The following is a 102,641-nucleotide window of genomic DNA, read 5'->3' as shown; positions in this document are numbered from 1 at the left end:
GAGGGTGAAGGGCAGGAGGGAGGAGGGAGGAGGGGAGAGAAAGGGGGGATAGAGGAGGAGGAGGGGAAGGGGGGAGAGAGGGAGGGGAGATGGGGAGGAAGGGAAGGGGAGGGGTGGAGGGGAGGAGGGAGGAGGGGAAGGAAAGGGAGGGAGGATGGAGGGAAGGAGGAGGGAGGGGTGAGGAAAGGGGGGACAGGAGGCAGGAGGGGAAGGAGAGTGGGAGGGGGAGATGGGGAGGAAGGGGAGGGGGAAGGGGTGGAGGGGGAGGAGGGAGGAGGGGAAGGAGAGGGAGGGAGGATGGAGGGAAGGAGAGAGGGAGAAGGAGGGGGGAGAGGAAAGAAGGGGAGGAGAAGGGAGGGGGAGGAGGAGGGGAGAGGGGAGGGGAAAGCCAGGGATTTGCTTGCTGCACCTGGATACTCTCCGACAGGTGAGACGGGGGTCCCTGAGTGATCCAGGGTGAAATACAGCAAGCCTGAGAATGAGGAGGTGGGGTGGGGTGGACCAGCCAGCAGGGGTGTCAGAGGGCCTCCCCCACACTCCCCCAGGGTCTAGCCCGGGGTGTCTGTAAATGGGCTCAAGGCTCACCGCACCCAGGCCTGTCTCCCCTGCAAGCTCTGTATTTTGACTCGTCTTTCCAGTGGCGGGAGGCACTGTGTGGTTTTCCAGGAGGACCCACAGGTGCTGAACCTCTTCCGTCGTCACCGTGGGGTGCCTGCCACTTTCCCTTGCTCCCGGCACCTCCCCCTCCCCAAGCCCACGGGTCCCCTGCCCCACTCCCACCCTCCCAGGGCTCCCTCTGCATCCTGGAACTGCTCTGTGAATTTTGCAGAAAGGGCATGGAACAGAAGTGAACTTTCTAGAACTTGCCTGCCCCAATGCCTCCTTCCTGGTTTTTTTATGCCAGCTGGCCGGCGTGGACTTCTGGGTTGGAAAGGACCGTCCGAACCTCAGGCCTGGGACACGCACTGCTGACTGCGTCCGATGTCCGTCCGATCCTGGGGATCCACCTGCCACAGGAATGCTCTGGATGGTGGAAAACAAAACTCACCCAGTGGGGCTTTAAGCAGACACACACTCCCTGTTTTAATCAGACACACACAGCAGGAACAGAAGAGCCCTACAGGGTCCCTGGGGATCCCAGCCTTCTCTACTTCTGCTCCGTCATCCCTCATGTGGCCTCTGTGCCCTTGCTCCCTGAGCTTCTGTTCCAGGCAGGAAGGGGTGGGAGGGGCGGTGGTGCCCAGCAGATGGGCCTTCTCCTGGCAAGCAAGCTCTGTGTTCTTATTAGAGAAGGGTATTCATCACTACACCCCATGGCCAAAACTGTCAGGGGGCCACCAGGCCTGGGAGACGGACCCCCATTTCTGGGGCTTTATCTTTCCAGTTTTGGTCAAAGAGGAGTTTTTATTCCCTCGCCATATTTTCACTTCCAACCGTTCGCTTCAGTTCTTGTTGTCTTCTTTCTGTAGATTCATTCTTGCTGTGCGTAACTCCTTCACTTGTCTTTCTAAAGATCTCTTCCGGGCCCTGAATTATTTCTACTTCTTCCAGTGTCGTTTTCCAGTGCATCTTCCGAGAGGGATTCTGTGAACATTTTCACTTCTGTCTAAAGCCCCTGAGATCCGGGAAGCGGGGGAGCCTGCCCACACTGAGGGCAGGACAGAGGCGCTGGCTTGGAGGTGTCCTCCCCGCCCAGTTCGGAGAAGCGGATGGAAGCCCAAGAAGAAGAAGGGTGTGGCCTGGATTTTCAAAGAATCTTCGTGGCCTCCGCAGTAGTGAGATGCACACACAAGGTGGGGAGGGAATGTTCTTCACAGGACAGGGGCAGGAATTGGGAAATCCCCCTCACTCAGGGGTAACCGCTGTTGGAGCAGAGCATCCTGCGTGCCGGGACCACTGGCCTCGGGGTGGCCGCTCCCCAGTCAGAGAAGAAGACACGCCTGCACAGCACACAGAAAAGGCAGTGACCACCTGCACCCAGGACCCACCTGGGCATACCCGGAGGGGCCAACAGGTGCATCCTTGACGCTGTCCCAGGTCAGGAAATGAGGGCCCCAAAGAGCTCGTTGGCAGTGTGGAATCGTCCTGTGGGTGAGTGCCTGTGTTATGGGGAGAACCACGGGGTCCTGCCCAGGTGACACGCTGGGGTGGCCCTACCGTACCCTCAAGGGTTTGTTCGCAGAGACGGATCTGGTTAAAGATGCAGAGCATTGGGGTTGGGAGGCCCTCTCTCCTCCTCCCCTTCTTCCTCCCTCCTCTGTCCTCCCCCTCTCTTCCCCCTCCCTCCCCTGCCCTCCTCCTCCCCATCTCTTCCCTTACCCTCTCTCTTCCCCTCCCCCTCCCCTCCTCTCCCTCCTCCTCCCCTCTCCACCTCCCCCTTTGCCCTCCTCCTCCCCCTCCATCTCCCCCTTTGCCCTCCTCCCCTCCTCTCCCTCTCCACCTCCCCTTTCCTCCCCTCCTCCCCTTCCCACCTCCCTCCCTGCCCTCCCCCTCCTCCTCTCTCCCCCTCCTCCTCCCCCTCCTTCTCTCCCCTCCTCTACCTCCCTCCCTCTGCCCTCCCCCTCCCCTCCTGCCCCTCCTCTGCCCCTCCCCTCTCTCTTCCCCTCCCCCTCCTCCCCTTCCTCCCCCTTCTCCCCTCTTCCCTTCTCCACCTCCCTCCTCTGCCCTCCCCCTCCCCTCCTCTCTCTCTTCCCCTCCCCCTCTCCTCTCCTCCTCCCCTCTCCACCTCCCTCCCTGCCCTCCCCCTCCCCCTCCTCCCCCTCCTTCCCCTCCTCCTCCCCTCTCCACCTCCCTCCTCTGCCCTCCCCCTCCCCTCCTCTCTCTCTTCCCCTCCCCCTCTCCTCTCCTCCTCCCCCCTCCACCTCCCTCCCTCTGCCCTCCCCCTCCTCCTCTCTCCCCCTCCTCCTCCCTCTCTCCCTGCCCAGCTAACAACCACAGCAGGAGCCTCTGGGCTCTGCCCTCCCCCTCCCCCCAGCTCCAGCCGTTTCCATGGACAAGGGCCCACACAAACAAGGGATGTTGCAGCTCCCCTGTCAGCCCAGGACCCCCCACAGCACAGGGTTGGTGGGCAGATGAGGTCATTGCCACAGGGGCCCTGTAGGCTTGGGGGGAGCACTATTTGTTTGGTCTTGTTTCTGTGGCAACCTGCTAGACCCCTCCTCCACTCAGTCCAAGGGGCAATGCTGGTATAGGACAGGAAGGTGCCCCTGAGCCCCCAGCTCCACCCCACACGTGGCCCCGGGGGCCCAGCCCAGTGCAGAATCCCAGGCTGTCAGGATGCAACCATGACCATTCGTCCCACATCCAAGGTATGCACAGGGAAACTGAGGCCCAGGTCCCAGGCAGAGGCAAGACCATGCAGAACCAGAACACTTGTTCCCAGACTGGGGTCTCCCTCAGCCTAGGAGCTCAGGCAGCAGGGGCCCCCAAGCACAGAGCCCCATCCCACTCTGCCCAGTGTCTCTCCGGCCTGGAGGTCAGTGGGCTGAGAGGGTCCCATCCCAGGAGAGAAATTCTGGGCAGTGAATGGGAAGGGCTCGGAGGGCACGGCTGTTTCCAGAGGGAGCACAGCAACCAGCCCGGTGTGGGGGGATGCATCACAGGGGGAGGCCCTGAGAGGAAGGGGATGGGGCCAGCCGATGCAGGAGGCAGGTCCAGGTATCAGCAGGCCAGCCTACCACGCTGTCCATCCTTCCCATGGAGGCCATCTCAGGAGGGGTGGGGTTGGCTCAGGCCACCGACAGAGACCCCCCCAGAACTGGGTCCATAATGGGGCCGTGTGCCCGCTGGGATGGGGCCAGAGTGACCCCAACCTGCTCACAGCCTCCAAGGGTTCAGTACCTCCATGCTTGGGGCCCTCCTGGCTGGCCTCCTTCTTCGATCTCTCAGAGGCTGCTCCTGGAGCACCTGCTTCGTGCAGCCTGGCTAGGTCCCACCTAGCCTTCCTTCCCATGGTCCCAAAGGTCCCAGGGCACCCCCCACCCCTGGTCCCACAGCGAGGTGACCTGGGGCCCTGCTGTGGCCTGTCCAGGTGCTAGCCTCCTTTTCTACTCTCCCCTCCTCTCCTCTTCCTCCTCCGCTTCTCCCTCCTCCCTCTCCCCTTCCTTCCCCTCCCTCCTCCTCTTCCTCTTCCCCCCTTCTTCACTTTCTCCCTCCTCCCCCTCCTCCCCCTTCTCCACCTCATCCTCAGTCTCTGAAGTCAGCCTGGAAAGCAGGTGGGATCCAGCTGAATACTTTTCCCGTCTGAGACATTACCTAACTGGGCCTTCTTACCTAATCCCCCAGCCATCTCCTGCCTCCCACCCCAGCCCCCCAGGGCCACCTGTGTGTCCTGAGCTGCCTCCGCACCTGTGAACAGCACCACTGCAGGCCAGCAGGCGGGGAGTGGCTTTGAGCAGCCTCCCAGCCTGAGCCTGGAGCCCGGTGGCTCTGGCCCTCCTCACCCCAGGTGGCCCTGCCAGTCCTCTGGAACTTCCTGGGCCTCCTTGCCGCCCCAGGCGGGCAGGAAGCACCTTGCAGCCTCTGCGGTGTCTCTGCCCACCCAGCTGATGTGGTCAGACTGGCCAGGCCTTCTACCTCAGGCTCTGGGCTGGACCAGTAGGAGCTCGTCAGCCGGAGGAGGCCAGAGAGGGGGTGGGGGAGAGCACAGTCACCAGTCACTGAGCAAGGCAGGTGAGCGAGAGCCCAGCAAGCACCCTCACAGCGCGAACACACGCGCACACACACAGGCGTATGCAAGACTAGCCAGATGCCCTAGCACATAGCCACTGTACCCGGAGCCCAGGGTAGACAGGAGACCCAGGTGTCCAGAGAGGGCTCCTGGCCTGGGGGTCAGCGGTGGCCGGAGGCTTGCACAGTGGCCTGTCCAGCCTAGCTTGCCCCTGCAGCCCCTTCTTCTCTCCGAAGCCTCCACCCCACCCGCCTGCAGCCTGCACCAGGGTGGTTTCAACTACAGGAAGAATGGCCCCTTCAGGCATCCTGCTCCCTGGCCTGGGTCACTTGCAGTCCCCTCCCGCCCAGACGCAGAGGCCGGAGCCGCTGCCTGCACCTCAGTGTCAGCGTCAGAGCTTGGGGAGGAGGCCTTGGTTTCCCCAATGTGCTGTCCCTGGGGGCCCGCGAGCTTATGGGATGCCCCAGGTCCCCTCCACTGCGCTGTCGTCCCCATAGCTCACCTGCAGAGCCCAGTGCCCAGCTGAGGGGCCTCGCCTGCAGCCTGGCGGAAGGTCTGACACCAGCCAGTGCCCCTTGCCTCTTCTTACTGGGGGTGTCCATGGGGTCAGAGGGGAGGCACCATGACCCTTCTGCTTGAGCACCAGGATTGCGCAGATCATCCCACATTCCTCAGGCAGCAACCCCTGTCCCTGGGGCTCTGGGGCACCGATGAAAACCAAGGTGGCAGGGAAGCAATCTTCCAGGAAAGGGGCCACGGGGTCCAGCAAGACAGGTCACAGCTGTGGGGGTCACACAAGGTGAGCTCAAAGGAAGACAGAGGCCAGCAGAGGGGCCGGGTGCTGCGGTCCAACTTGGAGGGAGGGCATGTTATACCAGATGTCCCCAGACTCAGCAGGCGGCCAAACAGATGGCCATGTCAGAGGCCCAGCCCTGGGATAAGGCAGGAAGAACCAGGCTCGGAGCAAGAGAGGGAGCGCTGGGGTCACCTCCCCACAGGGCAGGGGCCCAGTGCATGGAGAGACAGGCCTGTCCCCCAGCAGCCCAAGGGTTCTCCTCAAAAAGGACATGGACCACAAAGAGAAGGAGGTGTGCTGGGTCCAGCCCATCCCAGCCCCACCCTGGTAGAGAGCACACTCCTTCCCCCACCAGGGCCTGGCCTTTATCCTGCGTGTGTCCCCCCACCCCCGCCACCCACCCACCAAGTTCACACCCACCTTACCCCCAGGATGTAACCTTATTTGGAAATGGGGTCTTTGCAGACGTGATTAATGATGCCAAGACGAAAGCATACTGGATACTCTGCTGGGTCCTACCTCCCGTGACAGGTGTCCAGGAAGGGACAGGAGAGGTGGAGTGGAGTGCCCATGAGCCCAGGACAGCCTGGGGCTCCAGCAACGGGGAGAGGCAGGAAGGACCCTTCCCTGGAGCCTCTGGACAGAGTGAGGCCCAGCCCACAGCTTCATCTTCAGGCCTCCAGATGTGGGAGAGGAATTCCCGTTGCTGGAAGCCCTCACTTGTGGCCTTGTGCCCCGGACATAACACAGGGGCTCCAGGGAGACGTGGGCGGGGCCTTGCCTGGCCCGCCTGCACACAAGAGAGCCTGCAGGGTGTGCTGGGACCAGAGGCTGAGCTGGAAGGAGCAGGGCACGAAGGGACCCAGCGCCACTAGTCGGCCTGTGAGGGGATCCATGGGACCTCTGACAGGGGCCTCTGCACAGCGGAACTGCAGCCTCCCCACGTGTGAACAGGGAGACAGCACTCTCCCACCTCTGCGGTGGGCTGGGTGGTGCTTGCCTGCAAGGGACTGCCTGCTCCTAAAGCCCATACCTCCTCCCCACTCAGGCCCTCCCCCCTCAGATCCTCCCCCCATGCCCTCCTCCCCCCTCAGATCCTCCCCCCATGCCCTCCTCCCCACTCAGATCCTCCCCCCAGGTCCTCCTCCCCCCCCAGATCCTCCTCCCCATGCCCTCCTCCCCCCTCAGATCGTCCTCCCCCCTCAGGTCCTCCCCCCCATGCCCTCCTCCCCCCTCAGATCCTCCCCCCCAGGTCCTCCTCCCCCCTCAGATCCTCCCCCCATGCCCTCCTCCCCCCTCAGATCCTCCTCCCCATGCCCTCCTCCCCACTCAGATCCTCCTCCCCATGCCCTCCTCCCCCCTCAGATCCTCCTCCCCCCTCAGGTCCTCCCCCCATGCCCTCCTCCCCCCTCAGATCCTCCCCCCAGGTCCTCCTCCCCCCCAGATCCTCCTCCCCATGCCCTCCTCCCCCCTCAGATCCTCCTACCCCCTCAGGTCCTCCCCCATGCCCTCCTCCCCCCACAGATCCTCCCCCCAGGTCCTCCTCCCCCCTCAGATCCTCCCTCCATGCCCTCCTCCCCCCTCAGATCCTCCTCCCCAGGTCCTCCTCCCCCCTCAGATCCTCCCACCCGTGCCCTCCTCCCCCCCAGATCCTCCTCCCTATGCCCTCCTCCCCCCTCAGATTCTCCTCCCCCCTCAGATCCTCCCCCCCAGGTCCTCCTCCCCCCAGATCCTCCCCCCATGCCCTCCTCCCCCCTCAGATTCTCCTCCCATGCCCTCCCCACCCTCAGATCCTCCTCCCCCCCAGATCCTCCTCCCCATGCCCTCCTCCCCCCTCAGATCCTCTTCCCCCCTCAGATCCTCCCCCCCAGGTCCTCCTCCCCCCCAGATCCTCCCCCCATGCCCTCCTCCCCCCTCAGATCCTCCCCTATGCCCTCCTCCCCCCTCAGAGGCTCCCCCCCAGGTCCTCCTCCCCCCCAGATCCTCCCCCATGCCCTCCTCCCCCCTCAGATCCTCCCCCCCAGGTCCTCCTCCCCCCAGATCCTCCCCCCATGCCCTCCTCCCCACTCAGATCCTCCCCCCATGTCCTCCTCCCCCCTCAGATCCTCCAACCTAGGTCCTCCTCCCCCCTCAGATCCTCCCCCCATGCCCTCCTCCCCACTCAGATCCTCCCCCCAGATCCTCCTCCCCATGCCCTCCTCCCCCCCTCAGATCCTCCTCCCCATGCCCTCCTCCCCCCTCAGATCCTCCCCGCAGGTCCTCCTTCCCCCTCAGATCCTCCCCCCAGGTCCTCCTCCCCCCTCAGATCCTCTTCTCCATGCCCTCCTCCCACCTCAGATCCTCCCCCCAGGTCCTCCTCCCCCCCACATCCTCCTCCCCATGCCCTCCTCCCCCCTCAGATCCTCCCCCCCAGGTCCTCCTCACCCCTCAGATCCTCCTCCCCATGCCCTCCTCCCACCTTGGGTCCTCCCCCCTCAGATCCTCCTCCTCATGCCCTCCTCCCCCCTCAGATCCTCCCCCCCATGCCTTCATCCCCCCTCAGGTACTCCTCCCCATGCCCTCCTCCCCCCTCAGATCTTCCCCCCATGCCCTGCTCCCCCCTCAGATCCTCCTCCCTCAGATCCTCCCCCCCAGGCCCTCCTCCCCCCTCAAGTCCTCCTCCCCATGCCCTCCTCCCTCACACACTCCTCCCCCCTCAGGCCCTCCTCCTCCCTCAGACCCTCCCCCCTTCAGGCCCTCCTCCCCATGCCCTCCTCCCTCGGGTCCTCCTCCCCTCTCAGGACCTCCTACCCCCCCTCAGGCCCTCCTCCCCCCTCAGACCCTCCTCCCCCCCTCAAGCCCTCCTCCCCATACTCTCCTCCCTCACACACTCCTCCCCCCTCAGGTCCTCCTCCCTCAGGCCCTCCTCCCCCCTCAGACCCTCCTCCGCAGGCCCTCCTCCCTCAGGCCCTCCTCCCTCACACACTCCTTTCTCTAGCCCTTCTCCCTCAGACCCTCCTTCCCCCTCAGGCCCTCCTCCCCATGCCCTCCTCCCTCACACACTCCTCCCCCCTCAGGTCCTCCTCCCTCACACTCCTCCCCCCTCAGTCCCTCCTCCCCGCCTCAGGCCCTCCTCCCCCCTCTCAGATCCTCCCCCCCTCAGGCCCTCCTCCCCCCCCTTAGATCCTCCCCCCCATGCCCTCCCCCCCTCAGATCCTCCCCCCATGCCCTCCTCCCCCTCAGGTCCTCCTCCCCAGGTCCTCCTCCCCTCTCAGATCCTCCCACCCATGCCCTCCTCCCCCCTCAGATCCTCCCACCCAGGTCCTCCTCCCCATGCCCTCCTCCTCCCTCAGATCCTCCTCCGCCCTCAGATCCTCCCCCCCAGGTCCTCCTCCTCTCCCGATCCTCCCCCCATGCCCTCCTCCCCCCTCAGATCCTCCTCCCCCCTCATATCCTCCCCCATGCCCTCCTCCCCACTCAGATCCTCCCCCCCCAGGTCCTCCTCCCCCCCAGGTCCTCCTCCCCCCTCAGATCCTCCCACCCAGGTCCTCCTCCCCCCAGATCCTCCTCCCCATGCCCTCCTCCCCCCTCAGATCCTCCTCCGCCCTCAGATCCTCCCCCCCAGGTCCTCCTCCTCTCCCGATCCTCCCCCCATGCCCTCCTCCCCCCTCAGATCCTCCTCCCCCCTCAGATCCTCCTCCCCCCTCAGATCCTCCCCCATGCCCTCCTCCCCACTCAGATCCTCCCCCCAGGTCCTCCTCCCCCCCAGATCCTCCTCCCCCCCAGGTCCTCCCCCCCAGGTCCTCCTCCCCCCCAGATCCTCCACCCATGCCCTCCTCCCCCCTCAGATCCTCCCCCCCACGTCCTCCTCCCCCCTAGATCCTCCCCCCATGCCCTCCTCCCCCCTCAGATCCTCCTCCCCCCTCAGATCCTCCCTCCCAGGTCCTCCTCCCCCCAGATCCTCCCCCCATGCCCTCCCCCCTCAGATCCTCCCCCCAGGTCCTCCTCCCCCCTCACATCCTCCTCCCCATGTCCTCCTCCCCCCTCAGATCCTCCCCCCCAGGTCCTCCTCGCCCCTCAGATCCTCCTCCCCATGCCCTCCTCCCACCTTGGGTCCTCCCCCCTCAGATCCTCTTCCCCATGCCCTCCTCCCCCCTCAGATCCTCCCCCCATGCCCTGCTCTCCCCTCAGATCCTCCTCCCTCAGATCCTCTCCCCAGGCCCTCCTCCCCCCTCAAGTCCTCCTCCCCATGCCCTCCTCCCTCACACCCTCCCCCCAGGCCTTCCTCCCCATGCCCTCCTCCCTCACACACTCCTCCCCCCTCAGGTCCTCCTCCCTCACGCATTCCTCCCCCCTCAGGCCCTCCTCCTCCCTCAGACCCTCCCCCCCCTCAGGCCCTCCTCCCCATACCCTCCTCCCTCGGGTCCTCCTCCCCTCTCAGGACCTCCTACCCCCCCTCAGGCCCTCCTCCCCCCTCAGACCCTCCTCCCCCCCTCAAGCCCTCCTCCCCATACCCTCCTCCCTCACACACTCCTCCCCCCTCAGATCCTCCTCCCTCAAGCCCTCCTCCCCCCTCAGGTCCTCCTCCCTCAGACCCTCCCTCACACACTCCTTTCTCTGGCCCTTCTTCCTCAGACCCTCCTCCTCCCTCAGGCCCTCCTCCCCCATCAGGCCCTCCTCCCCCCTCCGGTCCTCCTCCCTCAGGCCCTCCTCCCTCACACCCCTTTCTCTGACCCTCCTCCCAGACCCTCCTCCCCGCTCAGGTCCTCCTCCCTCAGGCCCTCCTCCCCCCTCAGGTCCTCCTCCCTCAGGCCCTCCTCCCTCACACCCCTTTCTCTGGCCCTTCTCCCTCAGGCCCTCCTCCCCCCCCAGGCCCTCCTCCCCCCTCAGGTCCTCCTCCCTCAGGCCCTCCTCCCTCACACCCCTTTCTCTGGCCCTTCTCCCTCAGACCCTCCTGCCCCCTCAGGCCCTCCTCCCCATGCCCTCCTCCCTCAGGCTCTCCTCCCCCTCCCTCAGGCTCTCCTCCCCCCCCTCAGGCTCTCCTCCCCCCCCCAGGCCCTCCTCCCCCATCAGGTCCTCCTCCCTCAGGCCATCCAGAACCCCTCGGAAGGCAGCAGACTCAGAAGGGGCTATAATTTAAAATACATTTATTTAGTGTCCATTTTGTTTCTGTTCCGTTACACAAAGCCGTTAAATAAATACATTCTCCAAGTCACTCGAGTACACACCTACTCGCTATACAGATGAGGTAGAGAAATTGGTAGGCTCGCACGAGACCCCGCACAGACGCGAGTTCTCGGGTGTGAATGCCCCTCTCCTCCCGCCCCGCCCGGACCTGGCCGAACCAGGCCAGGAGTCCACGTCTGTGTGGCTGGTGGGGAGCAGGTGGCCGGGACCTGCCTGGCCCTCAGCGCGGCTCCTCCCTGTGGCCGCTCCCCTTCCCAGAAAGGCTGACCCGGGGGCTCTGCGCCCCGCCACAGAACTCAGTTTCTTCTAGAGGCTCTCCCCCGCAGGGAAGAGAAGCAGGCCCGAAGAGAGGCTCTGTCCGGAGGAGTTGCTTCTTTGCTTAGCCAGATATTCTGATATATACTTATATATAAACAAACCAGCCAGCAGACGTTTTCAGTCTGCCTTGTTTCAGAAAATACTTCCCTTTATATTTACGACACAGAGCTAAATGTGGTGTCTGATTACAAGACCCTTCCTCCGACGGGCTGCCCTCGCAGACCCAGCAGTGACTGAGCGACAGTCTTGTCCTGGGGTGTGGCAGCTCCAGCAGCCCCGGCCCGGCCCCCACCCTGTCAGTACTAAGCATTCGGGGATGTTCTTGGAACCACAGAATAGACTTTCCTATTTACACTGTAACAGAGGGACAAAGAGACCCACATCGACATAAATAGGTTTTCTTCTAAAAACACAGTCCCCAGGGTTCCTGGAGCCCGCGGGACCCCAAGGAACCCCCTCACTCAGTAGTTCCCGTGTCTGCACTGCCACCCAGCGCCTGTGCCCCATCAGAGCACAGCCGCAGCCGAGCCGGACAGGCCCCGGGCCGGAGGACCTAGGAGCCAAGGCTGCTGTTCACACCAACATGGCAAGGACAGCCTCATGCGGAGGAAGGGCCCTGGGTGGAGGCCATGCCCCAGCTGACCACTGGCCACGCCAGGACGGCGCGAATCGGCGCACACCCCACAGACACACGGGGACACCTGCTCACCCACAGGCATGCATGCGCATCACACACACGCATGCGCCACACATGCACACGTTCGCACACACACACTCACACACGTGCATACAGCACGCAGCACATGCACCCATGTACTCACAGGCACACATGCACACACGTGCTCACGCATGCACACACACACGCAGGTGCATTCCTGCACACATGCACGTGTGCGCTCACGCACATATACACACACATGCACACACATGCACACGTTCGCACACACAAACACACACGTGCATACAGCACGCAGCACATGCACCCATGTACTCACAGGCACACTCATGCACACACGTGCTCACACGCATGCACGCACACACACGCAGGTGCATTCCTGCACACATGCACGTGTGCACTCACGCACATATACACACACATGCACACACACTCAAACCAAACCAGGTCAGTGTAGCCCATCCGGTTTTTTTTTCCCTGCAAAGACAACAGCATGGCCAAGGAGAACAGCCTACGGTTGCCAAATCCTAGCTCCAGATTCTCACCGTCCACCTCCGTCCTCAGCTCTGCCTCCTCCCACAGTAACACAAAGCAAGCTATGAAAGGACCCCTCCAAGGGGCTGGCCTTTCCCCTCCGCCATACCAACGCCCGGGGGGGAGGGCAGGCCACCCTCGGCCACCGTGGTCTCCAAACCTACACAGAAGGGCCTGGAGTGCAGGGTCCACCCACCTCCCAGGACAGTCTCACCGGGGGCACCTGGCCTGGGCTACAGGGACCGGGCTTCCAGAAGCCAAGGGCAGTGGCCAGACACAACCTGCTTTCTACTTTAAACACAATAGCAACGTCCCTCTTGATTTAGTGGTTTCAAACGACAAAGCAGATCAGGCAGAGGTTAGGAGGGGACGTGGAGGGGAGGGAGGAAAGGGGCCTTCCAGACCGGGCTCCACCCAGAGTAGGGGAGCCACAGCCTGAGACAGGGCAGGGATGGACAAATAATAATTATATATTAGTTAAATAAAAATAATTTAAAAGTCACCGCTATCACTCCCGAGAGAAGTGCTCCTTGTCAGAGGGGACGGCAGTAACCCCGCACACCTGGGCGGCCGGGCTGTCCCTCTCCTAGTGGTTTGACTCTCTAAGCCGGTGCTGGAGCAGGACAGCCCACAGGCGGCCGCACAGGGGCCCTGTGTGGTCACAAAGGTGAGCCTTCTGCTTCTCGGCGGGAGCCCAGAGCAGGGAGGGGCGCTGCTCTGCAGGAACTGGCCTCTTAGGGACGGACAGAGCTTGGAAAGCATCGTACAACGCTCTCAGGTCATGGGGGTGGGGGCGGGCAGAGGGGACGCAGGGGCCAGACCAGGGCCACCTCCCGCCTCTGGGTCTTTGCAAGGGGGGACGAAGGGGCAGAGACAGCCAGGCCGGCCAGTCTCCGGGCTCCCGCCGCCACGTGCCAAGTGTGCGGGGGCCCGCAGCCCGGGGGCTCAGCCCCTGCAGGTGTAGACCCCTCGCGCTGCACGCACCGCCTCGCCCCCGCAGCAGGGGGCGGGGCCGGGGGGGGGGGGCTCAGCCCCTGCAGGTGTAGACCCCTCCGCTGCACGCACCGCCTCGCCCCCGCAGCAGGGGGCTGGGCCGGGGGGGGGGGGGGGGGGCTCAGCCCTTGCAGGTGTAGACCTCCTCACGCTGTGTGCACTGCCTGCACTCCACGTAGCAGCACCAGCGAACCTGGCACTGGCAGGGCCGCGTCACCACCCGACTCTGCGTGTTGTGGCCACGCCCACAGCAGATGCTCTCGCAGTTCTTCTCCCGGTGGCACCTGCGGCCGGCGGTGCCCGGGGAGAAGCGGCTGGCCAGGCAGAAGCTGGGCGAGTCATCCAGGTGCACGAGATCCGGCGTGCGGGGCAGTGGGTCGCTGCCGCCTGTCCCAGCCGCCCGGCCCCGAGGGGGGGAGATGGCACCGGCCTCACCGGTGGCCTCGTTGGTGGTGCTGCCCACCTTGAGGGCCGTCTCGTACTTGTGTTTCAGGCGTTTGCCCACCTCATGGAAGGGCGCCAACTGTCGCCAGCATGTCCGCACCGTGCAGGAGCCCGACACACCGTGGCACTTGCACGTGGTCTCCACCCCGGCCTTGATTACCTGGTGGGGGGGAGGGCAGCTGCGCATGAGGGCCACGCTGCGAAGCCGGGAACAGCCCCTACAGATGACCGGACCCCACAGCTCCCCCAGACCCAAGCCCAGCCTAGGGGATTCCCCACTGCCCATCACCCAGGCTCCCCAGCTCATGCGCCTGTCCCTCTCTCCTCCAAGCCACAGGTGGCCCAGGACAGAAGTCCTACATCCAGTACCGTGGCCTCCAGACTGGAGGCCTCCTGTGGAGACAGTCCCTCCCCGCGTCCGGGGCTGCCCTCTGCAGGGGCTGGGCACGCCACCCCTGTCGCCCTGCTGTCAACACCCCACCAGGACCTCCCAGTCTGATCTCAGCAGCCTGCTTCCTGGAGAAGTGAGGACAAGTGAGTTAGCTTGCCCACTTGGCAGGACTGGTCACTGGATCCTCCATATCGGCCCCGGGGGGGGGGGGGGCGGCACCCCCACCTACACACACAGGGCTGCCCCGAGGGGCCTCCTGCCTGACCACCCACACTGGGGTCCGTGGCAGCAGAGAGGGGAGGCCCTCCCCAGTGGGCCCCATCCCCAGACAGGCCTGAGCTCCCACGCTGCCCCGAGGGAGGGCCGGCTGGCTTGAGGGGGATTAGGAAATGTAGCTGCCCTCTGGTCAAGCAATAGAAGAGTCACATTTAATGACACTCTGCTGAGAAACCCGGACAAATTTAATTAAAGCGCTGCTTACCCAGGCCCCGCAGAGCTAATGGAGCACTTTCCATATTCTGACTTTTCATTAATAGCTTACAAAGGGGAGAACTCGAAAGAAAAGAAGTAGCCTCGCCTTGGGGATTTAATCTGCTCCCGCCCCTCCCCGGAGGGCAGAAGGAGGGACAAGGGCTCTGAAGAAAAGGGGGAAATTGATTCTTTAATAAGTGCAGGACTCAGAACTCTGGTTTCTCAATAAAGAGGGGCTCAGAGCAGGGCTGGCTCTAATTACCTCACCCCCTCCCAGGCTGGGGCTCCACATCCCAGGGGCTGCCTGGTGAGCACGCAGAGCCCCCTGGCCACCCCACCGCCAGGCAGAGCCTCAGGGGATGTTTGGTGATCTGGGCTGTCTGTTCTGGCCACAGTGAGGAGGTGCCTCCTCCGTTGGTGTGGGCCCGGGAGCTGAGGGGCTGCAGGGAGGGTGGAGGATGGCCGGGAGCCAGGCACCCCCAGACCCAGCCCGCCTGCAGCCAGCAGCCCCCAGAAGGGCCCAGCCAAAGAGCTTATACCCCCAACCCCCCATCCCACGAAAGACCATGGCGGCACCTCGTCATCCCTGTAGGACAAGGAGCCCGCCAGGCAGGACGACTCGAGGCCCTGGCTGGTACCGCGCGGCCGGAGCAGAGCCCCCGACGCCGCAGCCCCGCGCGCCGCCCCCACTGACACCCCTCCGCGCCCCGCCCCGCTTGCCTTCACACCCACGAGGTTGTTGTGGAAGTCCACGCGGGCTCGCAGATCTTTGCTCGACCGCCGGCCCAGGAACTCCTTGACGAACTTGCTGCTGTACTTGAGGTTGTCCCCACAGCCACCCCACTGCCAGGCCTCGCGGTTCTCCAGGTCGGGGGCCTCGTCGCACGTGCAGCGCTCCATGCGGCCCGCGCTGCACGCCTTGGCCAGCGCGTGCGTCAGGCCGGCCGAAGAGATGGCATAGAGGAAGGCGGTCTCCTTGAAGCCTGGGGGCGGGGGGACACAGGGACCTTAGGGCCAGGGAGCGACTGCCACAGCAGTCCAGCTGGAGTGCTGAATCCTGAGCGCAAGGAAGGGTCCACGGAAAGGATCCTTGCTGGTGTTCCCCTTGCGGGGGGGCATCCCTGCCTGGGCTGCCCCGCGCTCCTGCAGGGAGGAGGCGCTCCTATGTGCCCCAGGCACAGGATGTGGCGGGGTAGAGAGAACTCAAGGCTCTGCTCAGGGATCAGCGACTTCGTCCTGCTGGGTCTCCCACCCACCAGACTGGCTGCGGGGCCTTGGCGAACCCCGCCCTGCCCTGCCCCAGGCCTCAGGTCCCCAGTTTTTAAACGAGGCTGTTGAGAAGCTCAGATCAGAGTCCCAGGGAGACATGAGAAAGAAGGCTCCCTCCTCAGGGCACCAGCTGGACCTCTGCCCCTCTTGCCCAGCGTCTGGGCCTCGGTCACCACCACGTGGCAAGAGCCAACAGAGCGGCCTCGGCCGCGTCAAAGCTGCCAAAGCTACGCAAATGCGCCTCGTGCGGCCAGCAACTGTTACCCGAGGAGGGGCTTAGCGGGAGGCGGGGTGGGAAGAGGGCAGGGTAGGCTAGGGGCAGGCCAGAAGGAAGGGGCGGGGCAGGCAGGAGGAGGCTACAGGGGGAGGGGCGGGAAGGGGCGGGGTCAGGAGGGAGGGGCGGGTCAGGAGACCGGGGCAGGCCGGTGGATGTAGCGGGGTGGAGCAGGATGGAGGAGCCAGACAGGAGGGCCGGGCATGAGGAGGACCGAGCTGCAGGTGGTTGGGGTCAGGAGGAGGGAGGGATGGGTTAGGAGGGCGCATCAAGTGGAGAAGGAGCCACGAGGGAGCGGGGCAGGAGGAAAGTCAAGCCCCGCAGGCCCCCACCCCACCGCAGGTCCCCTGGGACCCAGCCAGGGGCACAGAGCCGGCAGGGAGGTCCTGCCCGCTCGCTCCCCTCGCGCACTCACCTCGCTTGAGTAGGCTGGCCCGGTAACGGCCCTCCAAAGTGCAGTTCCAGCGCTCGAACCGGAACTGGTACTGGCACTCCAGCGCGCTCATGCTGACCGCCTCCACCAGCGTCTCGGCCACGCCTGGGTCTCTGCGGCACATGCGTCTCTGCTTGCGCTCCAGCTTCAGCCGGTCGCAGGCCTTGTAGTGTGCCTGGGCGGCAGCCTCTGGCTCCAGGGTCAGCGGGAGGATGGTCAGGGGCTCGCTGCCCGTCAGCCTGGGCACAGAGAGGCCAGGGTGAGGGCCGCCCCGGAGGCAAGCGACGACTCGCACACACAGGGAGGACAGCCCAGCACAGGGTGTGCGCCACCGGCAGGGAGGGTTGCAGGATCCCAGGCCACAAGGGGACCACATCCGACACACCACAGCAGGACCCCCACCCTCTGCCCACACCAGCTGGGATGGCCCAGCCTCACCACGACCCTGAAGCCTCTTGGAGAGGGTCCTGGCTCACTCCTTGCTCTCCTGCAGCCTGTTCAGCTTGCCCTGCAGGTCCCAGTGGGGTCTCCCAGAACCCCTGGGCCACTGAGGACCTCTGGGGGAACCCAGGCTGGCTCCTCGTTCCCTGCAGCTCCAGCTCTCTCATCTGAGCCAGTCACCTGCTCTCAGGCTCCTCCAAGCCATTTCTTGTGCTCCATCCCGGGACGGATTGATCTGACCTCCTGTCTGCTCTATGCTCCAACCCACAGTTCTGTTTCCCCATATGGGTGAAGCCACATCTGGGCTCCAGGCACACCCATGCCCAGCCTGGGCCAGACCCTTAGCCCTCAGGAGGGAGAGGTGCCCAGCTAGACATGGGTGGGGCTCAGATTCCCCCCACATAAGCATCACAGGAAACAAGCATCCCCATCCCCGCCAGCCAACCCAGAGGAGCCAGGCGTGCCAGGCACCCCCACACCTTGCCCCATCCCTCCTCCTGCTGCCCCTCAAAAGCCCCCTCAAGGGCATGGTAGCCACTGGGTGGGCTCCCGGCAGCTTTCTACCAGGGAAGAGAACCAGGCAGGGCTTCCTCGAACCCCACCCGCTAGCAGACCCCAGCAACAACACTGCAGGCCAGGCTCCCTGGAGAAAACCTGGGCTCCTGGCTTTCGAAGCCCCTGCCTTTGGGGCTGGGCCTGGGGTGCAGAGGGGAGCAGGCAGGCAGGTGGGAGAGAGGCATTTCTGCACACACACTGTGGAGGGTGAAGCCACGAAGGCAGGCCTGAGGCCTGTGATGGACACAGAGGGGAAAGAACGAATGCCTCCCACGCTCTTCCCACTCGGATGTAGTGTGCACCCTGGGAAGACCCACCCCAGGCTTTGGCCCTACTCCCCAGGAGTGTGCTCTGAGTCAGCAGGGCACCAGTGAGCTCTGCGGGGTTGAGCAGAGACCTGCAGGGAAGCGGGGCTCCAACTGGCCCTGAAGACAAGGGTGTTGGTGAGCAGAACCCGAGGTGGATTCCTACAAGCTTGAGTCCTATAGACACTGCAGACCACATGCCTGGGGGCACTTCGAGCCAAGAGCGCTAGCTGCTGCCCTGTGACCAGCATGGGTGTGGGCTGAGGGAGAAGCCCCAAAGGTCCCCAAGGCACAGAGAAGCCCCATGTGGGCAGCAAGGCCTTTGGGGAGAAGGTACCTGTGAGCTCGGAGCTAAGACACTGCTGGAGAGCAGCGGGTGAGGGAGGAGGCAGTGACCTGCACCCCCAATTCCCATCCCGGGGTCCGGGCTTCATGCCCAAGGGCGCAGGGATGTGGCAGGGGTCAACCGCGGGCAGCATCGTATGCTTTCAGGCTCATGCCGGAGCTCAGACAGCCCCAAGCACAAGGACCGCTGCCGAGCTGGGCCAGGGGCAGTCAGGGGCCCGAGGACCCGCACCGGAGGCTGGAAGAACCACTCTCCTCACACAAAGGCAGCTCATACGGTGGAGACTTGTCCCCAGACAGGAATGTCAACAGCTGTGCCCAGAACAGCATGCCACCGAGCTTCGGCAGAGTTGGAGCCTACAACCTGCACGTCCCCCAGACCGGATTCTCCGAGATTAGCCAAGCTCCAGGCTGGTGCCAAAACATTCCTGTGTCCAGAAGGACCAACGAGAGCAAGGCCGCCCCAGGGGCACCGGGGGCTGTGCTGGTAAGGGAGTGGTGGGTGTGGGCAAGGGGAGGGGGAGAGATGGTGGGCAACCCAGCCCCACAACCCACCTAGATGTGCTGGGCTGCCTGTGCCCGCACCACACCCAGGGCCCGGCCTATGTCCGCACCTCAAAAGGGGTCAGCCTGTGTCCACACTGAGGCTGGCCTCTGCCCCAAGCCCCTGTAACCACTGCGATGTGCTCAGCTCAAGAGCAGCCTGGGGCTGCACTGGCAGAGGACAGACCCACATGGAGGTGGCAGGTGGTGAGGGTAAGCAGGCAGACGATGCACAGGGAAGAGGGAATGGGGGGGCGTCCAGGACAGAAACCCAAACTCAGAGAGGAGCCCCCAGAAGTGCCGGGGGGAAAGGCAAAAGGCTCACAGAACACTCTTGGGGCAGGAAGGCTTTTGTCAGGGAGACTCAGAATCCGGTAGTGAGTGTGACCCTCTCAAAGTGCAGGGGCTTCTGCACAGCAAAGGGGACAATTTTCGGGGAAATGCTGCGACTGGGATCCCAGACCCAGAGCCAACTCCCTTCACGTGTGTGGGTGTGCACGAGTGCGCTTTTCCTGCAGATCCGTAGCAAAAGGAAGCGGCTGCAAGTGCACACGGGATAGGGAACACATCTGTTCAAAGTTGTAAGAGGCTCTACCCCAGTCCTAAACATGCAATCACGCCGTCCTGCTGTTATTTTTCACTCCTCAGATGAGCACAAATCAGGACTGTCTTGGACATGGGAAGAGATACTCCTCCACGGCTGGAATTCTGGAAAGCTCACCCACCAATGCTCTTTCTGGAATTACAGGCTACAGATGTATAATCATAAAACATACAGACTCATATCGTTCACACAGCGCCCGACGCCCACGGTGACGCGAGATCCCCGGAAGCGTGAGACCAGAGCCTGGCTGAACAGATGGGTCCATCCGTTCCGTGGAGTATTTGTGGAGGCCAGAAAGCCGGCCAGCTGCACCAGAGGGCCTGCAGGCATGGGGCAGCCCAGGACAGAGGACGCCTGGGGCAGAAGAACCACCCTCCTATCTCTGCCACCTGTGAGCTTATCACACGTGGGTGGGACAACAGGTGGCCTATTCAAAACAGCAAGGCTCCACACACAAGCCCTCGGTCCTGCATGCTGGGCTGGGGCGGCCAGCCTCTAACCATGGGTCCCGCGTCCGGAGGCTGCACCTTCCAGCCCGGAGAAGGCCCCAGGCCACCTGGCCCAGCACAGGCCCCTGCCCAGCTGCCCACCCCACGCCAGTGCATCTGCCACCAGGCTCAACGCAGCTGCTGCCCCCGCCACCGGGCGTCTGGCCTGGGACAGGTGGGCAGACCTAGGGGCACAGGCAGCATGCGGAGGAGGTGAGCCTGGGCAGGCTGCCCACAGGCAGCAGCCCCTCAGCGGGCAGGCAGCAGGACCCTCCCCGTCCCCGCCCCATCCCGCTGCCCTCAGCCAGTGCCGACCACTTTCCAGGGAGACATCACGGGAGGTCTTGGCGGCAGCCCAGTGCTTTGTGACAGGTATTTTCAGAAGACAAAGTGACACACTGAGAGCCAGGCAGAGGTCACTCAAGAAACAGCCTGGCGCTGGGAGCTCCTGAGTCCCTTCCTGCCCAGGTCGGAGGGGACTGCACTCCGATCCCCACAGTGACCACACGGGCACATGCCTTGGCCAGACAGCACGGGCCTTCTCCTCAGTGTCTCCCCATAAACTGAAGCTCTTTCCTGTCCAACTTTCTTCTGTAGGTGCCTCTTCTTCCACCCCATTTTGGAAACCTGCCTCTACCATAATGTCATGAGCACCTTCTCCTAAATGCCAGGACAGCCGCACTCCGTCCACTGGTGCCAAGGTCGGCATGCCAGGCTGGGCAGGGCCCTGAGGACCCCGTCTCCACGCTGCCCTGCAATGTCCCTGCAGCCTCATGGCACCTCACTCTGAGCTCTGCCCTGGGCGGGTGATCCATGGCCTGCTGTGTGACTGGGGCTTGTCCTGCAGGCACCTGCTGCCTCTGCTTTTGCACAGGAGGTCCGAGGACCCGCTGGGGGCTGAGGGTCGCGGGAGGTCCGAGGGCCCGCTGGGGGCTGAGGGTCGCGGGAGGTCCGAGGGCCCGCTGGGGGCTGAGGGTCGCGGGAGGTCCGAGGGCCCGCTGGGGGCTGAGGGTCGCGGGAGGTCCGAGGGCCCGCTGGGGGCTGAGGGTCGCGGGAGGTCCGAGGGCCCGCTGGGGGCTGAGGGTCGCGGGAGGTATGAGGGCCCACTGGGGGCTGAGGGTCGCGGGGGGGTCCGAGAACCCGCTGGGGGCTGACGCTCATGGGAGGTCAGAGAACCCACTCCAGGCTGATGGTCGGGGGAGGTCCGAGAACCCGCTGGGGGCTGACACTCATGGGAGGTCAGAGAACCCACTCCAGGCTGATGGTCGGGGGAGGTCTGAGAACCCGCTGGGGGCTGACGATCGCAGGGGGTCTGAGAACCCGCTGGGGGCTGAAGGTCGTGGGAGGTCAGAGAACCCGATCCGGGCTGACGCTCGCGGGGGTCCAAGAACCCACTGGAGGCTGATGCTCTTGGGAGGTCCGAGAACCCGCTGGGGGCTGACGCTCGCGGGAGGTCAGAGAACCTGCTGGGGGCTGACGCTTGAGGGAGGTCAGAGAACCCGCTGGGGGCTGACGTTCGCGGGAGGTCAGAGAACACGCTGGAGGCTCACAGGTGCGATGGGCTTGCTAGGCAGCAAGAGTGAGTCTCTGCTGGGAAGTCCCTCCTGCTGCTCTCCAGGGTCTTCAGGTAGATTCCCCACCTGAGGTCTGCCCCAGATTCCGGGGGTGATGACGTGGGACCTACACAAGTGCAACTTACCGCCGCAGCCGTGATTCACCTCGGATGGCTTTCAGATGCTCTGTGTACAGCCGTAGGTCTGCCGAGACACAAGGCTGCTTTCTTTCTCTTTCTATCCCAGGCCATCCTGCTTGCCTTCCTGCCACAGCGAGGGCTTTGAGCGCCACGGTGCAGAATCTGCCAACTGCCCCCTGGGGCCCAGTGCCCCGATCTTGGCTCTGCGGCCGCCCACTGGCACAGAGCCATCCAGTGAGCTTGTGGGCAGGTGGCCCCGCGTGGGAGAGAACCATGGGCATCAGTGCCAGGAAGTGGGGACCCTCCCCCCTCGCTCACCCCCTGCATGCACCAAAACTCACATCTCTGCCACCCAGACCCGGCCGGTGGGAGACGCCCACGCCCTGCAGGCAGGTGGAGCACCAGAGGCCAGAGCCAGGGAATGTGCCCATTTGTCACGGGACAGACACACCCCCATCCTGCCTAAGGGTCTGTGAGGACAGCGAGCAACACACGGGTTCAGACGAGGGTGGCAGCGGCCATCCCTGTCTGACTCCTGGGTTTAAAAGGGAAGCTCCGGCCATTTCGCCGACAAGCCTGAGGTTCGCTGGCTGTCTCCTGGACACCCCACAGCAGGTTAAAGCTCCCCTCTGCTTTTCGTTTGCTAAGAGCTTTTCAAAACTCACCAACGGATGTCGAAGGTCATCAGATGTGGTCCCTGCCTCTGATGGCATGGGATTTTTCCGCTTTAATCTGCTCAAACAAGGAATCCCACCCACTGGTTTTCCTGAGACTAGACACCAGCATCCTCGTCCTTCCTCCGTGCCGTCAGCTGTAACCCCAGGATGTTGTGTCTAGGCCTTTCGCATCTGCGTTTGCAATTTTCTCTTCTGTGCTCATCCTGCTGGGTGTCAGTGCCTTTGAGAGAATTCGTTTTTTAAATTTCCTGGAAGACGGGTCAGGTTAGAATCACGTCTTCTTAACTGTTCAGTAGAACTTGCCACGAAGCCACGCAGCCTGACCTTTTCTGGATGAAAAGATCTCCCTTCTGATCCAATCACTTTTCTTTTTTTCTTTTTCCTTCTCTTTTCCAAACAGCTTTATTGAGATATAAATCATATGCCATAAAATCACCTATTTAAGGTCTACAATTCAGGGTTTTGCAGTATATTCTCAGACGGGTGCAAACACTGCCATGGTCAATTAGAGGGCATTTCATGGTCTCAAAAAGAAAAGCACCCCTTTAGCTCCCAGCCCCCCAGCCCCTGGCCACCACTAATCCACTTTATCTCTGTGGGTTTGCCTGTCCTGGACATTTCGCACGAAGGGAACCATACGGCACGTGGCCTGTGACAGCGCACTCGCACCAACAGCGTCATGTTTTCAGGGTGCACTCATGCTGCTGTGTGTGGGTGCTTCACTCCCTTGCATTTCAAATACCATCCCAGCACAGGGACAGACCGTGTCCTGCTCAGCTGGTGCTCAAGGCCTGCGCTGGAGTCGTCCACATGCCTGTGTGTGCACACGTCTACAGCTCCTGCAGGCATTCACCGCGCCCAACTCTGCAGGTCTTGCCACACAGGGCTCCTTTCGTCTCCAATGCACAGGTACTGTTTTGTTGCTCCTAATTTCTTCCCTCCGCTTTCTCTGGGTTTAGCTTACTGTTCTTTTCCTCAGATCTGTGACCGACACTTGCTGAGTGCTTCCAGGCTTCTCTCCACTTCTCAAATAATGCATTTCAGCCCCTACTGCACCTGCATCAGAATCAGATCACTGTGCAGAGCCTGAGTCACAGCCTGGAGACTGTGTACGGCCTCAGTCACAGCTCAGGTCACCATGCAGAGCCTGGGTCACAACTCATGTGACTGTGCAGAGCCTGGATCACAGCCTGGAGACTGTGTACAACCTTAGTCACAGCTCGGGTCACTGTGCAGAGCCTGGGTCACAACATGGGTCACCGTGCAGAGCCTGGATCGCAGCTCTGGTCACCGTGCAGAGCCTGGATCACAGCCTGGAGACTGTGTACAACCTTAGTCACAGCTCAGGTCACTGTGCAGAGCCTGGATCACAGCTCGGGTCACCACACAGAGCCTGGATCGCAGCTCTGGTCACTGTGCAGAGCCTGGATCACAGCCTGGAGACTGTGTACAACCTCAGTCACGCTCAGATCACCGTGCAGAGCCTGGATCACAGCATGGGTCACCGTGCAGAGCCTGGATCACAGCTCAGGTCACCGTGCAGGGCCTGGGTCATAGCCTGGAGACTATGTACAACCTCAGTCACAGCTCACATCACCATGCAGAGCCTGGATCACAGCTCACATCACCATGCAGAGCCTGGGTCACAACCTGAAGACTGTGTACAACCTCAATCACAGCTCAGACCACCGTGCAGAGCCTGGGTCACAACTCATGTGACTGTGCAGAGCCTGGATCACAGTCTGGAGACTGTGTACAACCTTAGTCACAGCTTGGGTCACCGTGCAGAGCCTGGGTCACAACATGGGTCACCGTGCAGAGCCTGGATCACAGCCTGGAGACTGTGTACAACCTTAGTCACAGTTCAGGTCACTGTGCAGAGCCTGGATCACAGCTCGGGTCACCACACAGAGCCTGGATTGCAGCTCTGGTCACCGTGCAGAGCCTGGATCACAGCTCAGGTCACCGTGCGGGGCCTGGGTCATAGCCTGGAGACTGTGTACAACCTCAGTCACAGCTCACATCACCATGCAGAGCCTGGATCACAGCTCACATCACCATGCAGAGCCTGGGTCACAACCTGAAGACTGTGTACAACCTCAATCACAGCTCAGATCACCGTGCAGAGCCTGGGTCACAACTCATGTGACTGGGCAGAGCCTGGATCACAGCCTGCAGACCATGTACAACCTCAGTCACAGCTCAGGTCACCGTGCAGAGCCTGGATCGCAGCTCTGGTCACCACGCAGAGCCTGGGTCACAGCTCAGGTCACCGTGCAGAGCCTGGATCACATCATGGGTCACTGTGCAGAGCCTGGATCACAGCCTGGAGACCATGTACAACCTTAGTCACAGCTCGGGTCACCGTGCAGAGCCTGGGTCACAACATGGGTCACTGTGCAGAGCCTGGATCGCAGCTCTGGTCACCGTGCAGAGCCTGGATCACAGCCTGGAGACTGTGTACAACCTCAATCACAGCTCACATCACCATGCAGAGCCTGGATCACAGCTCACATCACCATGCAGAGCCTGGGTCACAACCTGGAGACTGTGTACAACCTCAATCACAGCTCAGGTCACTGTGCAGAGCCTGGGTCACAACTCATGTGACTGTGCAGAGCCTGGATCATAGCCTGGAGACCGTGTACAACCTCAGTCACAGCTCAGGTCACTGTGCAGAGCCTGGATCACAGCTCGGGTCACCATGCAGAGCCTGGGTCACAGCTCGGGTCACCGTGCAGAGCCTGGGTCACAACTCATGTGACTGTGCAGAGCCTGGATCACAGCCTGGAGACTGTGTACAACCTCAGTCACAGCTCACATCACCATGCAGAGCCTGGATCACAGCTCAGGTCACCGTGCAGAGCCTGGGTCACAGCTCGGGTCAACATGCAGAGCCTGGGTCACAGCTCGGGTCACCGTGCAGAGCCTGGGTCACAGCTCGGGTCACCGTGCAGAGCCTGGGTCACAGCTCGGGTCAACGTGCAGAGCCTGGGTCACAGCCTGGGGACTGTGTACAACCTCAGTCACAGCTCACATCACCGTGCAGAGCCTGGGTCACAACTCATGTGACTGTGCAGAGCCTGGATCACAGCCTGGAGACTGTGTACAACCTCAGTCACAGCTCAGGTCACCGTGCAGAGCCTGGATCACAGCTCAGGTCACCGTGCAGAGCCTAGATCACAGCATGGGTCACCGTGCAGAGCCTGGATCACAGCCTGGAGACTGTGTACAACCTCTGTCATGCTCAGGTCACCATGCAGAGCCTGGATCACAGCTCAGGTCACCGTGCGGGGCCTGGGTCATAGCCTGGAGACTGTGTACAACCTCAGTCACAGCTCACATCACCATGCAGAGCCTGGATCACAGCTCAGGTCACCGTGCAGAGCCTAGATCACAGCATGGGTCACCATGCAGAGCCTGGATCACAGCCTGGAGGCTGTGTGCAACCTCAGTCACAGCTCACATCACCGTGCAGAGCCTGGATCACAGCTCAGGTCACCGTGCAGAGCCTGCATCACGGCCCAGGTGGCTGTGCAGAGCCTGGATCGTGATGAATTTTTCTCTCTCTCTTCTCTGGTGTTGCTCTCTCCCTCATGGTCCACTGAGTTGGTGTATACTCTCTCCACCCTCCTGCATTCTCTATGCTGACATCTTCTCTGTGTCTCTCCCAGAGCCGGTGATCAGACTGAAGACCCCTCTACAACCCCGATGTGCTCAGCCTTACAGCTGGGGCATGTCCTCCACTGTCTGCTGGCCCTGCCTGCTGTTTCTATTCCTCCTGTCTTGCCTCGTTTCGGGTTATTTCTTGTTACCCCATCTCCGCCCGGCAGTCTGAAGTCTCACATTCCCATTACCTTCATGGCTACCTCACAAGGACACGCCTGATGGTGGGCGATGCCAGGCCTGAGGACACAACCCTGCGGACTCCCCGAATTGCACACCATTGTGCATCTTAGTCCCATTGTCAGGAGCTGACAAGAAGCGGTTCAGCACCCGGTTACCTGCTCCTGGACACTGTCCCTCAGAGTGGCTCATAGCTTGTCTGCAATGCCTTTCTTTCAGCTCCTTGCAGGGTAGCCATCCCCCAGCAGGCTCCCGGCTGGCCACTCTGCAGCCCGCCGCCAGGCTGACCAGCTTTGAGAGGTCATCTGCGTTTGTCTTGCCGGACTCTGCTCTTATGATTCTTTGTTTTGGGCATCTTGTGGTTCCAGTTCTGTATGTTCTGGTATGATTTTTGTGTTTTCTGCTCAGGACTCCTCCTGAATCCTGTAGATGACACTGACAAATTCTCAGAATCTCAGAAAATGCTCGGCATTCTCTTCAGATGGGACCCCTGTCCGCCAGTCCCTGAGTCTGGCCTCTGGCCTCCATGGAGGCGTGAAGGCTCCCCCACGGGCCGCGCTTGGGGTAACTTTCCTGCCCCATCTTCTAACCTTGCTAATGCTCTTCGGCTATTTCTAATCTGCTTTCAAATCGACCAACACCTCACATGTTTCCCCCCAGTTCCACTTGGTTTTTCCAAACCTGCTGGGTCAGTTTTTGTGGTCTCTTACTCCTTGCAGAAATTCCAGGCTTATCTCACTCCAGAAAGCACACCAAGAACTTCCATTTGGCCTGTAACGTTCAGCTCACAGGTCCTGCCATGCTTGCCGAGGCCCACAGAGGCGTCTCCATGCATGCCCACCAGCTACCCCTGACCTGTATTGGTCACCGAACACAGAGGGAAGAGACAAAAGTCCCCAAAGTCACACCCTCTGGAAGCTTGGAATGTGCCCTGTTTGGAATAAGGACCTTTGTGGATATAATTAAGATAAGAATCTTGAGGCACGGTCACCCTGGACTAGGTTCTGTGCTGCTGAGGACCAGCCTGCCGCAGCTCCGAGAAGACCTCACCCCAGTCCCACCAGGAGTGAAAAGAACCCAGGACAGATACAGCCAAGTTGAGGCGCCCATCTCCCCACGTGGGCCAGGTCTGAGACTGTCATGCTTGGCAGCCTGGGGACGGTGCCACCCCTCTGAGCACCTAGCGGGTCACACACGCTCCCACACCTGCCCCCAAGGGCAGCTAGGTGGCTGGACGGGGGCTGCTGCCAAGGGGTGGGGGATGTCCTTGTCCTCAGGCAGGAGGCTGGGAGCCACGGGGCCCTGGACGGCCTGGTCCCCAGAGCTCTTGCTCCTTCCCGCTCTGCAGTGGGGGCAGATCCCAACAGCCCTTCCTCCTGCCAACAGGCCCGGCCACCCCAAGGGCCACCCTGCCCACAAACCCAGCTCCCTGGGCTGGGCGGAGGGAGAAGAGGCCAGAGTTGCCGAAGTCACAGCGCCCGGCCAAGGAAACCTCAGCCCCACCAGACGGCGTTTAATTTCTGTGTGAATCAAATTCAAAACAAATTCCAATGCTGAGACGCTGGTTCTGAGATTAACCCTCCATCCTCCCCAGGCCTGCTGCCTAACGGAGCCCTGTCCGGTCTCCCCACCAAGCACGCAGCACGTGGGGGTGCCGACAGTGCCAGAGCCTGGGTGCTCCCTGCGGGCTGCACTGTTATCTGGTGCCCAGACATGCCAAGGAGGGGGCAGGGGCCACGGGCTCCGGGGAGCAGGGTGGGAGGGTGGGCCCATGCTGACGACGGGCCGAGCACCCCTGCGCCTACGACAGCTGTCCCCTCCGTCAGCTGTGAGAGCCGCGGGGCCCCGACATTCCAGGGCGCCCCCTCCCTGCTCACTCACTGACAGGCTGCGTCCATGCGGGCACAGCGAGCCTGCAGCCTGGACGCTTCAGGGGAGCTCTTGGCTCAAGCTGGCCCGGCCTGGGGGTCAGCCGGCGGACACAGGACTCAGCCACGCCTGGCAAACTGCTCCGCGCAGGGCCTGCTGTCCGTGAGCCCAGCCCCAGCAGGGCAAGCGAAGTCCCGGGACCCCAGGCCCTGCAGGCTGCTGGCCCACTGGCCTCTTCCTGGAGCCGGGAATGGCGGGCTGAAGGGGCCCCAGACTCACGGACAGCCGAGGGGAAAGGTCGGGGAGCTGTGGCTTCTTTGGAGGGACAGGAGTACCCAGGCCACCCCTGTGCCCCCATCGGCGAGGCCCCAGGCCTCCCAGACAGCCCAAGTCCCCACGAGCTGTCACAAGGAGGGATGGGCAGGACGCAGGGCGGGCACGCTGGGAAGGCCGCCAGGACTGTCAGCTCCATGACCACCTCACTGCCTGGGGCTGGCCCCCGCATGCCCAGCACGGACGGGGACGCCGGGACAGCCCCGACCGCCGTCCCGCCCCGGGGTCGCCTGGGACAGCTGCTGCCCGGGTGCCCGGGAGGGAGCCGGTTCTGACGTGCTCTGGTCTGGGAGCCCTGGCAGCCTCTCGTCCTGGGCCAGACCACTTCCCTGGCCGCGTCTACCTCAGGTATCGCTAAGAAAAACAAACGCAGCTTGAGGCTTGCCTTTTTCCATTCCCTCGTCCGGCTGCCGGTCTCGAGGAGCAGGGCCTGCCAGCTGGGCGGCCGGGTTTCCTCCTGTGGCCAGGGCGCCAGGCCAGCCAGGAACCACGCTGGGAGGGGCAGGGGAGGACGGTGGGCCGGGCCCACGGGTCGTGGAGCCGGGCGGCCAGCACGCCACCCAGGTCAGCGCGGCCCACCTGCCACTGGCCGGCCCCGGATATGCCTTAATGATGAGCCCCTGCAGGAAGACGCTGCCCCGCATCCAGCCCAGACCACAGACCCCACCTCCTCGGCCCGTACCAGGGGGTGCTCCAAGCCCTCGATCCACACCCTTGCCCTGGGGGGCTCCAGAGGGGCCCTCCACCCCTCAGCACGGGGCCCACAAAGCCCCCATCTGACAGCCCGAGTCGTGGGTCCGCGGCACCTTGGCCCACTGTCTGCACGCCGGAGGGCAGGGTGGGGGGTGCAGCTGGGGAAGTAAGGGCCGGGGTGGGTAGGGGGCTGGCCAGCCTGGGAAAGGAGCCCCTCAGACCCCACAGGGGTTCCCAAGTGCAGAGCGAGGGAGCAGACGAGCAATGGGGCCCCCACGGGCCGCAGACGCACCAGCCCAGGGCAGCTTGGAGGAGAGCTCTGGGCTGGCTAGAGGTCGGCTGCAGGGAGGCTGCGGCCGGCTTCCTGGAGGAGGTGACAGCTGAGGCTGACCCTGGAGCTGGGGGAGGCCAACAGCCCTGTTCCACAGGCAGCAAGCATGCTTGCCTGCAGGGGCCTGGCCGTGCCCACTTCCCAAACAACTGTGCCTCCCTAAGCCGGAGCGGGCCCTGCAGGGGCCCCCGCACTGCCCACCAGGACAACACACAAAGGGAGCTCATGCCCCTCCAGGATTAAGGGGGCCGGGTGCCGGCCCTGCTGACAGGTGTCATTTTTCGACGGCCAGGAAAACCAACCCAGGCCCCTTATCAGCTCATCGCGCCTCCCGAGTCCAGGTCCCACAGCCCCCCGGGAGGAATCGTGTGCATGCATTCTTTTCCAGGAGAAAAGCTGCCCACACACTTCTCCTATTGTCCTCGACATGGGGGGCCCCCCTGGGCAGGCAGCGGGCGGCGCCCTGGGCCAGGGCCACCCTGGGAGCCCAGGCAGGGTCCCACCAGTGCCCTCGGCTCTGGAGTTGGGTCCCGGCCACAGTGTGAGATTAGGCCAGCTGTCCCCCTGTCCAGACGGCCGCCGGCTGTGGCAGGACATCTGCTCCCACAGCTGAGGGGGGCCAGGTGGCCGTGGCTTCCTCCTCACCTCAGGTTCCCCACGAGGCCTCGGGAGGCCCCCAGCCCAGAGGCCTGGTCTGGGCTGAGGCTCGCACCTGCCTCTCTCTACTGGCCTCTGTGCTGGGGGGTGGGGGGGGGGGCAGAGCCCACAGAGCAGACTGGCCAGGAGGAGAGGGAGGAAGGACAGACTCTGGAGAGCAGAGATCCAGGGGTGCATCCCCACCCTTGCCCACCCGCTCCTTCCACCTGCCTCCCCACACCTGCCCCAGCCCCAGGGTCCAGGCCCCTCCATGCTCTCCCTCCCTACCTCATGTCCCCCCTTGCTCACCGCTCTGAGGTCTCACCCACAGGGCCACTCTCCCTGCTGGCCAGTCGGCTGCCCCAGACACTGTGGAGAAGGCCACTCGCCTGGACCCTCCCTCTCCCTCAGCTCCCACTGCAGGCCTATGCTCTCCGGAGCCTCTGGAGTACTCCACGGCCTCCCCACCAAACGCTGGACCTGAGGTCTCGCAGGGCTGCTCCGGGCAGGTCTGTCCTGAGGTGGTCTCTGTGGACAGCATCAGCCCGGACTGCTGCTTACTCAGCTCACAGCTCCACCACCCCGGGCCCCCACCACGGGATCACCGGGGACACCTCCCCATTGGGCAGCCCCTCCCCAGCCCCAGTGGGCTCTGGGTCACCCCAGCTTCACCACGAGGGGCTGGCTTCCCCCACTGCTGAGCCTGAGCCCCCAGCCTACCACAGGCCTACCACGCCAGGGCTCCCTCCTCCTGCCCTGGAGCCCCTCCCTCTTCTACCTCCTCCGGGGACCGGCCGGGCACCCCTCCTCTCGGCAGCCAGCAGGCACGTGGCCACACAGGACCCCGGCTGGGCCCCAGGCTCATACAGAGGGCGCACCCACACCCTGACGCTGACCCCACACGCATGGCCACCCCCACCAGGACAGCAGTGCCTGTGGGCAGGGCCAGGGAAGCCTCCTCTGCAAGTCCCCAGAACCCCTGACCAGGTCCCTAGACCAGGCCCCAGCAAACGGACGGTCACCGGCACCACACAGTCATGCCGGGGGCCAAGCAGGAGGATGACCCACTGTGAAGGCCCACGCAAGTAGCCTCTGCATGCACGCATGAGAGACAGTCTGCCGGCTCACGGTTCAGCTTGTCCTCTGTCCAAGAACAGACCCACATATATAAAGAGCTCTTACAAATCAACAACAAAGACCCACAACCCAGCCAAGGGCTGGGCAACGAAACTGAGTAGAGATTTCTCCAAAGAAGACATACAGATGAGCAAGATGCCCACGAAGGAGGCCCAACATCGCTAGGCATCAGGGAAGTGCAAATCAGACCACGATGAGATACCACCCTACACCCCCTAGGAAGGCTAGACTAAAAAGCAGAACAAAACAAAAAACCAGAAACAACTAGAACTAGCGACTATGTGGAAGTGCGTGGCCAGTGGGAGCGTTCCTCCAAAATAGAAACAGAGTTACCACGGGATCCAGAAATTCCACCTCCAGGGATTACCCAGCAGAACTGAAAACACAGGGAAACTTTACACCAGTGCTCACCGCAGCATGACAAGAGCCAAATGGCGGACCCACCCAGGTGTCCGTCAGCAGATGCACGGAAGAAAAACTAGTCCGTGTCCGCACAATCGAATATCACTCGGTCACAAAGGGAAAGGCTCACAGATTCACGCTACAGCGTGGATGAATCTTGAAAATGTTATCCTTGCTGAAATAAGCCAGGCACGAAGGCCACATGCGGTATGATTCCACTTATGTAAAATGTCCAGAACAGGCAAATCCACAGAGACAGAAAGTGGATTAGCGGTTGCCAGGGGCTGGGGGGGAGGGGAGACAGGATGTGAGGTTTCTGGGGTGATGGAACACTCTGGAATTAGATAGTGGTGCTGGCCACACCGCCTTGTAGATGTACCAAATCCCACTGCACTGCATGCTCTAACAGGGTGAGTTTACGGGATAGGAGTTATATTTCCATCACAGAGAGAACGTGGGCCCTAACCGGCCCCATTCGCAGTGGCCCAGAGCACCTTGGCTGCCTTTCACACGGCTCGGAGCGCCCCCTGCACTGACGTGTGGCCTGGCGGAGGGAGCCCTCCGGTACCACACGGCCACAGCCAGACCGGCTTCCCCAAGCCAGCCTGCAAAGCTTTCCCATAGAATGTGGGGTGCTGGGACCAATCCCAAGAAAGGGCCTCAGGGCCCACGACAGCCTGTCCTAGTTCTCTGAAGAGGACCCACGTTGGAAGCCTGAGGCTCCCCTGGCAGCCCCTAGAGGCAAGTCTAGTGGCCGCCCTGGGAGCCTCCACTGGGGCTGGCTTGACACACGTGGGTGAGCAAAGGGCACTGAGGTGCCCACTCTGCTGGACCCAGCCCCTGGCTCCATGCTTGGGGGGGCAGCAGGGCCCCTCACCCTGGGTTTAGGGGCAGCCCTTCCTGAACAGATTTTCAGCATACACAGAACACCCCTCAGCTCCCTCTTCTCCCCTCTAAGGCCTGAGGCAGGGCCGGACGCAGGCAAAGCTTTCAGCCCACCCAGGTGCATGGGGCATGGGGAGGTGGGGGTCTGAGTCTGTTTCCCAAACTCGCCAGGAGACCTCGGGCCGGCCCCTTTCTGCTGGGAGCCAGGCACCCTCCTCCTTCCAGGAGGGCATCAGGCCAAGCTGTCTAGGCCCCTGGAGAACCAGATGGAAACACCACCTGCTAATCACACTGCCAAGAAGCAGGGCCAGGCCACGGAGGAAGAGGGAAGAACCCCTTTCCCGTGGCCAGGCGGCGGCCTGGAGGGTCTTGCCTAGTGGCCAGAGACTGAAAGGGCAACAGGAGCAGGGCGGGTTGGGTTGCAGCCCCGGGGAGGGGGCAGGGAGGGCTCCGCCAACCACGTGACACGCCCCCCCCCCCCCCCCCCGCCGCCCCGGGCCAGCCTCTCCGGGTTTCTGGGCTGTAACTGGAGCTACCCTGCCTGCCTGCGAGCCTCCGTGTGCCAGGCAGAGCTTTTGGAGAGGGGGGAAGGGAGAAGGAGGGCCTGAATCCCAGCTCCTTCCTCCTGCTCCTTCGGCACTGCAGGTTGGGAGGGAAGCCCCCAGTCCCAGCCCTGCCCTGCCCACCTTGGGCCATCTCCTCCCCCCAGCCCTCCAGCTTCCGCCACTTTGCTGGGCCGGGAGAAAGGGCCCCAGAGCAGAAGGGCTGGGCCTCCACACACAGACCACCAGCTCAGAGCACATCTTGCCCCCTCCTCTCCTTCTGCGTCTGGCTCCACCTTGGGAATCACCTCCCCGAGGAGCTTGCTGGGTAAGGACCCCTCCAGTGCCGGGTCCCTCCCCTCCCCTGCCCGTCCAGCTGGCACCAGGCCTGCCCCCGCTCCAGGACCTCTGTCCGTCATGCAGAACCCAGCTCTCCTGCCCGGTCCTGGGCGTGGCAGGGGCCCCAGCAGAGCCAGCTGTCCCTGGGGCAGCACGTCTGCCCCCTATGCTCCCCACAGGACAGCCTTTGGGGCCGAAGTGCTGGGCAAGAGAGCTGGCCAGAGGGGTGACAGGGGCACCAAGGCCTCCCTGCGTCCCACCCACACGCCCACTGGCTAAATGGCAGAGCTCAGCGCCTCCCCCAGAGGTGCTGCCGGGGGTACGGGCGGGGCGTCGGCAGCCAGGAGCCAGGACCCCCACCTCCCCCCTGTGGGCCGGCAGCAGGGAGACTCGCAGAGCAGACAAGCCCAGGGTGTGTCTGGAGCCTGGTGAGCAGAGCGAGCGGGAAGGCACAGCTGGCTGACTCACCGAGGACCTGCGGCCAGACGGCCATCCTCTGACCCTCCCTCTGCGCGCGAGGGCGAGGCCAGGCTGCGCAGATGGCGCGGGGCGCGCGAGCCTCTGCACAGCCCAGGCCCCAGGCAGGGCCCGGCCCACAGCCGGAGCCAGGAGAGCCTGCCGGGTGGGGTCTCCAGGGGAAGGAGACACGGAGCTGACCCTGGAAGACGACCCAGGAGAAAGGAACAGAAGGAGAAAGGGGGGAAAGAAAAACACAAAGGGAAAGTTTCCCATGAAAATATTTTATTTTCTTTGAGAACAGGATACACCTGCAGGGCTCCTCGCCCAGTGGCCTCTCCCCGCCCTGGCCGTGGCACATTTCTGGACCAACGGGGCCCTCTGCCGGCCAGCTGCCGCGCGACTGCGCCCGGGCCCGGGGCGAGGGAACAGGTGACGGGCAGAGGGCGGCGGCCAGGAGCGGCGCCGGGCACCCAGTGCAGGGGCCGGGGCGCGAGGGTGGGCCGCGGCTCCAGGGGCGGTGCCTGGGCGGCAGGAGCTGACGCTGAGGGGCCCAGAGGGCTGTTTGCGCCGTGCCACCCCGGACCTCAGGGTGCCCGTCTGCGTGGCACAGCGACGGAGGGTCCCCAGAGGTCTCTGGGCTGGACATCCCAGATCTGGGAGACAGGGACGAGGAAGAGCAGGAATGAACGACAGAGAGCGACGCGCCGAAACCACGCAAACTGCCACTACGGAGAAGCGCGCAGGGCAGCGACCCCTGAGACAGCAGCGGGGGGCCGCGTTCACGCCCGGGCCGGGCCCTGCGCAACCGGCCAGGTCCCACAGAAGCGCTCCTGCCGGGGCCCGAGCGGGCGTAAGAAGCAAAGCGCAAGAAAAATAAATTCCTCCAGCTTGGAGTTATTTTTTTTTTTTCCTTTGGGGCTCAGTGCAGGGAACATCTGGATTTTGTACGTATTTTTTTGTTGTTGTTAAATTAACTTCTCGAGGAGAGAAAGGAGGGGGAAGCTGCAAGGGGGGTGGGTGGGTAGGGGCCAGGAGAGGCTCCAGCCGTTCCGCCAGAACTCGGCGGCCTAACAGAGCGCCAGGACCAGGCTTGGTCCCCGAGCTCCAGGGAGCCCCGCGCACGGGCGCGTCGCAGAGACGACGACTCCGGGGTCACCGAGGACCACGACCCCGTGCCAGCCCGTCGGGTATGCCGGCCCCTCTCCCCACGCAGCGCCGCGAGGACACTGACCCGCTGACGGAGCGACGCGCACGCCGCAAACAGCGCCCGGCAACCCGCTGGCCCGCGCACCTGGGCCGCCCGCCCCGCGCCCCGTCCCCGCGCCGCCCGCCCGCCCGCCTGCCCGCCGGGCCGCCGAGGCACCTACCCGAAGTAGGCGGCCGAGGGGCGCAGCGCGGCGAGCAGCAGCGTCAGCGCGAAGGCCGCGGCCAGCCAGCGCGCCAGCAGGGGCCCATCCAGCATCTTGCCGCGCCTCGGCGGCTGACCATCGCGCTCCCGGCCCCGCGCAGGGCGCCCCGCGGCCGCTGCCCTCTTATAGCGCCCGGAGCTCCGGGCCGGGGGCGGGGCGCCGGCCAGCTGGGCCCGGCCCGCCCGCGCCCAAGGAGGGGTCACGCCGGCGCCGGGGGCGGGCCGAAACCCGAGCCGAGCGCGCGGCCCCGCCGCGCCGCCGCCCGGCCCCTCGGGTGTCGGGGCGCGCCCCGCGCGTGGAGGCGGGGCGCGTGGGGGGCGGGAGGAGTGGGGAGCAGGTGGGGGGGCCAGGGGCGGGGCTGGAGCGGAGCGTTGGCACTGAGCCGGGGCGGCCAGGGTGGGAGGGACGCCGGGCGGCCGCGGGGGCGGGGCTGGGGGCGGGCTGGGGGCGCGCGGAGGGCTGGGGCGGGCCCGGGGCGGAGCGTCGGCTCTGAGCGGCCCGCCGGGTTGGGGGGACCCGGGGCGGCCACGGGGGCGGGGCCAGGGGCGCATGGGGCCCGGGGGCGGGGTCGGGGCGGAGCTCGAGGCCGGGACGCGCGGGGATGGGCCCTGGAGGACCCAGGGTTAGCCCGGAGCTGAAGCGCTCGCGCCCGCTCCCCTGAGAGTTGGCGTGGAAAGGGAGGCCCGGCAACAGGTGAGGCCCGCGCTCTTCGAGAAGCCAGATCGCTCGGGACGCGAGGCCGGAGGGGCGCTGCTCCCTGGGAATGAGGCGACCTGGCCAGAGGAGCGCAAAGGCTGAGTCGCTTAACCTTTTGGGACCTCTGTCTCCCCATCCGTATTAAATCGAGGGAGGTGAGCCGGTGCTCGGGCGACCCCCGTTCTCAGGGCCTCTGTACAGCAGGGGCTGGGGGATGGGAGCTCGGGGGACCAAAGGGGCCTGGCGCGGCCGAGGCCAGAGGAGCCGCAGGGGACGCGGACGAGAGGAGGCACGGGGCCGCTGCTGACACAAGGCGGTGTCGGAGAACCCAAAATCGAATTAAGCAGACACAAGACTGGGTTCGAGGAGAAGCGGCTAGAAGGCCCCTGGGTCAGCAGCCCCATACACCCGCACAGCTCCGGGGCCCAGGCCGCGGTGTAGGTTCCTGCGGAATGCCCGTCTCCAGATAACATCCAAGACCGCTGGGACTAGCCAGGCCCTGTTGCCAGGGGCCGCTAGCCTTGGGCCTGCAAGGGAGAGCCCAGCTCCCTACCAGTTTGTCTGAACTTGGAGGAGCTGCTTCTGGGCGCAATGGCCCTGGATGGGGGGGTCTGGGCACCTCCAAAGGTTGGGCTGGTGGGCTCTAAGAATCTACCACTCAGTGACCTGTCTTGGAACGGTGCTCAGAGGCAAAGGAGGGGGCAGAAAATGCACCTCTCAGTGGCCTTGTTGGAGCAGGACAGCTCTGGGGCTCCTGCCTCTCTGGGAAGGCCACCCAGGCGAGCATGCCCCGTCTTGCCTGGGGAGCTCCTGGTGCATGACTGAGTGAGGTGGGGTGCAGACGGGGCCGGGACAAACCACTTCCTCTCAGGGCCTCAGTTTCCCCATCTGAGATCCATCTAACTCCAGGGAGCTGTGGCTTCTTCTACGTCGTGATGTCATGTTGTAGAAACCCCCACCCATGGTGAGCCCTCTCTGCGGGTGTGACCGGCCTCACGTCATTCCCCTCTTCCGGAACCCCTCCTGCGGGAAGGGGCTCTCCGTTGCCCTCATCTGCTCACACCCTGCTTGGCCAGCTCACCAGCGGGGCTGGCTCCGCAAAGAGAAGGCTGACCAAAGGCAGCCCCAGCCCACCCAGGCTGCAGGGCCGGGCGGCGCACTGCTCCGCCCCCCACGACCATGGCCTTGTGCAGCCGCGGGGCCTCCACCTGAAGCCTGCCTCCCACACCCGGGAAGTGCTGGGGGTGGGGGGGAGACACAGAGTGATGACATGTTTAAAGGCACGGAGATTGCGTCCAAGAAAAATGAAGTGTGAGATTGTAAACGTGTGTCTGGAAGGCGCTGCAGGCATTACGGACCTCTCTTCCGCGGGGAGTGGAGGGTTCTCACGTCGGCCGCCCAGTGAGTCCTGAGGAAGGAGGCGGCCGTGGAGGTCCCAGCCCAGGACCTGGCGGGGCCGCAGCTGCGAGAGGGAGGTGGAAAGGATGAGCGCCATCTGTGGGCTCCGGAAGGGGAAGGCTGTCCGGGGGCGGAGGGTGCCCAGGCCAGTCCTGAGCCCACCCGCCACACCCCGCCTGAAGCCCCCACTGAGCCACCCCATATCAGCAGGGGTGGGGTTCCGAGAGACCCCTCCAGTCTGAGGACTGGGAACCAGGGCCCGCGGGACCCCAGGCTTGGCTGGCCACGAAGTGGGAGGGCCCAGCGCCCGGTGCAGTATGAGGCATAACTAAGGGTCTGGGCTGCGCCAGCCCCCGTTCCCTGCACCTTGGGAGACACCCCCACCCCAGCTAGACCCTGGAGTCAGGCTCCCTCTCCCAGCCTCAGGCTGCACCCTGCCTCTGCCTACATGCCCACCTCCCCAGTGACCGATGGGCCTTCACAAACCTTGCTCCCGGGCCCTTGGAGCTCTGCAGAGGCCTGCCTCCACCCACACTCAGCCCCAGCCCACCTCGGCAGCCCCCTGTCCACCTGGAACACCTACCCTGGCTTGTCCCTGGTAGGCCAGCCACACTGCGTGGCTCTGCTGCCAACAGACCGGCTCATTTGACCCTGATGGTAAACCGAGGCCCAGAGAACCACAGTGAAGGCTAGGGGTACAAATGCGTGGTCCTGGCCTCCCAGCAGATCATCTCACGTGTCTCGGCGTGAGGAGGGGATGCTGTCCAGGGAGGGCAGACGTTTCTCATCGGCATTCTTGGGCATGGCCAGTGGCATCTGGCCAATTGCAAAGTGACCCCCTGTCTCTGTTGAAGAAGCCTGGGCTTGGGGCTTCCCTGGCTGGAAGCACTTTGTCCCCCACCAGGGCCGACCTCGGTCTGCCTGGGCACAGATTAGCTTGCCAGGGCAGGATATTCAGAGCCGGCAGCAGGACAAGCTTCCACCGCTGGTCCAGGGGCTGCAGCTGCCCTGTGTGGCTTGAGGGAGACCGAGGAATGGTCCAGACCAGGCTGGATAGTCTCTGCCCTGCACACATCCCTAACACAGGTCAGGATTGGGAAACGCTGTGGTGCCGTCCATGGGGGGAGGGGTCCAGGCCCAAGAGGGCTGCGTCAGGGCCCCAGAGGGGCTTGTGCTCCGAAAAGAAGCCTACTTGGGAAGGGAAAATCAAAGGCAATGGGCCTCGGTGCTCACTGGATCCTGATGCTTTTGCAAATGTCTAGCTTCATGGGGAGCCCAGCTCTGTGAACTGCTGTAATCCCACACAGCCATGGACCCCGAGTGGGTCCCCAGCCATGCAGAGAGGGCTGCCCAGGACTCAGCAGAACAGCAGACTCCTGCGAAGTCAGGGTGCCGCCAAGACCCCCCGCTGGGCGAGGGCAGGACCGCTCAGCGTCTCCAAGGCCCCATCTGGATGCGGTGGCAGAGTCTCAACTGTCTATCAGTGACAACCTCCGTCCCCTCCTCCCTTGGAGGAGATCAGAGACAGAGACCGAGAGATAGCAGGAGGAAGCCTGCCTTCCCCACTGGCACCCACCCAATCTTTACCCCCTCTGTGAGCCTCAGTTTCCCAGTAAACAGCCATGAGGGTGGAGTTCTGGGAGACTCTGGGAGGGCCAGCCTGGGGAGGTATTGCCAGCCACTGCCAGGATGGGGAGGGGGTGCAGTTCTCTGGGTGGTCTGGAAGGAGCGGGCAAGCAGCCGCTTATCAGGAAACATTGCCTAATTGGGAAGGTTTATGGGGCCAAGCAGGGGGTCTCCCTGGGGGAGACGGTGAAAGCCACTCATGAGTCATTTGAAACTGAGCTGGACAAAGAGCTCAAGGAGAAATGATCCCACCCAGCCTGCCAGCCGTGCGCAGAATGAGCTCATGGCCTGTGGGGCACGTGTATGTGTGCTCATGTTCGTGTGTGTGTGTGTGTGTGTGTGTGTGTGTGCGCGTGCGTGTGCGCGCACGCTCATGAGGGAGAGAAGAAGGAAGAGAAGGCTGGTGCTCTCGCAGCTGGGACTGGGAAGCTGAGCCCAGTGGAGCCGCCACCACAGCCCATCCCTACGTGGCCAGGCTGCCCCCTGCAGGTCAGCTGTCCCAATATCCCAGCCAGCACCCAGTCCAGCATCCCAGCCAGCATCCTGGTCCAGCATCCCAGCCAGCGGCCAGTTCAGCATCCAGGCCAAGCATCCTGGTCCAGTATCCCAACCAACATCCTGGTCCAGTGTCCCAGCCAGTGCCCAGTCCAGCATCCCACCAGCACCCAGTTCAGCATCCTGGCCAAGCATCTTGATCCAGCATCCCAGCCAGCATCTGGTTCAGCATTCCAGCAAGCACCCAGTTTAGCCTCCCAGCCAGCATCCTGGTCCAGCATTCCAGGCAGCACCCAGTTCAGCATCTGGGTCAAGCATCCTTGTCCAGTATCCCAGCCAACATCCTGATCTAGCGACCTGGCCAGTGCCCAGTTCAGTGTCCCAGCCAGTGCCCAGTTCAGCATCCCAGCCAAGCATCCTGGTCCAGCATCCCAGCCAGTCCCTGGTCCAGTATCTTGGCCAGCATCCTGGTCCAGCATTCCAGCCAGTGCCCAGTTCAGCATCCCAGCCAGCATCGTGGTCCAACATCCCAGCCAATGCCTAGTTCAGCATCCCAGTCAAGCATCCTGATCCAGCGTCCCAGCCAGTGCCTGGTCCAGCATCCCAGCCAGCACCTAATTCCAGCATCCTGGCCAAACATCCTGGTCCAGCATCCCAGCCAACATTCTGGTCCAGCATCCCAGCCAGAACCCAGTTCAGCATCCCAGCCAAGCATTCTTGTCCAGTATCCCAGCCAGCACCTAATTCCAGCATCCCAGCCAAGCATCCTGGTCCAGTGTCCCAGCCAGCACTCAGTTCAACATCCTGGCCAAGCATCCTGGTCCAGCATCTCAGCAGAACCCAGTTCACCATCCCAGCCAAGCATCCTTGTCCAGTATCCCAGCCAGCATCCTTGTCCAGTATCCTGGTCCAGCATCCCAGCCAGTGCCCAGTTCAGCATTCCAGCCAGTACCCAGTTCAGCATCCCAGCCAAGCATCCTTGCCCAGTATCCCGGCCAGCATTCTAGTCCAGCATCCCAGCCAACACCCAGATCAGCAGCCCAGTCAAGCATCCTGGTCCAGCATCCCAGCCAGTGCCTTCCTGGTCCAGCACCCCAGTCAAGCATCCTGGTCTAACATCCCGGCCAGGCATCTTGTCCAGTATCCCAGGCAACATCCTTGTCCAGTGTCCCAGTCAGGATCCTGGTCCAGCATCCCAGTCAGCATTCTGGTCCAGCGTCCCAGACAGCATCTGGTTCAGCATTCCAGTCAGTGCCCAGTTTAACATCCCAGCCAGCATTCTGGTCCAGCGTCCCAGCCAGCATCCGGTTCAACATTCCAGTCAGTGCCCAGTTTAGTATCCCAGCCAACATCCTTGTCCAGTGTCCCAGCCAGCATCCTGGTCCAGCATCCCAGTCAGCATTCTGGTCCAGCATCCCAGCCAGCATTCTGCTCCAGCGTCCCAGCCAGCATCTGGTTTAGCATACCAGTCAGTGCCCAGTTTAGCATCCCAGCCAACATCCTTGTCCAGTGTCCCAGCCAGCATCCTGGTCCAGCATCCCAGCCAGCATCTGGTTCAGCATTCCAGTCAGTGCCCAGTTTAGTATCCCAGTCAGCATCCTGGTCCAGCATCCCAGGCAGCGCCCAGTTCAGCATCCCAGCCAAGCATCCTGATCTAGTGTCCCAGCCAGCACCTGATCCAGAATCCCAGCCAAACATCCTTGTACAGTACCCCAGCCAGCATTCTTGTCCAGTGTCCCAGCCAAAATTCTGGTCCAGCATCCCAGCCAGCACCCAATTCAGCACGCCAGCCAAGCATCCTGGTCCAGCATCCCAGCTAAGCATCCTGTCCAGTATCCCGGCCAGCATCCTGGTCCAACATCCCAGCCAGTACCCAGTTCAGCATCCCAGCCAGTGCCCAGTTCAGCATCCCAACTAGCATCCTGGTCCAGCATCCTGGTCCAGCATCCCAGCCAGCATCTCGGCCAGTGCACACACCCACTGGGCAGTACCCAGCACAAGACCTGTCCTGAGAAAGATGCCAATGGACATGGAACTTTTTCCTCATAGTAGGACACCATCTGTTCACACCACCTTGCCCTCTGTGAGATGTATGTTGGGAAAGTTGGGTGCATAATAAACATTTCTTAACATGTTTCAAAGTTTTTAAAATTTGTTGTTTTGAGAAAACTGTAGATTCACATATAATTGCAAGAAATAATAAAGGTGGCCTTGTACCCTTCACCTGGCTTCCCCTGGTGGAAAAACTGTTGCAAAACTCTAGGACAATATGACACCAAGGAAACTGCCATTGACCCTGGTGCATGCACACATCGTGTGCTGTGTTCAGTCCATGCAATGTCATCACACATTCGGGTTCATGTGTCCAACACCACAGTCAGGTACTGAGCATCTCCATCACCATGAGGTCCCCCCCTGCTTCCCTTTTGTAGCCACACCCATCCTACCCCCTACCCCCGGCATCCACTAACCCATTCTCCATCCATCACTTTGTCAGTGCAGGAATGCTACACACATAGAATCATACAGTGTGTGACCTCTGGGGACTGGCTTTTGCACTGAGCCTGATTCCCTGGAGACCATCCAGGTTGTACATTCCTTTCCTTTTTATGCTGCATAGGATTCCACTCTACAGATGGACCATGGTCTGTTAGGCACTCACCCATTGAAGGACACCTGGGCTGCATCCACTTTCTGGCTATTATGAGTAAAAACTGCTGTAAACATTCATGTAAAGGTTTTGTGTGAACAAAAGTTTTATTTCTCTGGGATGCCTGCCCAGGAGAGCCATGGCTAGGTCATATGGTGGTTACATGTTTAGTTTTGTGAGAAACTGCCAAACTGTTTTCCAGAGTGCTGCACCATTGTGCACTCACACAAGCAGCGTACAAGAGATCCAATTTCTCCACATCCCTGCCAATATTTGGGATTGTCACTGTGTTTTTATTCTAGATGTTTTTATAGGCATGTGGTTGTGTCTCATTGTGGTTTCAATTTGCATTTCCCTAATGGCTAATGATGTTGACCATTAAAGATTTGTATTTGTATCTTATCTCCTCTTTGGTGAAAGATCTGTTCATCTTTTGCCCATTTTCTAATTGGAGTGGCTTTTTTACTGTTGAGTTTTGAAAGCTCTTAATATATTGTAGGTATGACTGTTTTATCAGATGCCTGGTTTGCAGATGTAATGTCCCGGGGTCTACAGTGTGCCTCCGCGGACACCACACCATCTTCATTTCTGTAGTTATATAGCAAGCGTGAACATTGAGAAGACTGGTTCTTCCACTTCATTCTTCTTTTTCAAGATTTTTGAGGTAGTTCAGGATGTGTGCCTTTCCGTATAAATTTTAGAATAAGCTTGTCTGTGCTGGGGGGGGAGGGGAACTTGCTGAGATTTTATAGAGATTGCATTAAACCTATAGATCAATTTGCAGAGACCTGGAATCTTTGCTATGTTGAGTCTTCCAACTCATGAACATGGACGTTTCTTTATTGAGGTTTTCTTTGAATTCTTTTATCATTGGTTTGTAATTTCAGCACACAGATCCAGTACGTGTTCTGTTAAGTTTATCAATGAGCATTTCCTTTCTTGGAGGAAATTGTATTTCTTTTTTTTTTTAAGATTTTATTTATTTATTTGACAGAGAGCAGAAGAGAGAGCAAGAGCAGTGGAAAGAGGCAGAGGGAGAGGGAGAAGCAGACTCCCCACTGAGCAGGGAGCCTGACGCAGGACTCAAACCCAGGACCCCGGGATCATGATCTGAGCTGAAGGCAGACGCTTAACCACTGAGCCACCCAGGCACCCCTAAAACTGTATTTCAGTTTCCACATGTTCGTTGTAAGTATACAGACATGAGATCGATTTTGTGTGTTGATCTTGTATCCTGCAAACTCACAGAACTCATTCAGTTCTAGGTTTTATGAGTTGTTGTTTTGTTTTGTTTTAAGATTCATTGGGATGTCCTATGTAGATAATCATGTCATCTGCCAATATTCTTTTTCTTGTCTTACTACACTGACTAGAACTTCCAATTCTATGTTGAATAAGAGACCAGATATACTTGCCATGTACTCCTTCTTAGGGGGAAAACTTATTTTTCACCATTAAGTATGTTACCTACAGGGTTTGGTTTGTGTTTTTTTTTAATGGTCTATATCAGTAAAAGAAGTTCTCCTAAATACCTAGTTTTCTGAGACTTTTTGTCACGAATGAATATTGGAATTTTTCAAATGTTTGTTCTTCATCAATCAATACAATCATATAATTCTTCTCCTTTGGCCTGTGTATGTGGTGGATTACAGCAGTTGGTTTTCAAATGTGGACCCAGACTTGCACATCTGATGTGAATCCCACTTGGTATGGTATATAATACTTTTTACACATTGCTAAATTCAATTTGCTAATATTCTGATGAGATTTTTGCTTCTAAGTTCATAAGGAATATTAGTCTGTCACTTTCTCTCTCTCTCTCTCTCTCTCTCTGTACTGTCTTTGCCTGGGTTGGGCATCAGGAGGGTAATGCTAGCTTCCTAACATGAATTGGAGTCTATTTCCATCTCTTCTATTTCCTAGAAGAAATTGTATAAAGTTGGTGTTATTTTTTCCTTAAATGTTTCATAGAAGTCTTCAGTGAAACCACCAGGCTTGGAAATTTCTTTTTTTAGGAGCTTTTTATATACACAAATTTTTTAAATGGTTGTAGGACTATCCAGGTGGTTTCTTTCATCTTGGTTGAATTTCAGTAATCTACAGTTTGAAAGGAATTGGTCTGTTTCTTCTAACTTGTTGAATTTTTGAGCATAAAGTTGTTCATAGCATTACCTCATGATCCTTGTGATGTCCCAGGATCTGTAGTGATGCCTCCTATTTCATACTGATCTTGGTGGCTTGTGTCTTCTCCCATTTTAATTTCTTCAGACTCGTTGGAGGTTTATAAACATGATTGAGTTTTTTGAAGAGCCAGCTTTTATTTAATTGATTTCTCTATTTTCTGTTTCTAATTTCATCCATTTCTGCTCTTAATTTTATTTCCTTCCTTCCTCTTGCTTTGGTTTTATTTTGCTCTTCCTTTTCTAGTTTCTTGAAGCAAGAACTGAGAATATTGCCTCTTTTCTAATGTAAGTACCCAGTACTATAAATCCACCCTGCCTGTGTCCTTCCCATGCGCAGTCCCACAGTCAGCCAGTTGGAGGAGGGGAGGACACACAAACATCCAGCGGGGCAGTGCCGAATGAAAACCAATTTAAAGGGAATGAATGAACTATTTGAAAATGAGAAAGAAAGTCGCAGCCCTAGTTCTGCCATAAACAATGTTCATAGGGTGTCAGAAACTTCAATAAAATGAGAATGAAATACAGAACTTTCTGTTGATTTCAGGATGAGAAAGCCTTCCTTAAGAAGGAAATGTAGGTGGTGGCAGGGCAAAATGCTGCACATTTTTTGTAGGGCATCTGGCAAAGTACCTCAGAAGTTTCAGCCTCGTCAAAGCACTGGCCCAGTTTCTAGACATTTATGCTAGAAAAATAATAGAGATGCACAAACATTCTGGGCAGGGATCGTGACCAAAGCATCATTTGTAATAGTACAAAATTACAAGCATTATAAATGTCCTCCAGAGGAAATCTGTTTTCAAACAATGTTTCCAGGAAAATTTAACTGTTTGAAGATACAATAAAACTTCTGGTTGAAATGGCTGTGGAGCTCACACACCGATTTCTTCCTCTTCCCCAGGCCTCACGAAAATGGTCATAAATGAATGAGAAGATATAAGGCCCACAGGACAGAGTGATCAGGACAAGCTGGCAGAAATTATAGCAGACTTTTGGAAGAGAGAAAACAGATGGGTGAGCTGGCGGTTCCAGAGAGTAGTGCAGGGCAGGGCTCAGCAGACCCCCCCAGCTGAGGAGACAGCTGGAGTCCACAGAGGTGGCTGTGAGCCCCCAAAATTCATAGGCTGCAGGACCTCAGACTGATCGTGTTTGGAGACACAGCCGGGAAAGAGGTGATTTGGGTAAACTGAAGCCGCTGGAGGGCCCTGATCCAAGGGAGGAAGGAGGAGGGGGCACGGCTCAGGCCATGCACTCTACTGCATCTATCTGCAAGCCTCGAGGCCTCAACTGCCCACCTGCAAGGCGTGAAGCCCAGGCATCTGAGCTGACATTCCGTGGTTCTCTATTCCATGGCATGCCCAGGAGGGTAAGACCCTGCCAAGATGTGGCACTGGCTTCTGTGTTCCCTGCCATGCCCCAGCAGCATCGACAGTGGGTAGAGACAGTCTTCTGACAGAAATGTCCTTGAGCCCAGTGTGCTGCCGAGCATCTCCCTGCTGGCATGCCAGGCCCCTACCAAACACCTCAGCCAGACTCGTGAGGCCCACAGCCTGAGCACAGGTGCTCTCCCTGCTGTGGCCTTCTTGTCTGACCAAAGCCAGCTGAGGGTGCCTGTGCTTGGATCAGGAACCTGGGGCCTCAGACCTCAGGGAGAGACGTCCCAGGGCAGGGCCCACTTCCCAGAAGAAGAGCTGGACCCCTCACCTGGCAGAGGCTCGACAACCCCACACATGGCAGCTCCCTGTGCCCCCATCACAAACCACACATGGGTCCCAGCAAGCTGACATGTGCTCTTGTGCCCGGCACCCACAAAGCTGGGGGTTTCTCTCGGGCATGCATGGGAGAACACAGTAGACAAAGGGCCCCCCTGCAGGACTGGGGAGCAGCCTTGGCAGCCCGTTGAGGGGGGGTCCTACCAGGACTGAATCTCAAGGGGTCACTGCACACAAAGCGCTGGCCGTCTCCTTCGTGGTGGGACAGCGGACCTTCAGCAGATGCTGCTGGCATGCCAGGCCCCTACCAAACACCGTAGAGCTAGAGCTGCCTGCTGCATGTGGCTACTTAAATGTAAGGTAAAATTCTTTAAAACCGGCTAAAGCTAAACGCTGAGGTCCTCAGCAGCACTGGCCGTATGCTGGGTGCCTGGAAGCGACTGTGGCCGGCGGCTTCCGTAGTGAGCAGCCCAGGTTCAGAGCATGCAGCCGGGGGTCCTGCTGGTCAGTGCTCCTTTGCGTGCATTTGCTCACTCGATTAACAAGTATTTATCATACGCCAAGGGCTGAGGCCTGTGGCGGGAACTGGTGATCCAGCAGGGAACAGGAGAGCCAAATACCGCCCTCTTCTGTTCTACTGTGGGGAGACAGATAGTAAGTCAGATGGATAGAGAGACAGGAGTTAGGTAGATTGATTGACAGATGATAGATGATACATGATACATGATAGATAATAAATAGATCGATAGATCAGTGGTAGGTAGAGAGGCCCATAGATGATTAGACAGATAGTATAGAGTGATGGATGAACAGATAGATCGATAGATAGATGGATAACAGGCAGCTACATAGACGACAGGGAGAACCCACGTGGTGACACTCGGCACAGGGAGCTTAGACCCGGGAAGAGCTGTCGGGGGTCAGAGCGAGCTTCCCTGGGACAGTAACCCCTGCCCCAGCCCAGAAGGCAGTGAGGGACGAGCTGTGAGCAGCCTTGGGGTGTGGCGCGTGGGGTGCTGGAGGTCAGCAGGGCGGTGAGCGAGGCCCGGGCGAAGGGCACGTCAGACACCAGGGAAGCAGAGGACACGCACGCATCGGGGGGCCCACAGGGGGTCACTCAGGCTCCGCACTAAGGTCAGACTGCAGAGCGAGCATGGGAGCAGGAAGCCAGGGGGGCTCCCGCCCGCCCTGCAGGTATTTCAGGCAGGCCTTCCGACACTCGTGGGCATGCGAGGCTGGGAGCCAGGTGGCCTAAGGCTGGGCTGCCCTTGCTTGGCTCAGACGGGAGCACCAGCAACACGACACGTGAGGTGTCGCATTGGTCATCAGTATCAAGGTTGGAGTGGAGGATAGACAGCCATCGGCACGGCAAATCGAAACAAGCTGCAGCCCCCATCTCACAAAGTCAGCCCTGGATTCCAGAGACCAAGGACACCTGCAACAAGTCAGACAATGCTCCACACCACAGCCACAGAACCCAGCCAGCACCCAAGATGCCTGGACACAGCAGCCCCAAGGTGCAGGGAGAGGCCACGTGAGCCTGTGGCTTGCATGTCCATCTGTAGAAGCACCTGCTCTGAGAAGCCTTGTCCCCAGACTCTTAGAACCAGGGACCTTGTGGTCAGAAGCCGCCCCAGTGAGAGCGCACAACCCACTCTTGCCTGGAAGATCCAAGCCCCGTGCATTACTCTGACATAGATGAGCAGCATCGGTTTCCAAGGCCAGCGTGGTGAGCAGTGTTCCAGGGTGTCCCCAAGATGCCCAACCCCAGGTGTGCACACCTTGCAGAGGCCTCAACCCTTGACTGGAGGTGAGCCTGTGCATGTAATGGGGTCAGGTTACTGACCAGGTGACTTTGAAAAGGCTGAGTGTCCAACTAGGTCTCGCTTCATCAGGTGATCCTGTAGCTGGGACCAGTCCTCCTAGAGGTCACAGAGAGTGGAGGTGTGTGAGTGGCCAGGAGGGCCAGGACATGAAGATGGTTCTTAGCTGCTGAGAGCACTGAGACAACAGGGACCTCAGCTGTAGAACCACAAGGACACCGGTTCTGCCAGTGATGCAGGGGGATTCGGGGCAACTCCTTCCACAATCCAGCCCCCAGATGAGGACACAGCCTGCCTGTCCCCCTTGGTTTTGCCTGGTGAGACCCAGGGCAGGGGACCCAGCCACACTGTGCCCAGACTCCACCTAGAGACTGGTGTGATGCGTGAGTTTTGTTGTGCTGACTTGTTCCATGTCAACAGAGCACTGACACACCTGGGCTGAGCTCTGGTCAGGGGTCTCCACACTTGACTTTCCATGTTGATTTTCACTTAGGTTTCCAGCAAGCAGAGGCGATGGGAGTGGCATTTCTCCCCACACTGCACTGACCACTCCCTCCCTCCAGCCACCACTCTGCCCCACCTCCACAAAGACTTCCAGGGCCCCAGTTACTGACGGTGCATGACCCAGAGCTGACCCGTATCTTGCAGATGCTCTCAGGATCACCCCGCACAGCACCAGGCCCCCCTGCTCCCTTGGGTGCTCTGCAGCAGTGAGCCAGTGACCTTGAGGCGGTTTTGCTATGAGGGTGCCCTTGGCAGTCTTCTCCACTGGGCTTCACCATCAGGTAGGAGGAACACCTGCAGTGCCTCACCTCTGCTCTTTCCATTGTCTAAATCTGCCCCTTGAGCACAGACACTGGTGTGGCTCCTGACCCCTGCGTTCCGTGTACCTAGATGAACTAATCTCAGGGCCATCTGAGGCTCTGGGTGGGGAGGACACAAACAGGTGTGGGCCACCTGGGGCCCTCGGCAGGTGGAGACAGATGCTCCTGATCTTGTGTTTCCCTGAGTGTCAGTTCCTCCCACACCAGAGTGTGGAGAGACAGCGGGCACTGCGACTGCCTTGGGCCTGTTGCTCTGGAGCTCAACCTGGGCCATCCTCTTAGACTCACGGATTGACCCAGACCAGGGCTGGCTCTGGCCTTCCCAGCTCACACTACCTGACGGGGGGCTGGAGCCCTCAGACCTGAAATGCCAGCCATCTCTGAACAGAAGCCCCTGGACACCATTGCCATCTGATGCAGAAGGAGCATGACACACTGCTTAAGGAGGTGATATGGAACATGAACAAGAGAGCAGTGCCCAGGGGTTATGAGCCCCCGCCTCATCCTTTTGGCACAGGCAGAGGCCATGTGGGGAGCAGGGGGGTGTGGTGAGGAGCCACACCTCCCCCCTGGCAGCAGTGAGCAGTGCCTCCCCGTTCCCACTGGCTGGTGTCACAACGGGCCAACAGACTTGAACGTAACACACTACACTCATGCTGCCAAGAACCAGGAAATCCTCAACCTGAATGGCAATCAGCAGATGCCAAAATGACACAGACATTGAACTTATCTGACAAGGAATTTAACAAAGCCATCAGAAAAGTGCTTCACGAGCAATTACAAATGTACCAGAAATAAATGGGGGGAAATTTGTCAGCCAAGAAATAGGAGATATAAACAAGAACCAAACAGAAATTTTAGAACTGAAAAAAAAAATGCAACTAAATAAAAATCTCAAAGCATGGGCTTGACAGCTGAACAGAGAGGACAGAGAAAAGAATCAGGGAATGTGAAGACAGAACAATGGAAAGCATCCAATCTGAGCAGCAGAAAGAAAACAGACAGAAAAGAAAAGAGCAGAGCCCCCAAGGGACCCGTGGACAACAAAGGTCTCCTGTGTCACTGGGATCCTGCAAAGACAGGAGAAAGAGGGCCAGGCTGAGAAAGCTGGCAAAAGACATAAACCTACAGATTTGAGAAGCTGAGCAAATCCTGACCAGATCAATGGGAAGAATGCCAACCAGGACCCATCGAAGTCAAACTTGGAAAGCTACAGGCAAAGAAAAAATCTTGAAAGCATCAAGAGGAAAGAGACACCTTACCAACCAGGGAAAACCATTCAAATTGTGGTGTATTTCTCATTAGAAACCACAGAAGCCAAAGGACGTGGCACATTTTTCAAGCACTGAGAGAAAAGAATTGTCAACCTAGAATTCTATAGTCAGCCAAAAAAATCCTTCTGTAATGAAGAGGAAATGAAGACATTGCTGAGGAAGGAAAATGAAAAGAATGGGTCCCCAGTTGACCCACTCAGAAAAGATGGTTAAAAGAAGGTCATGGAACACAAAGGAAATGATGGACGGAATCAAGGAATATTATGAAAGAAGAAAGAGTAAAAATTTGGTAAATACAATAAGATTTCCTCCCCCTCTTGAGTTTTCTAAAATGTGTTTGATGGTTTGAGCAAAAGTTAGAAGATTGTGTGGTATGGTTCTCAAAGTTTGAAGAGGAAATGTTTAAGACGATTATATCATAAATGAGGATGGCAAAAGGATGTTCTTGAACCAGTACAATGTCTGGGAAAGGAATGTAAATTTTCTACACTGTACTCAAACTGGCAAGATGTCTACTCCAGTAGACTGTGATGTTATATACACAAAATGAGATACCTAGACCAACCAGTAAAAAAGCTTTACAAAGTCATGCACTAAAGAGCACAGTAGATAAACTAAAATGGAATTTTAAAAAGTGTTCAAGTAACCCACAGGAATGTATGAAAAAGAAAACAGAAACAGAGGGAACAAACAGAAAAGAAAATACAGTGGCAGACAGAAGCCACACATATCAACAATTACATTAAAAGTAAATGGCCTACTTTATTTGTAATAGCTAAAACAACACAAACAACCAAAATATCCCTAAGTAGGTGAATGGTTAATCCAACTCTAGTATACCCATTCAATGTAGTACTTACCAATATAAAAAAATAACTATTGATTCACACGACAGCTTAAATCAATCTCAAGAACATTATGCTGAGTGCAAAAGCCAATCTGAACTAGCCATATGCTGTATGATTCCATGCGCACAACTTTTGTGAAATGACGAAATTATAGAGATGAAAAACAGATTTGTGGTGCCAAGGTAGGGATTTGAGGGGAGGGGCGGGTGGGTCTATAAATGAGTAACCGAAGGGGAGCTGCGTGGTGATGGAAGAGTTCCATATCTTGGCTGTGGTGGTGGTGATGAAACGCAGGTGAAATGAGAAAAGCTAACAGACATCATACCAATGCCAATTCCCTGATTTTGACACTGTACTGTAATTATATAAAATGTAGCCATGGAGGGAAAGTAAATGAAGGGCACATGGAAACTTTATGTACTATTTTTTATGGATCTATGGTTATTTTATTTATTTATTTACTTTTAAAGAGGTGTTTATATATTTGAGAGAGAGAGAGAGAGAGAATGTGTGTGTGTGTGTGCGTGTGTGTATGACTGGGGGAGGGGCAGAGGGAGAGGGAGAGCAGAAGCCAACTGCCCGCCGAGTGCGGAGCCTGATGCTGGGCTAGATCCCAAGACCCTGAGATCAGGACCTGAGCTGAAACCAAGTGTTGAACATTTAACTGAGTGAGCCACCCAGGCACCCCAGATCTATGGTTATTTTTAAATAAAAAGTGTTTTTTAGTGTGTAAGAGATTTGAAAAGATACATCACCAAACAGGATACCCAGAAGGCAAATTGGTCCATGAAAAGATTCTCACCAGCATTAGCCATTGGGAAATGTACATGAAGACCACAACAAGCAATGACTACACACCTATTGAAAGAGTGAAGATAAAAACAAAAAACCCTGACAATAAAATGCAAAGTGTTACCAAGAATGTGGAGCAACTGGAACCTGTATGTGCTGGTGGGAATGCAAAATGGTGCGGCCACTCTGGAAAACAGTTTGGCAATCTCTTATAAAGTTAAATACACACTCACCATGTGATCCATCAATCCCACTCCTAGGTATTTATTCCTGGGAAAAATAGAACTTTTGTTACCACAAAAAAGTACACTAAAGTTTATAGCAGCTGTATTCATGATTGCCAAACACTGGTAAAAACCCAAATGTCCTTCAACAGGAGAATGGGCAAATGGGTAAATAAACACGGTGCCTCCATATGGTGGAATACTCTCCAGCAACAAAAAGGAATGAAGTATTGATAAATACAATAATGTGAATGAAGATCAAAGGCCTTATGCTGCGGGAAAGAAGACAGCCTCAATCGGTCACATACGGTATCATGACATTCTTAAAAGGACATTACTGAGAATGGAGAACACACCAGTGGTAGAGCCACAAAGGGAGTTTTTTGAGGTGATGGAGTAGTTTTGTAAGTGGTGGTTCTACACACGTGGTAAAATTTCATGAACCCACACACACACACACAAAGGACTTGCATCCAGGATGTATAAAGAATTCTTACAAATAAAAAATAGGCTAAAATCTCAATAAAACAATATGTAAAACATTCAAACAGATTCTTCAAAGTAAGAAAATACACAAATGTCATTAGAAAAAATGCAAATGGGGGTGCCTGGGTGGCTCAGTCGTTAAGCATCTGCCTTCGGCTCAGGTCATGGTCCCAGGGTCCTGGGATCAAGCCCCGCATCGGGCTCCCTGCTCCACGGGAAGCCTGCTTCTCCCTCTCCCACTCCCCCTGCTTGTGTTCCCTCTCTCGCTGTGTCTCTCTCTGTCAAATAAATAAATAAAATCTTAAAAAAAAAGAAAAAATGCAAATGAAAACCACAATGAGCTACCACTTCACATCCACTAGCAGAACTAAAATCAATGCTGACATCAAGACTACTGCTTCCATCCGAGGCAGAGTAATAGGGAATGGATTTACCTTCTTATACCAAACAACAACAAAGAAATAAAAGTAATGGGGAAAATATATGAAACCACAGAGAGTGAGTGTCAAACAATGCAGGACAGTGATCCCTAAAAGAGATAAGCCCTACCATTGCCAGGCCAACTGGGGAGAGTGCCCGCTGCAACAGGGAGGAGGACCCAGTGGGAGCTGCAGCCTTCCTGGAGCTAAGGAGACAGAACTGGGAGCCTAGGAATCCAGGTTGGCTGGAGCTCACAAGACTGAGCACCGGAGAGGACAGAACTGCATGGACAGCACTCCCGAGATCTGCAGAGTGCTCCCTCAAGTCATCCCTGAGTGCTGATCAGCCCATGTTCTACTAATCATTCAGGAAAAATAGTAACAATTCTCCACAAACTCTTCTAGAACATTAAAGAGGTTGTAATATTCCTAAGTAGTCCATGTGGCCAGAATTATCCTGATGCCAAAATCAGACAGATATTATAAGAAAAGAAAATACCAGAACAATATCTCTCATGAACACAGATGCAGAAATTCTTAACTACGTTTTAGCATATCCAATTGAACAATATATAAAGAGGACAGTGGGGTGCCTGGGTGGCTCAGTTGGTTAAACGTCTGCCTTCAGCTCAGGTCATGATCCTGGAGTCCCAGGATCGAGTTCCGCATCGGGCTCCCTGCTCAGGGGGAGTCTGCTTCTCCCTCTGACCCTCCCCCGCTCATGCTCTCTCTCTCTCCCTCAAATAAATAAATGAAATTTTTAATAAAAAAAAAAAGAGGACAGTGCATCATGACCAAATGAGATTTATCCCAAGAATGCAAGGTTGGTTTGATATTTGAATATCAGTTAATACAATTAGATATATTAACAGACTAAAAAAATAAAACTATCAATTGTCTCAATACATGAAGAAAATCAGTGAGCAAATTCTGAAATTTGGATAAAAACTCAGCTCATTAGGAATACAAGAGAACTTCCTCAACCTGATAAAGGGCATCTATAAAAAACCTGCCACTGACATCACACTAAATGAAACAGTGCATGCTTGTCCAAATCGAGAAGAGAACCAGGTTATTGACCCTCACCATTTTTATTCAGCACTGTCCTGGCATTTCTAGCCAGTGTAATAAGGCAAGAAAAAGAAATGAAAGGTATCCAGAATTGAAGTGAAATGTAAACTGTCTTTACTCACAGTTGACACCATGTCTGTGTAGAAAATCATACAGAATCTATGAAAAAAAGACCACTAGAACTAACGAGTTTAGGAAGGATACACGTTCAATGTACTAAAATCAGTGGTATTTCTACATAGTAGCAACAAGTAATGGAACTGGAAATGAGAAGAAATAATACCATTTAAAGTAGCATCTGGCTTCTAGACTAAGAGGAAGGAGCTCGACTGTAGAGCAGGTGGAAGATTCAGAGACAGGGGATGGCTGCTGAGTTGGGACATGGGAACACATGCTTTCCTGAGTCTTCTGGACCAGCTGGAAACACTCTCCTCTTGGGCAGGAGAGAAGCTGATGGGGAAGCTGGGCAGGAGGTGTGGGGAGGTGACACCCCGCTTCCTCAGCCTGGAGAGGGGTGACCGAGGGATGCATACTTCCTCTGCCTTTGCTTATGGAGCCCAGAGGTGGCCCTGGGGGTGCACAGAAGGAGTGAGGGTCTTGGTGTGGAGGGAGTCGGAGATTGTGGGCAGGTCATGGGCAGCGCAGGAAGGATGCCACCACCCAGGCCATGTCCTAATTGGACGCTCTGAACCGCTACCCCAGGAACCTCAATCTTGGCTCCCCGGGGGCCTGAGCTGTGATTCATGCCCTCAGGGTAGTGACATCACCATCTCGAGTCATGTCAGGATCAAGCAGGTTGCCTTCTGCACCTAAATGCAGACAGGCCGGGGCTGTGGGCACCACTGTTACCAGGAGGAGAGTCATCCACATTTGGGGGTCAGGCATGCCGAGGGCTGAGGAGGGGCTGGGCCTGCTCCACCCACAGCTGAGCCCAGACACCTGCAGGTGGGGGACCTAGAAGTGACCCCGGGGCCTGGCCCGCAACACCTCACTCAGCATCTCCACGTGGTGGCGCCGTCAGCCCAGAAGTGCAGCTGCGACAGCCTGTGGGGCAGGAAGGCTGCCCTCATTTTGCAGGTGAGTGAGGCCCCAGTGGCTCCCCACGGGAAGCCAAGACTCCAGGACAGTTAACGTACAGTGCCCGCGGCGGCGATGACCGGCTGGCAACTCCATTGTGCTTATTTTTACCCCCACATTCTGCTTCTTTATGGTTCTAAGACTCTCCGTCCGTGGCTTCCTGCGTTGGGAATCAGACAATGCCGAGATCCAAGGCTCTTCCCAGCTGCTCTGGATCCCATGACTCTGTGGCTGGGTGACGCCAGCTCGCTCCTTCAAGGACAACGCACAGCATGGTTACTAGGGGAGCTAGAACCTGGTGCCCCCCTCTGTGACTCTGGGGTTCCACCCTTCTCCCCCAAATTCCCACATCACCAGGCCACTTCCGCCCATCCGACTGACTCAAGAATAGTGCAAGCTGCGAGTGGCATGGGGTCTGCCACACCTGCTAGGTGGCCATGTCCTAATTGGAGCCAGGGGCAGGAGGTTGGGGTGCCCAGGCAGTGAGACACATGAGCAAGGGCTGCACACCCCAGAATGCACCCAGAGGTCTGGGTTGTGGGGGACGTTCCCTCTCCAGACCTTTGATGGCAGCCTCCCACAGGACAGCCCAAGGTGCAAGCTGCAGGGCTGGTGAGCCCCCAGCGGAGAGGCATGGAGGTCCCTGGAGGAGGGGTCCAGACGCTCCTGAGTCCCTGTCACCACCCTGCGCCTGGTTCCTCTGTGCAGAGGGCTCCAGTCTCGGCCAGAGGTGGGGGGAGCACCCACTGTGGAGGATAACTGGAGGTGGGTAGTTTGGTTCTCCGAAGGACTGCCCCAAACTTGGGCAAGCTCCCTATCCCAGAGAACCCCAGCACACAGAGACGAACCACACGCACCACGCGTGCTCCCCGTGGGAACACCCCCCACGCATCCCCTCTCTGCCCCACCTTGAGGCCCCGAGCCCCCCACTCAGATCTGGAGACACTTTTGTGGCCCATGTAATTCACAGAGACCCCCGTCCTGCCTGGAGTCCCCCTGGGACGTGGGGAAAGTTGGCGGTGAGCCACTCTGAGCTTCCTTGCATGTGGCCCTGGGGCGCTGGGTGGAACCAGGGCTCCAGAGCGTGGGGCATCGTCACTACACTCAAAGGGCCTCAGAGACGGCGTCCGAGGGGATAGCCTAAGTTTACGTGGAGAATCTTCCGGAAACCAAGACGGGGTGAAAATTTGACGCAGATCTGGGCTGGAGAGGAGGTGCTTATAGCACAACACGAGAGGGAAACTGCGAGTCCATGGCGATGGCAGACCTCAACCTCCCCCAGCCCCCACCGCTATCCTTAGAGCCATGGTTCCCACACTGTGTGCCACGGCACCCTGGGGTGCCCCAGCAAATCCCCAGGGTGCCGGGGGATATTTCCCGTGCTCAGGACACACAGCAGTAGCGTCACCTGCGGGAGAGACACCGACGGTCCCCGCTGGGCTCCCAGCTGCTGCAGTGACCAGGGCTATGGAAGTCACGGGAGAATGAATTCCGAATCCTACTTTCTCCAGAGACTTCCTGATGATTGCCCATTGTTCGGACCGAGTCGCTTGCTAAGCCCAGCAGTGAGGCGTTTCTCTGGGCCTGGGTTCTGTGAAAGCTGATGAGGGACAGAAGGTCCAGCTCTGAGTGCAAGTGGCTGTCCTTGGGTGACCCCTGGGTGGATCCTGCCCCACCTGCGGCCCCTCTGAGCTCAAAGCCACAGGGCTCCAGGCCTCCAGCCCTCTGGCTGCCCAGACCCTCCCCTGCCAGGAAGCAAGCGAGTAGACAGGGAGGGTCTGAAGTCCTGGCTCTCCCTCCCCAGGACAGTAAAGACTGACCCCTGATACCTGACACAGACAGGGAGCTCACTACCTCACAAAGCAAACTGCCCTCCCATCTGGCCTCCAGGAGCTCCTGGGCCTGTGCCTTCTTCCCCCGGGGGCCTATTCTGGGGCCTTTGGGAGCCCACTGTGGGACCCTTCCCCCCAGGTCATCCATAAAGGGGGAGTACTTTGGCAGATCTGTGGCGCAGTCCACCAAGGAAGCGCCCCCTGTGCGACAGCAGGGGGCGCAGCCAGGAGCCAGGGAGCCAGGCCCAGACCCGTGGCAGGCGCTGAGCAGCGGCACTGAGCAGAGACTTGCCAGGCTGCCCTCTACCCTCATGCCAGGTTGCAGAATTTCCGGCTGAAGATCAGGGAGCTGGAAAGAACACCACCCCACCCCCATGCTTCTGGGGTCTCAGCAAACAGACTCTGGAGCTTCGATGATGCCCCAGAAATAGGGCAGGTCCCCACTGCCCCTCTATGTGAGCCTCCCAGGATCCCTGGAGGGCTGGTGGTCCCCGCCATCCGGACCCAGGATGCTCCACCAGGCCAGCCTTCCCTCCAAGGTCCTGCTCCCCTCATCTCTGCATTCAAAGAGAGAGGCCAAGACTCACCAAGACTGCGGTGGGGGGGGGGGGGAAGGGCCACCACCAAAGACATGCCGAGATGCACATCCTCAGGGAGCTCTCCCACTCTCTCCCCTGCACCGCAGGGGGCTGCCCAGCTCACTCTGCCCTCCCCATCACCTGCGCAGCAGAGGCAGGGGTGCAGGGAGCCCAGAGGGGCCTGGCAGGTGAGGAGACTGTGCCCACCAGCTCCATTCTGCATAGAGCCTGCCCTGGCTGGGTTGCTAACCCCTTTGTGTGCACAGAGCCAGCAGCCTCTGGGGGCTCCCCATAAAGGCTCTAATCCCCTGGCCCCATAGTTGGGGTGGTGAGGGCGGGAGCCTGCTGCCTCCACTTGGGCCCCCACCCACTCACACAGCCCAGGTCCCCGGTAATGCGATAATTGGGTGGGATTTTCGCTGAGAGAGAGGGGAAGTCCAGAGGAGGGTGAGCCAGCTCCCCTCCCACCCACCCCACTTCATTCCAGAATCTTCCCTCCTTCCAGCTGCAGGTGGGGGGCTTGCAGTGACTGGGGGAGGGGGGCGGGTAGAGGGTCCGGGCATGCATAGACTTAACTGGATCCCAAAGGCGGTGTGGAGGAACGTTTCCTTGAAAGAGAAGGGCTCTCGTTCCCTACCCAGGAAGAGACTCCTGACGGGTGATCCAGGTGACCCTCCCCTGAGGCTAGCCTACTTCGCAGATGGGGAAACCATGGTGGGTGGGGGCAGCATGGCATGGGTGCGGCCTGCCTCTGGTCCTCAGCACCAAACCTGGAGGCTCGCATAGCCACCCCTGCCCAGAGAAGGGGCCACATGCCTACCCCACGACCTCTCCATGGGGGCCCCACACTGCAGACCAGGTAGCGAGGCACGGCCTGAGGGGACTCGTGGGGGGAGCAGGTGGTCCACAAGAAAAGACACATCATGGAAGAGCCCGGAGTTGGGATTTCTAGCTGCAGTTCTGCTCCCCTCAACTCCAAAGCGGTGACAGGAATCCCTGCTGTGTTTACCACACAGCCGGTTGAGACTGACTGGTCTCCCAGCCCTCAAGGCGCGCAGACCCTCTCCCCTGTTATCATGTGCCCAGAGGAAGCTGGGGAGAGTTCAGGATTTGGTCTTCCCTTCCCCAGTACAACTGCCCTGGTGTCCCTCTTGCCTACCCCAGAAGGTGCAAGGGGGCTTCGAGGTGGACCGCAGGGTGGGTACTGACTAGTTGTTCCTTGAGACGCTGGATGAGTCACCGTCCTTCTCTGGTCTGCCCTTCTGCCATCAACTAAATCATAAGGCTTACCTAAATTGTTAGAAATCCCTTCTGGCTGAAGAGACTAGCAGCGCTGGGCAGACCCCGAGGGTGGAGGTCCCAGAGCGAGGGATGCCGGGCTGCACTGCCTTGGCTGGGAAGCACCAGGCACTGGGCGTCCTCTTTCCTGGTGGGGTGTGGGGGAGAACGCGGAGGCGCCCACACCTGCGCTCCCGACCGCCCGTGTCCCAATCCTGACCCTCAGCTGAGGGGCCGCAGCCTGGCCGCCCACCCAGCCACCGTCCCCACGGCAGGCCGCCTTCACCACCGCCGCCGTCCGCAGAGGAGCCGAGCGGGCAGCTCCGTTCCCAGCGGACCAGCGAGGAGCGGCTCGAGGGACTGGCCTCGGACGAACGGACGCCCCTGGCAAGGAGATGGAGAAAGGGAGAGCAGCCCCGCCACCTTGAGAGCAAGAGATGGAGCGCACGACAGAGCCGCCGCAGGAGCGAGAGCCGGGCATTGCGTCCCACCGCGAGCGCAGGGCGCGCGGGGCTCCACACCACCGCGCCGCCCAGGACTTCCGAGCAGGCGCGGCCCGGGAACTCGGAGGGGGCGCCTGCGGACCACGCTGTCCCGAGCCCCAGCCGGCCGCCCGACCAGCGGCCCACCTGGCCCAGCGCGGCTCTTAGAGCTGGCGCATCCCCGCGCACCCCGCGCACCCCGCAGCCACGGGAGGGGCCGGCCGCCGCCGCCCCAGCTCCAGGGCCCCGCCCGCCCCCTGCCCGCCCCGCCCCGGCCCTGGCCCCGGCCCCGGCGGGCGCCCCCCGCGGCGCTGCCCCGCCCCCGCCGTCCCGCGCCGCCCCGGGCCCCGGCCCGCCGCCCGGCCGCCGGCCCACCTGGCGCAGCGCCGCCCTCGGAGCCCGCGCACCGGCGCACACCCGCGCACCCCGCGCACCTCGCGGCCGCAGGAGGGCCCAGCGCCGCCGCCCGCCAGCTCCCAGGGCCCGGCCCGCCCCGGCGCCCGTGCTCTCGGGGCGGACTCCCGGCCCTCCGCGCTCTCCCGCCCGGCGATGGCCCTGCTAGGATACTTCTTATTCCTCTACGGCCTGAAGCAGGCGCTGGGCAGCTACCCGATCTGGTGGTGAGTCTTCGTCGCGTCCGCCTTGGTCTCCCTCGGAGCGGCCCCGAGCCGCCGTCCCCTCGGGCAGGGCCCCGCCGTGGCCCGGAGCCCGCGCCCTGCCCCTCCGGCTTCGCGGGCGAGGGCGGGTTGTTTTCCTTGGCGGCCACTTTCGACCTGTTCGGGCCGGGGCTGGGACGCGGGTGTCGGAGCTTCCGGGGACATTGGTGTCCCGGGCCTAGAGGGGCCCCCGGCGTCGGAAGGGGCGCAGCGGCTGGGGAGAGGCGGGAACACGGTCCGCACAGATGGCACGAAGAGCCAGGCAGCCTGCGGCCAAAGGAAGCCGGGAGGGCGAGCGGGTGCAGCGCGGGGGAGAGGGAGACGTTCCTTAAGGACCGTGTCTCACACACACGCACACCTTAAAACAAAGTCGACGAGACAAGACCGAACAGCTTGGAGCAGCACAGTTACGTAAAGACAGCGGGACCCGCCAGGAGTCCCGGCCGCCTCTCGGGCTGGCTCCGTGTGTGTGTGTGTGTGTGTGTGTGTAGGGGGGTGTCCGAGGGCCCTCTCCGTCAGCCCCGGTCTGGAGCGGGAGGGAAAGGGGGCTGCCGTGGGAGAGCGAGAAGGCATCCAGTGTGAAGGCTCTTGAGTGAGGCCCCACGTTTGAGAAGGCTGGGGGTTGCATCCTCCACCCAGAGGAGGCACATTTCAGTGAGAACCTTGGAAATCTGACGATGGGAATGCAGATAAACCGAAGGAAGGGTCCCGAGGGTCCACCGCACATACATCGGGGCCTGGGGGGAGTGGGGGGAGTCAGGGTTACCCTCCCTCTGGGTATCTAATTTGGCAGGGCCCCCACCCGCGGAGGTCACCCAGCTCGGGGGCGGGGGAAGCGGAGGAGGCGGTGTGCGGGGTTGCGCTCTGAGAAGCCCCAGATCTGACCAACATAGTTGGGGGGATGCGGCCAGAAGACCCGGAGTTGGAGAGAAGGCGCCCCACACACATGCCTGCGGCCGCGCGCACGCACGCGCACACACACACACACAGGAACCTTCTCCGACGGCTTGCCTGGAATTATAATAATTACGCCGAGGGGAAGGGGGGAACCGAGCGAGCCGAAGTACATCTAATCCGATAATAATTTTTCTCTTCGAGATGGTTCAGGAGCAGGGGCGCCCAGGTGGGGACGCGGGTCCAGGCGCAGCCAGTCGGGGCGGGGGGGGGGGGGGAGGGATGGGAGGCCCCGGGCGCGTCCAGGGACCTGGGAGATGTGGCCGGGCCGCAATTCGGGGACCCGGGCGGCCCACACCGGCGCGCGCCGACCTGCAGCGCCCTGTCGCCTTGGAGCGTGGGCTGGGGCCGCAGCGCCTGCGGCCGCGGGGACACTGACGCCCGCCCCGCCGGCCGCGGGGAGCCGGGGGTGGGGGCACGTCCGAGAGAGCCCCGCGGCCCGCGGCTCCCGCGCAGGCTTCTAATTAGAACCCACCGCCGCCGCGTTCCTGGGCGCAGGAGGAAGCGCCCTTCGCCCCCGCGCTACTCCCGAAAGGAAGGGCCCTGCCACCAGCCTCCTGGCTACCCCACACCTTGGGATCTCTGTCCTGTTGGCCCTGAGGCTCCCTGGCCTTGACCTACTCCCCCCTCCACAGACACACACAGGTATGCCCCCCCCTTTGCACCTGAGCCACATGTGTTGCCTCTGAATGGACCCGCACATGCTCCGATGCAGCCCTGCACTTTCCAGGTCCGTGGGGAGGGGCCCTTCCGCTCAGCAATCTAGCCAAGAAGAGTCTAGAGCAGCCCTTTGGCCGCAGAGAGAAGGGGTGCCATGGAACCCCCACTCCGTGATTCTGTTTCCTGAGGAGAAGCGTCTCCGGCAGACACAACCTCAGGGCTCCCTGGGGACGGCTGGTTTGCCCGCAGACCGGCTGGACAGGGAAGGGAGCCAGGTCAGAGCAGAGAGGAGGGCTCACAGAGAAAGACTCCGGGTTTCCTAGCAGGGGAAAGCCTTTCCGTGTTCACGCCCTACCTGGCGGAGCCTCGCCCGGTGGCCACTCCTTTCCCTGCCCTCCCTCCCCCCAGTGGGGCTGAGGGACCCTCTCTTTATAACTTCTCCCCTTCACGCCCAGCCTCCCTAATTGGTCGTTCTGTTTCATCCTCCCTCCCCCAGATGAAGCTGCTGCCCCCCTTCTCCCCACACCGTGCATATAAAAGTGAAAGTAAGGGGGCTTTCTCACCTGCGGGAAGACGGGAACGCGAGGAAACAGCCCAAATCGGCAGTAATCAGGCTTTTGAAGTTGGTGTGGCTCCCGGTGGGAGGGGGGAGGGAGAGGAGAGCGGGCGGCGGCGGGAATTCCAAGGGCCACCCGCCCCCCTGTGCCTGTGGAAACGTCCCTCACCCGGGGCGCCAGGGCAGGTCCCAGCCGAGCCGCAGAGACACACACGGTCCCAAGACCCACATGTTGAGAGTGCGCCTTGGGGGCCCCTCCTGTGGCGGCAGGTCCCTCCCCTGTCCCCTGGGAAGGCAGGACTCTCAGGGAGCTCCAGCAACGCAGAAGGGCCCCTGTGAACACAGGATGGCAGCAGGGTCAAGAGGACACACCGAACCCTGGGACCAGAACCCAGGAGGCTCCGGTGCTCCCAGGCGCGCTCTGGGCCCCCTCCTCCTGCGTCTGAGGCTGGGCTGAGGGCATCTTGTAACCCTGGAGGCCTCGCCTGGGCCCTGCAGGCCAGCCTGGGTGCTGTCCTGCCCCCCCCCAGCAGGAGACCAGGCCCCTCGCCCCCCCCCCACCAGGCTGCTCTGCCCCATTCCCACCTGTTCCTGCCCATTCTGGGCAGCCTGCCCACAGCCATCCGCCCCACACCCTCACTGCCCTGGGGTTACAGCCCCAGTGGCCAGCGGCTGCCTGGCCCTTCACCAGTGGCCGCCGGACCCGGGCTCCCCAGCACAGAGGCTGTGCCCTGGCGCACACGGTACCTGGGCTGGCCCAGGACATACCCCTGGAGGCCACCCCTGGGTCCGGTGCACAGCCTGGAACCTGCTCCCAGTGCAGTGCTCCCTGGTTCTGGCCCTCCCCAGGCGCCTCCCCACACACATCCTCGCTGCCAGGGGACTCCCAGCTAAGAGCCCCTAAGCCCTGCTTGCCCCCAGGAAGGCCAGCTCGGCCGCAAGTGCCGCCCCCCCCCCAGAGCCTCCTCTCTGCATGGTCCTCCCCCGGCTGCCCCTCCGGGCCCCACATGGGTCCCCGCACGTGTCCACTGCTTGTGGGGTGCAGGTGCGCCTCGAGTTCAGAGGGCGTGGCCAGCCAGGAGCATTCCAGGGAGGGGGTGCCCTTGTGGGGTGAGGAGGAGGGGAGAGCTGTGGGGTTACCTGTCACGTGACTCTGACCTGAGGGCTGAGCTTCTCAGAGAGCAGGGCCCACGCACCAGACTTCCCTCCTGAGTTGCCCTGCCCCTGGTGAGTCTGCACCCCTGCGCCCCTCCCCAGGGCAGCCCTGCCCCTCACTGCTCCGATCTCCCTGCTCTCTCTGCCTGCCTGTCTGTGTCTGTGTCTGCTGTCTCTCTGCCTCTCTCTGCCAGAGGCTGGTGAGGACAGTCGCTAGGCCATACGATCAGAGGAATCCAGACTGCAGGTGGACCCCTCTGGTGGTGTAGGACCTCAGGGTGCTGGGAGCAGGGTCCCCCCCCCAACAGAGCCACCCGTGGCCACCCTTGTATCAGGGACATGGTCAGAGACCTGTTCTATAGAACCACCAGGCAGGCACCCTTCCTCTCCGTCCCTCCAGAGCACAACGCACCTGCCTCCCCCCACCTCCGCTCCCCCGGCCTGGCTGCCCACTCAAGACTGTCCCTGCATGTCACTGGGCTCGCTCTTCTATAAGATGACTTTCTGCGGCGTTTGCATAAACCTGCTAGAATGCTTTGTGGCGGGAGGACCAGACGGGGAGCACAATTAGGGAGGAAATGGTCTCCCTCAGGGAAGAGCTGTAAAGCCACACCTCCCGCAGTGGGTCCTTCTGCAGGTCTCCAGCTGCAGGGCTGGAGGGGCCCTGTCCCCCAGGCGGCTGCCATCGTCCCAGCAGGGGAAAGCAGGGCCTGGAAACCCCACTGGCAATGACAGGACCCGTCACACTGGAAGTGGCCCCCAGGCCAGAGCCGTCCTGGCACAGTTGTCCACAAAGAAACAGGGACAGAAGCTGAAGACGGGACGCTCGGGGATGACATGTACTTTTTTCATGCAGCATCTTTATGTACTTCGTAATAAGGGATTGGAAATGTAAAAAAACCCCAAGCCCAAGTTGTTAGGTCAAGAAGCACCTTCACATCAGCTGGCAAGCCTGAGTGGGGGCTCCCCCCTGTGGACCACCGTCCCTCCACGCACGGCCACCCAGCACTGGCCACATGGAGACTTCACATCTGCCCCTTCTAAGCCTGGCTGAAGGATCGAGAAGCCTCAGGAGGCGGATGTGGGCTCTGGGTCGGCTTCCTGAGGATGACAGTCATGCCCATACGGTGCCGAGAGGTGGTGAGCTGCCCGTCATGGGGGGCAGGAGAAGAGGCCCAAGAAGGCACAGCCTGCAGAGGCCCTGGCGCCCTGACCGCCCCTTTGCAGAGCTAGCTGCGTCCCCAGCTGTGAAATCCCACGAGGGGTCTGTCCTTCCCGTTCTCCACCCTTCAGCCCTGCAGCTTCTCAGTGAGACCCTGTGGACCCAGGGAATGAATGGTGGAGCCTCTCCTGTGAAACACGGAAAGCTACCGGGTGGGCTGTGCCCGGGACGGGAGGACACGGCTGAGCGTTCCCGCACGCCCTGGCTGAGTTCCCAGCTCTGGGGCCGAGTCCCCAGGACACACTGGGCAGCGCTGCCTCAGTCTCCCTCCCGGCCTCCCCAGGTGACACCCGGGAGGTGCCTCGCGCTTTGGTGCTTCCACATTCCTTCCCTAAGAAACGTGCCGCTGCCGCCCAGGGAAGCGGGCAAATGCATGGCCGCGGGCACAGGAGCCTCTGCCCGCCTGCCAGGACTTGCTCAAAGTATGTGTCAGTAATCCCGGCTCAGCCGGCGGGGCCGCGGGGGTGCTGGGGGGCTGCAGGCAGGGAGGGGTGGCCCAGCATGACCAGGGTCCTGCAGCTCCCCCTCCACGTGCCCTCCCAGGGCGCAGGGTGCACGAGCTCCACGAGGGATCTTCCAGGCACCAGGGGCAGGAGCATGGAGGCACCGGGCCCCTCGGATCCCACCCCTCGGAGGGCGGAGAGAGAAAGCAGCCCCGGGGGGACCCAGGCAGGTCGGCACCCTTGGAGCCCTCGGCCCTGTGGGGCTCCCACATGGCCAGCTCCGTCCAGAGAGGACAGAGCCCGCCCATCTTGCTGGGCAGCCTGAGCCCACAGGGCCACCGAACAGCCCCACACTCAGGGCTCTGGTCTGGGGACGGGAACCCCATGTCTCCGTGAGACCTCACACATTGTCCCCAAAGGGCTGACCCATGGGACCAGCCCAGGGCCCTCATCTGCAGAGACCCCCAGGGTGAGCGTGGGCCCCGACCTCCCTGCTGCCCCGGGGCTTGCATGGAACTCTGTGCCCTCGAAGGACAAGATGGGGGAGCAGCACCTTGCGGCCTAGGAGTAAAAGGCCACGCAAGAAGAGGTGGCAAGCTTCCGTGGGGCCTAGAGAAGGCGGCTCGCGGGGCTGGGGGCACAGAGCCTTTCCTGGAGAAGTGGCCCAGCCGACACCAAGGTGCAGATGGACCCGCCATGCCACGGCTCAGCTCCCCTCAGGGAGCCTCGGGTAGAATGTGGCCCCCCCACCTCCCTGGAGAGCTGGGGAGACTGAGGCCGGGCGGGGAAGCGAGTGACCCACGAGCTGGGGCCCACGTCCTGCCCCCTGCCCAGGCCCAGCCGAGGCCCCGCCCACAGTGCCCCTCTGTCCTTGAGAACTGCCTGAAGCCACCACTGGCCCCGGGACACTCACGGCCACAGGCAAGGGCACAGCGGTGCCCACAGCCCACGGGCGCCCCACGCCTGCTGCGATGTGCTGCCCAAGGAAACCAAACAGGTTCAAAGACAGCCAAGAGCCGGCCACCCTGTGGACCCAGGGAATGAATGGTGGAGCCTCTCCTGTGAAACACGGAAAGCTACCGGGTGGGCTGTGCCCGGGACGGGAGGACACGGCTGAGCGTTCCCGCACGCCCTGGCTGAGTTCCCAGCTCTGGGGCCGAGTCCCCAGGACACACTGGGCAGCGCTGCCTCAGTCTCCCTCCCGGCCTCCCCAGGTGACACCCTGAGCGCACAGGTGTCTCCTCCGTCTGGGGCTCTGTACCCAGAGGGGCCAGGAGGGGCCACCCCAGCCCCCCGCCCTGGCTGCGGCGCAGGCACGGTGGAACCCCGGCGGGTGACGGCCACCAGCCCAGGCTGGGTCCTGGGCGCCTCCTTCCCCTGCGTGTTCCGGCCGGCACCTCTGCTCCACCCTGAGCAAGACGGCCTGGCAGGGCGCCCGGCCTTCCGACAGCGCTGCCCTCCGCGGGAGGGAGAAAACCATTAGCGCTGGCGGGCGGCGGGTGTGGTTCACGTGGCCCCAGCCACAGGCTGGGACTGCAGTCGAGGGGCCACTGTCCAGACTGCACGCGTGTGTGCTCCGGGTGAAGGGCACACCCCCTTCCCGAGAAACAGTAGCGTTCCCGGCACCTGGAAGCCGCACCGAGCCCACCATCTTCCCAGGACTCGCGTCACCCACACATCTCCCGGGGTGACAGCAGCGCCATGCAGAGCTGTCAGGTCCTGCTTGCGCTTCGCCTCTCCAGGCCCCAGGGGAGACCGCTGACACCGGCTCTCGGTCGTCGGCCCCTCTGCTGTGTGGACGGCCCTGCAGAAGGTCTCTCGGGGCTGGACTCCGGGGCTCAGGCTCAGAGGGGGAAGGGGTGCCGTGTCTGGGGGGTGGGTGCCTTCAGTGTGGGGCGCTCTGGTTTCGAGGGGCCTTCGGGTATCGGGCGAGACGTCCAGCCGGGCAGCCGGGTGTTGGCGGCCAGTGCAGGTGTGGGTGCCTTCTGGGACGGCACCCTGCTCTGCAAGGAAGTGCACTGAATTCCTCACGGGTTGAATCACGGCGCCAGGTGCAGGGTGAAGGAAGTGGGCGCAGCAAGGGTGGTGCAGCCCCTCCCCCCCCAGACCCGCGGACCACCGCTCAGGGGACTACGACACACACACACCCCCCCCCCGCTGCCCGTGAGAAGGGTCGGGACCTCACCGTGACCCAGACGGAGGGACAAAGGGCTACAAGCCCACGTCACCTGGACACCACCAGCCCTCGAGGGAGCGGCCCTAAGTTAGGCGCCTCCCTCCCCTGTCTGGAACCATGTGCATACCTGCAAACCCTGTGAGGCTGAGGGGGCACCTGGGGGATTAACCCAAAGCTCAGGGTGGGCTCCTGAGGGTTTGCGAGGCCTGGTCCATGCTGGGAACTGTCCAGTGGCGCCCCTCACAGTACGGGGCGGGAAACCCTGGTTCGCCTCCGCGGGGCCTGGGAGCAGGCAGCAGCACCCTTCCGGCCACCTCCGGAGAGACACCTGGGGTGTCAGCGGGCGAAACCGGGGCACAAAGTGTTCTATCGCAGCCGGGCGGGGGCAGGCACAGGCCGTCACTCACACTGACCCTCAGTGACCGGTCAGCAGTGGACATGGGGCTACACGGGGCCCAGGAGGCTCGTGGTGCTCAGGGTCGTTAGTGCTGACCACTTGAGTTTTGTTTATAGATATGTCACGTATCGGGCTTGTTACAGGCTGATGTCTGTTCCCCCAGACTCGTGTATGGAGTCCTGACCCCCACGGTGACAGTGTTAGGAGGGGGGCCCCCACAGTGGGAGTGGTGTCCCTATCAGAAGAACAAGAGACCAGGGGTGACACCGATACGTGAGGATCTCGAGGAGGCGGCTGTCTGCAAGCCAGGAAGGGGGTCCTCGCTGGACCCCAAATCTGCCGGCAGCTCGATCCTGGACGTCCAACGTCCAGATCAGGAGAACTAAATGCCGCCCAGCCTGTGGCGTTTGCTGAGGCGGCCCACGCTTCTGAGACATTTGTCCCTAAGTGGTATTTGGTCCGCAGAGTATGCGATACATCTTAAGGGCGGCAGAGTATATGGAGAAGGGGGCCCTTGGGAGGCCGTCCTGCCACATGAACACATGGACACGGGCCGAGATTCCTGGTCCAGGAGGTCCCGGGGCGCCATCCACAAGGTCGTGTGGGTCAGAGGGAATCAGGTAGAGCGGGCCAGCTGAGCCCGCAGCCACACAGGTGACCTGGCAGGGCAGGTGGGGCAGCTGGGAGGCTGGTAGTGGCTAATGGTAGGCAGAGGCAGGAGGGATGCCGGGAGCCTAGATGGGAGAAGTAGCCAGCCTGCACAAGGGATAGGCAGCAGACAGGGGAGGGGCGGCACGGGGGACAGGGGAGGGGTGGTACAGGGGCAGGGGAGGGGTGGTACGGGGACAGGGGACAGCAGCACGGGGGCAGGGGAGGGGTGGCAGGGGGGCAGGGGAGGGGTGGCACCGGGGGACAGGGGGAGGGGCGGTACGGGGGAGGGGCGGTAAGGGGGGGCAGGGGAGGGGTGGTATGGGGGCAGGGGAGGGGCGGCACGAGGGGGGGGCGGCAGGGGTGGCAGGGGAGGGGCGGCGGAGGCGGCAGGGGAGGGGCAGCGGGAGGGCAGGGGAGGGGCGGCCCGTAGGGGGGCAGGGGAGGGGCGGCACGGGCGGGGCAGGGGGGGCGCGGCAGGGGAGGGGCGGCACGTAGGGGGGCAGGGGAGGGGCGGCACGCCCGCAGGAGGAGCTCGGGAGTCGAGCACAAAGGCCAAGGCGACTGGCGATGGGGGCGCCGTGTCCACCGCTGGAGCTGCACAGCGGGGGCCGGTCCCGGGTCTAAGCCGCTCGCAGGGCGAGTAGCCGACGGGACGCGGGTCTTCGCTGCGCACCCGGGGCCACCCTGCAGGGCTTCCAGCGGCTCACGCTCACCCGCCGGCTCGCGCTCTGCAGGTGGCAGTCTGGCTGGCTCGTCTGGGGTCCCTACTCGGGTCTCCAAGTGTTAGCCAGCCTGGGGGAAGAGCGTGCTCCCGACCTCGCCCGCTGTCACCCTTGGCAGCTTGCACTGGGGGGCCTTGCGGCTGCGCGCTCCGGGGGCGCTCTCTGGTCCGGGGACGCGGCCTCCCCGTCACAGGGCCCCGGGTCTCCGACTTCTGCTCCCAGCAGAGGCTGTGCTTGGAGAGCGCACGGGGGCTACGGAGACCCTGATTCACGTCTGCCACACCGCGAGCAAGCGTGGCCTGTCCTCCGGTGCCGGCGGCCGGGTGGGGCCTCCCGGGGCCAGTCGGGGGGTGCCTGCTTCCCAGGGTTCAGAGCCCTGTGTCCCCTCTGGGAAGCTCCCGAGCAGCCTCGGCGCTCCGAGGGTGGGGCACGCGCCCAGGACCGGGACATGCCATGGTTGTTTGCCCGGGTGGAGGGGACGAGGGCGGTCGGCAGCAGAGAGCACAGAACGGTCATCTCAGGAGACAGCGGGGACACTGATTAGCCACAGCGTGGCCTCACGCATTCGTGCTTTGCTGCAACCCTGTGTCAGTCCTGTGTCTTTCTTCTCTGCTTGGTTGGGGAGGGCTTGTCCCCAGTCCCACCTGCACCCACCCCATCACTCACACCTTGGGGTGGGGAGACCACCCCGGTGACTTGCTGTAGGCCATAGGCTGTCTTGTTCCCGGATATGACTCAGGAGCCCAGCGAGCGCTCAGTGCTGTTGCCTGTTCCAGGCTCGGAGAACTTGGGGAGACGTAGGGCACAGGGACAATGGCGCCCCTCTCCTACTCAGTGCCTCCAGTCCCTGGTGAGACCCCTGGACAGGCCAGTGCATCACCATTCCCCAGAGGTGGCCACAGGCCCCTTGCAGCCCCTGCTCTTCTGCTTGGAGCCTCTCCCCACCCTCCTGTCCTGCCCCTGGCCTCACCCTGAGCGCTCCCACTTCCTCCCAGAAGGGTGTGGGAGGAGGGAGTTACAGATTGTGGTTTTCCTAGCGCTGATGGATCGGGGTATCTACCTTCTCTTTCGGAATTTGGATCCTGGGCGTGTGGGGGAATAGTGCATGTCCAGTTTGGGCTTTTTCTCCCACTTTATTGAGATGTAACTGACACGTATCATGGCGAGAGGTTAAGGGGTACATGGTGATGATTTGATATGTGTATATATTATGAAATGATCACCACGATAAGGGTAGGGAGCACCAGTTGAACCTTTAATGTTTTATTTTAATGGCTCCATCTTGCCTTTGAGGCCAAGCCAAATCTGGTGACCTCTCCTCGCCCACGACACTGGCCCCCTCGTCTGTAGCTCTCCACCCTCCTCAGGCAGGGTCTGCAGCGCCCAGGCCCCCTTGGCCACCTGGCTCTGGGACACAGGCACCTCTTTGGAAGAATTCAGGGAGGATCAGGCGTCGGGTCCGGAGTGGGTGGGAGAAGAACCCGGCCAGGGTTGGTGGAGGCTGGAACAGCTGGGGCAGCATCTGGGCTGGCACCCTGGCCTCGCTCCCCGGCTCCGGGAGGTGGCGAGCCAGGGCCTGCCCAGGAGGAGGGCCGGCCAGGTGGAGGTGCTGGGGTGGGGCGGGCAGGAGCTGACTCAGCACCCCGGAACCGGGCTGCTGCCAGCAGCGGAGAGCTTGGAAGTCCCCGCTCTGCTTCCCCTGGAGGGTGGCTGGGGGGCGTGAAGGAGGCCTGATGGCAGGCAGCAGGAGATGCTCTTCCCTGCTCCGACCTGGGAGGTGGGGGGCCCCAGGAGGCAGGCTCTGTGCTCTGTGCTGCAGGTGTGGGGCTCCGGGGTGCACCTTGCCCCCCTCCCAGTCCCCACCCAGAATGAGTCGTGGCTCTGGCATCTGGCCAGGGAGCCAGCACCTCAGGACTGACAAAGTTGGTCTTTTTCCCCACTCCTTCTGAGTCTCCAAGCAAACCAGCACATTCAAGCAAGAGAGAAATGATCGAGTGCGTGGGTTTCCTTCTGGGCGGACTCTCCGCCCCCTCCTGGGCTGGGACAAGGCTGAGACAACAGAAGAGCAGGCCCCAGGGAAGCATTCTGCCACCGGAGCCATGACGGGAGACCCCCCAGCACTCCATCCGAGAGCATCCTGCAGTCAGACCAGATGCAGGGCCCCGGCAGGAGCACCTGTGTGCCCACAACTCTTCTGCCTGGTTACCCCACAGCTAAGCACCCCCTCCAACCACCCATCTGTTCATCTCCCAGGCTTATGCCCCTGAGCACTCGGGCCGGCTCGTCAGTGAGGCCTCCCGGTTCGCGGAGTGGAGGAACCAGAGCGGCCAGGGCAGCCTCACCTGGGGTGACCAGCTCATCCAGCTTACGGTCCTGCACAAACTGGGACAGTTGGTCCCCAGCCTCACCCCACCAGCTGGCCTCCAAGGCACCGCTCCTGGGGCTCCTGGATGCTTGGAGGTGCATAGGTTGAAAGCCTGGGTCCCATGGTCACCTCCCTGGCCTGGTGTGGCCTCCAGGACTGGCCATAGCAGCCCCTTCTCAGTCGGAGGCAGAAAGGAGCCTGGCGAGTGACCAGCCAGGCCACCAGGAGGGAGGCAGGGGTGGACTCCTGTATGGGAAGGCTGTAGGAGAAGCTGCAGAAGGATCCTGAACCAGAGTCCACCCACCCCACCCCAGCGCCTGCCCTCACAAGGCCGCCTGGCCACTTGCTTCTCGGGGACCCTCCCCCTGGCTCCCTCCACTCCTGGGCGGGGGTGTCACCCCAACCCCTCCTGCTGACAGTCTCGGGTGAGAGCCGGGAATGCAGAGTGGGGAGGGGGCCCGCGGCCTGGGACGGCGTGTGCTCCCAGAGCACTTGGCGAGGAGCCCGCAGCATTGCTTCGTGCTGGGCGGATGTGGGAGGTGGGGTTACCAGGGCTACTCCCAGAGACAGCCTGACGTGAGCCTGGTGCGGGCAGGCCGCGCACGGACTCGGGCCGTGGCCCCTGGGGCCGTGACAGGGGCAGCTTGGTGGGTGGGGGCGTTGGCCCTGGCAGCACATGCGAGGATGTTCTGAAGGAGAATGGGGCTGTGTACAGGTTCTGTGTGGGGGCTCCAGCCAGAGCCACAGGGGTCAACAGAGCAGATGCGGCCTGTCTCCCCACATCACCCCATTGCCTCCCCCGTCCTCTCTGCCCCCACCCTGTGCTCTGACCCAGCCAGGCCCATCTTCTCAGGCTGGATGCCTCACTTCCACCCACTGGCCCCCGAGGTCAGAGAACCCTGATGTCGGCCTGCATGCCGCCTCTCGGCCCTTGCGTAGCCCACGTGCCCAGCTTCCCTCCCATCCCGCCACCCAACTGCTCGGCTGGTCCACTGGGAAATGCGGGGTTCCCCACGGGGGCAGCCCCTGCAGTCTCCACTCAGAGCTGTCCCTGCAGGCCAGGGTAGGAAAGCAAGGCCCAGACCACAGCACAATTTCTAGAGAAGCAAGACCACACCAGTAGGTGAGGCAGAGAGCTGGTCTTTCTGGAAACTGTGGGGTTCACGGGACTGTGGGGGCAGGTGTGGAGGAAGTGTGGGGAGAGTCAGGTCTGGCTCGGCACCCGGCACTCAGCATGGTCTGCAAGTACTGAAGGAACCAGCCAGGGAACAAGCCCATCAGGGATGAGCCAGCCCCCCCATCCCAGGCCATACTGGGCGGCACACTCAGGGGCCGGGAGGCCTGCGGCGTCTGCACGAGGTCATGTCTGGTTTGTGTGGCTCATCAAGGCGCTGGAGTCAGGACAGACGGGACCTGTGGGGACTGTGCCAGGGGAGGGGGTGTCAGATACTGGGGCTTGAATGTGGGAGAGACCCATGCTGCCAGGAGCGTCATCTGAAGGTGCGGACCATCCGGGACACGGGCCCACTGCCCACGGGAAGGAGGCTTGACTCAGGCACCCAGCTGCAAGATGCTGTGCTCTCCTGGGGAGAGACAGGTTTTAACTGTTAAGGGATGTTCTTGAGCAGGAGGAGGGGAAGGCGAGGACACAGTGGACGTGAGGACATGCCCAGGAATGTGGGGAGACACACGCCGTTGGTGGGTTTGCCCAGGAGAGCACGGGCAGAGGTGGGAAAACTGCCCACTCCCCAGCTGGCTTCCTAAGTAAGGCAGAGCTGCCGCAGAGGGAAGGCCAGGAGGGTGACCTGCGCGGGACCAGGGGAACCGGGCACTAGGCGTGGCCACGGGGACCAGGGGGACAAAGCCTGGGTCACTGGAGGGACCGCCGACGGCGCAGGGCCTGCAGGGCATGTGGGGACAGCCCACAGAGCGGACTCCAGCAGGACCGCAGTGAGGAAGCTCTGGTGCTGAAGGGCGTGGGCTTCGAGCCTCCAGGAAAGGCGGCCTTGAAGACTTGGAAGGAGGAGGAGCGAAGGGTCAAAGCATCGCCTGTGTATCTCCCGAGGGGAGGTTTGTGTCTCTCAGTGCTTCCCGGCTTGTCGTGGCTCTGACCACAGCTGGATGGAACTGGGTTAGACCCAAGGTAGGACTTAGCTGAGGTCACGGCCATAGCGCAGATCCTTCTGTGTGGGCCGCTGAGGGACCCAGAAGCCTCTGTCCCTCCTTCTGTCCAGGTGGTCAACCTCCCAGGGCACAAGAAGAGCCTCTGGGGTTCAGCTGAGGCTAATGAAGCCGTCATTGACTCAGCTTCTCCCCCAAAGGAGACCCAGGCCCTCCCGCCTGGAGACCCCCAGACCAAGCCACCAAATACGCAGGGACCTTCCTGCCAGGCTGGGGGGCTTCTCTGCATCTCCGCTCCGGGCCTGGGACGCAGCGCACCCAGCAGCCCAGAGGAAGGAGAGCGATGGGAGAGTGCGTGCAAGACCCACCCCGGGTGGCACTGGGCAGGGGTGTGCCCGGGAGCGGGGAGCGGGCTGCGGCCTGCAGGGGCAGAGGGATCCGGGGTCGCCGGGGGAGCGGGCGGGGGCGTGCAGGGGCGGTGGGATCCGGGTCACCCAGGGGAGCGGGCAAGTGTTACAACTTGTCACCCATCTGATTGTAGAAGCTCTTTCCTATATGTCCGCAAAAGGACCTGGCACTTTTTCTTTGAAATCAAGGTGTAAAATGGACACGGTTTGGTGGGTCTTGACACACAAACACGTGTGTAACCAACACCCCCATCCATCACAGAGTGCTCCCATCACCCGGCCCGGTGCCGTCCGGTAGAACTCTCCACAGGGACCGGAAGGTCCCATTTCTAACCAACCACCTTGGAAGCCACAGCCACGTTGGCTGGTGGGACTGAGAAACCAAACCTCTCTCCTCGTTTGTGGTTTCACTTACTTTAAGTGTCACAGGTGCGTGCGGTGAGTGGGAGGCGTGAGGGGCGATGTTCCCTCCCGCGCCTTCCACTCGGGCCGGTCCTCCAACCTGAACTCAGGAGGACCCTGCGCCCTGGTTTGCGCCCCCATCCACGACTGCGCCGGCCCCCATCAGCAGCGCACTGCGCTCAGTTTCTGGCCGGGGCAGGGGAAACAGTAGCTGTCCACCCTTGCTCCTGTGGGTGCGGACTTGGCTGGCTCCGGGCTGGTCCCAGTGCTGCTAATGTGCCCCGTCTGGCCAGGGTCACTCCCTCCTCTGGGCACCCCCCCCCCCAGCTGACCGGTCTCCTCCTCCCCAGGTCCCTGGCCGTCGGGCCCCAGTACTCATCCCTGGGCACTCAGCCCATCCTGTGTGCCAGCATCCCCGGCCTGGTCCCCAAGCAGCTGCGCTTCTGCCGAAACTACGTGGAGATCATGCCCAGCGTGGCGGAGGGCATCAAGATCAGCATCCAAGAGTGCCAGCATCAGTTCCGCGGGCGCCGCTGGAACTGTACCACCGTCAACAACAGCCTGGCCATCTTCGGCCCTGTGCTGGACAAAGGTACGTGGGGCGCCCTTCACGGCCGTCGGGTGGGGCGGCAAGCCAGGCGGTTGGTGCCACAGGGCCAAGCAGCCCCCTTCACGGGCAGGAGCCGCTCTGTCTTGATCTGCCTTGGTGTCTCCCCTGTGCTCCGCCTGGGAGCGGCATCTCCAGCAGGTTGACCTGCCGTGCAGACCTCATTTCTCTGTGCATCTCCCATGCTCACCCGTTCTGGGGGTTTCCTGGAGCTTGGAGTGAGGTAGTCTCACGCAGAGATTCCTCCTGTTTCCCCTTCCCCAAGGAGAAGGCTTCCCACAGGAACCAGGCCTTCAGGGGAGTCTTGGAGAAAAAACACAATTTTTTTTTTTTAACAGAGGGAAGGGAGGAGGGGTGGGCGACGACAGAGGCACACTTCAGGAGTTATCCAGGGTGCTGAGGCCAGGGAGTTATTTTAGGAAGAGGTAAAAGATGAGGGTTGGGCATTGGTTAACTCTTGGTGAAGAGCAAATTTTCACCAAAGATAGTGGTTTGCACAGTAATAACCATGTGATGAGCGTCCCAACGTCTGCGAATCAGAGGGCAGCAGGGCTGTGCCTCAGCTGGTCCCCGCACTTTCCCACGTCTGGCAGCCGAAGCTGCACTCAGCAGGATCACCTGAAAGTGGCCTCTGCAATATGGTGGCTGGGGAGGCAGAAAGGCTCCTTTCACTCAGCATGATATTTTCAGGATTGGTCCACATGCCCCATGGGTCAGCACTTCCTTCCTTCCCATGGGTGAATAGTATTCCACTGTGTGGATCGGCTGCATTTTATTATGCATTCATCGTTGATGGTCATTTGGGTTATTTCCACCTTGTGGCTATTGTGAACAGAGCTGCTATGGACATTTTTGTACAAGTATCTGTTGGAATACCTGTTTTCAAATCTTTGGGATATATTCCTAGGAGTGGAGTTGTTCTGTATACGATTTGGGGGAAACACCACACTGTTTTCCACAGGGGCTGCACCATCTTACATTCCCATGAGCAATGCGCGAGGGTTCCAGTTTCTCCACCTCCTCACCACCACGTTATTTCTGCCTCTTTCCTTATCCAGCCCAGGGGGTGCGAAGGGGTATCGCATTGTGGTTTTTATTTGCGTGTCTCTGATGGCTGATGATGTTGAGCATCTTTTCATGGGCTTGTTGGTCATCTGTATCTTCTTTGGAGAAGCATCTATTCAAATTCTTTGCCCAATTTTTTAAAAGATTTATTTATTTGAGAGAGAGAGCACATGGAGGGGAGAGGCAGAGGGAGAGAGAGAATCTCAAGCACAGAGCACAGAGCCCAACTTGGGCTTGATCCCACGACCCTGAGATCATGACCTGAGCCAAAACCAAGAGTCAGATGCCCAGTTTACTGTGCTACCCAGGTACCCCTGCCCAGTTTTTTAATTGGGGTGCTTGCTTGTCTTTTTGTTGTTGAGTTGTCAGAGCTCTTTATATATTCTAGACACTGAGTTTTTATCAGATCCATGATCTGCGAATAATTTCTCCCATTGTATAGGTGGTCTTTTCATTGTTGTGACAGTGTCCTAGAATGCACAAAAGTTTTAAATTTTGGTGAAGTCCAATTTATATATTGAAATGTCATATCAAAGTAAGCATTGCCTAATCTAAGGTTACAAAGACTTACACTTATGTTTTCTTCTAAGAGTTTTATAGTTTGATCTTTTACATTTAATCTTTGATTTATAGGGAGTAAATTTTTGTGTATGGTGTGAGGTCGGGGTCCAACTTTATTCTTTTGTATGTGGAAATCTAGTTATTCCAGCACCATCTGTTGTTGAACAGATTATTTTTTCCCCATTGAATGGTCCTGGTCCCATTGTCAAAAATCAATTGGCCATGGATGTATGGATTTATTTCTTGACTCAATTCCATTCCTTTGGTCTATATGACTATCCTCTTGCCAATTCCACACTATTTTGATGGCTATAGCTCTGTAGAATGTTTTGAAGTCAGGAAGTGCCAATCAAATCCTCCATTCTGTTTTTCTTTTACAAGATTGTTTTGACAATTTGGGTCCCTTGTAATTCCATTATGAATTTTAGGATCAACTTCTCCATGCCTGTGAAAAAGGCTTTTGGGATTTTCATGGGCATTACATTCAGTCTGTAGATTATTTAGTGGAGTATTGCCATATTAACAATAATAAGCATTCTAATCTATGAACATGGGATGACTTTCTGTTTATTTAGGTTCTCCTTGGTTTCCTCCAGCGACGTTTTGTAGTTTTCAGCATATAAGTCTTGTACCTCCCTCAGTAATGCATTTCTAAGTATTTTTTTCCTTTTTGATGTTATTGTAAATGGAATTGTTCTCTTATTTTCCTTTTTGGACTATTCATTGCTACTATATAAAATACAAATAATTTTTGTTTTGATCCTGTATCCTGCAACTTTGCTTAATTTTTTGGTAGCTTTGAGAAGTTTTTTGTAGGTTCCCTAGGACTTTCTATATATAGGATCATGTCACCTCTGAATGGTAACAGTTTTAATTCTTCCTGTCCAATTTGTATACCTTTGATATCTTCTTCTTGCCTAATTGCTCTGTGTTGAGTAGCAGTGGTGAGAGTGGGCACCCTTGTCTTTTTCCTGATCTTAAGGAGAAACATTTCAGTCTTTCACCATCAAGTAAGAGGTTTGCTGTGGGTTATCCATAACGGCCCTTTATCAGGTTGAGGAAATTCATTTCTATTCCTCATCTGTTGAATTTTTGTATCATGAAAGGATGTTGAATTATATCAAATGCTTTTTCTGCTCCAATTAAGATGCCCATGTGGTTTCATTCCTTCATTCTCTTAACATGATGTGTTATTATTGGTTGATTTTTCTACACTGAAGCACCCTTGCATTCTTGGGATAAATCCCCATTGGTCATGGTCAATAATCCCTTTAACATGCTGGAGGATTTGGTTTGCAAGCATTTTGTTGAGGATTTCTGCATCAATATTTACAAGGGACATTGGTCTGTAGTTCTCTTTCCCTTTAGTGTCTTTGTCTGACTTTGATATCAGGGCAACACTGGCCTCAGAGAATGAGTTAACAAATGTTTCCTGCTCTTCTGCTTTTTGTAAGAGCTTGAGGAGGATCGGTGTTGATTCTTCTTTAATTGTTTGGTAGGATCTACCGGTGAAGCTTTGCTTTCTTGGGAGGTTTTAAGTTACTGGTTCAATCTCATTACTTGTTATAGGTCTGTTCAGATGTTCTATTTCTTCTTAAGTCAGTTCTGGTATTTGTGTGTGTCTAGGAATGTATCCATTTCATCTAGGTCAATGTTTCATTTGGAAGAATAGCCTTGCCAAATGTAGAATTCTTAGTTGACAGTGTTTTCCTTCAGTACCTGATATATATCACCACTGCCTTCTGACTCTGGTTTCTGATGAGAAATTGTGTGTTAGTCTCATGCAGAACCCTTTGTACCTGACAAGATGCCTCTCGCTGTTTTAAAGATTCTCTTTGTCTCTGTCTTTTGATGGTTAATTAAAATATGTCTCAGTGTGGATCTCTCTATATTTATACAACTTGAAATTTGTTGAGCTGCCTGGAAATATTAATTCAAGTCCTTTATCAAATTTGAAACTTTTGGGCCATTATTTCTTCAAATATTCTTTCTGCCTATTTCTCTCTATCCTCTCCTACAATGTGGTGTTTGTTGCTACATTTGATGGTGTCCCACAGGTCTGTTCATTTTTCTTCATTCTTTTTTCTTTCTGCTCCTCAGACTGCATAATTGCAATTGCACTATCTTCAGGGTCACTGATTCTTTCTTCCACTGCTCAGCTGTGCTGTTGAAAACCTCTAACAAATATTCTGTTTCAGTTATCATACTTGTCAGCACCACAATTTCTATTTGGTTGCTTTTTGTAATTTCTATCTCTTCACTGATATTCTGTCTTTGTTGAGACTTTGTTCTCTTGGTTTCTTTTATCCCTTTGAGCATATTTAGGACAGTTGATTCAGAGTCTTTGCGTGGTACATCCAATATTTGTGCTTCCTTGGGATACTTTCTGGTAATTTCCATTTTCTGTGAATGGCTTGTACTTCCTTGTGTCTTTGCATGCCTTGTAATTTTTTGTTGAAATCTGTGCCTTTTGATCATTATGAGATGGTCACTGAGGAAATCAAATTCTTTCCGCTCCTCAGAGTTCGGTGTGCTTGCTGTGGGTTGTAGTTCTTGTTTGTTTAATGACTTGTCTTTAGCTTGTGGTCAGCTAGCGGTTTGGCAAAAATTTCCTTAATGTCTTGGAGGGGAAAAAAAAAAGAAAACAAAGCAAAGAAAGAAGACTTTTCTGGTCTTTGCAGATTGTCTGTGTTGTGCAGGCTTTCAACATTAGCTTGTCTGCTCACAGCCCTGCCTTAGCCTTTGGTTCCTGCCTGCACTGAGCCTGAAGATCAGCTGTGGATGGAAGTCCACAATCTCTCCTGAGCATGCTCTCTGCCCTTGGTGTGCACATGGCTTTAACTTTCCTGGTACACACAGCAGCTTTTCAAACCCTTCATTCCCCAAAGCAAGTCTCCCCAACCTTTTTCCCCCAGATGATTACTATGTCTATTTTTGGCCCCAATTATAATTTTTTGCTCCATACGGCAACACTTGTTCATTTGATTTTCAGTGTTTTCCAGGAATATCCTCTGCTTAGTCACTGTTCTACCCTGAGAGAGTTCTGAGGTAGGCATCAGTTTTCAGGTCAAAACACACAAATTCTTGAGGAGCAGCCTCCACTCTGCTCCTTCTGGAACCGTCCACCCACACGGGAACAATTCACATTGCCACCTCAAGACTTCACTGTGCCAGGCAGGGTGGTGCTGTGACCAAGTAAAAACGCCTCAAAGCTCTGCTAACTTGTCAGAGACACCTTTTCCTTGATTCAGCATTTGCTTGGTTGCTAAAAACCTTGAACTCCCTTCCAGGGCTCTGATAGCATTGGCTCTGACAGTTTCTGCCCCATTCTTTCCATGTTTCTGTGGAGGGATGGGCCCTTGGAGCTCCTCACTCTGCCATTCTGCTGATGCCACTCCATACCATCTTTCCCAAACTGGCCTTAGAGGCCAGACAGGGCCACATTCTGTTAGTGGAGGCAGTTACAAAGGCTCACTTGGGTTCTAAGGTAGGGGACCCAGACTGTACCCCTCAGTGGCATATCGAGGTCCCCAAGGGACACAAGCATGAAGGATGGAACATGCACCGGTGCAGCTACCTCTGGAATGCAGAGGAAGGAAGGACAAGAGATGTCTGGGAGGAAGATACACTGGGCCCTGGGACCGCTAGTGTGCATGGAGGGGAAGACAGCTGAGGAGGGGTCCCGAGAGTGCAACCAAGCATTGCAGGGAGGGTTGGTGGTGCCAGATTGCCTTTGTTCAAGGGCCTGAGGCTCCCCTACTTCAGCCCCACAGGCCATGTAGGGAAGGGAGGGGGAGCACACCATGTGACCTTGACTGGTGAGTCAGTTGGCTTCCTGGAGTGTCAGCGTCCCTGTCTATAAAATGGGAGACTAATTGCCACTCAGCTGACTTCACAGAGCTGCTGGTAAGGCTAATTACATGGTAGTCCCCACGGGGACAGCTGCTGCCATGTGTGGGAGGAGTTAGGGTCACAGGATGCTGTGGTACATCAGCTGTATGAGGGCTTGTGTGTGTGTGTGTGTGTGTGTATTTGTAAGTGTGTGTGGTGTGGTGTGCATGCATGTGTGTGTGCATTTGTGTGGTGGGTGGGTGTACATGTATGGTATATGCATATGTGTGCATGAATGTGTGCATGCATGTGTGTGGTATGCGTGCATGTGTGTGTATGCATCTGTGAGCACACATGTGTGTGAACGAACATACACATTCATGTGCATGCAGGTGTGTGAAGATGTGTGTGCACATGTGAACACACCAGTATGGTGTGGTTGCCACCCACACAGGTCCTCTGCTGTGCCAGTGGTGTTGTGGCCTGAGGAGACATATTCAGCTGGCCCCTAGACACCCCTGAATGCTTCCTGCCCCCCCAGGTGAGAAGAAATGTCAGGGATTTCAGGAAGGAGACGGGAGCCTGACCTACCTGAAGCAGCTGCCAACTGGGTGGTGGAGGGAGGCAATGTCGGGTGGGGTCAGACCCCACCTGGAAGCCAGGAAAGGAAGCATGGGCTTACTTCTGGGCTCTATTCTACCCCATGGTCCACATGTCTGTTCTCTGCCTGTTCTGCAGTACAGCTGGAAATCAGGAAGTGTGAATCCTCCAACTTTGTTCTGTTTTTTCGAGACTGTCTTCACTATCCAGGACCCCTTGCCATTCTGTTTGGATTTTAGGATCAGCTTGTCAGTTTCTGCAAAAACAAAAGCTCACATTTTTAGGGAGTGTGTTGAATCTGCAGATCACCTTGGGGAATATTACCATCTTGATATTAAGCCACCCAATCCATGAACATGGGATGTCTTTCCATGAATTTAGGCTTTCTTCAGTTTCTTTCAATGACATCAGGCACTTTTCAGCATACAAACCTTGCACTTGCTTTGCTAAATCAATTCCAAAGTATTTTACTCTTCTTGATGCTGTTGTAAGTGGAATTGTTTCCTTAATCTCACTTTTGGATTGTTCATTGCTGGTGCATAGAAAAGCATGATTGGTTTCTAATATCGAGCTCATGCTCTGTAATGTTGCTGAAGGTTTATCAGTTCTGAGAGATGTTTTGTGCATTCCGTAGGATTTTCATATCATTGGCTAACAGGAACAGTTTTCCTTCTTCCCTCAAATCTGGATACCCTTTTTTTTTCTTGCTCCTTGCCCTGGCTGGAGCCTCTGGGACAATGTTGGGTGGCAGTGAGCAGAATGAGCACCCCTGATTTCCTCCTAATCTGAAAAATGGCTTTCAGTCTTTCACCACTGGGTATACAGTTCTTAAGTTTTAAAGATCCAGGTGTGAGGATCTTCATTCATATCAATCAATTAGTGACATGAGAGAGTTTTGATATAACGTGGCTCTCAATTCTTTGTGTTTTTTTTCTGAGTTATATGTGACAAAAATCACATAATGATCTATTATCAAAAATTTTAAAAATCTGTCAGCTCGTGGCCTGGTTGGGTCCTCCTTTCACTCTGTGGAAAACAAGGAGTTGGATGATGACCTGATTTGCACAGAGCTCCATGGCCCAGTTGTTATCAACATGGCCTGGAAGCCTGCGGGTCCCCTCCTGGGACAAGTGGGAGATGGTGGTTGTAGGGGTGCAGGCAGAGAGGAAGGGAGGATGCCTTGGAACCACCCATGCTGTCCAAGGATCCGGCCCATTTCCATGCACCCCCTGGGATACACAGACCTGCCTTGGAGTCCTCTGGGGTAAGCCATCATTCCCACTGGGATGCAGCATCACCCTCCCTGGCCACAAGTTCCATCCTTTCCCCATATGTTCATACATTGGGCTGCATCATCTCAGAGCCAAACCCACAACTCTCCAGTTATGCTCAGACATGCCTGCAAGCTCCTCAGTCGGGGTGGCCCCAAGGGCCCTTGGCCTCTGCACCCACTCTCTGCCGCTCTGCCCTTCTGCATTACCACCAGCCCCTCCCCGGGCCCTCTCCTGGGGCCTTATCCACTCCCCACCTGCTTCAGACATCGCTGCTGCGTACAGACTTCCCTGCCCATCCAGAGCGACCTGCCTCTGCACCCCGTCCTCACTGCTCCCCACAGTCTGAAACTGGCTCCGTCCCTGCAATCCTCATTCTCTCCAGCTCCATCTTATCTTTCAGCCCTCTGCCCAGGCCCCCAGAGCTGCCCCATGTTTCCTGACCCCGTCCCCACCACCACTCTCCCGGGACAAGCACCAGGCCCCTGCAGGGTACCCTCAGGTCTGCTGGGGTCCCCTGTCACACCCAGCAGGTGTTCCTGCAGCACAAACGGAAGGCAGCTGCTAGGGGAGTGCCAAGGAGTGCTTGGCACAGAGCTGGTGTTTCAGAAGGAGGTGCTGAGCAGATGGCTGGGCTTCCCAGGGGAGATGGCACCTGAGCTGGATCTCAAAAGTTTTTCTCTCTCTCTTTAAAACATGTTTACGGTGCTTTCTGGGGCTGTGCTAAGTGTTTTAACACGGCAGGAACTTGAGTCCTAACCCCCATCCAACCAACTGCTGCTAGGGTTGCAAGTGAGGACGCCGAGGAGCAGTGCAGGGGTCAGGCTGGGACTCCTGTGTGGGGGTCTGTGGGGTGCTGGGAATACCTGACAGGGCTCTGGGAGGAGAGCAGAGCTCTCTGCTGGGACAGCAGGCCCTCCTGTGCCCAGGGGGTAGGCACCCCAGGAGCAGACAAGCCCCTGGCTTCTGGGCTGTGGTCCCAGAGAGCTCCCACCCTCCCCTGCACCCTCTTGTTCCTTGAAAGCCTGTGTCCTGGCCCCTCTCCTGCAAAATGTCCACTTATACCTATGTCCTCCATGTCCCCTCCCAAGACCCTCCCCGCATCCACTCCCCTGTGTCCCCTCCCCCAAGTCCAACTCCCCACATCCACTCCCCCATGACCCCCATGTCACCTCCCCATGTCCACACTCCTTTCTCTGCCCTTCACTCCCTCTGCCCCCTCCTGTCTGTCCCCTCTCTCCCCACCCTTCTCCCATTTCTGCTGGATGAAAATCGTCTCAGCCCCCAGGCCCTCACCACTTGGCTTTAATGGAAGGAGAAATCCCCCTCTCCCCCTTGCCTGCTGCAGGGCTGAGAAATGGTGGAATTCATTGTGGCCAAAGAGCTGAATGGCCCTCAAGGAAGGAGCCCGCCAGGTACCCCAGAGAGAAGCCAGCTCTGGGAGGCCATTGTGGAGGCCCCAGCCTGCCCGCCTGGCCGCGCCTGTGGTAATCAATCTGATTGGATTAGGGTCAGGGCGACCCTAATCGTGTCAGAGGTCACCCGGGCTTTGTGGCAGGGTCCACGGGGCGCCTGGCCACCCCTGCTGAGGCGGCCTCTTGAACAGAGCTTAATGCCGCCCAGCCAGCTGAGGAGAGGGGCCCAGCCCTGTGTGGACGTGTGCGAGCGTGTGCATGTGTGTGTGAGCACGTGTGTGGGGGGCTGGGTCGTGCAGCTGGACCTCTGGAAGTCGCCGGAGCGGAGCGTGGGGTTGGGCGCTAGAAGTGAGCCCAGGCTGGGAAGAACTGCCCTTTGCCCTTGCTCCAGAAGGCAGCAGACCCCGTGTAACTTGCGTCGTGGGGCAGAAAGCATTTGAAGAATTTTGAGTGTGTGGCAGCTATCTGTCCCTCCAGGCAGGCCCCCAGGCACCTGAAGGGCCTGCTTTCCCCGAGAGCTGGCCAACACCTCCTCTTGACCGCCAGGGAGGTGAGGGAGGGGGTGGGGAAGACACAGGGCAGGCAAGGCTGGTCCCAGGGCTCAGTGCCCCAGCAGACAGGCCCACTGAGGCCCACTGCCAGCCTGGAGGAGGTCCGGCCAGGACGTGCCCCTGAGGGAGCTCAGTGGTCACCGTGGCACAGGTCCAGGCCAGTGGGCTTTTGGGCAGCACGTAACTGCAGGAAGAGGGGAGCGTGCCTCTCCCCCCAGCACCCCAGCCTGCACTGTCCACTCAGTCAGAGTGGCTACCCTGGGGTCTCAGGGCCAGGGGGATGCTGGGCCTGCCCCTCTGAATCAGGGAGCAGGTGTCCCCGGCAGTATATGGGGAGGGGGCTTCACTGCCCATGCAGAGAGATGGGCTGGCCCTTGCCTGGGGGTCTACACCTGGACCTCACCCGCTAGGCAGCTGAGATGGGGGCCGGGGCTGACCCTCTCAGCATCAGTCCTGGTCCATACTGCAGGACTCCCTGAGCCTCTGGGGCGGCGGCCGCGTCTACAGGTGTCAATCACGTTTTCAGCAAGGGTGTGCCGTCCCCCAGACGGTGACCTTCCTTCGCAGCCCCCTGCCGCTGTCCTTGGTTAGTCTCCTTGAGGGCCTGCGCTGGGGAGGAGGTGGTGGAGACATCTCCCCCGGGCACCTCCGGGAGGAGCCCCTCCCCGCGGTCGGGCTCCAGGGGGTGGTCTGTCGGCCGCCCTGTGTGTCCCCGCCGGCGCACAGGCTCGGGGCTGGGGCAGGCCGGCCAGGCCGGCCCAAGCCTCAAGCCGCAGGGCTCAGGAGGGGCCGGCGAGGAGATGCAGGCCCTGGGGGGAAGCGGCGTCCCGAATCCAGGTTGCGACCCCTGACCCCCATCGGAAAGTGTTTCGGTTCGCGGTGGCTGGGGGGCTCGGCCGGTCTCCACGGCCTCCCCCGTATATCATTAACTCTGCCCAGCGGGGGGGTGTAGAGGGGCCAGGAGAGACCCCGGCGACACCCCGCCGGGCCCGGCTCGGAACACAATGTCCCCACGACGAGGACAAGATTAAGCACAAGGGAAAGTGAAATGCTGGGGGCGATTCACACGCCCTCGGGAGAGCTGCGCTGCAGCGTGTGAATAGCGCGCCCCTCTCGCGCCGGCGGCCCCTGGGCCGCGCATACCTCCCGGTTGCTAGGACGGGCTTGCTATGGCCTAATCGCCGACGAGGGGGAAATTCATATAAAATATCGCGGGCCATTGTGGGCCTAACGCGGCGTGACAGTGCCTCACAAAGCCAGATTCATTAGCCCCAGCAGGTAATCAGGACGCCGGCCGCGCCGCCGGCCGGGCGGTGTCAGGGGCCGCGGCCGCAGTGGGGCGCGGGCCGCATTCCGCTCTCAGGTGGCTCCTCCTTTGTGCGGGACGCGGCCGGGGGTTAACGAATGCCGCCGCATCGGCCCCTCCCGGACGCTGCCCGCTGCAGACCGAGGAAGGTGGGCGTCGGCGGAGGGGCCGAACCAGCTGGCCCGGGGCTCTGGCCGTCCTCCTGGCCGTCTGGCCGCTGCGTCCTGGGGCCTCGGTGGGTGGAGGAGGCGCCAACTTACCGCAGGCTCTTACTGGCCAGAGAGAGGGAGGTGGGAGCATCTGCTGGCCTCTGCACCTGCCCAGGTGGCGCGGGACCTGCTCGTCTGGGTCCCCCTCCCTCCGCCCCTCACCTGCCAGGCGGGCAGTGCCCTGGGAGGCCCCAGAGGGCGGTGCCACCTTGTCGTCTGGGTCTGGTGTATGCCGGGGTGCCACACGCTGAGAGCAGCTCGAAGCGATGCTCCAGGAGCAGCGGCTGGGAGCGGAGAGAAGCCTGGGGGCTTGGCACCTCCAGGAGCCCAGGCTCCCGGAAGGCCCATCCAGCTGTGGGCACTGCAGCTGCCGAAAGGAGCATGCTGTTTGCTCAGAGCACCAGGAGGACTCGGCAAGGGTCCAGGCTGACAGGGCTGGCCTGGAGGAGGGGGGATGCACCCCCACACACCTGGCAGAAGGGAAGCCGCAGCAGGGCATGCTCAGCGAGCCTCCTTGCAAGGTGCTGGGGTGGTGGGGCAGCTGGGCTGAGACTGAGAACCCCTGCCCTGGCCAGGGCGCTGTGGTTGCAGGCAATGCCACGGGGGGGGGGGGGCTCCATGATGCAGGAGAGCATGCCCTCCACCCCCTGCACCCCCTTCTGCAGACCTGTGGGCTGCACCAACCTCAGTGCCATGGAGGTCTTGCCCCAAGGTCAGCACTGCCCAGAGGTGAGACAGCCTGGGGTCGCAGGGCGCCTCAGCTGAGGGAGAGCCCTTCCTCTGCCACGGGTCAGCCAAGAGAAGGTTCTGATAGGCAGGACCTGCAACTCTCAGGGGAGCTCGCCCCCTACCCTGCCCTGGGCCTAAGTCTCTGCCTCCCACTAGCCGACTGGAGACAGGCCCCTAAGTCCTGAACGCTGGTGACCAGGGGCCAGCCTTCGTGTAGGGGCCAGACAGAAAGTCTGCAGCCCATTGCAGGAAGGAGGGGATGTCAGAGATCCCCCAAGATAGCCCCCCATGTCCCTCTGATGTGGAGATTTCAGAGCCCCCCATATTAGCCTCTCTGTGTCCTCCTGATGGGGAGAGGAATCTGAGCCCCCATATTAGCTCCTCGGAGTACCTCTGAAGAAAGCGGTGTCAGGGCCCCCCATATTAATCCCCTGATGTCCCTCGGATGGGGGATTTATCAAAGCCCTCCATGCTACCACCCGCATACATCCATCTTAAGGACATGGTATCGGAGACTCCCCTCCCCCTCCCCATGCTCCCTCCTCTCTCCTGCCCAGGTACCATTTGGAGGCCCCCTTCCACAAGCCTGCTGGGTCTGGCCACCATCTGGAGGAGGGGTGGTGGGTCTGTGAGTCATGGTGCCCTGGGCTATAATAGAGCCTGGGGGTTCAGCCCAGGGTTGCATCAGAATCACCTGGGGACCCTTTAGAGAAATAGGTGTCCCTCCAAGAACATGGCCCAGGACCCAACATGTGTATGCCGTGATACGCTGCCCGGGGAGGCTGCTGCTGGGACAGCCCCTAGCCCTCCTCCCTGCAGGGTGTCCAGAGGGGTCCACCCAGGCAGGCAGAACGTCCCAGGAACTCCATTTCATTGATCAGGAGTCACATCTGAACCACAGCCCCCTTCCAGGAGCTTCTGCTGCCGGAGATCACACGTGTTTCTCAGAAAGGCCCCTCCAGCACCCCCTTAGTCTCATCCCAGGAGCATATGTCCCTCTCCGTCTCATCAGTGTGCGCCCCCACAGTCTTCCCCCAGGAGATGACAGGTGGGCCAGCTACCTCAAGGATGCAACCACCAGAAATACCTGGTGGAGTCTCAGGACTCCTTGTTGGGGGTGCAGGAGCCTCTCCCCGGGCCCTGTCTGGGCTCAGCATTCACTGCTGTGGGTGAGCAGTGGGTCAGCCACTGAGCATGCTGGGGCTGAGGGGGCCTGCAGGACCCATGGCACTTGTAGGCAGAGAGGAGTGCCCCTTGTCCTGTCTGGGCCAGTTCTCTCAACAGTGATACAAGGATCTGCCAGACCCGAGGCAGGGTGACCTGTTGGTCCCTGCTGAAACGGCCTCCTGGGTGACCTCTCTGCAGGAAGGTTAGCTCCAGAACAGAGGCTGCAGCCTTCTTGTCCACTAAGAACACAGTCAGTGCTCAATTAATGGTCGCCAGTTGCCAACTTCATGGTGAAATGTGAAAGATGAACTTTCTTCAGCACAAAGTACCCTAGAAACATAACCTTTTTGTTTGTTAAAATGTTTTTTCCTGAAATTATGATAGTTATTTTTTATACGTCTTATTCTCCCACAAAAAAAGTAAAAGTAACCACACTTGGCGATCCTAATTCGGTCCTCAAATGATCTCTGGTACTTCACAAGCCTGTGAAATTTGAATCTGGAAACAAGAATTTGTTAAGATCCCTCTAATTTTAAAGTTCTGAAACCCAAGGAGGCAAAGTTACTGCCGAAGCCCATCTCATGGGTGACACATAAGGTTCCACTAGCCTAGCTCTGAGGGACACTGTGGGGCTGCTCTCCCTGCCCTATCCCGGACATCCAGCTCTCACCACACAGGACTCCCTCAGCTGCCCCAGACGTTACTCATCCATCCATCTACCATCCATCCACCCATCCATAAATCCATCCACCCATCCATAAATCCATCCATCCATCCACTCATCCATCCATCCACCATCCATCCATCCATCCATCCACCCATCCATTTTCCATCCACCCATCCATCCATCCACCCATCCATCTACCGTCCATCCATCCATCCATAAATTCATCCATCGTCCATCCACCCATCCATAAATCCATCCATCCATCCACCCATCCATCTACCATCCATCCATCCATAAATCCATGCATCCATCCACCCATCCACCCATCCATCCATTGTCCATCCACCCATCCATAAATCCATCCATCCACCCATCCATCCATCCATCCATCCATCCATCTACTGTCCATCCACCCATCCATAAATCCATCCATCCACCCATCCATCTACTGTCCATCCACCCATCCATAAATCCATCCATCCACCCATCCATCTATCCATCCATCCACCCATCCATCCACCCATCCATAAATCCATCCACCCATCCACCCATCCATCCATCCATCCATCCACCCATCCATAAATCCATCCATCCATCCATCCACCCATCCATCTACCATCCATCCATCCATAAATCCATCCATCCATCCACCCATCCATCCATTGTCCATCCACCCATCCATAAATCCATCCATTGTCCATCCACCCATCCATCCATCCACCCACCCACTCACCCATCCATCCATCTACATATTCATCTATCCACCATCCATCATCATCCATTCATCCATCCATCCACCCCACTATTCACCCACCCATCTATCCCCCATCTATCCATCCACCCATCCATCCACCCATCCACACATCCATCCATTCATCTACACATTCATCTATCCACCATCCATCATCCACTCATCCATCCACCCAGCCATCCATCCATCCCTCCATCCATCCATCCATCCACCCATCCACATACCCATCTACCCAGCACCCAGCATCCATCCATCCATCCATCCATCCATGTATCCACCCATCTACAGATCCATCCAATCAGACAGCCAGCAACTCACCCACCCACTCATCTACCCATCCATCCATCCCAATCTTGCCCCAGAGTTCAAGTTGCCAAGCTTCATTGTGTGTCATTATTTCCCCTATTCTATCTCTCATGAACTGTAAGGCAGGTGACTTAGCACAGCTCAAAGCCAAGAACTTGATCCACAATAGCAGAGCCTCTCACTAAAGGCAGGATTCCCCTAGTTCATCCTCCTCCTTTCCAGTACAGGGATTCTTTCTTCTCCTTAATTAACAATTGGATGGGTAGTTCATTCAACTTTTGAAAACCTGGATTGTTAGAAATTTCACCAGATAGAGCGGCAATCCATTTTCTTGCAGATTTCTTACCTTGGTTCTTGAGAATGGGCACCTTACATTTTACCCACCTCATATTCCTAGTTCTGAGCCTAGGGTTTAGCTCTTTATAGACTCTCAGATCCTGGATGAATGGATGGATGAATGGATGGATGGATGGATGGATAAATGGACCATGAGTGAATAAAAGGGCGCTGGATGGATGCATGGGTAGATGGATAAATGGATGGTGGATGGACAAATGGATGGTGGATGGATGGATGGATAAATGGGTGGTGAGTGGATAAATGGATAAATAGATGGTAGATGGATAAATGGATGGTGGATGGGCAAATGGATGGTGGATGGATGGATGGATAAATGGATGGTGAGTGGATAAATGATAGGTAGATGGTAGATGGATAAATGGATGGTGGATGGATAAATGGACTGTGCATGGATAAATGGATGGTGGATGGATGGATGGGTAGATGGATAAATGGATGGGTAGATGGATAAATGGATGGTGGATGGACAAATGGATGGTGGATGGATGGATGGATGGGTGCGTGGGGACATGGATGAATGGATGGGTAAATAGATGGTAGATGGATAAATGGTTGGTGGATGGACAGATAAAAGGATAAATGGAAGGATGGTAGATGAATGGAAGGGGGGATAGATCATTGATACTTTGCAAGAACTCAATAAATAATTGGTAATGAAACAACGTCAAGTTTCTAGCAAAGATGACCTTCCCCAGGGAGGATGCTTAACTCACAGAACAACTTTGTCACTACATTCCCTCTCTTCTTCCTTTTCCCCACCCCGACCTCAATTCTGAAATTGTGACAGTCATTTTCCATATGTCTTATCCTCTCACGGAAAAGTGACAACATCTGGCAGTCCTCGTTCTGTCCTCAAATGATCTCTGGTACTTGACAGTCCTGTGACATCCAAGTCTGGAAACAAGATCAGTCCAGTTCTGGAGTGCTGAGACCCAGGGAGGCAAAGCCCACCTCACGGGTGTGAAGAAGCACCACGGGGCCAGCAGGGCAGGCCTGAGCAGCTCCAAAGCCTTGGGCCAACTCTATCCCAGGGGCCCGTGTGCCCTCCTCCTCCCTTGACCTGCCGGACCCCATTGCCGGTGACGGTGACAGAGGTGTTTCCAATCTCATTCCAAGGACGTGATTCCCTTCCCATGGTGGGATGGCTCGCCTCCCACGCCCTAGCTGCCTCTGTTGTGTAAACAGAAGCAGAAACCTCTGACAAAGCTGCTGTCGGTGGCTAAAAACCTTGCCGTGACTGGGGCGGCTGCCAGGGCTCCAGACCCTGGTCTGAGTCCTCACTGTGCCCTCCCCACCCACGGCCTCAGGGGAGCCCTGTCCCACCTCCTGCAAAGCCTGAGGCTGCCCCAGCTAGTCAGACCGTGACCTTCTTGTTTCAAACCCCTGTGGAAATCTGATAAAAGCAATGGGTTCTCTATCCAAACACACACACACACCCCACAAGTTTTCCGGCATGCCCTTGATTCCTGCTCACAGTGAAGCCTGCCCAGAGACCCCTGGATCAGAAGCCCCACTACTGTGGGGTGTCACCTGGACACACTGCTAGTCTTCCTTCTGCACGGCCTCAGCATGTGTTTTCATGTTTTCTTTAGAAAGAATTGTAGACATACGGAAGCATCACAGGAATGGTGCCCAGAGTCCATATCCCCTCCCAGACCTCCCCCAGGGCTGACAACCCACAAATCCAGCTGCATCCATCAGAACAAAGATCCATCAGTGTTAACTTAGCTCCAGACTTTACCCAGATTTCACCTGTTTTTCTGCCTGTCCAGATCCCATCCTAGGTCCGCCTGGCCCTTGCCCTCCGTGCCCTCAAGACTAGGAGGAGCTCGGGCAGGCCTTTTGGGTTTGTCTGATGTTTCCTGATTCTTTGGTGAGAAGGCCTCCATGGGTGCCCCCCGCCTGCCCACTGGGGTGCCCACAGCCCTGACCGCTTGGGCAAGGTGGGGCGGGACAGGCGTCTGCAACTGCGTGGAGGCCACATCTTCCATTTTAAGCAGGCGGTCTTTGCCAGAGCAAACCACCTCATGCTTTTCTGGCCGCGGGTCTCGTGGCCTCTCCTCAGAGGCATCTTTTCCTTTGGAGCAAGTTGAAGGCAGGCTACAAGGTGTCCTCAGCCTTCGGGACTTCGTGTGTGATGAGCCCTTTCCTCGTGGGGCAGAAAGGGAGATTGAGGCCCATGGGGAGGAAGGCCTGGGCAGGGTCACACAGCCAGCTGGTGACAGAGCGGGGCAGGACTGAGTTCCTCCTCCAAGTTCAAGGGGGCCCCCCCCCTGCCCCGAGCACGTCCTTCCCCTCGAGTGTGTCTGGTGGCCTGGCCTGTCTGCCTGAGACTGATAAGCAGCCAAGCCCTTGTTCGGGGAAGGGACAAGGCCCTAGGCTCGCCGGCTCTCCCCTTATCTCAGTCTCCTCCACAATGAGTGGTTCTGGCCCTCTGGGCCGGGGTCGGGCACTCAGGGCCTGGAGAAGGGCCACCAGGGGCCTCGGCCAGCTGGAAGCAGCCAGAGGGTGCAGCGGGGAAAGGCCCCGGGTGTGTTCACTGGGTTCCTGGAGTGCCCAGGACATACGGCCTGCCCCAGGAGCCTGCAGGCCCCCGTACAGGGTGCAGGGGAGGCCGCAGGCCGGGGCTCTGGCGGGGCGAGCAAGCAAGGAGCCAAGCCCACCCTCAGAGAAGAACATTCTCTTGGGAAGACAAAGTAAAGGCGTGGCTCTGCTGGAGGGAGGGACAGAAGGACAAGCAGTCCATGTTCAGGGCACACTGGCATTTATTCACGGAGGCCTTCGACCCTCAGAAGGCAGCTCCACACCTGCCCGATGCATCGTGTTACAGAAGCAAAGCGAGGCAAGGGCGTCCAGCATCTGGGGGAGCGGCTGACTGGCTGGCCTTTGGGAAAGGGGACAGTGAAGGTTGCTGAGTGGGGAGGGATGGAGCGCCAGCCCCCAGGCTCAGATCCTGCTGGGCCTCCCTGTCCAGCCCAGGGCCCCTGGAAACGAAAGATGAACACAACACAGTCCCCGCCTCAGGGAGCTTCCAGGCTGGGGAGGGAATGAATCAGGAGTGGACGGAGGCAAGGCCTTCCGGGGCCAGGCACTGACCACACCCAGACAGTGTGGTCTGGACCCCGGCCTGAAGAGCAGACAGGGGAAATGGCAGGTGCACATGCCAGGGGAACAGCAGAAATCGCCCTAGGGGAGGAGGGGGCTGAGTGTGGCTGGAGGCCAGGGAGCAGCTCCAAAGCTGGGAGGGCAGCAGGTGGGGCAGGCCTGTGTGCAGGTCAAGCAAGACATAACCCCAAGAGTTATGTCCGGGACCAGGCAGGGCTAGGTGGGCATGAAACAAAGGGCTGTGCCTTCAGCCTGTGTGTGCATGTATCTGCGTGTGTGTTTGTGTGTGCATGTGTGTTTGCATATGCGCACATGTTTGTGCGTGCACATCTGTGCATGTGTTTCTGTGTGTGCACGTTTGTGTGCCATGCATGTTTGTGTGCACACACGTGTGCATGTGTTCACATATGTGCAGTCTGTGCACGTGTGCATGTGTTCGTGTGTGCATGCATGTTTATGTGTGCACATGTGTGCATGTGTTTGCATATGTGCACGTCTGTGCATGTGTGCATGTGTTTGTGTGTGCATGCATGTTTGTGTGTGCACATGTGTGCATGTGTTTCTGTGTGCACACGTTTGTGTGCACACATGTGTGCATGTGTTCACATATGCGCACATCCGTGCATGTGTTCGTGTGTGCATGCATGTTTATGTGTGCACATATGTGCATGTGTTTGCATATGTGCACGTCTGTGCATGTGTTTGTGTGTGCATGCATGTTTGTGTGTGCACATGTGTGCATGTGTTTGCATATGTGCACGTCTGTGCATGTGTTTCTGTGTGCGCACATGTTTGTGTGCCGTGCATGTTTGTGTGCACACATGTGTGCATGTGTTCACATATGTGTGCATCTGTGCATGTGTGCATGTGTTTGTGTGCCATGCATGTTTGTGTGCACACACGTGTGCATGTGTTCATATATGTGCACGTCTGTGCACGTGTGCATGTGTTCGTGTGTGCATGCATGTTTATGTGTGCACATGTGTGCGTGTGTTTGCATATGTGCACGCCTGTGCATGTGTGCATGTGTTTGTGTGCACATGTGTTTGTGTGTGCATGCATGTTTGTGTGTGCACATACGTGCATGTGTGTTTGTGAGTGTGTGTGTGCGCACAGACGTGTGACACACACATGTGGGTGGGGGGAGGCTGGAGGCTGGGGGTGGGGGTTCCCTCCAGGAGCCTCTGATGGTGCAGGTGACAGATGCTGAGGGCTGGACTCACGGGAAGGCCTGGGGGGTGGGGGGGAGGCACGAGATGGTCAATGTGCGTTTTTCAGTGACAGGTGTGTCGGGTGTTGAGTGAGTCTGAGTGTGTGCACGCTGCTGGCTGGAACCCGTCTCGCCGTTCCCTTGCCTCTACCTACCTGGGCTTTGGGGCGTGCGAGCTTGGGGAAGCGTGGGGAGCAGCCCACAGCCTCTGCCTGTGGCCTCTGCTCGCCACCCAGGATGAAGCCCCCCCGCTCATCCCCCTCCCAAGACAAAAGCCCCCTGGGCACTGATGTGGGTGGGGAGGCAGCCGCACCCCACGATGGGAGCCATTGGGAGCCCCAGCACTGTGCAGGCCTGCTGCCCAGGAGGACCGTGGGGACATGCAGGGCACCCACCCCACGCCCGGCATGGAAGGCCTGGTCGGGCCCATCATCACGTCTCTCCTGCTCCCTTCTCCCTCCTGCCAGCCCAGGAAAGGTGAGCTGCCGGGACCACCTCACAGCCACAGCAGACACCCAGCCTAGGTTCAGCCCCAGGCCCGCCGAGCTCCAAAGCCCATGGTTTTCACCTCGGTTTTTAAATTCCTGCTAATCAGCCCATTCGCTCCATGAGGCCATCACGCTCCCTCCCACAGAACCTGGCAAAGAGCAGGTGCTCCGTACACGCTTGTGGAGGAATGAGGGAGTTCCACCCGCTCACACACAGTAGCCCCCTGCCCTCGCCGTCCACTGCAGGGGATCACTGCTGCGAACCCTCACTGCAAGGCTTGCACAGACCCAGGAGGCACGGTGCCCTCATGTAGTCTGAGGAAGCCTGGCTGGGGATCGAGCCTCTGCAAAGCCCCCTCACGCCCTGTGCTTCTGGGCCTCCCTCAACGCCTCCCACATGCCTCTGTCCACTCCTGGTCAGTCTCACCAGCTCCTTCCCAAGCTCCAGCCCTCCTCCTCTGCCCTTCTGCAAAACCACTTCCCCAGACTCAGTTTCCCCCCCCTGCCTTTGGGGGCCTGGGCAGCCTCCGAACCAGCCCCCGGGGTCAGCAGCAACCTGGATGCTGGAGGCCCTCAGAGTCTCCAGGCCCGAGAGCAGGGTCCATCACAGGGCAAAGTGTGCACCGGTCTTGAGCAGGTCCCAGAAGGGGTGACCCTTCCTGGAGTTGGGGCGGGGGAGGGGAAAGTGTGCAGGCAGAATGAGAGGCGCAGGTGGACGGTGTGTGGGCCAGGAGCTGCCACCCAAACAGGCCGTTAGGCTGCCGGAAGCTTTCGGCATGGACATCTGGGTAGGGGGGTCTCCACCCTGGGCTGTTGGGGCCCAAGAAGGAGGTTTTGTTTTTTGTCTGCCTTTTCTTGGCAGATGATTTGAGATTCACCCATGCCATTTATTCCGTTACTGCTAGACAGAATTCCATTTTGCTTTTTTCCGTGAGCTGTCGCTGACACATAACATTTGTTTCAGGTGTACAACATAGTGATTCGATATATGTATGCATTGCAAAATAATCACCACAGTCAGTCTGGTTAATACCCATCACAACACATGGCTACAGTTGTTTTTCTTGTGAAGACCTATTCTCTTAGCAACCTTTTAAACACACAGAACAGATTTGTTAGCAGCATCACATCCCCAGGACTGACTTATTTCAGGCCGCAGATTTTTATCCGTTGACCTGTTCATGGACGTCTGGGAGCCTCCAGACTGGGGCTGTTACAAATAAAGTAGCCATGACATTTGCTTCCTGTTCCATGCAAGCACCTGAGTTTCCTCCCGGGCACATACCTAGCTGAATGGCCTGGTCACATGGTAGGTGTCTGGTTTTAAGAAGCTGTCAAACCACTTTGCAAGGGGCAGCACCAATTTCCTTGCCCCCAGTAGCGTTCGGGGTTCCGATTCTGCCCATCCTGGCCAGCACTGGCTAGGATCTGACCCTCGGATTGCAGGGGTCCCTGCGGCTCCTCATGGGGAGTGATGTCCAGAGCCGCTCCTTGGGCTTGTTGGCCCTCCAAGTACTTTCTCCTGATATTCGGCCTCCTCCTTGGGTCTTCTGCACCCCTCTCCTCCACAGCCCTGCCTGGCCACTCCAGGGACTGAGTCTGGGACCCACGCCCATCCCAGGGGCGCAGGCCCAGCCCAGCCAGGGGCCGCGATGCCTCGGGCCAGGCTCCACCACCCCAGCCGCTGCCAGGTCCTGCCAACCCAGTCGCCTCTCTCCACAGCCACCCGGGAGTCCGCCTTTGTGCACGCCATTGCCTCTGCCGGGGTGGCCTTCGCCGTGACACGCTCGTGTGCCGAGGGCTCCGCGGCCATCTGTGGCTGCAGCAGCCGCCACCAGGGCTCCCCGGGCGAGGGCTGGAAGTGGGGTGGCTGCAGTGAGGACATCGAGTTTGGCGGCATGGTGTCTCGAGAGTTTGCAGACGCGCGGGAGAACCGGCCAGACGCCCGCTCCGCGATGAACCGCCACAACAATGAGGCCGGTCGCCAGGTATGTTGGTCGCTCTTGGCTGGGGTGCGTGGAGTGGGGAGTGTACTTGGGGTGCACGGCCCTGCGTGCTCTCAGGTGCACAGGGAGCCGTCCACCCAGGCCCCGTGCATCCTGCGGGTGCAATGGGGGGCCATCTCACCGCGGCCCTGTGGGGTCTGGGGGGTGCACCCTCTGACCACATTCCTGAGGGTCCTGGGCAAATAGAAGCTTTCTGAACAGGATGTGAGCCCTGGTTCCCTGAAGGGTGTGGCTTGGCGGGAGTACCATGGGAGGGCTGTCTCTGGTGACCAGGAGGGTATGTGCTCACCTACCGCCCAGGGCTGTCTGAAACAGCCCAGCCCAGTGGCTGCACAAGGGTCAAGGGCATCCCCACAGGGTGGCAGAATGGCAGAAAGGCCTGCGTGTCCAGGGAGGAGGACAGTGAGGCCCTACAGCACAGCACGCGACATTCTGTGAAAAGGAAAAGCACACACAAGTTGACGTGGGCACCTCGGAGAAGCCACACCCTGGGCTGGCATCTCAAAAAAAGCCTTCTGCCTGCAGCGGTGTGGAAAGGAGCGCATGCAAAGTAACACAGTTATCTAGGTGGAGGGAAGCCGGGAGCCTTGGAGCAGCCTAAAGCGTATGACTGCCAGTGAGGTCACCCGGTAGAATAGCATGGGGAGGGCAGAGGAAGAAGAGACACGGGGACCAAGCTGGAAAGACTGGGTCTGAAGGTCATGGGGAGCCAATGGAGCACAGACCACTTGTGGGACCCAGAGAGCTCCCGTAGATTCAGCCGCACAAAGGTGGCCCTGGCCTTGGAACCAGGGGATCGCAGGGGACTGAGGCATTGGACGGCCAACGACAGAAGACAAGGTGACTGACTCATCTTCCTGCCCGAGACAAGTACAAATACAGGACGAAATGGGAGAAGTGTCTTGTTAAAAGCATAGGGTGCCCACCTGTGTACCACCACCTGACTTATCCCAGGGAGGACAGTGCAATGCAGACAAGAAATAGTTCTTCAATAAAGGGTGCCCAGTCAATTGGATAACAATATGGTGGGAAGAAAACAACAAACCAACCTTGACCCCTACCTCACACCACATATAAGGTCAATTACGAACCCAAATGGAAAAGGTAAAACAAAGAAACACGTTAGGAAGAAAACATAGGAGAACATTTCTGTGACCTTGGAGTAGGCAAAGGTTTCCTAAACAGGACCAAAAAGCACTTACAATGAAAGAAACATGTAGCCATAATGTGGACTGCATTAAAGTAAAGAACTTCTGTTCATAAAAAGACACCGACAAAGGGTATAGGAGGCTGAATAGGAGACTCTGCACAGCTGGAAGAGAACATAATGGGAGTTTCTGGGGAGCTGGTGTTCAGTGGTGGCAATTTGTGAAATTTTGTCAGGTTTTGCATTTATAACATATATACTATTTGTATGTATATTATGCTCCCATAAAGTTAGTTTAAGTGTAAAAGAAGTAACCTCATCTGATGAGGAATTAGCAGCTCAAGGGCCAGGAGAAGGCAGAGTCCTGAGCCCAGTACCCAAGGCAGCTTTTGTCCTGATCTGGACAGAGTGCATACACTGAGCTGCACTTCCAGCAGCCTCCCAGAGCTGAGGGGCCCACCAAGGGTGTTATCTCTAGAAAACTCTCCTCAGTTTAGGCTGGGACCCTGAGGAGTAAAGGAAAACCAGAAGTAGACCAGCCTTTGCTCACGTGTGCAGGCTCGAAAAATCTCAAGATCTGAGAACAGATTATGGTGATCCCAAATTGCTGGTTTTCCCACACACCTGGAAAAAGCAGGCGAATCCTCTTTGGAGGATGATCACCTTATTCAAGGTCAAAAAATGTTTCTACAAATAATTTTTCAAACACAGCATCCAGCACATAATCAAAGGATAACCTGTCACATGAGCTGGTGACACAATGAGTGATCATCGGCAAAAACCACAGAAACAAGTCCACAGGGACTCCAGATACTGGAATTATGAGACACAGATTGTGAAAAAAGAAATATGCTTACTTAGGTTTACAAAGCCAAAACGTGAGTCTGAATGTCTCAGAGGGGAACTGGAAACTATAAAAATATAGAATATACTTGGGAAAGAATCACATAGCCGTTATAGAACTGAAGGGTCTATGAGGAATGCCAAAACATAAGCATCCCTCTGTACTCCCCGGAACCTCACTAAAATGACAGTGAATGAATGTTGAATGAACGAACACTCCTGACCACATGGAAACCAGGGGCTAACAGTGGCAGCAAAAGTTTCAGACTAAGAAGCAGATCCATGAATACTTGGGTCTTAGGAGAAAGTAGAATCTTAAACCAGTAGAGAAGAACTCTGAGAACCAACCCAGGACTTACTAGTATTGGGTGTCTTGAAAAGTAGAGATAAATAATGGGGCTAAAAATGGGAAGATGGGTTGATAATCTACTTTTTTTTTTTTTTAAGACTTTATTTATTTATTTGACAGAGAGAGAGATAGCAAGAGCAGGAACACAAGCAGAGGGAGTGCGAGAGGGAGAAGCAGGCTTCCTGCCGAGCCAGAAGCGCGATGTGGGGCTCGATCCCAGGACCCTGGGATCATGACCTGAGCCGAAGGCAGATGCTTAATGACTGAGCCACCCAGGTGCCCCCATAATCTACTTTAAAAGCAGTTTATAACCCACCAGGTCTTCTGTCCAACTCCTTCCATCCAGGCAAGCCCCCACCCCCACCCCTTTACCATGGCAGAAGTCAGGAGGTGTGTTCTCCAGGAAGGGCAAAGCACAGTGTGTCTGCACTGAGGGACACCAAGGACAGTCTGGGTGAAGGTGAGGCTTCCCAAGTGAAAGTAGTCTCCATCTACACATGCCTTTCTCTTCCTAGTCTCTGTATCCCACAGTGAATCTTGATGACCCTCTAGGCAGGAGAATGGAAGATTCTCCCCTGGGGATTGGACCAACCCAAGAAGAGACTCAAACATACTGACTGGGGTTCCCCCATGAAATAACGGAGCCAGGTCACTGTACAGTGAGGGCCCATGCTGGTAAGCCCTCACCAAGCACATGAGCTTCCAACACGATGTGTAGTATCCTCCTTTTAAATATGAGCAGACAGCCAAGGATCACAGGACATCTGAGGAAGGCCTCTCACAACCACAAAGGTGAAGACCAAAACAAACAAAAACAAAACTGGTGGGAGAGAGACATTGTAAAGAGAGATGAAAACTTCAAAAACTGCCACTATTCCAGGCACCTGGCTGGCTCAGTTGGTAGAGTGCGTGACTGAGGGTCATGAGTTTGAGCCCCACATTGGGCATAGAGATTACTTAAAAAAATTTTTAAATGATTGAAAACAGTTAAAGAAAAAAAACTGCCACTATCCCCAGAGAGATAAAATACTCCTTCCATAAAAGCAGAATAGGATGTTAAATTAAAAGAACATTCAGAGAGGGGGAAAAAAGCTGCTAGATACTAAAAGTAGAATAGCAGAAACCAAACTCTCAGCACAAAGGTTAGCAGATACTTGAGACACCCTTCTACGAAGTAGAAGAAAAAAGAAAAAGAGATGGACCATAGGAAAAGAATGGAGAACATGGAGGATCTGTCCAAGAAAGACAATGACGAACATGAAGAGGAATCGGCAAAGAAGGCAGGAGGGTTCCCAGGACTGAGGATCACAAGTTTCAGACCAAACAGACCCAGTAAGTGACTGTAGCACATGAGAGAGGAGACCCATATCAAGACCTATCACCATGAAATTCACAGCCTACGACACAGAGGAGCCCTCCACACCGTGGGTTTCATGCAAAGGATCAGGAATCACAATGGCATCAGAGTTCCCAAGAAGAACAATGGGAGCTGGAATAAAAATGGAGAGGTGCTATCAGAGTTCTGAAGGGAAATAAGATTCTAAGTCAAGCATTTTATACCCAGCTAAACCATCTTGTCCACTTTCTAAGTAGAGAAGATGTGATTTTGGGCATGCACATTTCACAAAATCTACTAGACACCCTCTGAAAAAGATGTCTCCAAGAAGCTGAAATCTTAGAATACGAGGTGTGTTTGAACATCTCAAAGAGGATATTTAGACAATTCAGGGAAAGTTTGAGTCTGAATCTGTAATAAGTACACTAAAAACAGCAACAACAAAGTTTTGTAGGAAAGGAAAAGGAATCATACCCTATCACAGGGCTCGGCTGGGTATGACACTTAACATAGTTCCAATACGGCCAGTGCTGAATATTGATCTGACTGGATTATGCTTCTGTTTTTAGGGTGGAGGGCGCTGGGCAGGTGTGCACTGCAGTGGTGGGGTGATGGTAAAGAGCTGATTTCCCACCCTCCGTGGTGAGAGGGGAGACATTGCTGGAGCCCCCAAGCTCAAGAGGCAGCAAGACAAACATTCTGTTAGAGATGCAAGAGGCACAGGTGTTGCCTTGGCTGGTCGGGAAGGTGCCGTGTGGGTGTGGGAGCGAGTCTCAGGAACTCTCAGACTCTAAAGTATATGCAGATACAACTCTGATAAAAGCAAACCTAAAGACACTGAAGAGGTCTCTCCTCTGGAAAAGAGAAGAACATGGAGATGAGACAGAAATTAACCGGGGGAGGGATGCAGTCATTACTGATGCCCCAGGAAAGGGCCAGTGTGAGAGGGAAGTGTAGAAGACACAGCAGGAGAAGGGGGCAGGGAAGACGCAGCATCTGGACACAGAGCCCACCTCACACTGACCAATAGGGGTATAATGGGACTCGCGTCCGTAGCTGAAAATGTTCTGGTAGCCACATTTAAAAAGGAAACAGGTGACATTAGTTTTACCAGTAAGTGTTACTAAGGTAGATATATCACCCAACATGTTATCATTGCAGTAATGGTCACCATCAATACTAAACCAGTGAAGGAGATAGTTTACACCCTCTTCTTGCATGAAGTCTGGGGACTCTGTGCGAGCCAGCATTCAGCACAGTGCACTTTGGACCAGCCACATCTCCAGGGCTCATGGTGGTAGGTGTCCACCACGGTGGTCAGTGCAACCATAGACATTCGGATTGAGTCACACGCCCCTTCGCCCCCAACCCCATCCCTTCCCTCAAAGAGAGAAGGGAAAAAACCCATTCCTTGGCCAGGCCCTGTGGCTTTTGGCCTTCAGGACCCCAAAGTCCCCCAGCCTTGTCCCCCCACACTACCTCCCTCCTCTTGGAATTGCCTTCCAGCCCCATAAACCCAGCTTCCTGGGCCCTGAAGGTGCTCTGCTCAAGCCTCCTCCGTTAGGTGCGCTCAGGTCAGCCCCCAGACTTGCCGCCATGTACACGTCCTCTGCGCTGCGTCTTAGGCTCCTCAGGTCAGCATTCATGTCCTCCCTCCCGCATGCCCGGACCAGACCGTCAGTTACTGTTACTGTGCCTTCCCTCCCTCGCTCAGTCATAAAGGCTGTAGAAATAGACCCAGCCCGGAGAGAGGTGAGGCTCCCAGCCCTGCCCTCCGGGGATCTTGGGTCTGCCAGGGTGCGAACCTCGGCAGGCACGTGCCCTGCCCCGGAGGCGGCGCCGGGAACCCGGAGAAGGGCCTCTATGGAGGAGACAGGTTGCGTTGGGCTCGCCAGGAGCTCATGGGGCGGGGGGCCGCAGGCAAGCAGCACACCCCGGGAGGGGGGGGACACGGGCCCCCGCGCAGACGAACCAAACCGGGGAAGGGGGTGCTTAGGGCCCGCCCTGACGCCCCTCGGCGCGCTCCTGCAGGCCATCGCCAGCCACATGCATCTCAAGTGCAAGTGCCACGGGCTGTCGGGCAGCTGCGAGGTGAAGACGTGCTGGTGGTCGCAGCCCGACTTCCGCGCCATCGGCGACCTGCTCAAGGACAAGTATGACAGCGCCTCGGAGATGGTGGTGGAGAAGCACCGCGAGTCGCGCGGCTGGGTGGAGACCCTGCGGCCGCGCTACACCTACTTCAAGGTGCCCACGGAGGGCGACCTGGTGTACTACGAGGCCTCGCCCAACTTCTGCGAGCCCAACCCCGAGACCGGCTCGTTCGGCACCCGCGACCGCACGTGCAACGTGAGTTCGCACGGCATCGACGGCTGCGACCTGCTGTGCTGCGGCCGCGGCCACAACGCGCGCACCGAGCGGCGCCGCGAGAAGTGCCACTGCGTCTTCCACTGGTGCTGCTACGTGAGCTGTCAGGAGTGCGCGCGCGTCTACGACGTGCACACCTGCAAGTAGCGCGCGCCGCCGCGGGCCGGGCCGGGGCTCCTCCCTGGACGGGGGCGGGGCTCCTCCCTGGACTGGGGGGCGGGGCTCCTCCCTGGACTGGGGCGGGGCTCCTCCCTGGACGGGGGGGCGGGGCTCCTCCCTGGACGGGGGCGGGGCTCCTCCCTGGACTGGGGGGCGGGGCTCCACCCTGGACAGGGGCGGGGCTGGGGCTCCTCCCTGGACGGGGAGGCGAGGCTCCTCCCTGGACGGGGACTGGGGCTCCTCCCTGGACGGGGCCGGGGCTCCTCCCGACAGGGCCGGGGCTCCTCCCTGGACGGGGGGGCGGGGCTCCTCCCTGGACGGGGGCGAGGCTCCTCCCTGGACGGGGGCGGGGCTCCTCCCTGGACTGGGGGGCGGGGCTCTTCCTGACAGGGGCGGGGCTCCTCCCTGGACGGGGGCGGGGCTATTCCCGACAGGGGCGGGGCCCCCAAGTGGGGCTTCTGGATGGGGGCGGGGCTATTCCCGACGGGAGCGGGGCCCCAACTGGGGCTCCCAAATGGGCAGGAGTCCGCCCGACATGCGCTGATTTCCTGCCTGGATGGGCGGGGCTCCTCTCTGGGGGCGGGCCTCCGAGTGGGGCTCCTGGATGGGGGTGGACTTCT

The 102,641-nt window shown here is 58.8% G+C and overlaps 2 protein-coding genes and 1 long non-coding RNA gene across 3 annotated transcripts; 1 reads left to right on the top strand and 2 right to left on the bottom strand.

Annotated features, from left to right (window-relative positions):
- Window positions 1-12,524: 12,524 nt before the first annotated feature.
- WNT9A (Wnt family member 9A) lies at window positions 12,525-35,106 on the bottom strand. The gene is made up of 4 exons (XM_078067722.1): window positions 34,925-35,106; window positions 16,417-16,673; window positions 15,179-15,441; window positions 12,525-13,756 (listed from the first exon to the last, which is right to left on the bottom strand). Exons 1-4 carry the CDS (start codon window positions 35,017-35,019, stop codon window positions 13,274-13,276), a joined length of 1,098 nt encoding a protein of 365 aa, XP_077923848.1. The 5' UTR covers window positions 35,020-35,106; the 3' UTR covers window positions 12,525-13,273.
- An 18,124-nt stretch (window positions 35,107-53,230) lies between these two features.
- On the bottom strand, window positions 53,231-58,618 carry LOC144380999 (uncharacterized). The gene is made up of 3 exons (XR_013445391.1): window positions 56,555-58,618; window positions 55,970-56,161; window positions 53,231-54,813 (listed from the first exon to the last, which is right to left on the bottom strand). It is a non-coding gene; the product is annotated as an uncharacterized LOC144380999 (long non-coding RNA).
- A 485-nt stretch (window positions 58,619-59,103) lies between these two features.
- On the top strand, window positions 59,104-102,064 carry WNT3A (Wnt family member 3A). The gene is made up of 4 exons (XM_036124269.2): window positions 59,104-59,351; window positions 73,969-74,210; window positions 95,540-95,805; window positions 101,530-102,064. The coding sequence occupies exons 1-4, from the start codon at window positions 59,281-59,283 to the stop codon at window positions 102,007-102,009; spliced, it is 1,059 nt and encodes a 352-aa protein (XP_035980162.1). The 5' UTR covers window positions 59,104-59,280; the 3' UTR covers window positions 102,010-102,064.
- The last annotated feature ends 577 nt before the right edge of the window (window positions 102,065-102,641 follow it).

Source organism: Halichoerus grypus, chromosome 2 (genome assembly GCF_964656455.1).
Source record: "Halichoerus grypus chromosome 2, mHalGry1.hap1.1, whole genome shotgun sequence".
Lineage (NCBI taxonomy): Eukaryota > Metazoa > Chordata > Mammalia > Carnivora > Phocidae > Halichoerus > Halichoerus grypus.
The sequence above is the reverse complement of the archived record's forward strand: the minus strand, read 5'-3'. Positions and strand labels throughout refer to the sequence as shown.

What these genes read in the sequence shown, in the direction of transcription:
- WNT9A (XM_078067722.1), bottom strand. Translation starts at nt 35,019, where the DNA reads ATGCTGGATGGGCCCCTGCTGGCGCGCTGGCTGGCCGCGGCCTTCGCG. An exon ending in CCCTCGGCCGCCTACTTCGG is followed by an intron (nt 16,674 to 34,924) that starts GTAGGTGCCTCG and finishes CTCTGTGCCCAG; the next exon opens with GCTGACGGGCAGCGAGCCCC. An exon ending in GGCCAGCCTACTCAAGCGAG is followed by an intron (nt 15,442 to 16,416) that starts GTGAGTGCGCGA and finishes CCCCGCCCCCAG; the next exon opens with GCTTCAAGGAGACCGCCTTC.
- WNT3A (XM_036124269.2), top strand. Translation starts at nt 59,281, where the DNA reads ATGGCCCTGCTAGGATACTTCTTATTCCTCTACGGCCTGAAGCAGGCG. An exon ending in CGGCCCTGTGCTGGACAAAG is followed by an intron (nt 74,211 to 95,539) that starts GTACGTGGGGCG and finishes CTCTCTCCACAG; the next exon opens with CCACCCGGGAGTCCGCCTTT. An exon ending in ACAATGAGGCCGGTCGCCAG is followed by an intron (nt 95,806 to 101,529) that starts GTATGTTGGTCG and finishes GCGCTCCTGCAG; the next exon opens with GCCATCGCCAGCCACATGCA.